Here is a 141,269-nt window from a genome sequence, read left to right on the forward strand (position 1 = left end):
AATGGTGCCAGCAGCTAGACTAGAATATGGTTTGGGCTCCATGGCTGTCTGCCTCAATGTGGCTCGGTTGCCTTCATCTACTCAGCCAAGCACAGCGACAGTCATGCAACAGGGCCACAGTAAGTACTCGCTCCCACTAAAGATGAAGACAGCGCTTGCATTCGACAGCTAGTGATGTAAGAGTCATCTGCTTGAGAGCTGTAACTCAGTGGGTGACGTGCTTGCTCAGTGGGTAGCATGCTCAAAGCCTCAGGTTCAATCCCCAGCACCAAATAAATAGCACATTGGTGCATATCTGTAATCCCAGCACAGAGGAGCTGGAGGCAGGAGGATCAGAAATTCAAAATGCCACGCGCCCATTTAGCATTCGTGACACAAAGACCTTCATCTTTCCAAGATGGCCCCTGGGCTATCTCATTGGCATTGGCCACTTCCTATAAGGAGACACAGTCCCATCTAATCCCTCTGCTCTGATTGGTCAAGTCAGAGACACCCATCCGCAGGAACAGAGGATGCCTCACCATCATCTCAATGACATGGACCGTACCTGGGTGAGAAACAGGCCCTGTTCCCTGAGACAGGAGGAACTGATGCTAGCCAAGCAAAAACAGCCAGTAAACATAAAAGAGGCATGCTAGCTCCATGCTGGAGATTTAGAGCAGGCACTTGGCACACAAAGACCCAAGGTTCAGGTCCCAACACGGAAGCAAAACAAACATACCATTGTCTCAAGATGAGGTGGTAACAAATTGCAATTTGTGTTCATGTTGTGTTCGTGTGTTCACTGCTTATGTGGAAATACAAAGGCAGGCAGAAGGAAAACGGAGCTGAAGCAGAAGGAAGAAAAGGGGGGACTCGGTTCTACTGAGTGAGGGCAGTAGTCGGAATGGCCTTCCTAGAGAAGGTGGCTTGAATTAGACCTTGAACGGTAGATGGTTCAGACTGTGTCCATCAAAAGAGAGGGAAAGGGCCTGCCAGCGGAGGGGACTGCATAGACAGGGCTCTAATGTCCCGAGGAAGGTAGACCTGCGTGCGAATATACCACATGGTTCAGACAGCATGGGTGCTGGCGGACTTCAGGTTCTGAGGCCTCTTCGTATCATCTCAGTGCAGGTGAATGGGAGTGCTTCCTGGACTCGGGGAGGCTGGCTGGGTATGAGGTGGCAGCAGTGGCTTCAGCCTTATTCATTTTTTCCTTCTGGCAAGGAATTTCATCCAGCTTCAAGAAGATGCCCTTGAACTGGAATAGGCAGCTTCTTCCACCTCTGTCCCTCCCTTCCCTTGAAAGCAAGGTTTGCCCTAGATTGCCCTCCAGCTCTCCAGTCTTTATTCCAGGTCTAAATGGGGGAGTCTACTGGGAGCCCCGGGCCTTTGCCAAGTGCTCCATCTGTGTTAATCAATCCCTCTGAAACCCAATCCGGCGTACACTCCAGCCTCACAATAAACGTGCGGAGTGTAGGCGCCTGGCTTTTATGGTGAATGAGAAAATGGATTGAGAACAATGGGAGCTGCGCGGAGGGCGGCACAGAGGGGCAGATGCTGAGGGCTGAGTGGCCATGTCAGGGGCAGGTGAGCCTCACCACAAAGCCCCTGTAGGATCCTGTCAGCTTTCTGGCTTGTGTCTGCTCTGTGTGACGGAGGAGTCTTGGCAATTACCAGACCTGCCTAATGGCCTCTCAGCCCTCCCAGCCTTTGTCACCCATTTAGGTGGCTCTCTGGACAGAGTTTGCTTTCAGAAATTCCAGGCATGTGTGCTCAGTGCAGGGCCTCCTGGACTGTCAGGGCTTCACGTGAACAGGCTGGGGCTTTGGGACCTATTCTTTCTCTGACAGTGTGTCTGGCCCTCCTTCCGTTCTGAGCTGGAGCCCGATATAACCAGGAGGATGCTGCTGCATTGTCTTATGACCTGGATGTGTGACAGGCCACCCAAGCCTGGGAGACAGGAAGCTGGCCAGAGAGCTCACTAAAGCTTTTAATTAACTGGTACCTGTTCTCAGCTCCTAGGCAGGAGCAAGCCTCAGATTCCCCTGCATGGACTCAAGGGATTGTTTCCATCTGAGCAAAGGGATCAAAGCACGGGTTACTGCTAATCTGAAATGTCAAGATTCCTTTAAACCCCGATGGAGCCTGGCATGCTGGGGCACACCTATAATCCCGGCTCCGTGGGAGGCTAAGGCATTAGGGGTACAAGTGTGAGCAGGCTCAGGCAACACAGAGTCCTAGCCAGTCTGAACAACTTTGGGAGACCCTGTCTCAGAAGTAAAGAAAGGGATGAGGTAGAGCTCAGTGGGAGAGCCATTATTTAGCCCGCGCATGGTCCTGGGTTGGATGGCAGGACTGAGAAACAGACAGAAATCTGGCCAAAGCCCTGGCTCCTTAGGAAAACACATGTAAATACATATACAAATAGTCTTATAGAAATAACCACATATATATGCAAGCACATGCATGAATATATGTGTAACACAAACCCTCATGTGTTCCTTTATACATACACATGCGTGGATGGATATATGACCTTGCACGTACATATACATGTAAACATAGATTTCCTGTCAAGATTAGGTCCAGGCAGGCGGTGCCTCAGGTGGTAATGATTCCAAGTCCTGGCCCCACCTCTTCAACACGTGGAAATTATTTATGCATGTCCTCTGCACCAAGCATTTTTCAGTATCCTACTTTCTTGTCTGCAGATGAAAGCCCAGAGTGGGGCGGGAATCCCAGGAAATCACAGAAAGCAGTGTGTGTGTGTGTGTGTGTGTGTGTGTGTGAGAGAGAGAGAGAGAGAGAGAGAGAGAGCACTCCAGCCTTCTTCCCAGCTTGTGGTTGGTTCCGCCTCACCAGCGTTTCCTCTGACTGGTTAGCTATTGCTTATTTTCCATGCTGCACAAAACAAAAACCGCTTCTTACCCCCACCCCAGGAATGTATAATGCTTTCACTGACGGGAGTGGGGTGGGTGGGAGGGAGGAACGAGAAATCTATTTCCTAGTTGAGGTCCACAGGATCTTGGCCTAATGCTTATGATTAAACTCTACTTCAGACAGCTTGACTCTGAAAATCCTAGGTGTTCTTATTTCCCAAAGAGGAACTATTTCAATGTCCTGATATTGAAAACTTCACAGCTTGTAGTAACACCCACAACCCTTTTACTGGCCTGCCTAGGGTGACAGGTGCTGGATGTTTGGAGGCCTGGACCCCTTAGCTGCAGTTTCCTGTGGAGGTACAGTAGACCCCTTCCTGCAGGGGGCGCTGCTGAGTAGCCACTGCAGGTTCAGAGTAACTGGCTCAACTCACAGCCCCCCCCCCCCCCCCACAAGGTAACCTTTAACCTTGGCAGGGCTTTAGGGGGTTGTTGGGCCTCCTTGATGACCCTGCCCCCAGCGTCTTTGTTTGGAATTCATGGTGCTCCTTCCCATCGCACTTTTATCGGCAATGGCTGCACCACTCCTTCCATATTACAGCTCTTGGGGTTCCAGGTCCCCAGCCTGGGTTGTACTCATCCAGTCTAGCGTTGGCCACACAGGCCTGGCCGGAATGAGCAATGCACAAGTGATGTTCCTTTCTGAGCCACTGACTTTCAGATCATTTCAGGTCTGGCCAAGATCTTTGTTCAAAGAAAAGATGGCTGCTACGCTTGTAACTCGCAGCCCTCTCAAGCTGCCTGAGTTCCTGTCTACTTTCTAAGCCATTCCTTGGGGATTCCCGGCAGACCACTTACCGGAAGACCCTTTGGACTCCTGCGGGCCTTGAGTCTATTCCTTACAATGGGGGCAAACACTTGTCATCTGGATCTCCTAGGGCTGCTGCAAGCCATGCAGCCTGAACAGTCCCATGAGGGATCCTGGCAGCAGGATCTAGAAAATAAACTTTCTTTTGGGCATAGAGAAGGAAGAAAGGAAGGAGGGAGAGGAACAGATAGACAATTGCTCCTCCTCCACTGTGTGTGTGTGTGTTGTCTGCACATATGTGGGCGCACACATGTGGGGTTCAGGTACTTGTGCATGTAAAGGACTAAGGCTAACTTTTGGTATCTTCCTCAACACTCTCTACCTTATATATCAAGGCAAAGTCTCTTAATTGAACATAGAGCTCTCTGATTCAGCTAGGCTAGTTGGCCAGCTTGCTCAGGAGATCCCCTGTTCCTGCTTCTTGAATGCTGAGGCTACAGGCAGCCCAACACACCCAACGTGAGCGCTGGGAATCAGGTCCAGTCCTCTTGTTTTCATGGCAAATGCTTTTCCTACTGAGCCATCTCCCCAGCACTACCTTACCGTGTGAGTCCTGTCTTTCACTGAACCTGGACTCACGAACTAGGCTATTCTAGTTGGCAGCCCCAGCGAACCTCCCGTCTCTGCCTGCCTAGTGCTTCTGCGCCCTAGAGGATGCTGAGGCTTGGAACTCAGGTCCCCATGCTCACACAACAAGCCCTTTACTGGCAGAGCTGTCTCCCAGTACCAGGTTTGTTTTTGTCTAGTTTTACCTTATTACCTGGATCCCAGCTTGTCAACTGTACAGCGCAGTGCTGGGCACGCTGGGCTGGTGTGGAATGCAGTGGGCAGCGTCAGGTTGTCCTTCCAACTAGTCAGCTCCCTTACTATTGTAGAGGATGCCTCCCCTAAATGGAATTCCCCCACTGGGTGCTCTCAGCCTGTCCATCAACACACATGGCCCCTCCCCTTTGTGTCCCTTGTAAATTCTGACTGAAATTGGAAGTGCCAGGCGAACACTTTCCTTTTAGCCTTTGCTTCCCACCCTCAGAAACAGATTTATATAAAATAACCAGGAGGGATTTCGAGAACCACATTTTTATTCCCCAGCAGCCTTTCTGTGCCAAGATATTTCCTTGATGGACTGTGATCCTTTAGCCTGCAATTTAATTGGCACCTGCTTGGTGAAATGTCTCCCACCTAGGCTTGCGGAGCAGCAGGGAAAGGGCTGTTTCCATCTCCGCGATACCAGGAGTCCCTGGGGTGTCCTTTGCCTCGGCATGTAATCTAGTATATCTTTAATAAGTGGAGTCAATTCACTTTCAAAACCCTTGTAAAAATTCAGCCTTTTAGTCATTCTGACCAGAAGCATTCAAATTGCAATATGAATAGATAGCCCTGCAGCCCAGGAGATCAGCCTGGGAGACCAGCTTGGCAGCTTGATAGCCCTGGGAGGCCTCTGCCCAGACAAAGGCAGTCACGTCTGTGCGCCAGAGAATCCTGCAGACTCAGCGCCTCTACCTGTCAGAGCGCTTCCCTGGGGGATTCAGAAAAACCACAGGGATCGTATCCCAGCAGCCAAAGCTCTGAGAACCCCGTGGGACCAGTGGGCTTACAGCAAGCACAGACAAGGAAACATGCAGATACAGTGGGCTACAGAACAGCTGAGGCTGCAGAGGAGTTGGTGGCAAAACCCCAGTGTCTTGGTTTCCTGTAGGATGTGTGTGTGTGTATGTGTGTGTGTGTGTGTATGCACGCGTGCGTCCATGTGTGTGTTTGTCTGTCTGTGTCTGTGCGTGGCAAAGGTGTGGAGATCAGAGGGCAACTTTCCACTTCAGATTCTGAGGCTTGAACTCAGGCTTGAGTAATTGGGCTGCAAGCGTGTTTATTCGCTGAGCCTGTCTCACTGCCCCCCCCCCCCCCCCCCGTCTCTGTCCCTTCTGTGGTTAAATAAAAAAAAAAGAGTGTGTGCATTGGAAACTTTAAGTTTGCTTTCTTGTTTTGTCGCTTATCACAGACTGTGGGGCCTCAAGAAGGATGCAGCACCCCTCTGGGCCTCGATTATCTTATCTCTAAAATGAGCGTGGTCAGAATGCCTGTCTCATTCTTTTGATATAAAAATTTAACCAGGTAACAGAACACTCCTAAACATGATCTCCTCACCCACAGACACCTGGGACTCATACTGTTTTTATTACATAAAAATGTGTTGTTACAGTGGAGATTGTGGAGCAAACACAGCCTGAGCTTCCCAGCTGGCAGTGTTAGGGAGCCAGGAGTCTCCCTATAGGTGAAGGGATTTTTTTCCCTAACATGCTTTAAGACACTCTCTCTCTTCTCTGTCTTCTGCACACTAGGCCAGGACTCTGCCACACACACCCACACCCCGCCCTAAGATTCATGTTTGGTTTTTGCTGTTTTTTTTTTTTTTTTTGAGTCAGGGTCTCCCATCTCAGGTTGACCTTGAATTTAACCTGTAGTGGAGGGATGACCTTGAACTTCTGATCCTCCTGCCTGTACCTCTGGATTACACCCTGGGCTCTCACACCTGCTAGGTCAGCTGTACCCATTGAGGAAGATATCAGTTGGGTTATGACTCCTGTCCAGACCTTCCATGGTTCTCTCTCTTCCTGGAAAGGTTTTTAGTGGGAACTATGTATCCAACATAGAGAACAAAGTTTTTTCTATCCCGGGGCTCAATGAGGCTGCAGCCAGAGCTAGCTCTACAGGAAACTCGGATTCGAGGGAAGGGTGGTGGGGTCCTGGGCTACATGTCAAAACACCTGGGCTCTGGGTCTTATCATCTTACAACCAAATGCAGACATTGGTAGAATGCCCCTGTTGCTTGTGAAAATAAACCGTGCCTGTCTGAGTTCTTTCCCGTGGGAACACCCCAAGGACAGAAGGCATTTAACGCAGTATCCCGTATGAGATTGAGGTGATCCCTGATCTTCCTGTGCCTCAGTCTCCTCGCCCATCACCGTGCCCATCATCCAGTGTGAATGGTCATTAGATGACTGTCCTTACTATGCTACTGTGTAGAATCCCCAGAGGTTATTTGGAGCAAATTAAAGAAATAAAATGAAGTCCATTATGTAGCAAAATACCATGCAGCCGACAAAAGGAATAAGGCAAACCACATGTCCCTGTGGCTGGCATTTTACGTCACAGCACGGGGACTGTGAGTGGTGTTGGCATCCTTCAAGTTATCTACAAGGGAAGATGTTGAAGATTCTCGCTACAAAGAAGTGCCACGTGTTTAAGGTGACGGATATGTGATTATCCTGATTTAATCGCTGAACAATGTACGCATGTCTCAAAACATTATATAAATGTCAAAATAGACAACCTTAAAAATCATATGAAAAAGAGGGCCGGTGAGATAGCTCAGGGAGTAAAGGGGTTTGCTGGCAAGCCTGTCGACTCACATGTGGAAGGAGGGAACCAACTCTGGGACCTCGTCTCCTGACTTCCACACTCTGGGTGTGGCATCCGAGCATGCACATGCTCACACACACTAAATAAAAACGTTCTAGTAACATTAAAAGGAAAAGGCAGACACTACCTGATATCGTATCTCTATGATTTTTTTTTTTTTGAGACAAGGTCTCATTGTATATCTCTGATTGGCCTGGAACTCATGGAGCGCTGCCTGCCTCTCTGACTCTTGCAGAGCTTTGATTAAAGGCATGTGCCACCATGCCCCACTGTCTATGTCTTAACACTTGATTGTATAGTGTCTGCATACATATATGTGGGGAAAGCTTTTGAAGTCAGACTAGAAAATAGGCACATTTCAGAGAGGCTCCACAGAAGGGAAGAGGGGATTTGGAGGTAAATGAGAGACTGCTGGGAGGTGCCAGGCTGCCAGAAAACACAAGAGACCCTGTTCTACTCAACTACACTTATCTTGGGTAGAAACAAAATGACTAACAGTTCTTTGGTCCTCCATGATCTCCTGGGCTCCTCCACCCTGTGTGCCCCGTCAACTAGAAACACTGAAGGATTCCAGAGCAGCAGAGCCAGAGAGCAAGCCTTATCTGAGGCAGGTGGAGAGGAGCCATAATATGTGTAGATGGCATAATACAAGCTGATAAAGCCCGTCTGTTACACAATCTATGTACATAATCGGATAGTGAATTCTGCCCTGGCCGATGGAGCTGTATTAGTAATCACTCCTCTCCTCCTCCACGTATGTATTGTTTCTTCAGTACCTTATCATCTACAACTGTATTTGAGTTTCTGCACTCTGGAATTCATAATAAATAAATGGTGGGGGGTGATGGCTGTGTGTGGAGGTGTGGTATGTGAGTGTGGTATGTGACGGGGCAGGAGTGGGAGAATTGTGATGTCAGAGCACCTGGAAGTGCTGGTTCCGGCACTCCATGCTGCCAGGCACCTCCCAGGAATGCAGAGTCAAAAGCCAAAAGTCAAAAAGATTTTTACCCAATACCAGGTATGATTTGAAAATAACCGGACTTGCCTGGGGCCAATTCTAACTGTCTGGACCTTAAACAAATGCAAAACACAGGCCCACAAGCAGAAGAACCCAAGATAGTAAAACTGTAGGTGTCCTTTCCATGGGCAGGGAAAGGGGTCCTGGCCGAGCCGCTGGACTAGCTGAAGTAAGCTGTCTTTTTTCCGTCCTTCAGCTTAGAACTGCTGTGTTTCCTGACTCCCCCCACCGACACCCTCTTTTCTTGAAAAACCTACTCATCACCTCTTGACACCTGCTGTCCAAAATCTTATCTGCTGGCACCACCCACCCTGTAAGATGGTGGTCCACAAGAGGTGGAACAAATCGCAGTTTCTGAAAAAGCGGCAGGTGAAGATGGTTCACCAGTACTAGATGCTGGCTGTGTAAGCCAGATGACCTGAGTTTGGTCCTCGGACCCCACATGAAGGCAGAAGGAGAGAATGGCTCACCGTGGTGTGTGTGGCATATGCCACAATAATAATAAAATATTTGAAGTGTTTTACATTTGTTTATTTTATGTCACGTGTCTAAGGTGTTTTTGTCTACAGGTATGTATGTGCACCATGGGTGTGCTGCTCAGAAGAGGAAGTCAGGTTCCCTGGAACTGGAATTGTAGTTTGTGAGCCACTGGACGGGTGCTGCGCTGGAAGAGTAGCGGGTGCTTCTAACTGTTGAAGCATCTCTCCAGCCCACTGATGTCGTTCAGCGCAATGGGGTCTTCCCTTCCTCCTTTCCTCCCTTCCTCCTTTCTTGTTTTCTTCTTTCTTTCCTCCTTCCTTCCAGCTATCCTTAAACTCTCAGGCTGATACCCAATTTGGCCAGTTCCACAGACTCAGCAGGTTGTTGTCACCATCTTTTGAACACACCGAGGAACAACATGCACATGTAGCTTCTAGTGTCTACAGCTCACTCTAGTATGAACAACATGAAGAGACCCACTGTTGAGAAAGTGCTTTTGGCCTTGTCTGTGTGGTAGGGACCCATCTTCTCTTTGATCCTCACACCCTGGGATCTTGGGGTTGACATTAAGGAAATCTTCTTGCTTCTTCAAGAGCCCCTGGGTGTTACAGGCCTTCCTTTTAGCATGTGCCCTGAGGGTAAGGCCATGGATGCCCACATAACTAGAGAGATGGCCCCCACCATGGAAATCAGGACAGGCGTGGTTCTACCCTTCCTGGGATGAAGGCGGACACACACAGCAAATAGTCCTAGCTGCCAGGAGGGAGGAGAAAAGGCTCAAGGATGAGACGTACTACACTTGTCCTGAGCTCTAGGCAGAACTAGGACAGCTTGGAGTGAGAATGTGAGTAGGAGAGCAGGTAGCTACTCTCAGAGCTATTCTAGGAGTCTCAAGGAGCAACTCAGTCTGGAGCTGTTCTGTGATTGGAGGTGGTCCCCACAGGCATGGGTGGCAACTGAGGGACTTGGAAAGAACTAGGAAGAAGGGGCTGACAAGGACTAAAAGCCAGCCCGAAGACCCCTCTGGAAGGAAAGGAGCTGCCAGTGGTCCAAGGATAATGATGTTCTAAGGACAAGGTCGCAGAGGGAGACGAGAAGTGAGTGGGGCTGTGCAAGCCTGGAAGTGGGAACACAAGGCGGGAGCTTGGGAAATACTTGGAGAAAGGATACCAGGCCTAGATATGCTTGTTTGTTCTTGTTTAGCTCATCCTCTTAACTGCGGCTCAGAGCCCCAGCTGTGAAGACCACTGTGCGTCGCTGTGCACCTGCCAGATGGCTCTCTGCCTCTCGGTTGAGTACACTTCTGCTAACTGGCATGACGGGCTCCAAGGCCACCCTCCACTGGAGCCCATCCCAGAGTGACAGAAGCATGTTATGTGATCAGGTCATCATCTTGCCGTGGCTCACTGTGTTGTTCATGGAGTTGCCAGCGGAGAGTTGAGCAGAGCTGCGTCCTAGGCCAGATGGCGTGCTAATGCCCAACTCTACCAGCCTTTACAGCCAAGTCCAGAAAGAGAATGAGCTGGACCCAGCTTGGCTTTCCTTGTAGTCACATTGGCTCCTTGTTCTTGCCTATAATTCCAAAAGCCTGAATACCATTTCTCCAGGACTGATATTCAGGCCTGGGGTCTGACTTGATGGGGAATCATCTTGCCACCAGACTCCCCCTGCCCATTTGCCTGGAACTCTGCCATTGGACCACATCTGGTGGGCCGTTTCCTTTCTCCACTTCTCCACATTTTAATATTTTCCTGGACCGGAGAGTGACTGGCCACCATGATGGCAAAAGCACTGTGACCTCAGAGAAGGAAGCCCAGACACAGTCACTCTCCCACTAGGAGCTGGAGGCCTATGAGACACCGCTGGCTCAGGCTCCTCCCTCCGCCAGGCAGGGAGGTCAGCTGCTGCAAATTGCTAGTTATTCCTTTCTTCAATTAAGAACAATTCTTCTGATGCAGGAAGTTGACTCCCACCAGTTAATCTAATGGCCTTGAGATCCGATGTGTTTGCTCTGTCTGAAGGCAGGGCTGAGAAACTGCCTTGGCAGTCACTCCAGGTCTACGCATAGAAGCTGCCTGAGAGGCCTGGCTGTGCAAGCCTTTGCTGGGCTCCACACCCACCCCTCAGGAAGCTTCTTGCTGGCTGGGGTTGCAGAGAAGGGAGTCAGGAAGTCTGCTTTCTCACCTGGCCAATCTGGTCCATTGTCATTCCATATGAGGAATGGAATGGGGAGCTGTAGACTTGTGAGGTGACTTTGCAAGTACCCGTCTGCTTGGCACCTCAGCTGTGTGATCTACCCCTGCCCAAGGTCAGTAGTCTAGAGCTTGGGATGGCCAGACTCCCAGAGAAGAGGGTCTTGGGGGCTCCTGTGTTTTTCTGGGTCTCTGTGTATATGAATGTGCACATGGGGATCCATCCATATCCATGTATACTCATGTATATGTGTGTGCACAAACGTGTGTGTATGGATACACACACACACCCAGCTGGGCCAGGAAACAGGGCTGCTGTCAATTCGTGGTTCCTGTCCCTGGTGTGAGCCAAGACCTGGGCTTGGGCTTAAGCCCAGCTGTGCCCCTTCTGTGACTGGTTGATTATGCCTTCTGTAATCAGTGGTGTCCACTGTCACCACTCATGTGCCCACAGACCAGGTGGCCAAATTGAGACATTGTACAAGCTTCTAGGCCTCTGAAACTCCCACAGTTGAAGGGGAGTCTGAGGACAAGGAGACCCAGAGGGATAGATAACAGGCCTGAAATGGAATTCTGTAAGACCACGAGTCATGGAGCCCTGAAGTTTCTTAGCCTGTTTCCTCAGTGTAAACTGGGGATAACACAATACCCTTCAGAGGGTACATTGGGACTTAACAAAAGTCCATACAGAAAGCCACACACAGACTGCTCGTTCAGTAACATCCACTGCAGTTCCAGTATGGGGGAGCAGTCCAGGGTTAGGGATGGGTTGGAAGTATCCACACCCTCTCTCTGGTAGCCAATAGCATGAGCTGGTGAGCAGCTCTGAATTTATGACTTTAGGGCTTCTGAACTTCTATGTCGACAGGAGTCTGTGTTGTCTGAGTCTGGAGTCCTTGGGACTAAAGGGTTTCTTGAGAGGTGAGACTTTCATAGCTAAATCTAGAACAGTCCTTGTCAAAGCATAGTGGCAGAGAGGATCCTAGGAAGCCCTGGTTTGGTAGATGAGGCATCAGAAGGCAGAGAGACCATGGGTAGGTGGTGCAGGATTCAGACTTCTACTCAGGTGAAGAACACTTTACTGCTAGATCCGTGTAAAAGTTTTGGAAAGGCTCTCGCCTGAGGTGCTGAGTTCACTGCCTTTGTTTAGAATCAAGAGGGAACTGAAAGAGCACTCCTGATTAACAGCGGCGGTGTGTATGATGGGCTAAAGGTCCATGGAGGACCCTTGTGTGCTCTGTTTCCACGGGACATTGGATACGACACTAAAGTCCTGGCTGGCTCACAGGTGGAACTATCTGGTGCACAGGGTGGGTGCTTGACTGCAGACTGTGGGAGAAATGTAGAGTTCAGGAGAGACCCAGCGGGCTTCTGAAGAACCTATCCCTCGCCCTATCCAACAGCAGGGAGCTAGGCAGAAGGCTGGCTAGGCATTAGGCTCACAGAGGTGGCCTAGAACTGAGCTAGGGAGAGGACTATTCTCTCTTGGACACTATCTTCTAGACTCCATCTAAAATGTCTGGCCATCTCCTGTGGGCCCTCTAACTGCATTGGGCAGAAACCACTATTTAAATGTTTCAGGAGACCTGTTAACTAGAATGCCTGCAATTCCATGAGAAAAGTGTTAAGGAATACTGCTTCCTACCAGTCCCTCTCCCCCCCCCCCCCCACTTGCTTAGCCTGGATGGCAGGTGGGATTTGCAAGTTTAACGGGTCCTTTAGTCTAAAAGGACAAAAACCCTTTCTTCTGCGCTAAAGAAGATCCTAGCACCGTGAATTCTTGGACCCAGGAACTGATGAAGAAGTCCCCACTGCCTCTCATCTGTGTAAGACTTCGTTCATTCTAGGTTTTTCCGGCTCTTGAGTCTTGGTTTCTCTTGCTCTTGCCCTGTCCTTCTCACTGGCCCTAGCCAGCTCCGATTTCCTTGAATTTCTCTTTCCCAAGGGTGTTTTTGCCGTAGGAGTGTCTCTTTCTGGCTCAGTGTCTCAGGGTCACTGCGCCCCAGGCTTGCAGACCTTGTCTCCATCCCTGTCCAGCTTTCAGCGTCTCTGAGCTGTGAACCCTATTCTGTCTACGTCGGCGGCTCGCCTCGGGGTCTCGGTGGCCCCGGCCCGTGGGCTGCGCCTCCCCGCTGCGGTGGCCGCGCGGCTTGGGCGGGAGTGCGGGCCCGCGGGGGCGGTGTCGGGCGCCTTCCGTCGTCAGTCCCTCCCAGGCGGCGCGGAGGGGGGGGCGGCGCGGCCGCCGCTCGGCGCCTTTAAGGGAGCGGGAGGGAGCGGAGAGGCGGCGGCTGCGGTGGCGGCGGCCGAGCAAGCGGGGCGGGGGCGCGGGGCGCGGCGCGCGCGGAGAGTCCGCTCCGGCCGGAGGTGCCGGGGCCCGGCCGGGAGCGAGCAGCGCCGGCAGCTCAGCGGAGCCCGCCGCCTGGGACATGGCCAAGGCGGGCGGCGCAGGTGAGCGCGGCGCGGGGCGCTCGGCGGGTGGCGGGAGGGATCCCGGCCCAGGTGAGCCCCTCGCCAGGTGGGCGGAGGCACAGAGACCGTGGCGACCTGGCCGGACCCCCGGGCTTTCATAAGGGGCTCCGCGCTCCCCGCGTCCTTCCCGCGCCCCGGGTCACCTCGCGGGACACGGCATCATGCTCTCCCTGCAGCAGAGGGTCAGGTCTGCGCCTCCCCTGTCCAGTCCGGCAGTTGGGAGCTGTCGCTGCCCTCCGAGAGGCCCGGGAGTAGACCCCTGCACCGGGACCCAAAGGGGATGTCCCGTGGCCGCCTATCCAACCCACGCCCAGCTACGCAAACCAGGACGCGCCCCCTTGTCCTGTCACTGTGTAACCTGAATGCGACAATCCCCCACCCCCCGCTGACAGCTGGGTCAGGAGACCCGGATTCCTGGTCGGACCGCAGGAGGAGTACTCCACAGCTGGGGAGCCGCCCCGCCCCCCACCCGACCTGGAGGTAGAGCCTAGCCCTAGGTGCCAGGTTAAGCAGGCGGGGCATCTGCTGGGGTCCCATGGGCTCTGCTTTCTCACAAGCTCTGTGCTATAGCCCGAGGATCTCAAGGAGTGGGTGTTATTCATTCCTTCATTCATCCAGCCAGGGGTTCATTCACCAGCATCTGCTCTGGTGCCAGGCCCTGAGTTGGCTGGGACCTGGACAGGATCAGATTCAGTCCCCTATTTCTCAATCTGCACCCTGGACTCCCATCGTACCCTGGGAGGCCAAGTTGAAGAAAGCCTGTGTTCATAGGGCTTGTCACACGCAGGCAAGGCTGGTCTCAGCAGTCCTGAGCTTGGGAGCTGGCGTGTGAGAATCTACCGTGAACTCACACCCAGCCTGTGACGTTGGCAGGTGCCATGCCATCCCCGTGGGGCCTGGTGTGAACGCCACTTCTCCACCCATAAGGCATGGTAAGGATGGAATGAACATGGCCATCTGTCCACACTCTGGACGTGAGTGCCACTGAGCAGCCTGTGACCCAGGGACAGGTCCCAGTTCTTGGACTTGCCCTGGCCTTGTGACTCAGGTGCCTGAGACTATACTCCCTGCTATTACAGTGAAATCTTGTCAGGGAGAAGCTGGTTGTGTGAGGCAGCAAGAACCAAATGCATCTAAACACCCCTTTTCCCACTTCCCTCCCCTGCCCTCCTGAGAGAGGCACAGTGAGATGACACCAGGAGGCTGGAAAAGGCTCTGCTCCCTTCTTTCTCCTGCCTTGGTCCCTCCCTATCCCCGCTTTTCACAAAGGGAGGGCTCATGTTTCTGTCTCTTGCCCACTTTGCATGTGCTCATGTGTGTGCAGAGGTCTGGACGCCAGGATCCAGGTCTCTTGCCAGGGCGCCACAGTAGCAAGAGCAGTTAAAGCAATCCCTTCTTGTACTGTGCACCAAGTAATGTGCTAAAGCCCTTTACTGCCCTGTGATCCTGAGAGGTAGGGTGGCACTCCCCTTTTTAAATCCTTCAGAAGCAAATAGCTCCCTCCAGATGGCTGGGGGCTGAGGGGTCTGGGCAGAGCCTGGATGTCAGACCAAGTTATTTGGATGCTAACGAATCTTTCCACTCCCCTTCCCATTCTGGGAGAGGGCCGGCCCCAGGTCCTCTGCAGTGGCTTGTGGGTCCTTTGGTCCCTGGCTGAGGTCCATGGGGATGAGTCCCTGGTGAAAGGTGAAGAAATTGCCAGGCCTCCCAGCACGGCTGCCTGGAGCTGCTTTACAACTTTGTGATTTCACACTCAGTCCTTTCCCTTAGGGCAAATCAGACTTCCCTCCTCTGTGACCCTGCTGCTTGGTGCCTCTATCCCTTACTCAGCTGCCACCCCAAGGAGCTCTGCAGATGACCTCTGGCAAGATCTGACTACTCGGCCCTTCACAGCTCTTTAAGGCAACTCTGGCAGCTTGCTAACATCTCTTCTCTTCTTTAGCTGCCTAAACTCTGTGACTTAAAAATACACAGTAGAGAGGGAACCAACCCCATTTATGTTGAACGATATAGGCAGACTTTAGAGCCAAGTCCTTCTGTTCATAGCTAAGGAAACGGAGGACCAAGGAAGAGATACGCAGACCAAAAGGCAGAAGGATCAGGCCTTGGCTTTGAGAGGTGAGGCTAGAATAAAGAGAGGTTGTAGGTCTTGTGTAGAGGTTGTAGGACATCTTGCCCATGTGAGAAGGGTCTGCTTCCCAATTTGTGTGGGGTTTCCTCTGAAAACTGGCCAATAGCCCAGCCACCGAGGGAAGAGATGGGATTTGGGTCCTGAAGCTGTTGTGGTACCTGATTCCAGGTCATCACCTCGTGGTAAACGGCAGTGCTTGAGTTGTACAGTGTATAGCCTGAGCTGAGCAGCCAGCCATGGCTGTGCCGGCTGTGCCAGGAGTGGAAGGAAAACACTTCAAGGACTTTCGTGTAGCTAGGAGAATTCAGGTACAAGAGAAAATGTAAGCAGATCCCAGAAAGGATGAGATTAACTTGCAGAGAGTGGATCCAACTTGATTATTACCAGTTTTCAACCTCCAGGCAACCTCAGCCACGTAGGAATCATTTTAGTTGGCCAGCCCCAATACTTGGAAAGGAAGAACACTCCTTGGTCTTGCTCCATGGACAAAAGAAAGACAGGATGAAAACCAGTGGTAGGGTGGGGAGAAGGAGAGGACTGGAAGGCTATAAAGGAAATGACGGTTCTCTGTACAGAGCCACCGGTGGGCCAGAAGAGGCTGCAGGTTGGAGCAGTGAAGACTGGACTCTCTAGTTGGCTCTTCGAGGCTAGCAGAGTTTGAGCAGGATGATAGTAAGGGCCAGGCTTCTTGGTTCTGCAGAAGTTTCAGCAAAGGCTGGGAGGCTGGATAAAGGGGGAAAGAGCAAGTGTACAGGGGCTGCCACAGAGAAACCCAGCTGATTGGGGTGCTGGGTTCCTAAAGCCTTGGTGCAGAGGTTGGCAGGAACTCCAGAGAGCATGGGGACCAGCAGCGAGATGCTGAGCCTCGTGTGTTTGGACAAATCCCTCTGGCTCACTGTGAGGGTTCTGGAGGCTGGAGAGCTGCCAGCATGGGAGCTGCCTCTGTTGGGAAGGGCTTGCTCTGCCTTCTGCCAGCAGTCCTGCCCCTCCCTTCCTGTGAACCTTGCTACCCCCCCCCCCCCCCTTATCCCAGTGCACCAACAGGCTTGGTCTGTCCCCAGGCTAGTGCAAATTGGAGACATGGGTCCTTAGGCAGACTGAGCACATCAGGTAGCCAATAGAGTTTGTGAAGCTCTAGGAGAAGGACAGGAATGTTTGAGGAGCCCAGAGCCCATGCCACAGGGCTGGGCAGGCATTCCAGGCTGGACGAACCAGTTTGTGCCATTTCCAGGTGTTGGCTGAGGGAGGACAGCAAGACTAGTCATCAACGGCACTAAAATACCAATCGGATACTTGGAGGCTTGGGGGGAGGTGCTTGCAGATACTCAGGTTGAGAAGGGGATGTGGAGGCTTAGGTGTGTGCTCAAGGTCACAGGAAAAGGTAACAACAACAGACCGGAGTGCTCTAGGAGGTGGGTGTGTGTTCTCACACCTCTGAAAGGGACCAGGGAAGCAGACCAGGAGAGAAAACAACCCAAAGTTTGGGGAAGGGACAAAGGCTGGTCTTGCACTTTGGGAAGAGGGCAGAAGAACTGAGCCACATCTGAGAAACTCGCAGACCTAGGGCACCAGGACAATATCCCTATGTATCTTGGGAAAGTTACCACTCTGCAAAGGGCCTGCCGTCAGACTCCAGGACTTCCTCAGACGCTGCCTCCAGGAAGCCTTCCTGGGCTTGCTGCAGTCCCGCAGTGCTTAGGTTCTTGTGTGAAAACGTAGTCTCTGTGAAATCTCTTGTCACAGCGGCTGACACATAGGCTGTAGTCTGAGACCCTTCACAACCTCTTAATCCTGGTGTGGTTTATTATATGAGCAAAGATGGTACAGCCCAAACAGAAACTATTAGCATGGGACTTTTACTCCTTACTCCCATTAGAGGTCCCTGTTCCTGGGTCTGTTTGGGGGTATTACTTTGGGAGACATACTAAAGGTGGTTACCTGTGCTCACTACTGCTCTCTGGAGCCCTGTCTGCAGCTGGCAAAGTGTGATAGTTCCCAGTCAGAAGTCTGGAGACTTCTAGTTCACTTGTTAAAAATTCACGAGGGGAGTGGGGTGTAAAAGAGATGGCTCGGTGGCTAAGAGCACTTGTTGCTCTTGAAATGGGCCCAAGTTCAATTCCCAGAACCCACGTAGGGAATAACCACTATCTATAACTCCAGTTCCAGAGGATCTGATGCCCTCTTCTAACCGCTGTGGGCACCAAGCACACACATGGTATACACACACACACACACACACACACACACACACACACACACACACCAAACACTCATGCATAAAATAAGATAAACTAATCTAACATAAAAAATTATGATGGGAGGCAGAGTCCAGAGAGGCAAAGGGTCCCTCCCTGAATCAAGGGCAGGAATGTGAACTCGAGAGGTTTCTGAGAAAGAACCAGCCACTTCCCAGGGGTGCTCTGAGATGCCAGGTTTGCAGAAAGGAAGACAGACCAGGGGTTTGCATCTGGCCCTTTTTTATGGAAGCCCTTAGCATTATTTTCTGTCTGATGGCCAGACAGCACCTCAAGGTGAGGTCGGGGGCTAGGAAGTGTACGAATGGGTGATTGGGTACACATACAATCACAATGTTGTTCCTATCTTGTAGATGGGGAAACTGAACCTCAGAGAGGTTGAGTAACTGGTTCTAGACTCACCCGCAGACTTGGAGGCAGGCTGAAACCAGCAAGTAGAGTTCTTTCATTCTTGCCTCCAACATTATATTGTCTAATCTGGCACGGGGCTGACCTTGAACAGCTTCCTCTGAGCCTCAGCTTTTGCATCTGTAAAAAGGAATGAGGAAGAAGAGTGTGGGTTCAGGAGGGGCTGGAAGTTCTACTTAACTCTCGCTGTGCTCTTTCTTTTCTATTCACCCTCGTCCTGGGGTCTATCTGTCTTCACTGCTCCAGGAAAGGGCCTCACCTCATGTAGATGGGACTTGGGGGAGCTGAGGGTTGAGAATCCCTGGAGAGTCAAGGGTATTCACAGCCTAAGCCTTCTAGGGGTCTCTGACTCTAGCTTGTCACCAAGCCTCACTGAAGAGGGTGGCCAGAACTCCCCTGGGGAGAGGTTTGGAGGTGGGAGGGGTAGGAGAGAATGCATAGCAAATAAGTTTGGAAATCAAATGAGATCTGAGCTCCCCACCCACTCCCTCAAATCTCTCTACTCGCTCTCTTTTAAAATTCTTGTTTTCTAAAGAGAAAGAAAATGCTAAATTGCACCCCCTTTCTCAAGGAATGGGAGCCTTAGTGAGTCACTCCGGAGGTAAATGCCACCTCCAAGGTCCCACGTGTGCCTGCGGAGGCCTGTACAGCTGTGTGGCCACAGCCCCCAACTGGGGTATGCATGTGGGTAGGGTGACAGGGTTCTCCTGCTTGTTTCTGCTCTGGGTAAGAGCTGGGTCCCTGCAGGAGGACCTAGTCAGCTGACCTGCTTCCTCGGGCATACCCCAGATGGGGCCAGGCTTTGAGCCAGTGTAACAATCGGCTTTCATTTTGGGGCTGAGGAGCTGTGTTTGGTGGCATGGTGGGGCCGTCTAAGGCTGGAGTGGGTCACAGTATGAGTGCTCTTGAGGAACTGGGGGTGAGCGGTTGGCCCATGCAACTAGGTGTGCCAGGCTGATGGGGGTCTCCTGGCGTCGAGCTGTGGTTAGGTGTGTCAGGGCAGGCAAGGTCAGTGAGGAGGTGTGCCACCTCCCCGTGACCCATTATTCTGGAGGAAGGAGAAGTAGCCTGTCTGTTGGCTGGGGATGCCAAACAAGGGTTGAAGGCAGAAATAGAAACGCACTGGGCTCCGTCTGGGAGGGGCGCTGAGGCGCTGAGTTCTGGTGGCTGGAGAGGCCTCTTCTGAGCCGGCTGTTGCTGACGCTGTGTTTGTTCGGCTCTGGGTATTTGCAGACTACGTCATTGCCCTCCTGCCCTCCTTAGGGACAGACTTAGGTCTACAGACTTTGTGACCATGAGCTCAAGGTGGGCTGGCAGCTGGAAGGCTCTGAGCATGCTCCAGGAGCCTGTCTTCACGCATACGTTGGTCGCACGTTTGACCTTTTCTGGATTGTTCCAGATTGGTCCCAAGTGCCATCCTCCTGGATCAGAACTCCCTTCTGCTCTACTGAGGCTTCCCTATATGAGCCTGGTCTGAGCCGAGTGCTTCTGGAGTCGCCCCTGGCAGCATAGCTATTTTGAGCCTCCTATTAGGGCCTGGTATGGGGAATGTGTTTATCCTTTGCTGTGTTTTGTTTCCTTCTTGTGTAGTATAATTTGGGGCAGTGAAAGACAGAATTATCCGGCCCTCCTCTGGGGCTCCGCTGGTTCACTGGTAATTGCTGGCGCTGTGATTTGGCACCAAATGGAGGGGCCTGAGGGCAGAGATCACCTCGAAGCCCATCCTTACAGCCTGGGAGTTGCAGGTGGAATGGGGTGTCCATATGGGGTCACACTGGCCATTGCTGGGGTGTGGCAGGGTCCTGCTGATGGCAGCCTTTGATGCCCTTACCAAAAGCCAGCTACCTCCTGCGAAAATGTGCAGCATCCTCCGAGGAGTCTCCGGCCATGCTCTGGCTTCCTAATCCACTGGCTTGATGCATAGATGTCAAGTCCATATTCTCTGGTCCCTACGAAAGGGTCCTGGGATGATTAGGGAGAATGTCATCCTCTCAACACCCCAAGCGGCCCCATTGTCCTCTCACAAGTGGCACAGTGGTAGGTGCTATGGAGAGATTCCTATGGGGTAGAGGTGACTGCTTCTGCCTTATATAGCAAGAGTCTGGTAGGACATAGGGGGGACAGCTGGGCCTTGGGGAAATTGTTCCAAAGAATTCAGAACTGTTGGGAGCCTAATTGGCAGAGCAAATGGAAGTACAATAGATAGCCAAAGCTATTAATCACTCATTATCTCCTAAATAAGGTAATTAAGGGGTATTTAAATGGCATATTTATAAGATACCAGCAGGTCTTCAAAAGCACATCTTTCCCAAAGCAACTGGTTTGGCCAACTGGGCCAGGCACAGAGACTGGGGTTCTAGTTCCTGCCTTGTACCCACCCTCCCCTTCCCCCTAAACTCCTCTCTGCAGGGACATCCCTGCACTTGGGAAGGCAACAGGTCACAGAAACCCCTGCAGTGTATAAAATGCATTGCAGTATCTAGAGTGTGCTGCAAAAAGGGTTTTCTTTTTCCTTCCTTCCTTCCTTCCTTCCTTCCTTCCTTCCTTTCTTTCTTTTTCAAGATAAGATTTCTCTGTATATCCTGGAACTTGCTTTGTAGATCAGGCTGGCCTCATAGAGATCCACCTGCCTCTGCCTCCTAAGTGCAAGGATTAAAGGTGTGTGCCACCACACCCGGTCTACGAAAACATTCTTTAGATACAAACAGCCTTATGACATTGTGGCTCGGTGTTGTCACCTACAAAGTTAATGCTTGAGATCTGTGCAATGGAATTTATAAAAGTATCTTAATAAGTTAAATAAATTTACAGTTTTGTGTTAGACCCTAATCATATTGCCCCCTAGTCACATGTGGGCTGTAGACCATAGGTTAGCTATGCCTGAAAATTATTTGATGTGGGCTTGGGTCCAGACTGTGTGCCATGACTGGATTCCTCCTGTGCCTATACTTGCCACTTGTCATGTGACTGGATTAAGGGTAGGCTTGCGGTCAGACTCAGGGTTGAGTTTGAGGCTGGTCTGTGCTATCGGCTGAACCTAAGGTTTAGGAGATGGTTGAGGTCAAGGTTTAGGCCATGGTTGGGTTAAGGAATCCAGTTTTTGTTGTGATGATTCTGCATTGTGAAGTCTCAGTGCCAGTCCTTGGGTGTGCTCCCCATGGACTGGATCTCTCCTTCAGGGTCCTTTAGGATGCTGGCTCCTGAAGCTGGGGTACCATAACAGAGAGCCCCTTTGGTGTTCCTGACAGTCCCCTGAAAGAGATCAGCACACAGCTCATCGGTGGCACATCTAGCATTTTAGGAGATAGTTAGGACTGTTTCTATAGCAACCAACCCCCGACCAGCACTGGTTTCCTTCAATAATGCCTTTTTCTGGAAGCAGCTTCTCCTGGCCTCTCATCCCTCCCAGGGTGTCTGCACAGCCCCTTGAAGGCCAAGCATGAGATCGTTGGTCCTGGATTGTCTGGTCCCCATTTTACCCTGACCTACAAAGGGGGCCTGAGGACACACCTTAGGGTATACTCCCCTGAGAGCAACCTTCTGAGGTCCTTCCTGTGCTGTTGCATGCTGAGCCCCAAGAGAACTTTACCACATAGTTCCGTGCAGGGAGAGGCTATGGGCCTGGGAGGGGCCCCTGCCAGGCATCTCCTCCGGGGAAGCCCATGATCCAGAGGGGTAGGATGGCAGGGATGCCGACATTGACTCCGGTGGGACACTGGTGAGTAATTTGGCACCAGTCTGGCCTGGGAGCAGGGAAGTGCCTCCCCTTCCTCTAGTAGGGATGGGGTGGAGAATGGAGGCCCCACTGAAGGCCTGGAGGAAGAGGGGGAAGCGTGGAAAGTTCTCAGTGGCTAGTATGGCTAGGGCCAGATGGTGGGAGGATAGGCTGAGAGAAAGTGGAATGAGGGGAGGAGAGGAGAGGAGCAGCTCCCATTCCAGGGGCCCCAGGAGAGTGGCCTGCTCTTAGAAATTTCCGCTTAAGAAATAAGCAAAGAATAGCCCTTGGATAGTCACGGCTTCTTATTCCATTTAACACGTTCCTTTACTTATTTTCTTCTACTTTATTTATTGCGTGTATGTGAGTGTGTGTGTGTGTGTGTGTGTGTGTGTGTGTGTGCGTGCGTATGACAGACATGTTTGGAGATTGGAGGTCGACTTGCAGGAGCTGGTTCTCTCATTCTGCTATGTAGGTTCTGGGGATCAAACAAGGGTCATCGGGCTTGCACAGTAAGGGCCTTTCCCCACTGAGTCATCTTGGCAGCCCCTTAACAAGCCCTGCAATGGCGGCAGTGGAGGCTGAGTCCTATGCTGAACCTTTCTCAAAGACTCATTCATTTACCCTCTTCATTACTTGTGATGTAAGTGTGACCGTTATCCCTGTTTTACAGAGGAGAAACTGAGGCACAACGTCATCGGTAAATATCTAAGCTGGAAATGAGGCCAGTGGGAGTGGGTAGGTTCCCTGGAGGGAGGAGGAAGGTATAGGAGAAAGGAAAGAAGTAGGGGAGGAGGAGGAGATGACAGCAGAGGCAACGGTAAGAAGGCAGCTTCCTTGGGATCATTCACCTGTCTCTCTGTAGAGCCTCGCTCAGGCACTGTAAAATGCCAGTCTCCACATGCTGCCTCCTGACCCTGATGCCTCCTGACCCTGAGACCCCAGCGCTATCTTGAGGATCAGGGATGTGTTTCTAAGTGTGTGTGTGCTCCCAGACCTGATCATTTCAGTCACACTCATGGCCAGGACTAAGACCACAGCGCTGGCTTGTAGAGCCCACTTGTCTGTGTGTGCATGGTAGTAGGTAGGGGTGGGTGTCTAAGGACTGTAATCTAACCTCCTTGTCACCGTCTCTGCTAACACACCAGGGTTCCTGTGTATCAGTGCCACCAGGACAGTTTCAAATGCAGTGGGGCAACAGTCACTGCCAGGCAGGCAAGCGTGGCTATAGACAAGCCCAGTGCTGTGCAACCCAGGTCATGCTCAGAGGTGCTTGCTTCATCCTGGGATCTATTTGGATACCCCAGAGTCATGGCTCCCAGCAAATGTCCATGATCTTTCCCTTACTCTGACATACTGAGTTGCCAACTGCGGGGTGGGGTTGGTGGGAAGTTCTATATTCTCTTTGCCTGGAAATGGCTGCCACTGTGGCCTTACTTTTCCCTGGCCCTGTTCTGCCTCTGTCTCATCAGCCCTGCTTGCTTCTTCCTTTGAGGCTCAGCTTGGATCTCCTCCCCAAGAAAGATCACTAGGTCTCTTCTTGGGGTGTGGTCACCCCTGTGTGACCCTGCCTGGACAGAGACCTTTTTATATGGAATCTGGCCTACGGACCAAGCTCCTTGCCCTCTGCAAGACAGAGCAGGCCTGTGCCTTGAGCCAGCACTCCAAAGAGCCAGGATGGTTCCAGTTCCTCTCTGTGCTCACCCTCCCCCCCATCCAGGCACCATCTGGTCTAAGGTTTGGCCCAGGAAGCATTGGCTTATATACTTCTGCCTCCTTCCTGTGGCGTGGCTTCCCTTCTAGCCAGAGCTCCTAAGTACAGGACAGTGTCTCCTTAAAGAGGGCACTCTGCCTTCAGGCAGGGCTGACCTGAAGTCCTCAGGACAGAGCAGAAGGCTCCTGTCTGGTTGTGTCTGCCTTTTGGTCTATTATAGACATGGGACCTGAGATGGGACCAGTGATCTGAGCTGGTGTCTGGCCTTACTCGTGTAGGAGAAACCCAGGCCTGTCACTAGTTCTTCGAAACCACACTGGGCCTGAGGTAGGGGGTTGATGGGTCTGGAGGCAGCTTGGGACTGCGGAGCAGCAGGAGGACTTAGGTAGCCTTTTCTTGATGCTGGTTTTAGGTAATTGTGGTCCTCAGACAGATACAAACTGAGTCTTGAAAGACATAAGCCTGAAGGAGCCCCCTGGCAGCAGCTCAGAGTTTCTTGGGTATTCTTTCCCTGCCTTGAGCCTTGGTTCTATGGCTAACAAAGGCTCCCTCCAGGCAGTGGACTGCAAACTCTGGTGGCTGATCTTAAACTGAAATCTTCTAACAATGAAGTAAGACTCGTGACACCCATTGTAGAGCTGAGAAAAACTGAGGCTCCGAGAGGTTAATTTTCTTTGAATCATAGAGAAGTGAGTGAATGCAAAATCGTGTCACTCAAAAGCCCACACTCCAAGTTTTGTGCAGAACTTTTACCCGTGCCTGGCAACTGATTGCCTGCAACACAGGAACAATCCTAGGAAGGCAGAGCGGAGGATTGGGAGCTCACACCCCTCAAGGCGCACACACACACACACACACACACACACACACACACACACACGTTCACTTTGTGAAACTGGTCTTTTTCATCATTCAGTTTCCAGCTTGCCTGATTTCTTTTCCAAACAGCTTTCCCCTCAGCAGCCTCCTGCGCTCTTTTCTTTCTTTGAAATATGATCTTTGCCATTGCTAAAATCAGCATAAGAAGGGTCTGCCAACCTATAGGAGAGTCTGCCCACAGACTGTCCTCTCCCATCTGGGAGTCAGCTGCTTCTTTTTTATCTATCTATCTATCTATCTATCTATCTATCTATCTATGTGTGTATACATGCATGGACATGTATGTATATAGGCATGCATTTGCTACAACTTTCAGGGAGTTGATTCTATTGGACTGTGTGGGACCCAGCATCAAATGCAGGTCTTCAGGTTTGATGGCAATCACTCTTACCTGCTGAACCATCTTGCTGGTTTTGGTTTTGACAGCTTCTTCTTCTTCTTCTTCTTCTTCTTTTGGTTTTTGTTTTTTGAGACAGGACTTCTCTATAGCTTTGGAGTCTCTCCTGGAACTAGCTCTTGTAGACCAGGCTGGCCGCAAACTCACAGAGATCCGCCTGCCTCTGCCTCCCGAGTGCTGGGATTAAAGGCATGTGCCACCACTGCTCAGTGACAGCGACTTCTTAACATGACCATTCTAATACTATTATTATTATTATTATTTTAGAGATAAGATCTCACTATGTAACTCTGGCTGGTCTGGAACTCACTATGTATACCCAGCTGGCCCAGAACTGACAGAGATCTGTCTGCCTCTGCTTACTGAGTACTGGGATTAAAGGTTTGCAATTACATTTGGCTACAAGTTCTTTTTTATATTAGGTATTTATCTTCTTTAAGATTTCTATTGCTGTGATGAAATAACATGAACAAAAAGCAAGTTGTGGAAGAAAGTGTTATTTCATCTTACACTTCCATATAGCTGTTTATCTCCAAAGGAAGTCAGGATAGGAACAGGGGAGGGGCTTGGAAACAGGAGGTGATGCAGAGGTCTTAGAAGGTTGCTGCTTACTGGCTTGTTTCCCCTGGCTTTCTCAGCCTGTATTGAACCCAAGACCGCCAGCCAAGGAGTGGCACCACCCACCATGGGCTAGACCTTCCCCCACTGATCACTAACTGAGAAAATGCCTTAGAGCTGGATCTCATGGGGGCATTTCCTCAGCTGAGGCTCCTTCCTCTCTGATGACTCTAGCTTGTGTCAAATTGACACACAAAACCACCCAGTACAGTATATAGGTGGGATCCCTGTTAGTTTTACAGAGGTTGTTTTTGGTAGACTCTGACCAGTGAGAGAGAAGGCCTAGTGTCTTCTTTAAACAAACTTACAGTGCACATTGAAAAGAATGCGGGCATGTAGTTTGAAATCAAGGAGGGTATCAGGCAGTGGTGGTGCACACCTTGAATACCAGCACTTGGGAGGCAGAAGCAAGCAGATCTCTGTGAGTTCAGGGCCAGCCTGATCTACAGAGCTAGTTCCAGGACAGCCAAGGCTATACAAAGGAACCCTGTCTCAAAAAATCAAACCAAACAAACAATAAACAAAAGAGAAAGCAAAAATGAACAAGTCAGAATGCTTAATTGAAAATAAACTCAAAGACAGGATTTGAACACGGAGGGAGGTAAAGGCATCACCAGAGAGAAGAGTTGCTGTGAGCTGCAGACGAAGGGAGCTGCCAGGTTGGCTCACACATAGAACTAGCATGTGCCATCAAGTGCTTCTCATGAGCAAGGCCGGGTTACAGACCCATGCATGCACCTGTCTTTATCAGGCCGTGATAACACTGTTAGAAACACTTGTGGTTGCAAGGGACCAGTACACATTGGTAGTACCTCTTCCCACTGGGGTGGTTTTTATTCTTTAGGTGATCCGGGTGGCCTTCGTCAGCCTCTTAGAATGTGAGCGTGGCAGCAGCCCCACCCTGTCCCTTTTATTTACCACAGTGTCTCTAGCCTTCCTTGCGGTGCCTGTGGGATAGGATCTCCCTTTGAGGCCCACCCGCCTCTTTATTGATGTTTTAGCTGGGAGAACTTGCCCCCCCCGGCAGAGCCTCTCTGCTTCTGCCCCAGTGCTCTCTGGGGACCCTCAGAATGTTGTAGTGACCTCAGATGATATGGCTGGTCCCGGGGGCCACGGGAAGGATGATGAACCCTCTTCTGTTTTTCTTAGGCTGTGGCACTCACTGGAAGCAGGCGGTTGGTAGGAATGCCCATGACTTTGCGCTCGTGTATATGGCCTGTGTATGAGCATCTCCATGTGCAGACGCCTATCACTCATCTCTGGCTATTCACACTCAGGAACTGCAGAGACTCTAGCAACTCTCCAGATGGGTCCATCACTTCATAAGCGCCCACTGTTCACTGTCCCAAGTGCAGCAGTTGAATAGACAAGGATGACAACACTTTTCTTTCAAGACAGGGTTTCTCTGTGTAACAGCCCTGGGTGTCCTGGAACTCGCTCTGTAGACCAGGCTGTTCTCACAGAGCTCCACCTGCCTCTGCCTCCCGAGTGCTGGGATTAAAGGTGTGTATTACCATTGCCCAGGGACAATGCTTTCCTTACCAACCAGGAAAGCTTTTACTTCTTTGGAGTGAAATAGACTTGATTCGTAAGGGTTGTTTGTATATCAATAAATAATATGTATTCATATAGGCTATATGATAATTTTAATAACTAACATCTGTTTCTTGAGAAAACTATTAATTAAGTTAATGTAAGTTTAGGGAAAATTTTAAATGATTTTTGTCTTGTCTTGTTTTATTTTTTTGTTCTCTGTGTAGCCTTGGCTGTCCTGGAACTCACTCTGTAGACCAGGCTGGCCTCGAACTCAGGGATCCATCTATTTCTGCCTCCAGAGTGGTGGGACTAAAGACATGTACCACCATTGTCTGGCCACTGTTTTTACATTCTTAATTTTTTTCAGGTTTATTTTTATTTGTGTGTATGTGTGTGTTGGGGTGTGAGTCAGTGCCCATGTGTGTAGGAGCTCTGAGGAAGTAAAAAGACTCAGCTTCCTCCTGAGCTGGAGTCCAGGCAGCTGAGAGCCTCCTGATGTGGGAATGGAAGTTGAGCCCTTTGCAAGAGCAGTGTGTGTTTTTAACTTCCGATGCATCTGTCTAGCCCCATTGGTTGTGTTTTGGAGTCACAAAAATCTCTACATATATTTGAGAACAAAAAGACAATACCATATCACAAAAACTATTGAGGCATAAATCAAATTCCAGCTGTTTGTTACTGGTGTGCAGGAATGCAGTGAATTCTTGCATATTCATCTCGGTTCCTGCCAGTCATACTATGCTCAAGCATTAGTTCCAGTGGGTTCTCTCTGTTAGAGTTTTGGCCTTTTTGTGTAGATGATCATGTGATCTCAGAATAAACACAAGTTTGTTTCTGGTTTCTCAATTTATATTTTCCATTTTTTTCTTGTCTTATTGCACTAGCCCAAAACTTCCACATCTATTTAGAAAATAGTCTCATATTCATGGTAGAAAGTCACATCTACGTTCAGACCTCCTTACAGCAAAGCCAGGCCTAAGGGTGGGAAACTGAGTGCCCCTGTCCTTCTGAAGTTTCAAGGGGCTCCATAGAAACTGTGGGGCCAGAAATGACTTCGCATCTAGAGGGGAATTCCACATTGGTGCTTCCTGTGACCTCTGCCCTTTTGTGTTTCAGAATGTTCTCTCTCTTGGCTGCAAACCATAGAACATAACCTGGGTATGTGTCTGGGAGTTTGTTCTGGGCAGGGCATGAGGGTTGGCCTCTCCAGAAACTGTTCATGCTCAGGGTGGGGAGTAGTGCCAGCATCCTGCAGGCTGGTCGGGTGGGGTGAGCTGGGATGTAGTGGGTTCTCCACAGACTGCGTTCCCCGCCTAAGGTGGGGCAATAGCCCACCTCTCACGGTTCTCGGTACCAACTACGTGCCGGATGGACTCTCTAGATTTAGAATCACATTTTATCCCCCCATAGGGGGGCCGCAATCATGTTTCTCATCATATAGATGGGGAAGCTGAGGCAGAAGCATTGTTGGTATTACTGGCCCCCCAGTCTTTATGGGGACAGGAAGTGACAGTCTGATGGCCAAAGCCTCTGGCGCAGGGAAGACGTACCCTATATGCATGGTGATTTAATGTTTTTATTGAACGTGCCCAGACTGCAGGATACAGCCTTTTTCTACATATCAGTGAGGAGAAGGAATGAATGATGCTACTTGGCTCATGATATACCCTCACCTAAGTCATCACGCAGTTCCAAAGATGCTTGTGTGGGGAAGGTGCCTCTTAGAACTGGCAAAAGGAGACCAAAATCTTGGTAATCATATGAGATTACGCACACAGTGTGAAAGCTGAGTTTCCTCTGCCTTCTCTTATCAAATACCACTCCATAGAGATAAATGTTTATAAATGGCATCTTGGCATGTGTCCTCCCAAACATTTTAACACCTCTGGAAGCATATTTATGTAATAATTACTGTTCCAAACACTTGATCTTTGCAAGACATGATGCTAAGCTTTTCATGCATTTTGTTTAATCTTTGCAATTCGCTCCTAAGGCTGGCATGGACGAGCCCCACAGTATAGATGAGGAAACCAGTGCACAGAGAGGAGAGGCAACTCACTTGACATCACACAGCTTCTAAGAGGCAAGACCTGAGCTTGAACCCAGGCCTGACCCCTTAGCCCACATGCCACACGTATCTCTCAGCATGCAGGTGTATGTCATTTTAAAAAAGGAGGTCAAAAGAATATTCTGGAACTCTCTTGTGTATTTCTCCCAACCATACACCATGGGCATCTTCCCATGTCAGCGCCTAATGCGCTACTTCATTCTTTCAACAGTTGCTGGGCATCTCATATGGCTGTATATGGATGTGTGTAGCTCATCTCCTGCAGATGAACGCCGGGGTTTCTCTTGCAGTATAGGTATCATCGAAATACTATGAGCCGTTTATACCTCTGTCTTTGGGAACGTCCCTAGGACATACCAGGTTGATTTTCTTCTACCACTTCCATGGTTTTCATTCTAAAAACCAGATTGCAATCTACCTGCAATCTCTTGCATCTTGCACACTTCAGAGTGTGTATGCAGAGGGCTTCTGTGCATGCTGGTCCCATGTGAACCCCAGAGTGCTGAATAGGAAGGATTAGAGAGTGGGGGTAGGTGCCTGTTGTGTTCTTGCCCTACCTCCCTTTGGCCCGAGGGCAGGAACTAAGATGGGACAGAGTTTGGTGCAAGGGACCACTCTCAGTGTCCATGTTTGTCCTTGCTCCGGAGGGCCCTTAGCCCTGCATGCTGCCTTTGGGGGAGACTAATAGTGGCTGCTGCCAATTTTGAACCCTCCTGAAACTCAGGCACGGAATACATAATTTCTTATCCATTCAGCTGGAGATTGATTGTCTGCAGGGGGAGGGGGGAAACTGAGGCTGGGATGGAAAGGAAATGGCTTTTCAGATTGCTAATGGCAGAGACAGGACACATCCTCAATCATGTCCCTCTTCACTTGGATGTGTGGTGCTGAGCCCTGTCCTGTCCTGCATGTACTGTGTGTGGCTGATGTCTTTGGTGGTCAACAGGATGCCTGGTCTTCCCATGGGGCTTTGATCAAGGAAATGGGAACAGAGCATGCCACTCCTGGGCAGAAGCGTTTAAATCTGGGCATGATTTCCTGCGTTTCCTTGCTTCACTGGACCTTGACATCTCATTTTGAGATGGTGACATCATAATGTGGTGGCTCCTTGGAGCGAGCATGATGAAAAGGGCCCTATCTGACCCTTGTAAGTGGAAGTGAATCACCGTTGCTATAAACAGCTGAGATATTTTATTACCAAAGCTCAACTAATGCTGACCAATACACTCTCTTTGGTTAAGTCTCTGGGCCACTCCCAATCGTTCCCTGTGGAGCTTCCTCAGAGAGAATTTTTGGACTTAAATGAAAACACCGTGGTGAGAAGGATTAGTGTGGTCTGAGGCTACAGAAGAGGAGAACCCAGACATGGAGGATAAGGTTGATTTTTGTCTGGAAGAACCCAGACATGGAGGATGAGGTTGATTTTTGTCTGAGGGGTCTCGAACTGGCCCCACTGTATTGGGGCACTCTATTAGTCTTGACTAACATATATGTTCTCTTTGGTAGGTGGCCCTTCCCCGGGTGGCGGTGCCCCCTGGCACCTTCGGAATGTCCTCAGTGATTCGGTGGAGAGTTCAGATGATGAATTCTTTGATGCTAGAGGTAAGTTCCATCTCCATACCACCAGTTGGGCGACCTTTTGAGATGTCCTAAAAGGTGGATCCCTGCTGAGGCCAAGAGCCTTCTCCACCCTTCTTGCAGCCTTCTTGCAGTTTTGCACTCCATGCTTAGATAATTGGTGGGATTAGAAATGTTTTTAAATCTCCTAATATGTGCGAGGTGATTGGGACACCATGGGATATGGTGGTTTTGCTTGCCATCCTCATAACTGTATGAGCTAGCTCGAGAGGCAAACATCACAAGATGATACAAAGGGCCTTGGTGGGAGTGAGGCCATCAAGTAAAAGTTACCAGCTGACACGAGGGAGAATTCAGCCAGGGCACTGGCTTTGATGTGGGCGAGATATCCTTTCTGCAGAGTCAGGAAGTAGGAGCTTGTCAGGTGAGGAGACGAAAGAGGCTTCCAGACAGATGTGAGAGCAGGTGTGGTGTCTCTAAATTAGGAACGACTGAAGAATATTTGGGCCCCTGAACGGAGGTGGTTGGAGGTGGTTAGAGGTGGTATGCCAGGGGAAAAGGAGTGAGCGATGAGACTGGTCTGGGATGCCTACAATAATCCATGTCGCTTCCAAGACAGGCTTCACAGATATGAAGAGAGCCACCAGTGATGCTCAGGGGAGCTGTGACAGATAGTGGGCACCCAAATGGCACCCAGAGGGACCCCAAGAGTGGCATTTCAGGTAGAGAGAACACAGGCACCAAGGTGTGATTGTATCAGGCAGATGCCGGGGTGGGAGATGTGTCAATCTGGAATTAGGAGAGAAGAGAAGGTAGCCACACTGAGCCAGCCTGGGTATGAGTGGTGAAAAACCCTGCGAGTCTGATCCCAGTTGGAGGGTCCGGGTGCCTTCTAGCTTTGTTGGTCCTACCCTGGGTGTTAACTTATTTGGAATGGGACTAGTTTGAAATACCTGGTAAACATAATCTTGAAGACAGACAGACCTTAGGCATCATCTAGACCTAGAACAGGACAGCGGGGACTGGTCTGAACATGACCCTAACTGTGGCTTCAGTTAAGTCTTTCCCTTCTTGGGGTCTCAGTTTTCCTCTCAGCTCTGTATACCCCCAATTCGAGAACGTTTCCCAAATATTAGGGTTCAGAAGATTTCCCGGGAAGCCTGGCTGGATGCGGGGGCTGTCCTCACTCAAGGCTTCCCCATCCCTGGCTCTGGGCAGAGAAACCTCTCCCCAGTGCTGTCCCTAAAACAGCCCGTTGGGGGCTCATTTCCCATCTTCCCTTGGTGTCTGATTGGAGTGGCTGCCAGGGCTGTGTTTCTCCATAGCAACTAGCCCACAGTATGACAACACAGCTTCAATATTTTGATACGCAGAAGAGTTTCATTTCAATATTTCTGCAGTTCATCAGCGCTGTGTGTCCCTAGCTGCTATGATGGCATGCTGCAGGAGGCAAGCATCTGTGGGGGCACCAGGTCATATCTGTCTTGGGGCTGCTGACCCATCTTCCCTGTGAACAGCTGGAGGTCCTGCCTGCCCCTATCCCTGGGACTACTGTCTCTCTCAGCTGCCCTCAGCTGTGTCTGTTTTCCTCTCCTCAGTCTCAGAGAACCTGGCCTTCCCATGTGCTCGCCTGCGGCCACAGCACACCTCTGTTCTTCCCTCCCTCTGTCTTGTCATCTCCTTCTTTCTGATCTCCCAGGATTCCAGGCTCTCCCTCAGGGGGTGGCCTCAGACCCAGATCATATAAGACCTGGGATGCCCCTCTAGGTCTTTTATGTGCATATTTGTATACAATGTGTTTGTGTGTGTGATTTGTTTATGTGTGTATGTGTTTGTGTGTAGATAATAGAAGTCAACCTTGAGTGTCGTTCTTCAGATGCCATCCACCTTAATTTTGGGACAGGGTCTTTCAATGGCCCAAGGAACATCAATCAGACTAGTCAGGCTAGTCAAAGAGTTCCAGGGACCCACTTGTCTCCATCTCCCCAGCTCTGAGATTGTAAATTACCCAGCCTTTTACATGAGTGTTGGGGATCAAACCAAGTCACTCACACAGCAAGCATTTTACTGCTTAGCCTTCTTCGCAGTCCCATCCCATTTTACAAGGTGAGAAACGGAGGCAGGGGATTTATTTAGGGCTACAGATTGTAACAGACCAGAGGGTAGAATTCTACCTCATTTACTCCCTTCTTTCACGGGTATTTATTGAGTATATGCTCAATCAGCGTTAGGCCCCACCCTCAGTGTAGAGAAGACAGACCCCATTCCAGTCCTCATGGAGCTACCGCTTAGATAACAGGTGGAAAGGGAGAAGACAGTGCTTAGGCAAATAAAATACACTGAGAATTGCTCTAAGAAGAACACAAAGCAATAGGCACTTCACTGCAGAGAGTGTTTGAATGGCAAACAAACACATGAACAGTTGCTCAACACCATCAATCCTCAAGGAAAGGCAAATCAAAACGGCAGAGAGGACTGGAAGGGTGGCTCAGCTGGTAAAGTGTTTGCCTTGCTAGCACAGGTACCCGAGTTCAATCCCCAGCAATCCACTTACATGAAGACACCAGGCATTGATGTAATCCCAGAACTGCGGAGGCCAACAGAATACCAGTGAGTCTGGTCTAACTGATGAGTTCCAGTGAGAGACTCTCTCAAGGAAATGGATTGTGTTCCTGAAAATGATACTGAGTTTGTCTCCTGGTGTCCACATGCATGTGTACATACATGTATGTGTACACTCACACATTTAAAACAAAACAAAACAAAACAAAGCAACCTGTAAAGATGGGCTGGTGAAATGACTCAGTAGGTAAAGGTGCTTGTTGCCAAGCTTCATGATCTGAGTTCGATCCCGGGAACTAAGGTAGTGGAAGCAGAGAATCATCTCCTGAGAGTTGCCCTCTGACCTCCACATGTGTTCTGTAGTACAAGAGTACCTCTCAATATGCACTTAAAATAAACAAATATAATGAATTGTTTAGATTGTAATGATACCACTATGTACCTGTTAGAATGTTCTATCAGAATAACTGGCTGAGGTGAGGCGATGGTGGCACATGCCTTTAATCCCAGCACTTGGGAGGCTGAGGCAGGTGGATCTCTGTGAGTTCCAGAGCAGCTAGGACACAGAGAAACCCTGTCTTGAAAAAGAAACAAACAAGCAAACAGAAACCCAAAACAACAACAACAACAAAAGCTCAACAAAATGTGAAATAACCAGTCCTTTCAAACTATTCTCAGGGGAAATGGAAAAAAATTGATGGCAGCTATTAAAGAGGGGTGTGGGGTGTAGATCAGTGTGGAATTTCCCAGCATGCACAAGGGCCTGGGCTTCATCCTGTCCTGTTGCTTCTAAGTGTTTACTCAAATTAAGGGAAATGTTATGCCAGCCTGATTTATTCTAATCCCAATCTGAAAATGTCCCAAATGAAAACCAGTGAGCGAATGGCGAAACAGAGTCTGGTCTAGATGGAAGGAACGAACTGAGGCAGGCGGCAGTGGGGACGACATCGGAATAACAAGTCCGGCTGCAGAAGAGCACGGTGTGACTGCCCTGACAGCAAAACTCGAAAATGCCACTCCGCCTGCAGGGACAGGAGCAGATCAATGGCTTCTCAGGGTGGGAAGGAGGGTGAAACAGAGATCACAATTACTGCCTTGCAGTACCTACAGTGTTCAAAACATCACATTAGCTGTTTCATTTCATTCATTTCTCCCAATTTTTTATTAGAAGATTTAAATTTACACAATAAAAACTAATGAAAGTTGAAAGGCATCAAGATAAAAATAAAAACTGTTAGGGATTGCTATTCTCGTGGCCCACGATGTCTAGGCACATTCCCTCATTGAGTTGAGAAGTACCTGTTCCTTTCGGGTCTCCTCTCTGGCGTCTAAGTATCCACCCCTCCTTCGATGAATATGCATGAACAGACTGGACTTGGCCTTTGCAGGGCCAGTGGCTGGGGAACTGAGGGATCTGGAGCCTGATTATATTTAGGTACACTGGCGCTGGAAAGTCTAACCAAGAACAAAGCAGAGACACCTCCCCCTCTCAGGGCGCCAGCCTCCTGTCCTTTATCCATCTCCATTCTCTTTTTCTTGGTTCTCAGGATTAGGCTAGTCCCCTGTCTCTGCTTCATTTAAGGCTGGAGTGTGTAGTCCTGTATGCTGGACAGCATAGACCATTCATGGTTGTAGTCCTCTGCCTTCCATAGCACCTAGGAGAAGATGGTGCTGAGATTAATAGCCCCATTTTACAGAAGACTCTAAGGCAAGGGCAGGTCTCATAGCTGATGGGGAACTTGGGCTAGGTCTTCCCTCCTTAGTTGGGTTTCTGCTGTGAGATCGTGGACTGGCAGAGACTCCAAGCTGGGAAAAGACGGAGAAGGAAACCTGGGATCTGAGGTCCACTGACTGGCAGCTCTCTGAGCTCAGGCATGTCTCAACCCCCCTTTTTCCTCTAGAAGACAATAGGAATGTAGCCGTTTAGTCCATGGATGAAGAGGAAAGAGGCCATGGGGAGTAGAGTGGTGGTTGCTAGACAGAGGAACTCTTGTAGATGCAAACCACAGGGGTCTCTAAGGCCCTTCTCTCATCCCTTGTTAGGGGAGGGGATGGAGAGAGCGTCATGATGCTGCCCTAAAATTTCTGGAGGTGAGGTAAGGTAGGGACCATTATCAAGGTGAGGGAGAATGAGTAGAGTGTAGAGGCATCCAGGATGAGGTCTGTGTTAGGGCAGGGTGAAGGTGAGGACCAAGCAACAAGCACTAATGTCCTTAGAAAGACTGTTTTTATGGTCCTGATATGAATGCTATTGGACAACCAACTAGAGACGGTGACAAGTCCTCTGCTCCATGAGCTGGAGACCCTGGACAGTGCCTGGGCCCTGGGAAGGAAGAAAGTCTTCCTGCTAGCTTGCTCTGGAGGCTGGGCTTATAGGATGCTCCCAGGCTTTGTCAGGGGCATAGCCAGGGGCAGAGTCGTGCTGGGGTTAAGGTCAGAGTTGTACTCCAAGTGAGTGAGGCTCAACATGGAGCTTAGCGTGGGGAGGGACTGGAGATGCTGCCACAGTGTCTGCACCAGGGGCTATGTGGGTATGGGAACTAGCATGCAAAGGAACATATACTCAGTTCCCAGGGCAGTCATTCAGATGTTTTCTCTGGGGTCCTGTGGGTACTATGGGGAGGCTACTCTACCAGGAGAGAAAGTGGAGGGAGGCTAGGGTTGGGCCTTTCTGATAGGAAACACTCTGAAAGGAGCCATTTTACATGCTGGGCATTCTCTCACCCCTCTGCCCCTCTCCGAGTGTGTGTGTGTGTGTGTGTGTGTGTGTGTGAGTGAGGAGAGAGAGAGAGAGAGAGAGAGAGAGAGAGAGAGAGAGTTCTGGGCCTTGTAGGGGGCAAAGCCCATTGCTTCCAGAGTGAAGATCTGAAGGCTGAATGTGGAGAGTGGGGGGGGGGGAGATGACGACAGGCAAGAATTCCAGGGGGAAGGAGAGGCAAGAGACAAAGCATTTGGAAGGGTGGGCAAGTGGAGAGGGAGAACCGGAGAATAGGGCAGAGAGACAGGGAGAGGGAGCAACCCAGGGGAGATTCGAGAAAGGATGCAGGAGGGAGAGAGGGAGAGAGGACACACACGGACGGGGACACACACACACACACACACACACATGAGAGAGAGGAGAGAGAGAGAGAGAGAGAGAGAGAGAGAGAGAGAGAGCGCTCAGGAGTGCAGAACTGAGGGGGGTGGGGAATGTGGGGATGCATAAGACTGCTAGTGATCAGAAAGAGGAGGGGCAAAGGGCAGGAAAGCCTCCCAAATGGAGTGAGGACCCTATGCAGGAGACAAGATCCTGCAGAAGAAAAGGAACTCCAAAGACATAAGAGAGATTAAGGAGGCTCTTCCACTCAGAGAAAAGGAGAGACCCAGAGGGAGGGGAGGAGGGCAGATACTGGGGTGTGGTAGGACAAGGGAGAGACAGTGAGGACATCCTGAGAGAACCCAGGGAGTCTGAGAGACACAGAGGCAAGTTCAAGGACCCTAAGAGGTATAGGCTCATGGGAAGAAAACCCTTGAGAACCCATCTTTGTTGGGCGGGGGGACACGACGACAGGGACTGGAACCAGGCAGGAGGGATCATGCTGAGTTTGTGAGAGAAAGAAATGTTTGATGGAAAACCAGACAAGAGACCAAAGGCAAAGGGAGTTGAGCCACACAGGGAGAGAGAGACAGAGAGAGCCCTGATGCACAGAAGTCTGCATGCTCAGAGCTATGGAGCCCTGGCAGACCCCAGGGGCTCTGGCAGCCTCACACACACCTCTGGGATAGAATCTCCGGCATTGTAGGAAGCCCTCACCAGTACGTACTGAGCACCTACCTGGCACCCCTCTCTCTGGTCTTCCCAGAGTTCTTTATGGTGGTGTCCTTCACATCACTGACTTCCTGTGGGACAGAGGTCACACAGTATGTGCTTAGGAGTCTTTTTGCTGTAGGATAGTTGTTGGAATGGGCAAAGAAATACCCACTTGCTTGGGTAATCAACAGAGCCAAGAGACAGAATTAAGGCGTGTGCCACTATGCCTGGCTTTAACCTTATTGCGGTTCTGCTTCTTCAAGGATGATGGTACCTTGTATTTTTGCACAGTGTTTTAGCTTGTGTAGTTCTTTCAAGTTTATTATATCATTTGTTCCTGTGGCAGCTTGCTAGAAGAGTAGGAGAGCTATAGGTTTTATTGCTGTTTGAGGGACAAGAAAACAGACCAAAGTGTGTGTGTGTGTGTGTGTGTGCAAAAGGAAAGTTCACCGCTTGTACAATGGGCACCAGAAGTTGGTTCAGAGACTTGCCAAGTATTTGATGCCACTTACAGGTGTGAACTTGTCCCCAGAAGGAGCACACCTGATTGAGGAAGCTGTCCAGGTATGTGGGGCCAACCAATACAGGATGTCCAGGACAGGATATCGGGAGGATAAAATGTTAGGGCATGGCATTCTTTATACTTTTTTGTGAGTTAGGTTCTCGCTATGTAGCCTAAGTTGGCCCCAAACCTAATGGTCCTCCTACCACAGCTTCCCAAGTGCTGGGATTACAGTTTTATGCCACAGTGGCAGGCTGAGGGACATCATAGTTTACTCAAGTGCTCTGTGTATCTGGTTTTGAATCCAGGTGCTAGGCAGAACCTTTGAGCAGGGATCATTCAACTTCTGTTTGCTTCAGTTTCCTGGTTTACAAAATAAAGATAGTAATTATTGTTCCTTGTTGTTGTGTGAGAGAGATTCTGTTTGCATACGCTTGTTGCTGTGGGGTTTTCATGTGTATGTGTATGTGGAGAGAGAGGCTGGGTGTCTGTTTTGATGACTTTCCACTATACCTGAAATTTGATTTGGTAAGACTGTCTGATTAATCAGCTTCAGGACCCACCTGTCTTTGTCTCACAACTTCTAGCACTGGGGTTGATTACAGGCATGTGAAGTCTTTTTTTTTTTTTTTTTTTTTGTAGTTGGTTCTGGTAATCTGAACTTGTCTTCATGCTTAGATAGCAAGACTTTATTGACAGAGCCATTCCTAGCCCCACTATTACTCCCATTTGTACAAGAATTGAATTAGTTTCTTTTTGGTTTTGCTTTATGTGGTTTGAGAGAGGGTCTTATGTAGTCCTGGTTCGTCTTGAATCCACGATATAATCAAAGCTATCTTGAACATCTGATCTCCTGCCTTCACCTCCTGAATGATAGAATTGCAGGCATGCACCACCATGTCTACCTTATGAATTAATATTTGTAAATATGTATACCAGTATCACTAGTAAAAGTTTAATAATGACTGTTAAATCAATCAAATAAATAACACAATAAGGCAGGAGGCATTTTCAGATATGAGATCTGGATTACTGAGCGCTAGTGTGAGTCGGAATGCTGGACAGCTCCCAAAACTTTTTGTCCGCCATATTGGTTGCTGGAGAAACGCTCTGCCTGAAAGGCAGCTATCAGCTTTTATTCTTTATGACCCGGAATTGGGGGTTCTCCTCAACACCCTTGCTTTCTGTGGTGTGAAGAAATCCACAAAGCTCTTCACCATGACGGCTCAGCTTGGGTAGGCGGTGACAGTGAGAAGTGTGTCTGTTCCCACTGGTGTGCTCTTATAGAAACATTCCTTCTCAGGAGCAGGGATTGTGTCACAGGTGTGGTGGGGGACCCAGAGGCTTGTGTATGGTGTGGATGGGGGATAGGAGCCCCACTGCTTCTTCCCAGAGTAATCATTACGGACAGAGACAGGGCTAGGGGAAATGGAGCACGAGTGGAGACATTAGAAGGTTCCTGCAGTTGAGATGGAAGCTAAGGTCTCCATGTAGCTCATACACCTTAGAACCAGAAGGCTTTCCCTCCCCTTACCTCAGAGTTACTCCAGCACCACTCCAGATCCAACCAGCCCAAACCTTGCTGGTGAGCGACTTGTCAGGAGGAGACGGGAACACAATGGCTCTTATCTCTGGGCCCCCTCTGTGCACCGAGACTCTGAAACCCTTCACCTCAGCTGATCCTCCCCAGAACCCTGTGAGGTGGACATTGCCTGTTTATTTTACTGTTGGGAAAACGGAGGTTCATATAAGTCCAGTCACATTTCTGGAGGAAAACCATGGGCAAATCATGAGTTTTTGGTCTTTTCTTTCCAAGAAATGCTATTCTCAGTACTAGGAGTGGATAACTGTCTCATTGCCACTTTCTTTTGCTATAGATGGGCCCTGCTGAGTCACAGTGTCATGGTTGCAGTGACAAATTCCTCAATAGTTAGTCCTGTGAGTGAAGATACTTTCAGTAGTTGAAGTCTTGGGTGGACGGCGAAGCTCAGTGGTAGAGCTCTTGTCTGCCATGTGCAAGGTCCCGGGTCCCATCTCTAGCACTGAAGAAAAGAAGCCAAAAGCTTTTAAAATCTTTTTCAACTGTGGGTGAAATGAGTACCCCCTTAGACACCAGCTCCGTTAGAGCCACCCATACCTGGCCCCATTTGCTAACATCCATCTCTCCCCTTCCCTCAGAGGAAGTGGCTGAAGGTAAGAGCGCCATCCTTATTGGCATGAGCCAGTGGAGCTCCAATGACCTGGTGGAGCAGATTGAGACCATGGGGAAGCTGGAAGAGCATCAAGGTGAGCCTCTGTCTCTCCCAAGACTGGCTGTGCATGTGTGTGTTACAGGGTGGGGGTGGAGGCTGCCCCTTGTGCCTGGGACATATAAGACTCTTTGAGGGACCGTATGTGGGGGCTGACTGGGGCAAAACAACCTCAGGGCACTTCAATAGGACACCTCTTCTGTCCTCAGAGTAGCACTCAGGAGCCATGGGTAATCAAGGGTTATCTAGGTCAAACTGTTAGAATTCTAGGTCTATGGGATTGAAATCATTTAGATAGATAGACTTCCAGGAACTAACCTGCTCACAAGACCTGCATGAGTCCCTTCCCAAGGGAGTAGTCACAGCCCAATCACTACCTAGCAGGCTCCATCTTTAAGATACTCCATAGTCTCCATGCTATTACACCGGGAACTAAGCTCCCAGCATATGAACCTTAGGGAACAGACACATCCATTCCCTAACATCCATTTCATTTTTCCAATCCTTTCTCGGCCAGAGCAAAACACTCGATGGTTTTAGTCTGGGCAAGCCAGAGTTGCTAAGTAGCCACAGCCAACCTAATCAGGAGTTGTCCGGAGAAGGTGGTGTTAGCCCAGCCCAAGAAAATGGCCATCATGCCCCAGGATTTGCTCCTTTTCTTATCCCAAATCCCTTCTATTTTGGATCAGAACTTGTTCCATGCAGAAGTACCTACCCTGAGAGACAGGCAGGCTCAAGTTATTGTTTTCATTTTAAGAATGAAGAAGCTACGAGAAGCTGGGTCCGGGTCTTATTTAAGGTCCTTCTAGGCTGCGACACTGTCTCTAAATTGGCCTTAGGGGCCAGATGAAGACTGGAGCCTTCTTTGAATGTAACAGTAATCTAGGGGCCATTTAAAGAGTTCCATATTCTGGATCCCACTCTCCAGCCAGGCTTAGTAGCCACAAAAAGACAAACCCAGGTCTGTAGTCACTGCTCAGTTGGCTTTTCCTCCTCGCTTCCACCCCCACCTGTCTGCTAAGTCTCATGTGACTCAGACCCAGTGTGAGCTCAGCAGGGGTGAGGGAGAGGCAGTGCAAACGGTGAGGGTGGTGTGGTGGTGGGTGGGAGGAGTGGAAGGGAAAGAAAGCAGAAGGAAGGTTCATGGGTCAGGCAGAGCCTCTGAAGTAAAAGGTCTGTACAGGAGCCTCCGTCCTGCCACATCTCAGGAGCTCTCCAAGTCTTGTTTTCTTCAGCTGCAGTGTGGGGGTACAAGTAACACGGGTGTGTGAATTATGAGATCATGCTTTCAGTAATGCAATCAGGTCATTATGATGATGAGTGAACCATCTTGCACTTCATCAATATGCGCCTGCCGGCTTCAAGCTTTCTGCTCTTCCATTCACATCTCATCCGGGGGACCCCTTCATGGCAGTGCCTGGCTGATTGCCTTACCTCCAAACAGGAGCTCTTAGGGGCTCCAGACTCCTGTTTACTGGCAACCCCCTGTCTGCATGACTAAAAGACCTCTCGTCTCCACAACTTCTCAATGCTGCTGACCTTCCACTGCCCCTTGAATTATCTTTTGCTTTCCATCTTTTATGTCCACCATCATTTCTATCACACCACACAGACACTTCTTAGCCATCCTAACGTCCAGACTTTGAGGATGCTGGCTCTGGGGAGTATGTACCTGTGTGCACGTGCTCCTGGGTTATGCTTCTTTTCTTTTTAAACTGTGATCACATCTTGTTCTCTTGGTCACCCAGTTGTCTGTTCTGTGCATTTCTTCATGTCTTAGACCACGCACATGTCCCCAGAGAGACTGGTCTCTCTCTCTCTCTCTCTCTCTCTCTCTCTCTCTCTCTCTCTCCCTCCCTCTCATTTTTTTAGACAGGGTCTCTCTATGTGTTCCTTGCTTTCCTGGCCTCACTCTGTAGACCAGGCTGTCTCAAACTCACAAAGATCCTTCTGCCTCTGCCTTCCAAGTCTAGTTGCTCTTGTTTTTCTTTCTCTGAACTGGGGGATTTCACTCACCTTGAATATTTTTATGCTAAACCTACAGTTCATGGTTTCTATTCCCCATGGGTGGTATAAATTTAGACCCCACACTCATAAGTGGCACAGACTTAGGGTGTTAATTACTCATGTGTGACTTTTTCTTTCTCACTGTCTGTGAATGTTTTTTTGGTTGCTGTCCCAAAGGAATGGTGTCTGACTCTCTCTGTGTGTATGTGAATTTTTGTGTATATATGTATGTATATATGCATTTATATATACATATATGTGTTTATGTGTATGTTTATGTTGTGTGCATTTGTATATATGTATGTGTGTTGAAGTGTTTGTGTGTATGTTGCATATATATGTGTGTATGTTTAAGTATTATGTGTATATGTGTATTTGTGTGTCTATGTGTTTGTATGTATGTGTATATTGGGGTGTGTGTGCATATGTGTAAGTATTCTTTTATGGATATCACATTCCTTCAAGGATCCACTTTAGCTCCTCACCATCCACAGACTGGGATCAAATCTCGAGTTGGCAGCTTGTACTCAGCCCTTAGCCTGGGAGCCTCCATCCGTGGGATTCCAGGATCCCGGGTCCCGGGTCTGCTCTGTGCAGATGTTATCTTCCTCTTCAGGGCTCTTCTGGCTTTGTTTCTGTCCTTTGCCTGTCATTGCTCTTTGTTGTAGGCCAGGCTACAGATTCACATTTGAGGTGATGTATATTTCACTAAAAGGAGATCTTAGGTGTGAGCCCTGTGCATTTTAGTTATTAGTTGATCATTACTTGTTCTATTTTAATTAGCATTTTTTATTGTTGTAAAATCTACATAGCATATTTTTAAAAATATGTTCAGTGTCTGGTTCAGCAGCATGACGTCACATTGCTGTCTGGCTGTCCTCATGCAGCATTAGAACTTTGTTACCATTCCAGACTGACATGCTGTATTGAGCACCAATCCTCACCCCTCAGCCCCTGACAGATAGCAGGCTGCTTCCCGTCTCTTCTCCAGGCCCCTCAGAAGTAAGATCATATGGTGTTTGTCCTTTTGTGGCTGGCTTTTTTATTAGCATAATACTTTTGAGATTCATCCATGTTGCAGTATGAATCGGGACTTTATTTCGTTTTGTGACTGAATAATTTTCCATTGTATATACCCATTGTGTTAATCCATTCATCTATTGATGGACATTAAGGTTTCTACCTATTGTGATTAATGCAGCTGTGAGCATTAGCGTACAAATACCCACCTTTCTTGACTACGTTCTTGTTGGACGAAAATCAAACAATAAAAACAAAGCCAAAATCTTCCTTCCTGGTCCCTTTCACCTTAGACCTCCTTGTACAGCTCTCCAACTGGCATAGTTCAGTGGCTCAAATTAGACATTAGTGTTGCAAATCACCTGTTTTTTTTTCAACTTAGCAGTAGCCTTGAAGAGCTTTTTCTATGGCAAACAGATTCATCCCATTCTTTTTGCCTGCAGTATTGTACAATAGATGCACCATCATTTACATAGACATTCTGTAGTGACAGATATTTTTCATTATGAGAAGAATGCTTAAAGGTTTATTTCATTTTTTAAAGTTATATATACCTGTGTATGCTGTGTGTGGTTAGACGCACATGAATGCAGGTGCCCACAGCAACCAGACAAGGGCATCAGGACTCCTGGAGCTGGAGCTATAGGTGGTTGTGAGCTTCCTGACATGGATGCTGGGAACCAAACTCAGGTTCTCTGCAAGAGCAATGTGCGTTCTCAGCTACTGAACTCTCTCTCTCTATCTAGCCCCTCTTCTTAATTTATTATTGTTATTGTTATTATGAGTGTGTATGTTGAAACAGCATCTGACTGTCCCAGAACTCACTATATAGACCAGGTTGACCTTGAACTCACAGAGATCTGCCTACCTCTGCCTCCACAGTAACTACTTTCTTAAACACATTTTTTTACCCATCTTCTATTGGAATATTTATCTTTTGCTTATATGTCCTTACATGTTCTAGATGTATCTTATTTTCTGTTATTGAGTGAGTTACTTTTCTCAAGACCAAGACCCAAAGCCTGACAGGAACCACCTTAAAGGAGAGAAGGTTATTTTGTCTCCCGATACAATCTATCCGGTCTGAGCAGGGACCACACCTTCCTGGGTCAAGAAACAGAGACAGGAACATGCCTGGACTCAGCTGGCTTTTTCCTTTTTTTTTTCTTAACAGGTGTCTATGTGTGGTATGTGTGTCTGCATGTTTATACATGTGCATGCCACACGTGTATGAGATCAGAGTTTGGCATTAGGTGCCTTTCTCAGTCATTTTCTACCTAGTGTATTGAGGCAGGGTTTCTTGGAGTTTACTCATCTGGTTTGTCTGACTAACTAGCTTGCTAGAGGCCGATAGCACAGGCAGACTGCCACACCTACCCACATTTGTGTGACTGCTGAGAGTCTGAACTCGTAGTATGATAAAAGTGACAATCAAAATGAACCATCACAGCTGCATATTTGAAATTTTGCTTCTTCAAAATCTTGTACCAGCATGAACAGTTTGTCAGCTGAGTCTTTTGGGTTTTTCAATGTGCCATATCATCTAAAAATCTTAGCAGTTATATTCTTGCCAATATTTACACTACTTATTTTTCTTTGTAAATTGCATCATATAGCTATCTTAGAAGTTTGCCTCCATATTTACTCCAATCTCTGTAACAGGGCAACCCACTTAAGGGAGCAATTTATTTACTTTTATTTATGTGTTTATGTGTCTATATACATGAATTTATCTGCACCACATGCATGCAAGTGCCTATGGAGGCCAGCAGAGGACATTTGATTACTCAGAACTGGAGTTCCAGGTGGCTGTAAACTGCCATGTGGGTGCTGGGAACCGAACTCGGTTCCCCTGGAAGAGAGCAAGTGCTCTCAATCACTGAGCCATCTCTCCAGCCCCAGTGATCCACTTTTAGTGCCAAAATCACAGTTCACAATAAAAATATCACAAATTTGTACAAGAGATACCTGAGGTGTTTGTATCCCTAGGCCAGTACCTAGCAGGTAAAATCATGGCAGACTTTTGTTTGATTCTGATTGTGGTGATGTCACCCACTTTACAAGAAAGGACAGTTCTTACCTTATGGTTTCAGAAATGCCCACCATCAGGTTGAAAAAAAGAAAACTTTCTAAAAAATTATCTTTTCTAGTTTCTCAACTGTTAGTATTCATTCTTCTCCATCATTCTCAATTCTTTTTGTCAAAGATTTACCAATTTTGAAAAAAAAGTATGGTTCTTAGTTTTATTTTTAATCAGCTCTACTGCCAACTCTGTTTTTTTTCTATTTAATTTATATAAATTGATATTGCTTTTATTTTATGACTTCCCCTCCTACTCTCCATGTGATCCAGTTTAGAGAGAATAGAAGACACTCACCAGTCTTTTCTGAGGCGTTGGGGTGGGGGTTACATTTTCAGTGGGAGATTAATTTTGCAAGTATCTTTTGATGATTTTTTTTTTCCTTAAAGGAGACTCCTCCATTGTACAAGTTTTGGTCACCACAAAACATACATCCTGCCCACTGGTCCATCTCACAGGTCTGAATAAGGAATCTTCTCACTCAGTCATGCCCAAGGAGTTTAAAACCTCTGTTTTCTTCTTGATCAAATGAATACTCAGAACCATTTATAAAAATCTTGGTGAATGGATTATTTTTTTATTGTCAATTTGAAATTTTCAGTACCTTGTTGCTAAAATGTTTGATTTTTAAGTATTATTTCTTCAAGGCCCTTTCTTGTTTATTGTATGTTTTCCCCTCTCTGAACATTCCTTACAGTTTTTGTGTTGTTTTTGTTTTTTGAGACAGGGTCTCTCTCTGTAGCTCAGGCTTCCTGGAACTTTGCTCTGTAGACCAGGCTGATCTCACAGAGACCCGTCTACTTCTGCTTCCCTAGTACTGGATTAAAAATGTGTTCACTACAGAAGGCTTCCATGATGTTTTTAAAAATAAATTTCCTCTGCTTGTAGGTTCTATTTTCTTTATCTTTTAGGTCAAATATATCAACCTTTCTCCTTTCAGTTTTTTAATGCCTTTGATTGGCATAACCAATTTTTTTTTTACACATCCTTTTCCTGTATTTCTAAAAACTTGCATTTTTAAACATTTATTTGCATGTGTGCATGTGTGTCGAGCAGGAGACAGTTTCTGAAAGTCTGGTCTTTTCTTCTACCATATGGGTTCTGGGGCTCAAACACAGGTCAGGCTTGGTGACAAGGGGCTATACCCCCTGAACCATCTGGCCTGTTCAACAAGTCCAGGTGTTTTAAAGCATGCCTTTGTTTTGCCTTTGAATGCTATGTCAGTTCCATCCAGATCTTTGTCAGTAGCTTTCTTGCATGCTGTGTCTCTGGGGAGCAGTCAGAGGTAAATGTAATCCTCATTCCTGGGTGGAGAGCCTGGGGTTTCTGTCCCTGAAGCTGTCAATGCTCCAGTGTTCTCCTCTTTGCATTCTGCTCACACTTTCTGAGTGGAATTCACTGGCATTGTTTGTGCGCTGGCACCTGGATGTTCTCATCATGGCTGGGAAGTTTCCTTTTCATTGTTCCTTCAATTCAAATACATTTTTCCTGTTGGCCCTTCCAGTGCTTATGCTGGACTGATGCAAGAATTTTTGCAGTGGCATTTCAATTTCTAACTTGTCCTTATCTCTCACACCCCACCTTTTTTAAATTTATTTTTATTTATTTTAAGAGAGGGTCTCACTATGTAGCTCTGGTTGCCCTGGAACTCCTTATATAAAACAGGCTAACCTTGAACTCACATGCATGCCTCGCCTTCCCAAGTGCTGGGATTAAAGGGGTATGCCATTAATATCTGACTAACTTGTTTGTATTATTTCTTGGTCCTGTTTGGGTTCTGGGTGGTTTTCCTTAGCTCTAATCAGCAGCTAGTCCATTTTCTCTTCCTCAGTGCTTTCTGTCGGCATCTGTGGAGCTGGTTTCATTTCAGCAATCATCTTCCCACTTTCTTATGCTCCCATCCGGTTTTGGTTTTCACCTAACCCGGCATTGCGTCATTGAGACCACAGGTTCATTCTATGTTTTCTGAAGTTCCCTTTTGCTCTACTAAATCTCCGAGTTTCCTGTTGATTGGAGATGGGCGAGAACAGACCACACACTTGAGGTGTGATCAATTAGCCACGGCTTGAAAGCGAGATCACTGCACAGGGCAGTGGCTTTCTGATTCCATTAGCTCAGGAACGTGCAGCCCCTGTGAACGCTGTCCAAGTGAAATACCTCTTGCCAAATTCTATTTTTAAGCTGAGGTATAATTCACGTGCCATAGAATTCACTCCTTCAAAGTGTTCATCCCGTGGTTTTTGTATGTTTGCGCATAGCCATTCACTGTTACCTACTTCCAGAACATTCTTTGTCCCCCCAAAAGAAGCCCCTTTCTGCTCGAGGATCACTGCGACCCTTGTCGATGGACTCCAGCAGACGTGGCCCTTTGTGTCTGACTTCTCTCCTCTGTTATCGCTTTCTGAGCCTCTCCTCTATTGGAGCACATATCAGTGCTCCATCTTATCTTATGTTCCGTGTTACTCCATGGTGCAGACACACCACACGCTTCCACTTTTTGGCTATTGTGAATAACTGATGTGTCTCTGTGTGCATGTGTGTGTGTGTTAATGTGTGTATACATGCAATCAACCCTCTTGATACATACCTCAGAGTTAGAATTTTTGTACAATATGGGAATTTTGTTTAACTTTTTGAAGAACTGGCAGCATCTTCCAAAGCAGGCGTCCCTTTCACATTCCCTCTGGCGACATGAAAGGGGCCTGGGTTTCCAGATCCTCCCTGATGCTCGGTGCTCATATCCGCTGCCTTTTAGGTTATTGCCTCCTAGTGAGTGCTTTGGATTTTCATTTCCCTAATGGCTAGTTATGTTAGCATCTTTCATGCGATTATTGGCTGTTTGCTTTCCTTTTGGAGAACTTTCCACTCCAATCCTTTGCCCGCTGGTTGTCTTTATTCTGTTGAGCCGTGAGGGCTCCAGATGCACCCAACACTGGCATCCAACCAGATGTGTGACTTACAAATGTTCTCTCCATCTTGTTGGTGGTCGTTTCATTTCCTTAACAGTACCTTTTGAGGCCTAAAGATTTAAAATTTTCTTGAAGTTTGAATAATCCATTTTCATTGTCTGTGCTTTTGGTCCCATAGCCAAGAAACTATTACCTAACCCAAGAGCCTGACGATTTATATGCTTTTAGAATTTTATAGTTCCAGCTCTTATATTTAGGGTTTTAAAAAATTAATGCTCTCTGAGTTTGTTTTGTGCATGATATGAGATAGGGATTCAGCTTTATTCTTAACTGCTTTTCATTTTTAAAGTCTTATGTGTATCTGTGCACATCTCTGTGTGAAGGAGGCTAGAGGCATCATATCCCCGGAGGTGAAATTGCATGTGGTCATGAGCAGGTCCTCTGCAAGAGCAGCAAGCTCTCTTGACCCCTGAGCCATCTCTCCAGCCCCTCAGCTATACTCTATTTTTTATTTATTAAAGATTTCTGCCTCTTCCCCACCACGGCCTTCCATTTCCCTCCCCCCCTACAATCAACTCCCCCTCCTTCATCAGCCCGAAGAGCAGTCAGGGTTCCCTGCCCTGTGGGAAGTCCAAGGACCTCCCACCTCCTTCCAGGTCTAGTAAGGTGAGCATCCAAACTGCCTAGGCTCCTACAAAGCCAGTACGTGCAGTAGGATCAAAACCCAGTGTCATTGATCTTGACTTCTCAGCAGTCCTCATTGTCCGCTATGTTCAGCGAGTCCGGTTTTATCCCAGGCTTTTTCAGACCCAGGCCAGCTGGCCTTGGTGAGTTCCCGATAGAACATCCCCAATGTCTCAGTGTGTGGGTGCACCCCTCGCGGTCCTGAGTTCCTTGCTCATGCTCCCTCTCCTTCTGCTGCTGATTTGGACCTTGGGATTTCAGTCTGGTGTTCCAATTTGGGTCTCTGTCTCTGTCTGCTTTCATCGCCCGATGAAAGTTAATCTCCAGGAGGATGACTATATGTCTTTCTTTGGGTTCACCATCTTATTTAGCTTCTCTAGGATCACGAATTATAGGCTCAATGTCCTTTATTTATGGCTAGAAACCAAATATGAGTGAGTACATCCCATGTTCCTCTTTTTGTGTCTGGCTTACCTCACTCAGGATAGTGTTTTCTATTTCTGTCCATTTACATGCAAAAGTCAAGAAGTCATTGTTTTTTACTGCTGAGTAGTACTCTAATATGTATATATTCCATACTTTCTTCATCCATTCTTCCATTGAAGGGCATCTAGGTTGTTTCCAGGTTCTGGCTATTACAAACAATTCTGCTATGAACATAGTTGTGCATATACTTTTGTTGTATGATAGGGCATCTCTTGGGTATATTCCCAAGAGTGGTATTGCTGGGTCCAGGGGTAGGTTGATCCCAAATTTCCTGAGAAACAGCCACACTGCTTTCCAATCAGCTATAATCTTTTGCATATAGGTAATCAGTTGTCCCAGAACCATTTGTTGAAAAAATTTTCGTCCTTATTGTCTTGCTTGGGTATCTTTGTCAAAGTCAGCTGGTCATAGGCATATGGATTTATTTCTAGATGTTCCATCTTACTGAGCTTATGTGCCAGGGAGTTCTGTGTATTTACAATAAAACCAGAGGTAGGACAGCAAAAAAAAATGTTTTTCTTTTGCAAGATTTCTCTGACTGTTCTGGATTTTTATAGGATTTTAGGGTCAGATTGCTCATTTCTGCAAAGGGACCAGCTGGGACTGGCTGACTCTGGAGATCAGCCTGGAGCCTTACTTTCATGGCATTATCAGTCCTAACACATCAATATGGAATGCCTTTACATTTACCTAGGTCTTCTTTGTTTATCTCTTTAAAACTAATGTGTCTGTGCATGTGCGTATATGTATGTGAGAGTGTGGTATGTGCCCATGTGTGTGCACAGAGGCTGGTAGCGGATGTCCGGGGTCCTGCTCTATTATTCTCTTCTATTCTCTTGAGTCAGGGTCTTTACTGAACCCCGAGCTAGGCTGGTTGCTAGCAAACACAGCATCATCCTGTCTCTGCCTCCTGCAGCACATGCGGCCACCTTCTACCTTCTACATGTGTGCTAGGATTTGAAATCTGGTCCTTGTGCTTGCACAGTCAAGTGCTCTTTCCTCCTGAGCCATCTCTCCAGCTCCTCTTCTCTAATTTCTTTCAACGATGTTTTATAGTTTTCATTGAACAAGTCTGAGCACTTGTTTCATTAAATTCACTCCCCAATATTTTCTTTTATTATAACTGGAATTGTTCCTTAATTCCATTTTGACACTGTTTATTGCAAATCTGTGGCAATGCAACTGACCCTCTTTGTTGATCATGCATCCTGAAACCCTGATAGATTTACGTGGTGTGTGTGTGTGTGTGTGTGTGTGTGTGTGTGTGGTGTGAAGAGTAAAGGGATTTTTTAGGATTTCCTATATATAAGATCATGTCACCTCCAAATAGAGATAGTTTTGCTTCTTTCTTTCAAGTCTGGTTACATTTTATTTCTCCTAGTCTAATTTCCCTGATCATGCCCTCGAGAGCAATGTTGTACAGAAGTGGAAAGAGCAGAATCTTGTCTCATTCCTGATTGCTTGGGGATGTTTTCAGTCTCTTACCATTACACATATTCATTGCAGTGATGTATTTATTTATTTATGTGTAAATAGGTGTTTTGCAGCATGTATGTCTTTGTGCCACCTTCATGCCTGGTGCTAGCAGAGGTCAGAAGAAGGGGCTGGATCACCTGGAACTGGAGTTAGAATTGGTTTTGAGCCTCTTCATGGATGTTGAGAATGAACACAGGTCATCTGCAAAAGCAGCAACTGCTCTTAACTGCCAAGCCATCTCTTTGGGGACTTTTGAATGTATCCCTCATCTGTTCCCTCATATTTCTATTCTTTTTTAAAAAAATATTTATTTATTTATTGTGTATACAATATTATGTCTGTGTGTATGTCTGCAGGTCAGAAGAGGGCACCAGACCCCATTACAGATGGTTGTGAGCCACCATGTGGTTGCTGGGAATTGAACTCAGGACCTTTGGAAGAACAGGCAATGTTCTTAACCTCTGAGCCATCTCTCCAACCCCCTCATATTTCTAACTTGTTGGGGATTATTATTTAGTTGAAGGTGTTGGGTCTTGCCAAATGCCTGTTTATTCTCATCTATTGATATCCTTGTGTGTTTTTCCTCCTTTGTTCTGTCTCTTTGGTATAGTTGACTTTTATACATTGACTAACTTTTTGAGGTGCTTGACAGGTTCTTCCATGTTGTTAACCTCTTATAGTCAGGGTTCATATCTTCCAGAATCATATATTCTAATAGTCTATGAGCTATCCCTTAGGAGCCATCTATGGTCAGGGCTCTTTTCATTCCTAAATGATCGCCTCATCACTGATGGCAAAGAAGCAGTCAATGTTACATATCCCTGATAAATTTCTCTTTCCCCATCTCTGCACTCTTTAGCTCTGCTCCCAGCTGTTCACCGCAACTTTAGATTCCATCCCTGCATCTAGACACATGGTTCCCAAAGAGTTGGGCCAATAGCATCAGCATCACTCGGGGACTTGTCAGAAATGCGAGGGCGGGATTCCCACCCGATCATACAGAGCAGCCCAATTCTAGAGGCGCTTAGGAGCCATTTAGCTAGCCCTCTAAGGGACTCTGTTGCGTGTTAACTTAAAGAGTGATTAAGGATTATGATCCCGGACTGGTTCTGGGGATACACAGCCCCATTTCCCTCCACTCCCCTTGCTGCAGCTGTTGAGTTTGGTAACTTTCTTGCACAGCCTTGGCTTTCCTTTCATGGTTAGCAACATTTGGCATTGTGTTCCACTTGTTTGTAGCTGCCGGTTAGTGGAGCTCTGAGTGATGGGAAATGTTTATTTAGCACAACCTGCCACCATGTGATCACTAGAAAGGGCTAGGAGACACCACAGGATGAGTAAACAGCTCCTGATTTATTCTTTTTGCATATTTTCATCTTCTAAAGGTGTCCTCTTCCTCAGATGTCCACCTTTTCTCACACACAGGGACAGGTGTCTTTGCCTGGCACACACAGGGGTCGGGGAAGGCTCATTTCACTGCCTCATTTATTGTGGATGGATGCCCAACTTCTTGCAGAATTCGGGGCCTCTGGTGTTTCCTCCTGAGCCTGCTGTGTTCTCTGAGCTTCCTCCACATGCCTCAGACCTCACCCTGCAGAGCTGAGTTTAGGCTCTCCTCTGGACTGAGCTGGCTTTCTTGGTACTCGACCTTTGTAGTCACACACCCGAGAGGGGTCCATAGTCTATGTCTTGCTCCACTGTCGCCATCTTGAAATCCTTAACGGTTTTTGGATAAGGTGATTTAATCTTCCATTTTGCCCTGGCTCCTGCCAACTCTGTAGCCATCCCCAGCTCTGTCCTTCAGTACTCTCTGCCTTCTATCTTTTTTTGGGAGGGGGAGGGGGCGTGCTTATGCACAGTTTTGTTTTTCAGAAGGCATTTCTTCTTATTTTCCTTGGCTGCTGGAGATTCAGATGGAAGTAATTTATGTTCTTTGTAGAGATTCGGGGCAGAGGAAAAAGTCTGGGCCATGCAATCAATTTACTGTCTTCCTTCTCCACTTCTGTGATGTTCCTAAAGTAGAAGAGCAGTAACATTGGCTGCTGTGGTAGTGGGAACTGAGTCATTGCTACCTGCAGGATGGAGCATAAAACTCCCATCCTGGCAGGCACGGCCATCCTTGTTCCCCACAGTCGTCATTTCCCAGGGCTAGTGAGTTCTCTATTACTACAAGGAATTTAGCATCCTTGAGCAGCTACCATGAAGGACATTAAAAAAGGTGGCATCAAACTATTGCTAAGGCCTCAGATACCAACATCATCTCTGATGGTCTCGGCATTCCTCAGCTCCCCCTCCTATCACTCTGTGTTTCTAGTTCACTAGAGAGGATCAGGTGTAAGCTTGTCGATGATCGCTCAGATCCACCCGGAGTAGCCCCACCTTCATCCTTCCCTGCTCCATCTCTAGTTCTTACTATTCTGGGCTCCAGGAAGCTCCCCTGAGGTCCCATCCTCGTCCTGTCTGTCCTGCCCAGCACAGCTCATCTGCCCCTCACTTGCCTATCTGAGCACAATTGTGTCTTTCTAGGTTTGCACTTTCCTTCCACAGCCTGGCATTTAAGTCCATCTTGACCCCAAAGCAGCCAGTCAGGTGTCCTCGTGCATCCACACATCCCATCCCTCACTCACACGTTACTTTGTGTCACAACCAGTGTAGGTAATTTGGGAAGGGCCTCAGGTTTGATTGATTGCCCATCCTCTAGCCCACTTGAGCTTTTACGGTTCACTTAATCAGTTGCTCTAACAAGATGGGGGAGAAATAAAGGGAGAGCTAGGAGAATGCAGAGCCTGAGCTGAGAGGCTCCAGGTACTAAGGAAGCTTGCTGGGGCCATGATAGACCAAGAAGGACACAACAGACATAGGGAGCAAGTGTAAAAGTGAGGAGGAAGGTCTGAGAGACAGGGAGGTTTGGGAAGTGGGAGAAGCTCATCTTTTTTCCTTTCCTTTTTTGTCGGGGGAGGTTAGTATCTCACTAAGTAGTTCAGTCTATCTGTGAGCTGGAGACCCTCCATCCTGGGTTTCTTGAGTGCCTAGGTTCAGGTGTGTGCCACCATGCCTGGTCTACAAAGTTCATTCTCAGTGAAGTTGGGGTATTAGGCATTAGATGAGGAATAGAAAGAGGTGGGGGAGTCTTGTGGAGGGCGCAGGGGAAAGAAAACTGAAGCTGAAGGTCCCGCATGGAGGCTGAGGAATAGGGGCTTCCTTGGGAATGGCCCTGGGTCTGTGAAATGGATTGAGAAGGGTAGCATTGAGCTAATTTCGGCAGAGCTCATTCTGAAGAGCAACGTGGAGGACTAAAGGAGCATTGCCAGGACGTAGTCACCGACGGTTGGGGATTGGAGGTAATGAACTACTACCTGCAGTGAGCATTTGGGGAGTGGCCTGTATAGGAGGGGCAGGTAGGTCTTTACTGGCCAGCCTCATTCTTGAACTGACCTAACAGCTGGGCTGAACCTGTTAAGGCTTTCCAAGGCCCAGGAACAGGAGCATATCAGGCACATAGGGGCTTTAGCATTTCGTGTCCTGGAAGAACAGATCAAGAATTCCCAGACCTTTCTCCAGGGTCTGAAACTCTCCCAAGGAGACACACAACCTCCCTTTGAATGCAGAGAATGGTTTCTCTTGTTCTGCATGTTTGTTGAAAGAGATTGGTTCGTGGTTATGCATTTTGCACATTTTGTGTCTCTGGGAGGGAGCTGGTGGTTTTCTGGAAGATGGGTGGGAAGAGGAAAGAGATCACTTGGTAATTAGCTAAGAGTCATTAGCACGGTAGGAAGTGTCTTCTCTGGGGAGATGCTGTGGCCAAATCCCCCAGACTGTATGAATTTGAGAAAGGCAAGATTTATGGAACTACAGCCTGAAGCAGCAGTGGCCCTAGCTCCCAGCCCAATCCTCAGCCTCCAACCCCAGCCCCCAGTCCCCAACCTCCAACCCCAGTCCCCAGTCCCCAACCTCCAAACCCCAGACCTGAGCCTCCAACCTCCATCCCAGCCCCCAGTCCCCAACCTCCAACCCCAGCCCACAATCCCCAGCCCTCTCGCCTAACTCTCTGGCTTATGAGTGCTTCTGGCAGCTTCTGTGATCAAAGCAAACTTAAGCAGAGACAAAGTGGTTGGGCCCAGGGGCCCTGGAAAGTTCCAGGCCAAGTGGGGTCTCATTTAGGTAACGCAGAGCCAGCTGCACATTTGGTTAATGGCCCACGTCCTGGGAGCCCGCTAATCAGGAAACCGGGTTTCACAGCTTATATAATTCCTCTGACGCTGGTGGTGGCTCTGAGGGGAGAGAAAGCTAGTCTAGGCTGAGCAGGCAAGGCCAGCCTGCTGCTGTTGCTGCCCCCCTCATCCCCACCCCATATACATCATTTATAGTGTGGATAGTAGCCCCACCATGGTAACAGTTCTGTAATCCTAGCATACTGGTGGTGTGGCTGAGACAGGAAGATTGGAATTCCAGGCCAGCCTGGGCAACATGAGACTCTCTCTGAAAAAAACAAGGTGTCGATAGGGGTTGGAGGCAGACCAGGTAGGCTAGGTGGCAGGAATAATGAAGGCATTGTACATATCTGTAATAAATCAAAGAACAAAGCTGATAGAGAGGAAACAAGATGGCAGCAGCCAAAAGCAGACTCATGACCTCAGTGTCCTCATCAGTCTCATGGGATACCTGGTTCCAGCATCACTGTAGACGAACGATGTCTGCAGGAAACACGGCCAGCCTCAACACCCCTTGCTAAGAGTCCCTTCTCTGCTCTCTTCCCAACCACCCTCAGCCTCTCTTCCCCAAAGACCCTCCCCTCACCACCTGAGCCCTCCCAAGAGGCCACAGCCTAGAGATTACAAGAGGCAGAGAGGCAGGGTAATGGGAAAGAGAAGTCCTCATCATGGCCAAGTGATGGAGCCCCCTTAGTCTCCACCTTCGTATCTGTGAAGGGGACCTGTTTTGCATAGGTGGAAGGCACAGCTGTTTCAGGTGTGGAAAGCATCTGCACTCCTAGGAATAGCCTGCTGCATGTACACAGCAGTAGCCATGCTCCTGGCTGGCCGTGAGATCTCTGGGCTTGTCTCTAATCTCCTTCCTAACCCTCCCTTCTCCAAATCTATTAGCATCCTATGTACCGTTATCTCAAATTCATGAGCCTCCTGGATTCCCCCACTTTCTACATCCCAGCTTCTCCAACAGACTTTCAGGCCCTTTGGCAACTTCTCCATCAGATAATCTTGCTTATGAAAATCCTGCCGCAGTTCAAAGCCGTTCTTGCTTTGTGGTCAGGAGAGCACCAAATGGGATGAGCAGCTCATAAAGGGTCTAGGTGTGGAACTTCTGTGGCCTGGGGTGAGGACCCAGAGATGGTGAACCAGAACGGTCTCCCTTTGCTGGTAGGTGCATAAGAAATGCCAGGGCATTGCTTATGATAGTCAGGGATGTGACCAGTGCTCCAAAGAGCCCTTGGTTTGGGCTTCACTGTTCCCAGTTTTGAATTATTTTATCTCCAATTTTGTGGTTTGTGAGTGAAGTCTGCGGGTCCTGCGCCCCAGGCTGAGGCATGGTTGCATGTGACCCTGTGCTGCAGCACCTCGAGACCTCCCGAGATGGGTGCTTGGCCTTCCTCAGTCCCATCTGGCTGTCTTGTCCCACCTTTCTCCTCCCTCCAACAGGAACCTGGGCTCAAACAGGGTAAGGGACAGGTGCTTCAATCTGCTATGTCTCCCTAGGCTGGCAGTGTCACAGTGTATTCTGAGTGTAACTCGGAGGGATCAAACTATTACCCATCCTATCCAGGAAGCAAGTGTTCCCTTCCTAGAGGGTGAGGAGAGCTCACCCTAGGTGGGGACAAGAGGTACGCGGGAGGCCAGGTGTATCACCCCACTTCCCAGCTGTCCATTATGCACCGTGGCTGGCAGAGGTTGACAGTGGAGGACTTGGGAGATGGTGGGCTCCCAGTGTGTGTATTCTATGTCAGGGAGTGGGGGTTCCAGGCCACTGAGAGTCACTGCCATTCTTACAAGGAACCCTGAGTACAAAGGAGCATATACTAGTATTCGGCAGACCCAGGTTGCGAGTCTTCAGAACAAAGTCGGCACCTTTGCTGCTCTTTTTGCTATCTTGGCAGAGACATTGCTGTTCTTTTGACTAGAACCCAGCTAATTATGTAGCTGTTTCTGGGTCCAGTCGAAGCGGCAAGAGCTTTGGGAGCCATTGTAAGTCATTGCTGCACCAGAGCTTGGCTTTCTTGCTTATTATATTCATGTAAATGGGCTTCCTGCCCAGGGTCACCCACCCCCGCATCCTGCCTCTCCTGGACTTGGCATGCCTTGAGCATGGTGTTTGCTGACCGTTTGTAACACCCTGCCTTTTTCTCGGAAGCTCAAATCATGGCTCTGCTGCAGGCTTCCCCGCTGCCCCCGTCCCCCATCCATCACGGCTGACTGCATTCTCAGCACCACGCTCCATGCAGAGGTCTTCTTGTCTTGTACGCACTTTGCTCTTTGTCTCAGTATTGCCCACAGCACTTGGCACCGTAAGTGGGAAACAGAGAATGTGTGACCTCATTTCTGTGTTAGGGAAAGTGACTTTGTCCAGATGCACATATGCTCTGTGGCTCAGATGATACCTAAGAGCGACACCTGTCATTGCTATCTGATGCTGGGTCTTCCATGGTGCCCGTCTGCATCCAGGTTATTCTCATCCCTGGAACACAGTTTGTGGCCACCCCATCATGCTGGGTGGGGGCCACTCCATGAAGGCCCCACCCTCTCTTTCCCAACTGGACTCTTTTTGGACACAGACTGTCCTGCTGCTGGGCCTGGGAAGTGCTCTGAGCCATGCACACATTAGCCGTTGGCTCTGTTCATCTGGCTCCACCTTGTGTTGTGATGAGGGCAAAAGATGACGTCTTGAGTCAGTTGTCACATGTAAATCAGTAAATATAACAATAAGGGCAAACTGGGCTTGGTGCTGTACACTTTTGATCTCATCATGAGGGAAGAGAGGGAGGATAAGAGTTGACAGATCTCTGAGTTTGAGGCCAACCTGGACCGCAGAGTTCCAGGCCAGATAGGACTGTCGATCTACAGTGAGACCCTGTCTCAGAAACAAACAAGAGCAACAAAAAGGCAGTCCTGGTGAAGGAAGCCTTAGCTTCCTGCTGTGTTCTAAGAGCTCTAATTACTCACTGCGCAAGGCCATTCTGAGCAAGGTACCAGCAGGACCTTCCATTGTAGAAAGGAGTCACAGTGGGCCCTGGAGAACTGGCTGGGAAGACAGGGATTTCCTGGATTACAGTGCCCTGGAGTCCTGAGGAAAGGGACAGGGCAGCCTCACATGGTCTAGGAGATCCTCGAGGTGATGTCCTGAAGTGCCCTGAGCTCTTCCGTAGAGAACCAGGGTTTTTTTTCAGACATTTTCCCCTCCCCCCAGCAACTCAGAGTTGTTTAGGAAGTCCTTAGCCATGGAGAATGTGAGGTGTCTGGGAAGTCTCCACAGAAGCCAGAGGCAGCAGGATGCACAAATCAAAAACAGGACAGAGGTCTGGGCTTGGGAGAGGTTTAACTACTGCTGCTTGAACACAGTACCCAGCTCAGACCCTCATAGGACAGGGTGATGGTGGGGAGGGGGGGAAGCATCTGTCAGCGACTGCTTCATAAAGTAGGGGAAGGGAGGAGCCAGCAAAGATAACCCTGGGAAGGCTAAGGTCAAGGGCATCACCAAGGAGCCAAACACACTCAACAAGATGTCTCGTGGGGGTTCAGTGCTGGGTCACACACAAAGGCCAAGGGCTGACTCTGATGTAGGTGGGGTACAGGGTGGGTGATGCCTCTGCCACCCCGGCTCTGGAGGGCAACCGTCAGCAGTTCCTCTGGGGAGTGCAGCATTGGTGTCTCATGTCCTTCTTGTTTCCACAGGAGAAGGAGCCACAGCGTGTACGTCCAGCATCTTGCAGGAGAAACAGCGTGAGTTATGCCTGGTCCCCCAGAGCCTTTCCTTCCATTAGAAAAGGGATGCCCCTGGGCCTGGTCCCCTCTCGGGCTGAAAGCTCCAAGGGTAGAAGGACCTCTCCCATTTGGCTCCTGGGCAAGAGTAGAGAGCCTAGAGCCACTTGGTCTGGGTTTAGGCAGCTCTTCTGAGACCCTGGGGTTTCTAAACCATTCATGCTGGGCAGTTCTTGTGTCAGAACTAGAGCTCGGACATGAGGCTGATGACCCTGATAGGGGATCACAGAAAGTTTGGTGGCTGTCCTATTCTTGGGGATGGAGAGCGGGAGGGACTGAGGAGGCAGCCTTCTTGAGCCTCGGTGGCATCAACATTGGATGCCAACTTCCAACAGCCGTGGTTGGTCCTGAGGTGAGCAAGGTCAGAGTGCATGAGGTTGTTCAAGGCTGGGCTCCAGAGGATGGTCCTTTCTAAACACATTCTGCTTTCTAGATACTGTCATTGTGTATGTGAGTGTGGGAACATGTGAGGTCAGAGGCCATCTTTCTGGACTTGGTTCTCTACTTCCGTCATGGGTTCTGGGGATCAAACTCAGGTTCAGGCTGCACAGCAAGTGCTTCTATCAGTGAGTTATCCCGCTGGCCCTGGACATGCTGCTCCTTCAAACCCCTCCATAGAATGGCAAACTCTTCAGTCAGGACGCCTGGGACTGAGTTCTGGGGTTTCCTGGCCGTGTGTGTGTGTGTGTGTGTGTGTGTGTGCGTGTGTGTGTGACAACAGCCTGTCTTGATTCTTGATTCTTTCTGCCTGTTTTCTTAGGAAGATGGCTATGGGATTGGGTGTGCTAAGGTCACACCAGCACACTGGTCACATGTCCCACTGACATACCAGGTGGCTTGGTAGGCAGCACCCGTGCCAGATCTTGTCTTCATTATAGGGCAATATTGACTTTCACATGAGGCTGGGTTTGGGGTGAGGGCTCAGAACTCCCCTCATTTTCCTGCCTGCTGTTCTGCTTGCGGCTATAGCTTTAGGGAGGTTCAATCCATATTGCTTCCTAACTTTCCAGGCCCCAGCTTGAGGCCTTCCTTTAAGCCCTCCCCTCCTCAGCTGATCTTCTGTGGAGAGTGTGTCAATATCAGCATCCATAATTCACGGTCCAGCCCAAACGGCTACACTGGCCTCCAGCACAGCTTCCCTGGTCCCTGGTGTCGCAGTGCACAAAGATAAGGACAGAGGGCTGGTGGTCATGCGCCTCTGTCAGGAGCGGCGGCCCGCAGGCTCCAACCTCCAGCATAAGGGCAAAGAGAAAGGACAGGGTGCCAGGAAAGGGGGCAGTTAAAATTTTGCCTTATTTCATAGAGGTGACAATGGTGACACAGAGTCTAAAGCCACCAATGGAAAGAAATGATTACAGAATTTGCAAGAGCTGAGCCACTACAATAGGAGAGAGGGAAGCCCTGACCCTGGCTGTCGCTTGTGTGCATGTGTTGGGTGGGCACTGGCTCTGGCCCTGGCCCTGGCAGCAGTTTGTATGTTGGGCAGGTGGGTGAATGTTCTTTGGAGGAGAAGGGCAGGGGAACAGCTTGGGACTCCTGGTTTGAATAATGACTGGGGATTTTAACTAGGCTGGTCTCTAGTTACCTGGCACCTGGCCCTGATTGCCTCAGGGCAGAGGAAGAAGACAGGAGTGGTGGGTGAGTGTTAGCTACAATAGGCTGGGTGTGGATTGGGGTGTGGTTGGCTGGTTTTGAAAGGCTGTATTCATGGGCAAGTTTGTTTCTGTCAGAATTAGCCCATGTAGGATTACCGGTGTCTCATTTGACCAGGAAGTCCCCAACATGTTGAACCATCAAGAAGTAAAAAAAAAAAAAAAAAACCCAATATAAATACGCGAGGAAGGAAAAGCCCAGATTATCTATGCCGGGCTTCCTTCTTGTTCATTTCATATTTATTTTGGAGACAGAGTCTCACTATATAGCCCAAGCTGGCCTCAGACTTTTGGCAGTCTTCCTGCCTCAGCCTCTCAAGTGCGGGGAGTTCAGTCCTGAACCATCGTGACTTGCTGCCGCTGTCCCTGTAGTAGTGACTCGGAGGTGAAAGCGAGCCACCTACAACAGGCTTTGTCACCAGGAGGCCAGTCACAGCTCCCTTCCACATGTTCCCGCATACACAATTGAATTGACAGGATGCCTCCATCTCCTGTGACTCCCTGGGGAAAAAAATTGCATTTCGGTAGTAGCAAAGTCCCTTTTATTTCATGATTATAGATTTTGGTCAAAATTATATTGCTGAGAGCTGTCATTGTCTCCTGCTCCTTGAGGATATTTTTATGAGGGAAAGAATAGCAGCTGATGTGCAAAAGAATTTTAGAGCCGTCACATCTTTGTCTTGAAGGCTTCCCTGGCTGGCACTACCCAAATCTAAGCCCAGTGTGCTCGGCTGGGAGGAAGCTTACACTATAACGGGCTTTCCTGCGAAGGCGAAAGTCTTTAGCTGAGACCAGCGTTTTCCACATAACTCTACAGTTATGTCCTGCCTACAATTTCAGGCATTAAAATCATTTTTTCTTTTATGAAGTGATGGTGGTAATTGATGGTGATGTGTTTGTTTAGTTCAAATCTGAAATAGGCAAAATAAAAGTTTGTGACCTGCATTTGGAAAGGTTGTATCAGGGTTTATGTTGGGAATGTGCTTTTCCCCTGGCAGTGCACATCTGTACATTTTACCTCAAGTGACTTTTCCCACTGCATATTTGAACACTCTGAAAATAAGATAGCCCTCGGGGCGAGGAGTCAGATTCCCTGCCACCTGGGACATCACGCTGTGATGGCTGGTGTTTAAAGCTCTATCCAGTTACTGTAACTCTTTGGGAAAGTGACTTAGCATCTCTGAGCCTCATTATATGTGGGAAGATGGCTGAACTCTTTGCTTTCCAGGTCAGCCGAGGGTATCAGGGGCTGTGGAGCAGATGCACAGGAAGGGTCTTTACCATCCTCAATTATACCTTGGATTTCCATAAGCCCTCACAGCTGGAACTCCTGGGCCGTATGTGAAGGTGTATCTTGTGGAGCTCATCCTATGGCTACCTGGCTTTTCCGTGATGTAAATAGCGTTTCTCCTTTATTACGGTTCAGATATGAATTACCACCCCCCTGAACGTTGGTATTCGGCTGGAGGGTCCAGTCACTGAGAAGTGATGGGTTTATAATTTGATGTTGTTACTGGGAGATGAAAGAAATTACTGGAGTCATAGTCTTGGAGGTTATATCTTGTCCCTAGCTCCTTACCCTGCCCCTCCCTCTGTTTCCTGGCCACCTTGAGGTGAACAGTTTTGCATCTTCATGTCTTTCTGCCCTGATGGTCTGCCTCAGTACATCACAGACATACCTGAGTCTCAGTAAACCTTGGAGCCTTTCCAGTGTTTCTCTGTGACATTTGATCAATACTGATAAAAAGCTAAGTAACTGGTGGGAGGTTGCCAGGACCTCTGGTTCGCAGCTCTGGGACTTGTGTGCTCCTTGGACTCCCTGCTCCTTGGTAGCTTTCTCACAGTCCTGTGTTCATTTGCATTTGGACAGACGGCCTGGAAGTCCATGACCACTTGTGTTATTTAGATCCAGGTGGGGTGGGACGAAACGGGGGAGCGCTTGGGTGTGGGGACGGTGTCGGGGCTTGGCCTGGGGAGCAGGGGGCCTGGGCCATTCCTCCCAGCTTGCCTTGTAGTCATGGCCCGGACTGGGGCCCAGTCCTCTGTTCTGTTGGTTGATGGATGGAGTCCCTCTGGGTCTGTTATTCTAGGTGTCTCTGCTGCTGCCTCTTTGTCTCCTGGTTTCCTTTGTCCATGTCTCTTTGCATTTCTGCCTGTCACTGCTCACTGATCACAGGGACATTTTCAGATGCTTCCCTTGTGCCTGAGTGAGCCCTCCTGTGGATGTGGGTCCCGAGAGACTGAAGCTCACTGCTCTGTTCTTCCCTTCAGAGAGAAAAGCCTCATTCTCCACAAATCTGAATTTCAAACCTGGGCTCTTTCTAGACAGCGCGCCCCCACCATCTTCACCACCACCTTGACAAATGAGCCCCCAGGACAGCACAATGCCTCCAGCAGAAAGAATTCAGGCTCACCTCCCTTTCTTGACCACCATCCCTAATTTATAGGAATCCCAAGCTTCTCTTGCTAACCTGCCCTGGCTTCCTACATTGACCTCCATGCCTCCAATGTCCGCCATTCTTGTCCTTACGAGTGGCAGGGAGGTCTTTGCAGGAAATCTGGACTTTCTAGGCCTGCTTGCCTCACTCACTCACTGCCCAGCGCTCCATCAGTGTCTCCACCCACCTTCCCCTTCCATCAGTGTTTCCTTGTCGTTTGGATGTCAATTGTCTGTGTCCTTTCTAGAAACCATCTGTGCACACACTTCTTGTAGGATAGTGGGGAGGTCTGAGATCCCGCTCACCCCAGCATCCTAGTGGAGGGACAGCAGATGGCAGGAAAGACATGGGTCCCAGGGGACTCCCTCATTTCCCGCTTCAGGACTGCAGACACTGGATGGCATGCTCTATGGAGGGAGCTGTTCTGCCCTTGTGAGCTTCCTGCATTGTCTACGGGATGGAAGTCTGCTGCCTCTCCTCACAGGGGACATGAGACCTATTCCCCACAGGCCTCCCCTGTCACTCTGGCTCAGCAGGTGCTAGGTGTGTTGGGAATGGCTCAGGATTTCCCCTCTGATACCCATTAGACCTGGAGCTTGGGAGGACTGAAACCATGATTTCGGGATCACAATGTGAAGACAAAGATGGCCAGGAGCAGATGGCTCCTAAGCAAGGCAGTCATTTTGCTCTCTCACCAACCGCAGAACTTGACCATGCCTGACCAATGTGGATCTCCTGTCCTGAAGTGGTTTTCTTCCCAGTTGCCCCAGGAACCTGGGGACGTGCTCTGTCCATTCTGTCACATAGGTGCTTTCTGAAGGACCAACTTCATTACCACTCGTCATCAGATTGTGCATAGGTCAGGGACATGGAAGGACGCTTGAAGCTCCCTCTTCATGGAAAAGGTTTACTTCCTGTGGCCCTCAGGGTTAGGCCTGGCCCACATGGCATACAACGTGAACTTGAGACATGCTGGCTATCAACTAGCTTTCCCAAGGGCCAGTGCCGGCATCAGCTACATCTGTGCCACGTGTGGGGCAGCTAACCACAGTCATGTTTGTAGATCAGAGCAGGGGTGCTCAGTGGGAATCTAACTCCCTCTGGTTCCCAGACCAGAACCTGGCAGTGGCCAATACTAGGCTCCAGTTTTCTGGTCCCAGACTGACTCTGCATCTTCATCCTTACCTCAGCTTCTCTGTTAGAGCCAGATGTATCTAGGGGCCGAGTCCAATTTCCAGCCCCTGGCTCTAGTCTGAGAGTCGATCCTCAACTCAGATGGAGGTGATGAGGGCATCACGGCATCACCCTCCCCACTGGACAAGGCTGATGTCGTACCCCATTGCCTAGGCTCAAAAACTAGAGGACAGTTTCCTTCCCTGAAAACCCTCAGATCATAGTCCACCTGGGATGACCCCCAGGCACAGTGTACAAAGCCCCTTGCCCACAGCTGGCCTCCCCTCCTCCGCCTGGTAACTGGTATCTTTTCCTGGCCTGTGTGGGCAGCTTGCTGAGCACAGCTGCAGACAGGCTATATTTAGCCAGCTTTAATGAGCTCAGGGTGGCAGACGTCCGCCTTGGGAGCACTTTTTCTTGCATGTGTGCGTATGTTTGGGCCTGGCACGCTTCCTTCCTTTGTGCGCGTGCACGAATGGAGTGTCCCCTCACCTGTGGTTGTGCACTAATATGTGGCAGTGCACTGGTGTGCTCATTTACCTGGGGCTTGTGTGTGCGGTGTGCACAGATGTAAGTCTCTCTGCACAGAATCTCTTGTGTTGCGGTTGTGTACAGTTCTGATGCTTGTGGTGCAGAATGGGAACAAATCATTAGTCCATTCGCTTGTTTGTTGAAAAAAATATTTAATGAACACCTTTATTAGCCAGGGCCGTGATAGTCTCTGGGGATAAAACAGAGCACAGCCAAATGAACACAGTCTATCTTTTAAAGGTTTTATAGCCAGGGAGCTGGAGGAAGAGTCCTCAAATAACTATAAAACTATAATTGTGGGCTGAAGAGATAGACGGCTCAGCAGATAATGGTGCTTGCTGCCAAGGCTGACAACCTAAGTTTTTCCCTGGAACCAGCATGGTACAGAGAATCAGTTCCCACAAGTTGTCTTCTGTTCTCCACATGCGTGCCGTGGCACATGAGTACTGGTGTTTGCCTGCTTGTGCATGCTCATGCAATGCACGCGCGCGCACACACACACACACACACACGCTCATGCACACACACACAGTGGTAAGGATTTCTGGGCTAGATAGTTGACTTAGCAGTTAAGAGGACTGGCTATTCTTCCAGAGGACCCAGGTTCAATTCCCAGCACCCACATAGAAGCTTAACAACCATCTTTAACTTCAGTTCCAGGGAATCCAACATCCTCTTCTGGCCTCCATGGGTACCAGGTGTGCATGCAGTGGTACATAGACACATGCAGGCAGAATACCTACACTCATAAAATACAAAAGTTAAAGACAATTGTAAATACTTGTCCCAGGAAAGAGATCTATGTTGCTTTGTGGGGGGAAAGGTAGACCCCCTCTCTAGGAGGAAGGAACATGGATGCTTCTGTAAGAAATGGGAACACATGAACAGTATTCAAAAGTCCAGACATAAGAAGTAGAGGTTCGAGCAAGGTTCAGGTGTGGTGAGAGGGAAGTGGGGGTGTTTGCCAACTGTCTGAAAGGCAGAAGTGGCTGAGTTTGGAGGGAACGAGGGACCAGAGGTAGAGGTAGGCAGAGTGGTGGTGGGGTGTGTGTGCGCAGACTCTGGTTGACGAAGAAGTGTGGAGCAAGGGGAAAGGTGAAACTAGAGGGTATGGTGACTCACAGCTGTAGGCTGTACCCTGGGTCTCAGGCAGAGGTCCGGCAGAGGGAAGGCTCATAAACCACATGGCAGGAGGAGAGCCTTGCAGAGGGACGCAATTCACGGATGACTCAGTTGGCATCCATGGGGGCAGCTTCCTGGAGAGTGCCTGACAGAGGGAGCATGCCTCTTCTCAGTTCTCCTATAGGTCTCCCTATGGCTCAACCTTACCAGAAGCCATGGAGCCTCCTCTTTAGGGGCAGGGCTTAGGATGTGTGGCCGGTGGGGGTGGCTGTGGGCACGGGAGGCCACTCAGTGTAGACCAAGGACTTGATGTCAAGGAACTGCACTGTCCTCTGTTTCTCAGAAAGCCAGTGTGGCTTTGGCCTTGGGTCCCACCCGGGTAAGCAGATGAAGGATCCCTCTGGCAAGTGCACAGTCATCTCCTTCCCTAGTTTTTCTGAGTCTCTGCATCTTCCCTGACATTGGTTGGTATCTGCAGCCCTGTGCACACATGGGCAGAATCCCTGTGCCCACACTGGAGGGTACAGGGACTTTTAACCCAGTCCCTGGTCACCTATTTGTCTTCATCTGTAGCTTCTGGTGGATTCCTGGGTCTCTAGGTGGCCAGGCCTTTGAGTTCCTCTCCCTCATGGGACTGTGAAGGGCCCAGACCAGGTCTTCATCCACCCCTCAACTGGGATGGTGAAGCAGGAACCTTTTATTTTTAACTTGAAGGAATCTCTTGTGTCTTCAAATCCGCTTTTCCTGGTAACAAAGAGAAAACAAGAGCTGGGGAGCTTTGCCACAAACCTCGAGGCAAAGGAGTTGGAACAAGCAGAAAATATAAAGTCAAATCTCAGAAAGGGAAAAAGAAATCACCGTGTTACATGCACTTTGAAAATATTCTTAGTTTTGATCTGTTTTTTTGAGTAGGCCGTGCGTGAACAAGGTAAAAGCTCAAAAGGCATGAAGGATGACGCATGTACCTCCCTCTCTCCCTCTCTGCACCCAGCTCAGCTCACCCAGCCCTTCTTCCCAGAAGTGGAGAGGATGACAAGTATCTCATGTCCCACTCCAGACTCTGAAAACATGAACATATCCATAAATATTCACTTCCATATATATTTTTATATGTACCCCACACAGATGGGAGTGCGCTGTGTGCTCCGTTTCCCTCCTTGCCTTCTGTGGATAATATACCGCGATTCTCCTTCTCTCTCAGAACATCTACAGTGTTCAGGTTCATTGGTCTTGGCCTTGAGTGTGTGCTGCATCTCTGGGAAGCATTTTATTTAGCTTGTCCCCTATAGGTTGCCTCTCATCATTCAGTATTGTAAACAACATAGCAGTGGTTAATGGGAGTACATGTAACATGTTCATCACATGGATTTGGCATTGCTGGGTCATCGGGTGTTTTGTGTTTTGTATGGCATTGCCAGATGGCCCTCCAGAGACGTTGTATTGACTTTTATTCTCAAAAAACCTGTTTTCTCACAGGGTGTTGACAGTGGCTGATCTGCAAAACAAAGGCAAGGAATTGTGGGTTATTTCAGTAAACTTTAGGGTTCTCAGCACCTTTTTGTGTGTGAGAGTCATTTCCTGTCCCTTGGCTGGGAGCCACTGTGTTTTCAAGGGATGCTTAAGTGTGTGTGTGGGGGGGGGGGGTGGGGGGGGTCGCGCTGGATGAGGCTGCTGTGTTCCGTTGTGAGAGTGTGTACTTCCAGGCAGGCAAGCCTAGGCCTGATTAGACAGGAAATCCTAACAGAGTCAGGCCCCACTGTCCCAGCAAGCTCCTGTGCCCCATAATAAGGACTGCCTGCTTTCCCTCCTAGCCCTGGCTCTTGTGAGGGGTCAGAGCTGTGGTGCAGCAGGCAATTGGGGACTGAAGAGATCACCCCTTTCCTACCCAACTCCCTGACTGTAGGAAGTAAGAAGTGTGACCCGTGACCTGAGTTCTGTTCCTCTCAGGTGTTATCAGTTAGCTTTTCCCACACTGTGACAAAAATATCTGTTAGGAACTTAAAGGAGAAAAGGTTGGGGTTCTTTTGACTCAGAGCTTAAGCTCTTCATGTGGTGAAGACCTGTGCATGAAGCCTGTGGTGGAGTGGTTCATTTGTGCCTTGAAAGAACAGGAAACAGGGGTGGCTATAACCTCTAAGAGGCTTGCTCTTTAGAGCTCGGTGTCTGCCACCTAGATGCCATGCCCACAACCTCCCCAGAACAATACCAACAGCTTGGGATGGTTGTTCAGAAACTTAGGCCCACGAGGGGTGTTCTACACTGAGACCGTCCACTTCCATCCAGAGAAGAGTCTCTTAGTCCTTTCTTGGTTTTCTGTGTGAGATGTTTAGGCTATCCTGGCTTCTCAGAAGAGCGTGAAGACTGCCCGAGACATGGGGTGAGGACTGCGTACTGGAGACCCAGATGAAGGGACCTGTGTTCAGTACAGAGGGCTCAGTGGGGACACCAGGCTTGGGGATGTCACACCCTCCTGGCAAACTCACCTGGCCTGGTTCAAGATGGTGGCTTTCTAGCCCTGAAATGGGTTCCCTTAGCTGAGTTACTTCTCTAAGACATTCCCATGCTCATTTAGGGTGCCCGACAGTATGTTCTGAATAGGTAAGGTCTAAAGCCCAGACACTAGCAAGGGTCAAGTGTCAAGGGGCATGGGGCAAGCTTTTATCGGGCTAGTACCTCTTTAAAGACACTGATTTACTGCACACACCTCTGCCTGTTAGCTAGGCAAAGCCAGGCGGATATGATTGGATTTTGACCTTGAGAGGGTTAAGAAAGCACCTGAGGGAATCTCAGTTTCTAGATCCTACTAACCCTGGGTGGAAATTCCATCCCAGCATCCCTGCCAAGTGTATATTGCATAGCTTGCTTGTATAACATCAGTAAAAGAGAATTCCCTGCCTGCAGGCCAGAACAGGCCACTGTAGACAGCTGTAAATGCTTCCAAAGTATGTTCAACCATGACATGTTGTTGTCCTGCGCTCTACTTCCCAGGCTCAGCTTGCATCTCTAACTGGGTCTGCAGTGTAGATCTGTGGTGTGGGTCTTCACTGTGAATCTGTGGTGTGCAACCACAGTGTGTATCTACTAAGTGATCTGTAGTATGGATCTGTGGTGTGGATCTTCAGTGTGTATCCACAGAGTCAGTAGGTCTATGGTGGGGAATCCATGGCGTGGCTCTGAGGTGTGTATCTGCAGCATTAGTTAGTGTTGTGAATCTACTGTGGGAATCAGCTTGGATCTTCAGAGTGAATCTTCAGAGTGGATCTTTAGTGTGGATCTGCAGCCTGGACATGCAGTGAGGATCTGTGGCATAGACCTGTAGCCTGGCCATACAGCGTGGATTTGTAGCATGGATCTGCAACCTGGGCATGCAGGGTGGGTCTGCAGCCTGGGCATGCAGTGTGGATCTGCAGGTTCACTTGGTTGACTCTTCTCTAGGCTGGCCCTAAACTTTCTACAGTGTTCCTGCCAAATTATCAGGCTCCGGGTATGCCCTCAAAGTGGCCTGAAGTCCTCACTTTGAACTGTAATTCTGGTTTGGGCAATCTCATTTTGCAGCTCTGGATCATGTAAGTAGATTTGGTCATATGATCTAGATAAGTTTTAGGCATGTGACTCTGACTTGGTCATATGACTTGACTTTGTTCATGTGATCTTCCAAGCTTGAGATCCCTGTAGCCTGGTGCTGGATTTTCTGGGTGTTTTCAGCTCTGACCTGAGTTGGGTGATAGATAACCAAAAGAGCAGAAATCAGAAAGAAATACTGAGTTATGTGTTAAAGCCAAATACAAGATGTAAGTTTGTGACCAGCTTGTAATTGTTCTTAGTGTAAATATGACAACACATGCTTATAGTGTCCACTTAATGTACATCTTCATAAATACTTTGAGACTAAAATAAACATGAGCCAACTAAAGAAACAGTAGAACATAAGGAAAGGTGGAGAATAGGGGAAACCAACCTTGGTCCCAGTGGGACAAAAAATTACATTTCGATGATTTCCTTGGACTACAAGGCTCAAGAGCCCTGTCCCACCCCTTCCACCTGCCTAGAATGTTGTTTCCCAAGGCTGGATGCTGGGGCAACTTCAGGGGAGGGTGACCTGGTGTCTGATTGATAACTGAAGCCAGGGGCTTTCAAGTCTAGCCCTGAGGAGCCTTCCTGGACTGCCTAGCAGCAAGGCTGGGCTAGAGTCAGGAAGTAGGCCCAAGTTAGTCAACTTTCTGCTCCCCCACAACATTTGATACAATTAGCTTTAAAGAAAGATAGGCTGAACACTCAATGAAATTCAGTTGGCTCACTTTCATCTTTCAAGTAGCCCCCAGGGAAAGGTTCCTTGGATAGGAAATTTTTTGGTTTTATAAGAGCCCAGGAACTTTCTGGAAAAGGCGTTTTTTTTTTTTTGGGGTTTTTTTTTTTTTTTCCTGCTTCTTGCCATCCTGTCTGAATTCTGCTATTGAAGATCAATCCCTACCTATTATTTTGGCTCAGAGTTTCAGAGGTGTCAGTTGATGGTTGCTTGGAGTCTGGGTGGCACATTATACCTTGCTGAGAACATGTAGGGGAGGAAGTTGTTCACCTTCTGCTTGCCAGGAAGCAAAAGGAGAGACAGGAAGGGCCTGGTGGCCCTAGAGACACTTTAAGTCTACACCCCTTTCTCACACCAGCCCCCATTTTCCAATAGAACTGCAGCTTAGGCACCAAGCCTTTAGCACATGGGCACCAGTGGGACATTCAAGCTCTAGTATGGAGCAAGATGGCAAAGTCTCCAGGGGCTGCAAAGCGATGCTTCTGCCTATCTGTGTATTCGGTCTTGCAGACATTTAGGTCCCTTTCAGGACAGGCTACATGGTTCTGGGCTGGGCCAACTCCACTCAGTTTACTTCATGGGTCGCTGGTAGAGGTGACAGCCACTGCCAAGGGACTGGAGGCTGGGGAACAAAACCGAGTAGTGAGTATTTGCTCCCGTTAGGTCCTGGCAATGGGTGGCAAGTGACTGGGGACAGTTGGGCTCTTCTGCCAGGCTAGGGTGACGTTTTGCTTAGGGAACCAAGCACGTGGGTGCTGACCTTGGCTTTTGTCTCTGGAGCAGTATGGTGCATGGTAATTAGAAGGGATGATCAGGATTTGTGCTTTCCCAAGGCTGTGATTAAGCAAAAATAGCCTCTGTTCTTTAGCCGGCAGAAAGAAGCATGGTGAGCTGGGTGGGTCACCAGTCCCAGGGCTGGGGCTGGCAGGATGCTGGGAGCAGGCACTGTAGTAGCTGGCCTGCCTCAAAACCCATCATAAAATATTGTCACAAACCAGTTTACCTACCATAAGTGTGAGCCCAGCAGGGACCCAGCCTGAACAGGGTCATGCAAATAGAGATGAACAGGTGGTGGAGAGAAACAGGTGGCTTGATGACCAAGTCCTGGGGCCCCTTGCAGGTGGCTTTCCACCACCCAGAATCCTTTGCTGGCCTCTCAGCACTAGAAAACCTGGTGAATCCTCCAGGTATGGAATAACGGGCAGGTCAGGAGAAGCTAGCATTCCCAGAGCACCTTAGATCCCAGCTCCTCCCAGGACTCGCTCAGGGAATTCTGCCTCACAGAGAAAGAGGGATTGCTCCCTGAACCTGGAGTCTCTGGGGCCTGAGCAGCTTGGAGAGGCTGAGCATCTCGGATCATCACTTCTAAGCAGTTTTTATGAAAGGGCCAGACCCTGAAAGCTGATAACTTCTGCCTTTATGAGGCTCCTTGTTTGAAGGAAAATAGAGCAACCTTATAATAGCAGGTCACACCCCGTTCAGCACGCGAGGTAACATCCTGTTCTAGGTAGATCTGAGCAGACTTTCCAGAAGGAGTGGCTATTGAGTAGGGTCTTGTGGAACACAGATGTGTTTTTAGTTTGCAAAGGGAAGAAAGGCTCATAGGCACACAGCTTGGCATAAGCGAAGGTGGAGAGGAGCAGAAGAGTTCTGCCTTGTGGGAGAATCAAACCCAGTGATCTTGATTGTCATGCGAGGTTCTTAAAAGAACTACCCTTTGCTGAGTGTGGGGGTACCTGCCTATAATCTCAGTGTGCAGAAAGGCTGAGGCAGGAGGATTGCCAAGGACTGGAAGCCAGCCTGAGGTACACTGTAAGATCTAGTTTTGAAACAGCAGTGACAGCAGCAACAGTAACAATAGCAACATTGCAAAGCCTTATGGGAAGGGGACAGACAGACAGACAGAGCAGTCTTAAGGTTACTCTCCTGCTTGTTCACAGAGCCTCTGCCAGCCTGTGGATGACTCTGGTCCTGGCAGGAAGTGCTCAAGGGAGCAGTGTCTGCATTCACCAGGCAAGGTCTCCTGGCCTCTCTGACAAACAGCACAACATCTATACCTCTGTGAATCCAAGGAAGCAAGGTTCTGTTCCCAAAGTGCAGAAAGAATGAGATGCTTCCTTTCTGCTGGGGAGTGAGGCAGGGAGAAGTCATGCTGCAGATACCTCTATCCAGCCCTCAGCTCTCATCCCTACTGATTGGGGAACTGTTTCAGCATCATCTGTGGTCAAGATGCCTTGTGCATCCACCAATTCCATGAGTATTGTGTGGTCCCCAGGGAGCTGACACCAGGCAGATGGAGCCTGTTGGAGCTCCTAGGTCTGTGTCACCAGTGAAGATGCAGGATTCAGCCCCTACTTAACAGAGGGCATGGTGCCCGGAAGACAGCAGGACCCTCATGTCTTTCCTGCAAGTTATTTATAGCCTCGCAATGGTAATTTGTAGCAATCACAGCATTTAATCCTGTAATCACACTGCAAGCAGGCACCCAGCCCAGTGAGGTCGGTGAGCCTGCCAGGGCTCAGGGAGGGACTTGGCGGCAGGACAGGGAGTGTGGAGGCGGTAATGTCCTTATCAGCCTCTACCTCATCTTGTCAGCCATGCCCCGCCCCCTGCACCCTGGATAATACGAGTAACAATAGCAGCTAACACATTTCACAGGTGTCATAGTCTATGCCTTGTTCAAAAGCCGTCACCCATAGGAGTTCACTCATTTTCACTATCACTCCATAAGGGAGTTACAGTATCACTGTGGCATTCCTGCACTCCAGGTGAGGGAACAGGCTCAGGTCACACAGCTGCTAAGAGTCATGTCTTGAACTTAGGCCTTTTGGTTTCAAAGCCTAGGGTTTTGGAGACCATGGTCTCAGAGGTAGAGCTGTCCCATCTACCTCTGTCCCACCCCTACTATTAGCTTTGGCTCTGCAGACACACACTCTGGGCTCCTCTGCACACCTGCCCCAGAGGAGCATACGTGCTCAAGAGGCCACACGCACCACAAGACAACTTTTCACTTTGTGTTGGCGTTGGCTTCTTTCCCAGACACTCTTTCCCCGGTGACAAAGTTTAGAAAGAGGACTTGGGCAGCACACCCGGACTCTATTCATCAGATGTCCTCTGCTTTTTGCCTCTGCGGAGAGGGACAGCCTGCCGCTTGCCGCTTGGAAGGGCGGGGCACGTCTGGCTGACTGCCCTCTTCTATGGAGGTGGGGCCCTCTAGCGGGGAGTCCTTGGCCGTTTTTATTCTATGGCTGTCCCATAGGTGGGATGCATGTGAACTACACATTTTAAAATTTACTCATCTGTAAAATGGGGCTAAGAACAAGAGTTACTTAAACTGAGAAGGCAGATGGGGTGATGGGTGAGTTGACCCCTGTCAGCCCTTAATAAAGGCTCATTGAAGTGGGCTCATTTCTCTTATCTTTATGGCCATACTGACCTGAGTGCAGAATTTTGGCTTCTATTCAGACTCAGGGCCAGGTCTTTTATAGTTAGAAGAAGAACAGGGGACCCGGGGAAGGGCAGCACTGGCCTCCAATCTCAATACCCAGGAGACAGGGGAGAGGAGGATGGTGAGTTCCATGCCAGCCTAGGCTATTTAGGGAGACCTTGTCTCAATAAAAACACAAAACAAAAACAAGACGCAGGGGTGAGTAAGGCACGTGCCACACAAGTGTGAGTGCCCGAGTTGGAATCCCCAGAAGTCACTTAGAGCTGGGCACAGACCCTGCTTCTGTGATTCCAGTGTTCTTACTGCAAGATGGGAAATCAAGACAACAGAATTCTCAGAAGCTTGCATGTGACCATTTCTCAACAAGGTGAGAGATGAGGACCAGTGCCCGAGGCTGTCTTCTGACTTCCACATGCAGGCTATGGCACTTCTGCACACGCGCGCGCACGCATACACGCATGCACACACACACACACACATACACACACACACACACACACACAGAGAGAGAGAGAGAGAGAGAGAGAGAGAGAGAGAGAGAGAAAGTCACTTGCTCATGCTGTATAAACTGATGAAAACAGACAGGAGAATTTTTTTTTTTTGTTTTTGTTTTTGTTTTTCGAGACAGGGTTTCTCTGCGGCTTTGGAGCCTGTCCTGGAACTAGCTCTGTAGACCAGGCTGGTCTCGAACTCACCGAGATCCACCTGCCTCTGCCTCCCGAGTGCTGGGATTAAAGGCGTGCGCCACCAACGCCCGGCTTCAGACAGGAGAATTAGAAAAAGTAGCAGGCAGAGCCAGGCCTTAGGAACATTTGTGCTAGCCTCTTCCTCATAAGAGCCAACCTGTCCTATCACCGAGGAAACAATTTTAATCCCCACAGAAGTAGCTCAGAGCTCACAAAGCAGTTGCCTTTAGCCCAGGGTTGTGTCTTAGGGACCGGATAGTTCAGAACTGCTCTTCCCAGCTGAGAACAACTCCTTGTGTAGAATTCTTTGCAGATAGATCTCACTGGACCAGGCTAGGGAATGGGGAATGTCGTCAGTCCTAGGCTGACTACAGTCATGGGAAGGGCCTCCACTAACCCTGCAGGGGTGAGAAGGACCTTGGGGAGGATTATCATCATCTAGAATGGACTTCTGAGCAAGAAGGTGAGTTTCCCATCAACAGAGGCAAGCAAGTGCTTCAGAGTCCAGCTGTGGTTTTTTCCGAACACAGGCAATGGTATCCATTTCCTGGGGAATGAGAGAGGAGGCACGGTGGGCTGGGTGAAGTAAGGACTCTTGGGTGGCAGACATTGTTTATGTAAAGGGAGGCTGTGGGATATCTAAGATCTGTTTCCATATGAGAGTCTGGTTCAGTCTGAACTAATGCAGAGCACGGGGCTTAGATCAAGCATTGGCACATTATTCTGGAAAGATCCAGATAAATATCTTATGGTTTGAGGGCTGTGAGTTTGTTGTCACCGTTGAAGTCAGGCCTGTGGTGTGAAGGCAGCCATAGATGATACATAAATGGATGAACTGTCTGTGTGCCAAGAAGACTTTATTTACCCAAACAAGGGGCAGATTCTGTCCTTGGCTAGAGACCTCTGTATTTGAGCAGTGGGAGCCCAGGAGCCCGAGAAGGCCTTCCCGGGGAGGTGTTGGCTTAGGCAGCTAGCAGAAGTGAGGAAAGCCCTTCTGAGTGACTCCAAAGTGCCTGCTGGATGCCAAGTGTCATGCCAGACAGTGGCCTTCCCTTTCTGCGTGGTCACTTCCCTCTGGACCATAATCCTGTAGTTCAAAGCTTTGCTGTCTCACTAAGAACTTCAGCCAGGTTTGATTATTTTATTTATTTGTGGTGGAAATGGAAGCCAGGACCTTGTGCATGTTAGGCAAGTGTACTCTTACACTCCCAGGCCCAAGGAGATACTTTTAAAAAATATTTTTTTTAATTGGTCTGAGACTGGAGAGTTGACACAGCGGTTAAGAGCATTTGTTCTTGCAGACGATCTGGGTTCAATTACCAGCACCCACATGGTGGCTCATGACCCTTTGTAACTCTAGTCCCAGGGAATCTGATATTCTGTGATCTTCTCACCATGTGTTACACAGATATACATTAAGGCAAAATATTTATAGTCTTAAAAAAAAACCAACCAAACAACAGCAACAGAAACGGGCTGTTAAAATGGTTCGGCAGGTAAAGGAACTTACCACTAAACCTGATTGGTAGCCTGAGTTCAGTCCCTGGGACTCACGTGATCAAAGGAGAGAGCTGATTGCTGTGCGCTGTCCTCTGCATACTTACACAAACAAAATACATAAATAATGTAATAAAAGAAAAATCAGCAACAATTCCCCCAGAAGAAGAAAAACAAAAGTAAAAATGGAATTTGTCTAATGAGCGCTGTGCTTGTACAATAGTAAAAACTGAGAAGTCCTGTCTCTGCTCTCCATCCAAAGCCCGTGAAATATAGTGATATCATTGCTGTCCAAGCCCAATGGCCCGAGCTCCAGGGGAGCCAGGGATGTAAGTCCCCATCTCCAGCTAGAAGGTGGGGACCCAGAAACACCGTATCTCAAGGCTGACACTGTGCCCCTCCCAACCCTTTTGCTGTGTTCAGACCTCCACAAAAGGGATGGCACCTGCTTACCCCAAGGGCAGACTCTTCTCAACTCAGCTTCTGTGGTTAGAGCACCACCCTCCTGGAAGCCCCTCACAGGCACACTTGGGAGACACAGGGCATCTCTTAGCCTGGTCACATTTAGATGACCCGAGCACAGCTGCTCCCCAGCTATTCTCATGGGACATTTGCATCAAGTTCCTGGATGTCATAGCTCTAGCACAGCTGCCATTACTGGTGAAATAAGAAGGGCAGCTCTTTCTTAGGACTTCCTGTCTTATTTGTGATGGCTGACCTCAGCTGGCCTTCTTTTCCCTAGAAGGGCAAGGCCGTTTTGCATGTATATACTCTTGAAACAGGGTCTGGACTGGGTGACCCTCCCTAGCTGCTGACTCCAGCTTCCCAATAAATCAGGGCCTCTGCTACACCTATGGGGGGCCAGTGTGGTGGGCGCCTGCTGCATTCTTTCTGTCCTCTGCAGGAGAACTGTATCGGGTGTCCCTAAGAAGACAAAGGTTCCCAGCTCAAGGAAGCATTGAGATCCACGAAGATGGCGAGGTGTGCTGGATTTTGGAGGCATCCGGTCCATCTGTAGCCTGAATCTTAGGAAGAACCCTGGGAGGATAGACAGGCTGCCTAGCCTCCATCCAGTTCTTCTTTGCTGTATGACCCCTGGGTACCTCCCTGTTCTCCGGGCTTCAGGTTCTTATAGGCACAAGAAGAGTCACTGAAGACTCATCCTGTTGTGCTGTTCATTGAGGGTCTGGCCCTCCTGGTAGCCTTCTGGATGCTCCAGAGTCCCACAGGGGTTGTGGGGTGTCAGTCATAGTCCCTGTGTCTCTGTCCTTGTGCATCCTGGGATTCTGCTGCCTCCCTGTCTATATCCCTGTCATGTCCCTCTCAGGAAGGCTGCTCACAGCGTTCCTGCAAGACGCATGTCCTCCTGCTGGTGCTGCACGGGGGCAACGTCCTAGACACCGGTTCTGGTGACCCTTCCTGCAAGGTGGCCGACATTCACACCTTCAGTTCTGTGCTGGAGAAGGTCACACGTGCCCACTTCCCTGCTGCCCTGGGCCACATCCTCATCAAATTTGTCCCTTGTCCTGCCATCTGCTCGGAGGCTTTCTCGCTTGTCTCTAAGTGAGTCATTTCGGCTTGTTTGTACGGTCTGGGTTTGGTGTGGGAGGTGTAAATGGAGGGGATACCCCTGCCTTGGGAGGCCTGTCTGGTGTCAAATCACTAAGGATGCTGTGGAGAGCATCCTTAGTGGGATATGCTCATTAAGAGTCCTCTATCAGGACCTGGGAGTGCCAGCTTCCCCATGCTAGCCCATATTCACTTCCAGTGCCTCAGTTTGAATGAAAGAAGAAACAGGCCCCAAGAAGTTTATCCATTTCCCCCAGCTATCCAAGAATGAAGCCAGGAGTCACACCAAGGCAGCCTCCCTCCAGAGAACAGCCCTATAGGGATAGGTACTGTAATGGAGGTAGCCCGAGATAGAACTAATTCCCAGTCAGGGAAGACTTTCCAGAGGAGAGTTGATTTTAATGTCATAGCGTGGCTAAGTGTATGTCCTCTCTGGGGCCTGGACTTGAATCTTGGCTGTGTGACCTTGGGGAATTGTGCCACCTCTTCCTCCCTTAAGTCCCTCACCTGTAAGATGGAGGTGATGCTGATGCTGGTGTGTAGGTGTAGGGACACACGGCAAGTGTCCACATAGCACCGAGATGCCCCTGGCTGCCCCACTAGCATCCTCCTAGGGCCAGGGGCATGCTCAGCTTGTTTCCTGTTGGTGGAGAGTGAGATGATAGGGTCCTGTCCTAGCTCACAGCAGACACCAACTTGGACGTGCAGGGAGGGAAAGGACGGTATGTCAGAAGCACAGGCTAAACACTAGGCTACTTCTTACAAGTGCCGGTACGTCCCTCCCATTGTGGACCCAGGTACCAGTGAGGGGCAGACTCAGAGACCAGGGGCTTTATGGGAACTGGGTCCTATGGGGAAATTCCACCCACCATGCTAGAACTTGGGGGCCCCAGTGCTCTAGAGCCCTGCATGTCACTGTTGAAGTAGCTGAAGGTCGGTACCTGGAGCCGGTGGGACACCTGCTTTTTTTAGTCTTTGTGCACCTGTAGAGCCCCCATGGCCTAGACACTGAGCAAATTATTGAGACTGAAGCAAGGAGACCAGACTTTCCTGCAGGTGGGGTCAAAAGGGAGCTGTTGGCACCCCTGCCTCACCGCCCCTCACATGACCTTGGAAAGCCCCTCCTCAAGCCCCTCCTCCAGGCTTTCTTGTGTGGAACATACTCAGAGTCCCAAGAGAAGGGGAGCAATGTGCTTAGCTTCAGTCAGATGGGGCTCTGAGCCCAGGGGCTCCAGTGTGGGATGGGCCCAAGAGCCCCGTCTTTCACTTCTAGTAGCTCAGGATCTAGCAGGGGCTGGACCATTTTGCATCCTGCTCACTTCCTGACTGGTGCTCAGAGGCTGCAGGATGCCCTCGGGTGGATCTCCATTAGATACACAAGTCGGGAAGGTCTATTGCTTCTTAGCTTAGCCAATTGCCCCAGTATCTGGGGTGATCCATGCCAATTGCCCCCATATCTGATGTGATGCATGTCACACGTAAGATGTGCAGGCGCCCGTGGAGCAGCTGAGTGGGCGGAGCCTTGGAATCTGCTTCCTAGACAAGGGCTTGCTGCATCCTTCTGTTGTGGGATTTAGGAGCAGCTGAGTGGGTGGCCAGACTCTGGTCCCTCACACTCACAGAAGTCCCAGAGTTAATCTTGCTGGTCCACAATCCATCTCAAGACTCACCCCCAGGATGGCTGACCTCCTGAGCTGGGTCATCCTTATCTCCAGGAAGACGGATGTCCAGGCCATTTGAGGGGAGAGCAGGAGGGAGCTTACCTCTCCCCCAGGCAGCTCTTGCTAGGGCCATTAATCACCGGTAATCACTGCTGGGAGGGAGCTCCTTCTCGGCTAATTAAAATCTCTCCGGCTGCAATCGAGGCCTGTTTCCTCTAATTTGCGTTAGTTGGAGATGAGAAATGGTTGGTGGGGCCTGCCTTACACACTGCTAGGACCCTGCCACCTGCTGAGGGTGCCTAAGTCCTGTCCTCTTCCCTGGATTCTGCTGGTTCTTAGCCCCATCTGCCCTAGGCTTTGGGCACTCTGGAGCTAGGCACATGGGGGTAAGGACAGGCTATTGGCCCTGGGTAGGAAGTTCTCAGACTCCTTTTGTGTCTGTTCTAAAAAGCCAAGGCCAACAGATCATCAGGGTTGGGTCTGCTGGGAGACAGAGGCAATCCAGGTAGGGATGGGAAGACGGGTGGGTCTGAGCTGCCCAGAGAGGGAGGGACTTCCTAGTAGGGAGATGGAGGGGTGCAGTGGCCTCTGGGAGTGGAGTTCTGTAGGGCAGGCGCCCAACCCTCTCTGTGAAATTTGAAGCAGAAGTCTGTCCCTTGAATACAGAACATACTGTCATACAGGCAGCTAGGAGCCCCTTCACACTAGGGCCATTGTCTCAGTTCCTCACTGGTCCTCCTTAGGTTCCCCCAAAGCCTCTTTTTAGAGTTAATTCAGCCTCTTCCTCCTCCAGGAGGTCTACCATGATACCTCTTTCCCACGCTGTTCTGTGTTGGCTGATTCTCTAGGTTCTTTCAGAACTGGGGTGTTTTTAGGTTCTTGCCAAACAGCATGGCTATGCCACACAGCAAGACTGCCATGGGCTGGCATGTATGGAGTCAGCTCAGCCTTGAATCCTCATCCTTTTCCCTCCTGCGCCATCCTTGTGCTTTGCCTCATGGGACCTAGCCTCATAGGTCCTTAAAATTTCTCTGCAACTGGACCTAGTGCCCAGGCGGCGAGTATGTTCTTCCAAAGAGCCCACAGTCCCACGTCACCCACTTCTTGGTCCTAGCTAGGCTGACTTTGGGTCCCCGTGTCTGCAGCCTGAACCCCTATAGCCACGACGAGGGCTGCCTCAGCGCCAGCCAGGACCACGTTCCCCTGGCTGCCCTTCCCCTGCTGGCCATCTCCTCTCCACAGTACCAAAATGCTGTCGCCACTGTCATCGAGCGAGCCAACCACATCTATGGAGAGTTTCTCAAGTCCTCTGATGGGATTGGCTTCAGTGGGCAGGTAAGAACCTGCTTTCTCTCACTCTTAGTTAGCTGCTGCATAAAAGAGGGCCTGGGGTCTGCTGTGGGATCAAGGCAGGCTAGAACTGTAGCCTCTGAGTTTGGAGGAGCCTTTTGATGGGTTTGGTATTCTCCTTTTACAGACAGAAACACTGCCCTCATTTGGAGTCCATGATGACCCTTAGCTAGCCTGACTCCTAATTGTGGCCTGACCACTCACCTTGGGCTGACTCCAAAGGAAATCGGTTGTCAGGATGTGCCTACCCTCCATTTGGGCTCTAAGCAATTCCTTAGGACAAGTTCCTTATTCTCTCATGGGAACATACCCCTGTTCTGGCTGGATTCGGGGTGAGAGGGTTGTGGCAGGCAAGCCTGCAGCCCAACTGTGCCTCTGCAGGTGTGTCTCATCGGGGACTGTGTGGGCGGCCTCCTGGCTTTCGATGCCATCTGCTACAGTGCGGGGCCCTCAGGGGACAGTCCTGGCAGCAGCAGCCGGAAGGGAAGCATCAGCAGTACCCAGGTGTGGTCAGGCTGGGGGATGGGAGAGGGTGTGTCCCTGGGTGTCTCTCATAGGAACAGAGGAGCAGGTGGCTCCCCCAGGAAATGCAGTGCTGGGTTTTCCTGTTGAGATTGTGGTGTCTATAATACAAAGGGTTGTATGGAAATAGCAAGAACATGTTTAGCACAGACCAATAAAGAGGCCCAGAGGCGGTCTACTAGTATTTGTCTCTCTAGGTGGTCATAGGAGATGGTCTGTGCCTACACCCCCACCCCTCATCACCATGAGGTGTTTGAAAGCTTAGTTTCCACATGGGAAGATGGGGCTCATTTATGCCCAGGGGAGGAGGCAGGGCCCCAGGGCCCCTTTGATCGTTATGCTTTCTGCTCAAGGACACCCCTGTGGTGGAGGAGGACTGTGATCTGGCCAGCAGTAAGCGTCTCAGCAAGAGTAACATCGATGTATCCAGTGGAGTGGAGGATGAGGAGCCCAAAAGGCCATTGCCACGGAAACAGAGCGACTCCTCCACCTATGACTGTGAGGCCATCACCCAGCATCACGCTTTCCTTTCAAGGTAACCTTCCTGGGCCGCTGCCTTCACAGCTAACAGCATCCGTTAGTGTAAGGACCTTGGTCAGAGTCACCAAGGGGGTCTGTGACCAGGCAGTAATCCCAGACCCCCCCACAGGGGCCCATAGGTAGTGGGAATTTTGTCACCACTTGTCATTGGCTCAGCATCTACACCACAGATTTTCCTGTTTGTCTGTTCCTCTGTTCAAACCTGCAGATACTGGACATGATCTGTTCTACCTCTCTGGGCTTCCATTTCCTCTTCTGTGAAAGGATAGGATTGCCCAGTGGCCCCTTGGTATAGCTTAGAGAATCTAGAGAGGTCACAGATGGGGGTATACTTGGTGGGATACCCCAGGGGTTCATATTTGTTCTCCGAGGAGGGAGTGTCACTCCGCTAGGTCCCAAAGATCCGGGGCCAGCATTCTGCTCGTCCTTCCTCACATCCATGTCTTGGGCATGACAAACTTCATAAACTACCCTTTCACTTTCTAGAAGAAATGGTTGGTGAGCAGCTAAAGGAACCATCTGATCATTGATTCAGGTTGAGAGAACTGAGCATTGAACATGGACCAAATTGGCACAGGGTGGGGCACTTTTCCTCTCTGTTTCTCTCCAGTTCTCCCTTTTGCTCTCCTCTCCACCTTTTCTCATTGGCTCCCTAACTGATAAGTATCATGGATCATCAAAAGAGTGGTTATTTTTTACATAATTTATGTGTTGTTTTACTTAAAAACAAAGAATCCAGCCTTGTATACTGTGAACTTTCCCTCATATGATTAAAAATACTTGGTAAATATTCTTTCCTCTCCTCCCCTCTCCTCCCCTCCCCTCCCCTCCCCTCCCCTTCTTCTTCTTCTTCTTCTTCTTCTTCTTCTTCTTCTTCTTCTTCTTCTTCTTCTTCTTCCTCTCTCTCTCTCTCTCTCTCTCCCTCTCTCTCTCTCTCTCGACAGGCTTTCTCTGTGTAACTACTCTGGCTGTTGTAGAACTCATTTTGTAGACTAGGCTGGCCTCAAACTCACAGAGACCTGCCTGCCTCTGCCTCCCGACTGCTGGGATTAAAGGCGTGTGCCACCACAGCCCAGCTGGTAAAAATGCACTATAAATTTCAGTGAATAACTGCTTCCTCAATCCCACTAACTGAATATTTTGTGTTTTTCCAGTTCTTTGCACTTATAAAAAGCACTGGACTGGTCATATTTTAAGAAAGATTAGTTTGTCTTATGTATGTGTGCCTGCATATGTCTTTCCGAATACTTGAAGAGGCTGGAAGACAGCACTGGATCCCCTGGATCTGGAGTTACAGGAGGTTGTGAGCTACCTAATGGTGGCTGCTGGGATCCAGTTCTCTGCAAGAGCACAACGCTCTTGACCACTGAACCATCTCTCTAGCCCCTAGGCTGGAGATCTTTGTGCATAATCATTAATGTATGTGCTAGACTTACAGTAATGACCAACCATGGTTTGAAAATATGAACTAGAAAATTCCAGAAGTAAATCAGTTCTAAGTTGTAAGTTGTACACTCTACAGAGCAGCATGGTAAAGTCTCATGTTGTCCTACTTGGAGTCACTCCTTCGTCCTGCATATTCTGTCTCTCTGTGCTACTTACCTGTTGATCACTTGGGCCGTCTCAGGTGTTAGATCCACTGTCATGGTACCACAGTGCTTGTGGTCATATGTATGCCCTTGCTTTACTTTGTAATGTTTCCAAAGTGTAAGAGTAAACAATGATGCTGGTAATTCAGATATGACAAAGAGAAGCTGCTGGGTGTCTAAGAGGAAATGTGAAAGTACAGCATTTTGCAAGGGACACTTATATAACTTTTATTACGTGTATTGCTATAATTTTATATTTTATTATTAATTGTTCTCTTAATTGCCTATTGTGTAAATTAAACTTTATCCCAGGTGCTTTAAGTATAGGAAAAAGCACCACATGTAATGGGTTTGACACTTTGCCACTGAGGTCTTGGGATATGTTCCTGTGGATGAGTGGGAACTTTCTGTACTTCCTGCAGGGGGATCCCAGGAGGCGGAATAGGAGGCCGCAGGTTCTGTGGGGTTAAGTTTTGAATGTTAAGGCTCCTCTATCAGATCAGCTCTGGAACAGCGGCCATGTGCAAAGGAGGGTTGCAAAGTGAAAACCTCAACATTTCTGGTTCATCCTTGAAACAGCCTCCAGGAAAGCCCAAATCAGGAGAGTGCCAGACATTGGCCACTTTCAGTAGCGAGCCCAACACAGCCAGGTTGTTGGGTTCTGGTGCAGGAACAGATGGCTGTTTCTCTGGTAACTAAGTAGTTGGCACATGTTTAGGGACCAGGCTGTACATGAGATATACGTAGTTGAGCTTCATCATCATTGACAGGGAGAGCAGAAGGCAGAAGACTGGGTGCCCTGTTTGCCTTCTGGCTCGCTCCCGAGGGTGGACCTCTTGCCTGTAGCATTTTAACTGTTACTTTGAAAGGTTTTTCTCCAGCTTGAGTGTTTTAGATGGGTTGGCTTTCAGAAGTTGGCTGATACATCATGTCATTCCCCTGCTGTGGTCTAACCCCTGTACTGTCCCTGGTGCTTGTTGGAAAGCCAGAGAGGCAGCTTTGGCTTCTGTTTACGTTCAGCATCTGTGGCTAAACACAACCTAGACAGGCTCTTGGGATGAGAACGTGGGATCCTGCTCTTTGGCACCTGTCCAGGGGAGTGGGGAGGCCAGATTGTTTGCACCTGTGTCTGCCTGTGGCCTGGAACACGAGTTATGGTGGAAGCCTTGGTGTTGGCAGTGCCAGCAGCAACCAGGTCCCCGTGCTGGCCAGGATGGGCTCTCCTGTGGCAAGTGCAGGGGCTTTCAGGGTGGCTGTCAATAAACACCATGGGAGGTTCCGCCTGTCATTCAGGTGCTCAGCCAGCTTTCATAAGAAAAGTTGTGGCAGATCCCAGCTACACAGATTGCTTAAACATGGTTTGTGGCTGTCTGACATGGCAGAATAAATCCAGGCGGTAGAAGCAGGTGGCCCACAAAGTCTTTCAGACTCACCACCTGGCCCTGTGCAGAAAACGTTTGCTGAACTCGGCTCCAGCCAAATGTTGGCTAGGCCTGAGTGGCTAATGCTGAGGGTCTCCAGCCAACAGTGATCTCTGGTTCTGAGTCCCCTTCCAGTGATAGAGGGTTGGGCACTCTGCCCTCAGAATGCAACTGTGCTGCAGAGTGGACATGCCCATGGTCCTGGCCCTCCTCTGATCTGCCATTCCTCACTCCGGCAGCATCCACTCCAGTGTGCTGAAGGATGAGGCCGAGGTTCCTGCAGCTGGCACACCCCAGCTCGCTGAGGTCAGCCTGGGTCGCTTTGACTTTGACGTGTCTGACTTCTTCCTCTTTGGCTCACCCCTGGGCCTCGTCCTGGCCATGCGGAGGACAGTGCTGCCTGGGATAGATGGTGGGTATGGTTATTAGGCCAATGGCTCAGGGGATCAAACTGGTGGAGTGGGAGGGTGGACAGAGTGGTGGAGGCAGGGTAGATGGAGAGAAAGGATGGAAGCTGAGGGAGAGGCCAGGCGGCTTCTCCGGGTGGGTCAAAGGTGAGGCAGCTTGATGGACGTCACTGTCCCTTTCCTGTGTCCCTAGATTACTTGTCTCAGTCATGTCCCACGAGAACATGGGCCACAAGCATTCTCCTTATCACAGCAAATCCTCCCTCCCTCCCTGTCCCCAGCAAACTTCCTGCAGTCAGTTAGGTCTCAGAACCTTTCTACCCAAACTGGCACTGGTGCCTTTGCCTACAGAGCATCTGAAGCCTAAAGCTCTTGCCAGCTCATACAAGACAGACTTATGATGCCATTTGACCAGCCTGGGCCTTAGGAGAGTCTAAGGGCAGGAGTGCAGGCAGTTATTCATTGCTCTCTGCTGAGGCTCTGAAGTGAGGGGCTGAACTGAGGCGAGGCACTCAGTGTTGCAGAGGAGCCTTAGGACCCCTTAAATGCAGCCCACTCAAAAGCCCTTGACCCAGGACAGGTGGGAGGCAAGGACCTTTATGGCGACACCTGCTGGCCAGTGGCAGAAGTGCTTCACCTGCTCCGCCTGATGCTGAGAGCACCCGATCAAGGGCCTTGCATTGACTTAATATATCCGGTAGTGACTGAGTGGTGGCGAGAGGGTCTGCAAGAAGTGCTCCAGTGTGGATACAGTCAACACTAAAAGGAAATATTACAATAGTAAAATAAAGGCCTGGGATTCTGAAGAATCGACTGTTTGAGCACAGGGGAAGAAAAGCAGCAAGTTTACAGATGTTTACCAGGGCGGCAGTACTGGGTACCTACAATGGTGCCCTCAAGGGGAGCAGATTGACAAGGCCTTCAATGCCAAACTGGGCATTTTGTTTCTGAGTAGTGTGATGGCTAGTTTTCTGTGAAACTGACCTAGGCTAGATTCCTCTGAGAGGCAGGAACCGAGGGAACCACAATTGAGAGGGTGTCTCAAGAAGATTGGCCTGTAGGCAGGACTGTGGGGGTGTTTTTTTTATAACTGATGATTGATGTGGAAGGGCCCAGCTCACTGCAGGTGGTCCTGCCCCTGGGTGGGTGGTCCTGGGGTAGATATGAAAGCAAGCTGAGTAAGTCAGTAAGAACGCTCCTCCATGGCTTTTGCTTTAGTTCCTGCCTCCAGGTTCCTGCCTTGAGTTCCTGCCCTGACTTCCCCCAGTGATGGAGTGTGACCCGAGAGTTGTAAGATGAACTAAACCCTTTCCTCCCCGAGTTGATTTTAGTCACGGTGTTTGATCACAGCAATAGAAACCCCAACTAAGATTGGTAGCAAGGACCCAGGGGAGGTTCTTGAACAGGAGATAAGGCTGCTCAAGGCCGCACTCCAGGGAGCCCTTTAGAGCCTTTAGAAAGGGCTTCTGCATGTGTCTTCTCCCACTCACCCAGGTTTCCAGATGCGGCCTGCCTGTAGCCAGGTCTACAGCTTCTTCCACTGTGCAGATCCCTCTGCCTCGAGGCTTGAGCCACTGCTGGAGCCCAAGTTCCACCTGGTGCCTCCTGTCAGCGTGCCTCGCTACCAGAGGTTCCCCCTGGGCGATGGACAGTCTCTCCTGCTCGGTAGGTCCTGGGACTGCGACACCGTGCTGAGTTGGAGGCTGGTAGGTTCTGGAGATGTTCTTTCTGGTTCCGCCTCTCAAGTTGTCAGCTGTCGGGTGGCTCATGGGAGCAGGGCTGTACTGTTAGAGGAGTGGGCAGGAAGCCAGCTGGCTTCAATGCTTTAGAGTGGCTGCTTATGCCAAGGACCTGCTCTGTGCCAGGCATCGTGGTGCCAGGGCTCTGCTCACCCCACACCCTGCCAGGCTCCCATTTGAGCTTCAGTGGCTAAGGCTGGGATAATGGTGGGGTTGTTGACTCTGAAGGGCAAGTTAAAGGCACATTCCCAGTACTGTTTCCCAGTGCCCACCCTGTACCCTGCAAAGATATATCAGAAAGTGTGTCATCCTGGTAGGCTTCATGGAAGAGGTAGCCTTTGGCCAGGGCCTAGAGAAGGGGTGTGTTTGGATAGGTAGAGAGGCATTGGGGGGGCAATAAGAGCAGGGCAGGTGGGGTTAGAGAAGGACCAGTGGCTTCTAGGTTCAAAGGGGGTATGTGTGTGACTGAGGATGTGGCCAAAGGCAGACCTGGAATGGATAGTCAGGCACTTGCCAATCAGAGTCTTGGCTCCATAGCTCCCTATCGCCATTGAGGAACTCCAGCCTAATCCTTTTCCAAGGTTTGAGCCAGAGATGAGGGGATGCTATTCCTGGGACTCACTTCAGGGTTAAAACTTACCCTTCCTTGTTCTTCATCTCAAAGGGATATATTTGTCTAGCACTTCCATGACGAAGCAAGGCTCCAAAGTTCCCTTCTGCTACCTTAAATGTTCCCTCTGAAAAGGGGATCCTCCAACCTCAGATGTCTCTTCCCCCATGACTCCAGCTTGTAGGCTTGAGTCATTTTCATCTACTTTCACCTCAGCCATATGCCTCTGTGGGTCAGGAAGGAATTTGATGAGAGAGGACATTGATAGGCTTCACATCATGACCTCAGCTTGGCCTTAGGGCCCAGCTCCCAGGTTTCCCTGCAGCTTTGGGGAGATAGGGTGATGTTGCAATCCCCACTCATGTCTATATTACTCCCAGTTTAATAAAAGGTGAAACTGTTAATGTACTATGCTGGTGTAGGAGGGGAGGGGGTGCTGGTGGTCTGTTAGCTCTGGGCCAGCTGCTTTGTATTTTTAGTCTCTTGCCCAGCATAGGGCTGGCATTAAGTAAGCCACTCTGTTGGAGACTCGATGCTCACCCTGACCTTGCAATTCCCCCTCCAGCTGATGCCCTGCACACCCATAGTCCCCTATTCCTGGAGAGCAGCTCCCAGGGAAGCCCCCCGCTTCTGGATGCCTCTACCTCGCCCCCTCAGACCCCAAGATTCCAGAGGCCAGGACGGAGGCTAAGCGAAGGAAGCTCCCACAGCGACAGTTCAGAGTCCTCGGACAGCCTGGCACCTATGGGAGCCTCCCGCAGTGAGTGAGGTCCTTTTGGGGCCCAGCTTGCCTTTGAGGGCCCTGGGTGGTGGTGGGTCTGCAGCAGCGCTTCAGTGGATGGGATTTTGGGCTGGGAGGAGCTGTGGAAGAAGTCATGGGAACATTCCTGTCTTTGGGAAAAGGGTTGGAGATGGTGGCATGTGGGGGTGGTAGAGGGAGGACCCATTTGGTTTCCCACTGAGTCATCACTGCTTTCCTAGACTAAGCTCTGACCTAGGTTAGAGCCCCAGATGTACCAGCTAGGGTGATGCTTCCCTTCATCCCCACACTCAGCGCTGGGTGTTAAGCCCAAGCCACATGCTAGCCCAACACTAACAGCTAAGCCTCATTTCCAACCTTTGAGTCAGAGTTCTGATTTTGAATGGAGCTTTGACCTCTGACCAAGGCCCACTGAGTTTTTGATCTCAAACATAGCCTTGACCTTTGACCTTATTCATGCCTCTGATCTCTTGATCATGCATTGTGCCCTGACCTCTGCAGGCACAGACTGATTCCTCACCTTGGAGAGAGCCCTTGGGAACTTACTATGGAGCTGCACCAGGGGGTTCAACTATGGCCATCTCTGAGGGCCTGGTCCTCTTCCTTGTGACCAGCTGGGAGCCCATGTTTTAGTGGAGGGTGATTATAAGGGCTGGTGGAAGGGCAGGACTCCCCTCCCCAGCTCTTTCAGGGTAGGTGCTGTGGCCCCAAGCTTGTTGGCACATCTCCACTGAGCCTGTGCCTGCTGGCTTTTGGCCATTCTGTCCTTATCTCCTTCTTGGCCCCACAGTCACAGCCAAGTGGTGGGGAACCAAGAGGATTGACTATGCCCTGTACTGCCCCGATGTCCTCACCGCCTTCCCCACTGTGGCCCTACCCCACCTCTTCCATGCCAGCTACTGGGAGTCTACCGATGTGGTCGCCTTCATCTTAAGACAGGTACTGTGGCTCCCTTATTGGGCCCAGCCTGTTGGCCTATTTGGGGGGGAATCCCAGGGTCCCGGGGTCCCAGGGAGCAGTTGGCCTCTATCTGACAGTGTTGAGAAAGCACTGGAACACTGAAGCGAAAGTGACAGGTCAGAGAAGAACGCCAAATCTCTAGATTAAGTGAAACCTGCAGAGGAAGCCATGCTGATGTGTCAACATGGAGGCTGGAGAAATGCTTCAGTGGAGTGCTGGGAGAGGACAGAGGAGACGAGGTAGGCGAGGGAGTGCTGCAGTCTCATGGAGAACGTGGTGCTATGGACAAGGCATGAGGGTCTCCAATGAGAAGACATGCTCAGATGAGAGGAGCAGGGTAGGCATTTTGGGATGTTGAAGAGAATGGTCCAGCCAAAAAGATCTAGATCAGAGAAGGGAGCCCTGCTGAAGCAACGGCCTCGAGGAAGGAACAGGGCTGAGTCAGGGCTCCGGCTGGCGTTAGGCAAAGGTCACCCACAATAGAGGAGGAGAGGCAGAGAACAAATGAATGCTAGTTAGGAAGCTCCAAGAGTCAGGTATGAATGTCAGAGGCTGCCCCCAAAGCAGAGCTACCAAGGGGACAGTTCTCTGGTTCCAGCTGTCCAGACAGGTAGGACTGGAGACAACTCCCAGGGCCCCAGCACGGTCCAGGCGATGTCATAGGGAAGCCAGAAATAGGGCTTGACTGGCTACTGTCCGGGGAGGCAGAACGGTTGAGGACGAGGACGTGCTCCCAAGCCCCGCCTCCCTTTTGGCTAGGTGATGCGTTATGAGAACGCAAGCGTGAAGGAGAACACTGGCCTGGACCCCACGGCTCTAAGCCCCGCTAACCCCCGCGAGAAGTGGCTGCGCAAGCGGACCCAGGTCAAGTTGCGGGTAAGCGCTTGCTGCAGTCGTATTTGTTGGATAGGTGACCTTGAGAGTCTGGGCAACCATGTACCAGATAAGAACTCTAGTTTCCTGGCGGAGCTCTTCTCCTTTCCTGTTGGCCTGAGTGCTTGCATGAGGGAGCAGCTGTGAGTTCATCTCCCACGGTCGGGCTCCACCTGGAAGTCCAGGGCTCTGGGATGGTAAAAGCAGAGTGGTTGTGGAATGATTGCTCCATGCCAGGCTTCTGGAGACATGGATTTGACATAGATCATCTTGTCTCTCAGCCGTGGAGTAGGGATGGGGGCCATCCTTGCCGCAACAGGATGTACCTACACATCAGGATGAAGGTGGCTAGGATTGCCAGGGCAGACCACACTAGGCTTCTCTAAAGATGGGGCTCCTCTGTAGGGTACTGGGGGATAAAGAGGAGTTTGGGAGGCATTCATTCACGCATTCTCTCGGTCAACTGCCGTCACTGCCTACTCTGTCTCGGATGCTGCGCATCATCCCGGAGTATGCCAACACAGCGTTGCTCTGGTGAGCAGTTCCGCTCTAGTGAGAAAGAACATCAAGCGTGGATCCTAAAAACAGTCCTGGAAGGCAGAGTGACTAATGCTTCGTGAATCAATGTTTTTGTGCATGGACATACACAAAATTACACACCACATAGGTGATGTAATTCACCTGTCACACAATCCAGTGTCAAATAATATATTCACAGCTGCATGCCAACCCAACCACAGTCGGTTTTAGAACTTTTTTTGTCACCTCATAAAAGAAACCTCTTTCTCTGCAGCCCTTTCCCTCTCTGCTGCCCTGGGCTCCTCCCGGAGTAGCCAATCATTCATCTAGTGTTGGTCTCTGTAGTTTCACCTGTTCTCCACGTTTTGTGTATCTGAAGTCACATGTGTGTTTATCTCTTCCTTCTTTCACTTAGCATGTTTTCAGGGTTCACCCATGTTGGGTCATGCATAGCATCTCATCTCCTTTTCCTGACTGGATACTATTCTACTGTATCCGTGTATTCTGTCCATCCAGTTGTCAGTTGATAGGCATTTGGGTTGTTTCTACGTGTTGGCTATTTTGAATAGTACTGCTTTACATACTCATCTATGCAGTTTGTGGGCATATATATATATACATACATATATACATATACATATATACAGATATATATATACACACATAAATGCATATATGTATTTTTATGCAGTTTGTTGGCATATATATATGTGTATATATATATATATATGCAGTTTGTGGGCATATATTTTTATTATTTTGGGTATAGATGAGGAATGGTAATTCTACACTTAATCTCCCGAGGAACCACTGTGCTGCTTTCCATAGTGGCTACCCCATTGTAGACATGGTAGATGGTTCTTTATGCCAAGAAAGACCCAAAGGTGACTGGGTAGTTTCCAGCCCAGGTACCTAAAAATGAAACGCAGGTTGTAAAGGCCAGTTGTCACCTCAGGAGGTGTGCAGACTCAAGAGCATGGGGTCCGCCTTGGTGGGCAGCCTAAGAAGCAGTTTTGGTAGCTGAGTCTGCTTCTGGAATCCTAGTGCATGCAGCTCCTGGATGCCTGACTCAGCTGGGCCATAGCCTAGAAGTCATCCTTTCAAGGCTTTAATGATAAAGCAAGTGTGAGCTTTGTCTGCAAAGGCTGAGCCGGGTTGTTTCTTTCTGTCCTTGCAGAATGTCACTGCGAACCACCGTGCCAATGATGTAATTGCAGCTGAAGATGGCCCCCAGGTCCTGGTGGGGCGCTTCATGTATGGCCCTCTTGACATGGTGGCTCTGACTGGAGAGAAGGTACCAAGGGTTGAGCGTCTCCTTGGCTCACCTGTGTCACATGGCTCATAGTATCACAGACAGAAAGGGTGATAGAAGAATGGTGTTGGAACACAAAGCAGGGAGCCCTTTCCCAGCCCAGCATACCAGCAAACAATAAGGGGAACTTGGTATCTCCAAGGAGGTGGGGAAGCCAGTGTGGTCACCACATAGAGGGAGGGTTATAGGAAATTCTAGGATACAGCAGGCAGGAACCTGTACCTAGGAGTCCTTCAGCCTTTAGCAAGTCCCTCACTTCCTTCACTGACTGCAGGTGGACATCCTAGTGATGACAGAGCCATCGTCAGGCCGCTGGGTCCACCTGGACACAGAGATCACCAACAACAGTGGCAGGATCACGTACAACGTGCCGCGACCCCGGCGTCTGGGGGTTGGTGTCTACCCTGTAAAGATGGTGGTCAGGTAGGACCAGGGTGTGTGTGAGGATCTCATGATGGACTTTTGGGGTGGCTCCCCCATCCAAACTTGGCTGGAAGACAGAGTTTATTTCTGTTTACATGGAGACAGGAAAAGGAAAGAGGCTACCAGCCATGGTATCAGGAGGCACCACCAGGAACCTGGCCCCAGACTGACTGATTTCAGCTGTAGGCTGACGTCAGGCTGATACCTTTCAGGGGTGACCAGACCTGTGCGATGAGCTACCTCACAGTGCTGCCCCGAGGCATGGAGTGTGTTGTGTTCAGTATCGATGGATCCTTTGCGGCCAGCGTGTCTATCATGGGAAGCGACCCCAAGGTCCGGCCAGGTGCAGTGGATGTTGTTCGGTGAGTGTCACCTCCCCTAAGGAAGGTGTTTCCCCAGGGCAGGAACCAGAAGCTTTGGAGGAAGTGCTAATTAGTCATCCCTTGACCTCAAACCAGCTTTCTCTAGGACTTCTCTAGGTCTCTGGGCCTAGGCACTGCCAAGTTCTGGCTTTACCTCCTGTAGCCATTCACTGGGAGTCTCTGGGGAGATCAGTCCCTTTTGTAGACTTTAGCTCATTCATTTGTCCTTCCCCCCTCTTCTCTTCTCCTGGGCATCCTTTCATCTTTTCCCTGAGGTTAGCTCCAGACTCCAGGCTCTTGGGTTCTGCTGTAAAGATTGCTGCTGGTGGGAGAATCTGAGACCAGCGGAGGAGAATAAACCAGGGAGGAGAAATAGTCATTGGTGACAATAGAAGCTTAGATCCCAAGAATGGACAGGAATGGGGGACATCTGGAGTTTGGGGCAGCTGGGGTAGGGTTGCCCTGCCTTGCTCGGGAAGAGAAGCTGGGCTGACTTTGAGGCCTTGGAGAGACAGCTGTCTCCAGCTGCTTTCTGGCCCTGTTGGAGAAGTCCTGCATAGCCTGCTGAGAGGATTGGTTGGTTTATCCCATGGGGGGCTGTGCTCTCTCCCTCTGTGACTCTACCCTCCTTCACCACGGGGCTGCTACACCTTGCTGGCTGTCAGAAGCTGCTTTCTATGAGTCTGACACAGACCTTGCCTCTCTGGGGGTCGCTCTGGGAGCCCCCAGCATCCTTGTAACACCTACACTGCACGTTTTCACATCTTTCCAGATGGTCAGGCCACTCTCTGGATTTAGAAAGCCCAATCCATGGCAGCAGGCTGACGGCTAGTGTCATAATAAACCTACCCAGATCTGGGCTCATCTGTACCGTGGGCCGTCCATGGAAAACAGTAAAGAACTGATTCTACCCGGGAAGTGAGAATCTCCTGGAAGAGGGACCCTGAAGAATGAAAATGTAGATAGGCAGGGTGTCTAGGGGAGGGTCCTGAGCCAAGAGCACAGGGTTTGTACAGGTTTGCCTCGAGCAGCCCTGTGTGGATAGGGAGGTTCTACTCATCAGAGTGCAGTCCAAGAGTAGAGGGAAGTCTTTAAATATGGGATCCAGGCGTGGTTGCAGGAATAGGAGCAATGGCTTTGGGTTTGTGGTTTATAGAAATTGCCAGGAAACAGTCAAGGATGATAATGAAACCAACTTTACCAGGTAGACTAAGCCAGTTGGGTTTGAGATCAATGCCTTTATCCTTGGAATCATCCCATGGAATGTTTGGATGATTAACCCCATCTTACAGATGGGGAAACTAAACACACGCACGAGAGAGACTAGTTCCAAGTTACACAAGGTCAGATCCAAGTGGGAGAACAAGAGGGAAAGTGGTCACCAACGACTTTCGTTGTGGCCCATGGGAAAGATAGGGTGGAACTAAGGACCAGTCACTGAAGGTGGGCACAAAGCCTCTGGCCTGGGAGTATTGCAAGCTTTTTTTTGTTAGTGGAGAAGGCCAAAGCAGGAGAGGTAAAGGTGAGGAACCAGGTCGGGCCAGTTCTCATAGGCCATCTGGAGGAAGTGTACACTATTCACCCACCTGAAGCAGGAGCGAGGACTTGAGAGCCCTCTTACCACTGCCTATCGCTTCTCTAGAGGGCAGCAGCAGCCAGGACAGGTACTTGGGTAGCGGGCGGCCTGCAGGGGCCGAGCTGGACCCAGCAATGCCCATCTCACCAGGCACTGGCAGGACCTGGGCTACATGATCCTTTACATCACGGGGCGGCCGGACATGCAGAAGCAGCGGGTAGTGTCGTGGCTGTCCCAGCACAACTTCCCACAGGGCATGATCTTCTTCTCGGACGGACTGGTGCACGACCCGCTGAGGCAGAAGGCCATCTTCCTTCGCAACCTCATGCAGGAGGTGAGTGTGGAACCGGGGAAGGACTGAGGCCACACCCACGCGAGCGCCCCAAGGCAGCGGGCAGGCCTTTATTAGCCAGAGAGGAGTTAATTCTGGACCCTCTGCAAGCTCCTCCCCTTTTCAGGCCCAAGGGGTTGGGCATTGGGATCCTCTGCTGGTGAAGGGAAGGGAGGCACGTTTTTTTTGTTGGCAGAGCGCGTGCCTCTCACGGGACCATCTTAATAGAGCTAAGAGGCAGGTGTTATCTTCATCGACAGATATTCACGCTTTATCTTCTCCTGACTCTTGTCTCTACATCTGGTTATTCCTGCAGCCTATTGAGACATTTCAGGCTCTGTTGTGTTTCTAGTTGCCGGGTGCTGTTGTTTCTAGCCCCATTTCCTGAATCTGTCGCCCAGAGCTGTGATTTTCCAGCTGCACTTAGGAATCATTTTTAAAAAAGGCAAATTCTCAGGCTCAGAAACTCTGAGTTTCTGCTCAGGCAGCGGAAACTCTGGGAGGAGACTGGGACATCTTTGTGCAAAACCCTCAATGAAATCCTCACCCTGTGGGATTAGAAGTAGGGTGGTGGGGAGGGGGAGGGGGAGAGGAAAGAGAGAGAGAGAGAGAGAGAGAGAGAGAGAGGAGACTGACTTGCAGATGAAAAGCAGGAGTAGACAAATTAAAATTATACGAGTTCAAATTTCAGTGCCCATAAATAAAGTTTTATTGGCACAGGGCCAAGCTCATCTGTTTATGTATTGTCTGTGGCTGCCTTTACGATGCAGTGAAAGAGCCGCCCAGTCGAGTTGCTGTGGCAGAGCTCAAAACCTAAAATATTTACTGTTTGGCTTTTCAAAGAAAAAGTCTGACAATCACTGATTTAGAGAAAGAAAGGCATGCAAATTGACAATTAGTGGTGTGTGGCAGAAAAGGGGCAATATTGGCAAACAGAGGAGAAAGGACCTAGGTTTGCCCGGGAAAGCTGAGCGGCTTCTCATACATAATAACTTCTGGGCTTAGTCTTGACCTATGAGTATGAGTTGTCTGGTAGACGATGAAACGGCATTTGCTGGGCCTGGGGAAATACAAAGACAGACGTGAAATCAAGCTTTATTTGAGACTAGCTCTGTGGGAGGATGCATGTGCCACGCTGGTTTATGGAACTTCTCGAAGAGGGTGAGGCAAGGGGGATTTGAAAAGGTAACGATGGAGGGGGATGGCAAAATGTGTCCTAAGACAATAACTGTTCAGCTGTAACAAGTAGTAACAATGACGACCTCAGTCTGAGCATGCACGGACAGTTGCCGAGCGAATGTTCTTGGAGAAATCATGCTTGTGTGAGATTGCTGTGACCTCTTAAAACTTAATTATTATCTTTTAGATCAGTCTACCTCCCAGGTGCTGGGATTATGGGTGTGTGTCACCATATCTGGACATTGCGTTTTTGTGTAAGGTTGTGGTCCTGGTAGAGTGTGTGTGTGTGTGTGTGTGTGTGTGTGTGAGAGAGAGAGAGAGAGAGAGAGAGAGAGAGTTATTATGAGGCCATCACGAGTGTGAATACCTCCTTCATAAACTCTTGACTTGGTGTTTTTGATGGGGTTGACTCAAGTGATTCCATTATGATTTTGACAACTTTCACCAGATGCAAAGGTGCAGGGGTGAGAAATAGTCTGGGCTGTTCTCAGAACTGAAGCAATACAGGGTGGGGGTAATGCAGACAGGGTCATATCAAGAACAGGTGGGAACTGAGATCCTAGAGATCACTAGGGACCCAAACTTGCTAGGTTTAGAAACCCTGGAAACAAGATCAAGATCTTGGGCTCTCTGCTGAGGGCAGTGTGGAGCAATTGGGGAGTTTGGACTAGGGCTGTGACAGCATCTAGTTTGGGTTGTAGGAAGATCCCTCTGGGAACTCACCGGAAAACACAGTGGCAAAGTGAAGAAGGGAGGGTAGTTAGGAGGCTGTTACCCCAGCAAGAAGGCTAGAATCCAGACAGACAGTAGCTATGCTATGGAGAGAAAGGCATGAGCAGCCAGAAGACTGAGCAGTTGGCATTGCCAGGACTTGGGAATGGTTGATTCATGGGCAAGGCACTCTCAGTTGTCCTATTACATGACCAAGAGAGATCAAGGTGGCATTGGGCTTATTTGTGTTGTTCAAGATGTATCTCCAGGATCTGGGGTAGTGGTGGCACGCAGTAGGTGCTCAGTAAGTGCTAGTAGCATGAATACATACATGAATAAACAGATGAAATGGGAAGGGCTACAGGAGAAGGGTCAGGCAGGTAGAAGATGAGGTCAGATGTGTACACGAGGACACTGAAAGGGCCATGGATCATGAGCCATGCGGATCCCAGCACATAGATCAAGGCAGTAGCCTGGGCTGTAGGCAGAGACTGGAGCCCTGGATACAAGTCAGTGGAGCTGCGTGGGGGCAGGGCAGGCAGCACCCAGGGATGGATGGAGCTAGGTGAAGTTGTGCTGTGCTTCTGGGAGCAGGGTGAAAGCCAGCTGAGAACAGGGAGAACAGTTGGGGAGGAAGAGGCCAGGGCAGGAAGGGTTTCAAGCAACAGACCCTCTCTTGTGGAAGTGGGACAGTGACAGCTGTCTGCTAGCTGAAGCCTGACCAGTGGATGGCCTTGGTGAGAAAAGGACACCTCCAAAGGCCAAGGGGATAGAGAGGTGGGGTCCAGAGGAAGGCAGGTCTCAACCTGGAGCAGGTTACAAGAGTGGGCAGCAACAGGCTCTCCATTTGGACAGTGTGTTCTTGAGAAATTGACCCAAGGAAAGGGTTTTTTTTTTGGCTCATGGTTTCAGAGGTGTCTGTCTGTGGTCTGCTAGCTCCATTGCTGTAGGGCTGAGGTGGAAGTAAAATATACTGGTGGGAGCGGGCGGCAGAAGAAAGCTGCTTGCCTCATGGTGGCCAGGAAACAGAGCAAGCCAGCGGAAAGCTTCCTCTAACTTTATCTAAGTCCATTCAGCTGTGAACTCGTCAATGGCTCAACCCCATGGATGAAGTCAGTACACATTAACTCGCTACTTCTCAGTGGCATCACTAGCTGGAGACCAGGCTTCCTGCACACGTGCCTATAGGGCTCATTTCACATTTGAATCATAGTTGGCGGTGTCATCCTAGTGATGACAGTGCACTGAAAGGAGGGAAACTGTAGCTCAGACTTAAGTCCCCTGTTACTATTGCTGTGATGAAGCACCGTGACCCAAAGCAAGTTGAGGAGGAAAGGGTTTATCCTGCTTACACTTCCATATCGTAGTTCATCACTGAAGGAAGTCAGGATAGGAATTCAAGCAGGGGAGGGACCTGGAGGAAGAAATGGATGCAAAGGCCATAGAGGAGTGCTGCTTAATGGCTTGCCCAGCCTCTTCTCTTATAGAACCCACGACCACCAGCCTAGGGAGGCTGCTACTCATAATGGGCTGGCCCTCCCCCGTCAATCACTATTTTAAAATATGCCCCGCAGCCAGATCTTATGGAGGTATTTTCTCAACTGAGGTTCTTCTTTCCAGATAACTCTAGCTTGTGTGGAGTTGCTATAAAACTAGCTAGCACGTCCCCAGTGGACATGGTAGGACAGGGAACACACGGTGAGGGTGTAGTGTAGTGAGCATCACCAGCTGGGTAGGTGGGAGATCAAGGCAATTAACTGAAGGAAGCACCCCAGGACGAGGAGGGCAAATCTCTAAACTGGGTCTGGATATTTTGGGGAGCACAACAGACCAACTATCAGGAGGCAGGGGTCACATGGCTAGCCTAGAACTTGCCCCTAGTTTAGGGCCCATAATGCATAACTTGGTCCCACTGTGGGAGGTGTGTGGGGTGTGTGGGTAGGTGTGTGGGGGTGGGAGGGGGTTGAGACTGGGCAGTAGTGTCAGCAAGTAACGTATTTCCATTCCCTGATAGAGCCATAGTCCCCCACCTCAGATCTAGTGTGAAGAACTGGGGCAAGGAGGGGCAGTCATCTGGGGGTGGCTCCTAGCAAAGGTGGACTTGGTGTCTGAGTGCAGATGAAGGGCTCTCCAGCAGGATCTCCCTAGGTCTTCTTCCCTCTTCACCAGCTTGCTTTGTGTTTCAGTGCTTCATCAAAATCACTGCAGCCTACGGCTCCACGAAAGACATCTCGGTCTACAGTGTGCTGGGCCTCCCTGCATCCCAGATCTTCATCGTGGGCCGGCCCACCAAGAAGTACCAAACCCAGTGCCAGGTGTGTGGGAGCCAGGGAAGGGAATCGAGGGCGGCACCTAATCATTCAGTTACTTGCTCATCTCTTCATTTGCTCATTCATTTATCCCTACTGAGCAATGCCTTGGGCCAGGCCCCCTGCTGGACGCAGGGGAGAATCCAAGTGGAGACGGATGTAATGGCATCTAAGGAAAGGGGAAATGGCAACGACTGTTTATTACAAAAACAAGTGCCACTCTGAATGAATGAGTGATGAGGCCCTGGAGATGCGCTGCAAGCCTAGACTCCAGGGTAAAGCTGGCCTCCGGGAAAAGGTGGGGAGGACGACGGACAGCCAGAAAGAACCTGGGGTTGAGTCAGAGTGCAGGGGTGCAGACAGGGGTGCTCAGTGGCCTGCGGGAACCCTAGAACTGTAATGAGCTTCCCTGCTACTGCTTTTGGGGTCCTGGAGAAGCTGCAGACTCCCTTGGAGGATGCCCAAGGGAAGTAGCGATATTGGGGGACACGGTCAGATGCTAGCCTGATGCTTGTCCCCTCCACAGTTCCTGAGTGAAGGCTATGCCGCACACCTGGCGGCACTGGAGGCCAGCCACCGCTCGCGCCCCAAGAAGAACAACTCGCGGATGATCCTGCGCAAGGGCAGCTTCGGGTTGCATGCGCAGCCGGAGTTTCTGCGCAAGCGCAACCACCTGCGCAGGACCATGTCAGTGCAGCAGCCGGACCCACCCGCCCCTAACCCCAAACCCGAGCGGGCACAGAGCCAGCCCGAGTCCGACAAGGACCACGAGCGGCCGCTGCCTGCGCTCAGCTGGGCGCGTGGGCCCCCCAAGTTTGAGTCAGTGCCCTGAAGGGTGGGCGGTGCTCAGAACAGTGGGGGCAGTTAGGCGGCCTGCAGGGAAGGGAAGGGTTGCCTTCTCCCTGATAAAGGCGTTTTCCTGCTTTTTCCCTCCCGTGTCTGTCCAGCAGTGTATGACCAGAGCAGGGAGGGACCTTGCCCTGACACTGGGGAGCTTTCTGGGCTGCTATGGGGTGAAATCGGGGTGTCTCAGTGCAGCCACCGCCGCTTCCCCGTGCCTGTGCTCACAAGCCGGAGTCAGGGGTGATGTGTGAGTGTGACCTTTGGGCCAAGCCTGCCTGTGCCCAGTGTTTGGGTAAAGTTGACCATCTTTTCGAGTCCTGAGGTTTCTGTATCTGCGCTAGGCAGGCTCAAACTAGAGAAGCCCCCAGCGCTAGGTAGACTGCCAGACAGGTGTTTACCTCTGGCCGATTGCAGGTGCGACAACTTGACAGTATGTGGAAGAGTGACATTTGTGCCTGCCCTCCTTGTGACATCCGGGGCACCACTTTGGGGCTGGCTGTCTTATGACACAGTGAGATCACTTTATGGGAGAGGACATTCTCTGGGTCCAATCTGTGTATGTGGAGTCGATCCACAACCCCTGGGGACCGGGTCTGGTGCTGACTGTCTGTCTTGCAGCTGTCCTTTGCTCCCCTTCGTGTTCTCCTGTGGCCCTTGAAGACAGATGTTCCTCTTCCTTGAGTCTTGCCTTGTGCACTTCCCTGAGAGGCTGCGGCCATGGGCTCTGCCCGGAATTGGTCTGGCTACAGTCTGTAGCATATCCTCTTTGGGCCCTGCCTTTTTCTGTAACTAGAAGGGGCCTCTTGGCTGAGATGGGTCCTGGGTTTGATTCCGAGGCTGTCCAGCATTTGAGCTCTCTGGGGCTTCACAGAATGCCCAGTGCCCCCCCCCCCCCCCCCGCATTCCAGCCCTCCCTACCCTGGGATAGAGATTCTAGGTGGGACTGAAAGGGATCCTAGCACCTCAGAGGAAGGAAGCCACAACTTCGTGGAGAAATAAGCTTGTTTGTGTACACCGAGGGAAACAGAAAGTGCTTCCTTACGCCAATAAAGGGGACAACATGGTGGCCCCTTCCATAGCTCTGCTCGGACTGGCTTTTTCTCTTTAGGTTTTCTGGAATGCACAGAACTGAGATCGTGGGTTCTGCAGGTTCATGGACTATTGACTCAAGCTGTTGTATTCTCTTCCCCTCCCTGGCAACTCAGTTTAGTTTGAGCATAGAATCTCCTCTAGGGTAGTCAGACACCTTACGGTGGTGGTAGGGGGTGTTTCTTTGTTGCCAAGTCCCTGGCCTTGGCGAGTTTCCCCCTTGCTCCCTGGCCCAGGCTGACACCTGTTGTATGGCTGCCTGGATGTCTTAGAACCCCCGGATGCCACAGAGGCCAGAGCCAAATATCTGCGTACACAGCAGGCTCCTGTCAGCTCGGTGTCGCTTCTGTTCAATGTCTACCTCTTGCAGCTCCCATGCAGCCTGTGGTGGCTGCTGATGGGGTGACTGGCACTAGGTTGTGAGTTGCTCAGCAAACTGGGTGCCTCACTTGGGCTGGAGGGGGTGTGGGTTCCCAGTACCCACCTGGCTTTTCCCACTCAAATATCTTCTCCAGCCTGCCAGCCTGTTCCCTCTGCCCATCCCATCATATCTGACAGCTCTTTCAGTGGCATCAGCACTGCGCTTGGCAAACCATGCCCATCACTGCCAGGGGGCTGCAGAGAGGGCAAGGAGGTATGGAACCAGCTTCAGCTTCCTCTTTCTATCCTGCCTCTTAGAAGTTCATACCTGCCTCCCTCCATTTCTCTTAGAAGTTATACCTGCCCCCGCTGCCCCACACCACCTTCCTCCACCATTCTTGCCTGTCTTTTGGCACCAAATCATAGGGTATAACCACCTTAAGTACAGTCCTTTCCCCTAAATGCTGTGATTTGAGCTTGGATAGACCTGACTGATTCTCCTCCCAGCAGGAGCCACTGAGTCTAACTTTCAAATGATAAACACCTCTCCCTTTTCTGAGAACCCCAGGCTGAGTGTTTGTGTGAGTGGGGGACCCCCAGAGAGACTGGAGCCAGTGACCGCGCTCTGTGGGTCAGAGCTAGCCAGAGGCCCCACTCCTCTTTTGCTAGAGCCTCACATTGGGGCTAGGGTGATCCCTTTTGTGGGATGCCGCGGGTGTACAGGTGTTGTGAATACCACCCTAGGAGCCGTGGCGCCCGTGTGAAGTAAGCGTTCACTGCTCTGTTTAGAGAACAGCTCAGTCTTGGCTTCCTGGCAACTGTACTCTGTGTGTGCTTTCTGCTAGTGCTGTGTTCAGTTAGGTCAGAGATCAGAGGAACTGATACCTAGTGTTCTCCAGAGGAGAGTGCCGTTGCCTCCTCCAGTAGTTCTGTGACGCCCCATCCAGCTGTTTTCTAGAGACCTTTAGCTCCCGGTGTGCCTGCTCTCCAGCTGCTGAAACATGTTCCTGCTTGACCAAAGTTCCCGTATCTGAGTGGCATGTTTGTTTTTCCCATGTGATAGCTGTCCTGACCTGACTGAGGGATGCCTGACACCTTCCTTTATCCCTCGTCCTGTTGTGGGTTGCTGGAGTCTGCTCTTTCAGCCTCATGCCCCTCACCCCTAAAGACTGACCCCTCCCTGAAGCATCACAAGATATTTTTTTAAAGAAAATAAATTATTTTCATGCATTCAGACAAACAGCCTTCCCGCCTGGGTGCTGGGCTACATCAAATATATCTGAACCCCAGTATTCCTGAGATTGGGGTGGTTTTCTGAAGAAGGGAAAGCTGTATCTAATGGTTTTTAAACTGTACTTCGGGCACTCCGCAGCCCAGAGCTGTGCCCCGGAAGTATCCTGCAGACAAAACATGGCACCTGTCTTTAACTGGGGAATGGACCCTGCCAGACCAATGTGCCCAGGTCTGGAGGAGGTGCCACTTTTGCAGGCATACTCTCCACTCAGCTCAGGTGAAGCCCCGTCTGGGAGGGGCACCCTGACTGTCGGAGCCTTGCAGTTGACCCCGCCTTAAACAACCACTTTCCAGCGGAATCCCCGGGGTTCCATTCCAAGTGCTCTGAAAATTAAAAAAAAAAAATCCCTTTTCTTTCCCTTCTGGGCTAGGGAGGAATTTCTTATACACCCAAGTTAAACGTTTAGTCCAAGTGGCAAAGCCCTGATCTTGCTGGTAAACTAACAGGGAGGTTGGGGGGGGGATCAAAATTTGACTCCACCCTGTGGAGGTGCAGAAGAGGTAGGGGACACCAAGGAACGGTAGGCACAGAGGCAGCGTGGGACATGCCCCCTCAGACCCAGACCCACTGTCCTTTTCTTTGTTTACTCAGTGGTGGCAGCCCGTCTGACCTTGTCTGTGGTCTGCCTGTCCCTGTGTGTGTAACTTCCAGTACTCGCTGTGATGGCTGGTTCTGTGATAGAAAAGGCTTATTACAGTCCTCATGGCTGCCTTGTACAAAATCCGTTAGAAGAGAAAATGTAAAATATCCAATTTCTAACAAGACAAAAACAGCATTATGGAATTAAAAAGATTTTTACAATTGGTCTTGATTTTGATGTGAGCTGTTTTTAACTGAAATGTTGTCACTTAAATAAAAACCTTATTTGCCTTTAAGATGTGCGGTGATGAAAAAGCTTTTCTTTTATCTATTTTTATGTGCATGGTGTTTTGTCATGGGTATCGGGTGCCCTGGGACTGGAGTGACACACAGTTGTGCGCTGCCATGTTCTTGCTGGGAATTGAACCTGGGTCCTCTGGAAGAGCAGCCAGTGCTCTTAACCACTGAGCCATTTTTCCTGCACTCTGGTTCTCTAGGCGAGAAGAACAGGAGCAGAGGGGATGGGAGAGACGGAGCTGAGCTCCAGTCCGACGGCTGTGCACTCAGTGTGGTCAGAGCGTGCATGTAACAAAAATGCCAAGTGTCAAAGACATGTTTTTATTATGAAAAAGCAATGTGATCTGGGAAACGGACACACTGGTATCTTTCTATTAAAAAGACAGCAGATTTCTTAAGTAATTTACAAAGAGCAGAAACTGGTCTCGACCAGTGTTCCCCTCCCAGCACGCCCACAGTGCCCCACACTGAGCTGATAGGTAGGCCTCAAGAGCTCAGGCTTGCACAGTTTACCAATATCTCCTTTCTTCCCGTGGAGCCCTGTGGGAACGGGGATAAAAGTGGATCCCCAAGAATCTCTGCACTGGGAATAAAGGGGGTGCTTTCATGGGATGACTCCTGCAGGGTCTTGGTCCTAGTTACGAGGCTCAGAACCACCTAGCATCTTCAGGAACATTCCTAATATGGATGGGCCACTGTGAGGCTGGAGAGCAGGTTGCCTATGAGTCCCCAGGAGAGCATGGGCAGTTCTCACCACCTTTTCAAGGTCTTCCTGCATCACTCAGGCTGTGGCCAGTGGTTACCAACGGGCCCAGATATGGTTGAAATAGAAGGATTCTGGATCCCATGTTAGTCAAGTGCTTGTTAGCAGTGGTCTGGGGATGCTGATGAGCCCAACTGCACCTCCTCCTGGAAGTTCATGGGGTGGGTGGCACAGACATTCTGGTGGCTTGATGGCTGGACAGGGCCTGTTTCCTGTAAGACAGAGCTTCCATGTGCTTCTCCCTATCTCAAGGCAGGGGATGTAGGAAGCTATAGCCCTCCTCTCCAGATCCAAAAGGTTGGAAGACGGATTCCAGTCCTTTGAAATCACAGGGTTCTGATGTGATCAGGAAGGGGAGCAGCTTTGGCTGAGGGAAGAAGACCCAGATACTCCCTACTCTGCACTTTACCCACCCACCCTGCGGTTTTCTCGATCCATTCACTTTCTTAGCACTCCTGCAAGCACGCATGCACAATTACACATAGTGAAGGAGGAGGTGAGAGAGGAGGAGGAGACTGAGAAAGAGGGAGGGGATATTACCTGTAGGATGCTTGTTGTCCTCATTCACAGATAAGGGAGACAGTCATGTCACCACTAGGAACAGAAAAGGGGGTGGGACTGATGAACTGGATGCTTCGTGTTCCGAAGGCATCCCAGCCCAGACAAGACAAGACCAGAACCTAGAAATATGGTGGGAACATGGCCACAGGGGACATATGGCCTAAAAACCCTTTATACAAATTGGAGAACGGTTTCCAAGTTAGGGAAGATCCAGAACAAGGTAATGTCTTCATGGTTGTAATCCTGAGCAGATAGACCAGGGACTCCACAGCAACCATGTTGCTTTTGCCAAGTACATGGGTAGACAGGGTATAGAGGAGCCATAAAAGGTAGTGGAGGAAGGGAAAGCCTCTCAAGAAGCAGGTACCCAGCCACACATGAAATTCAAGGTGATGGGCAAAGGTGAGTTCAAGGCCTGAAGGGCTCATAGTGCATCCTTCACCATCATCCCAAGAGACTGGAACATAGAGGGACAGGGACTGGTCTTGACCATGTGGCAGACTGTTGTTGGAACAGCACTTCCTAGAAATACAGTATGGTTCAAGGGGCCCATGGCCATTTCGCCCTGACCCCAGGATGCAGCTCACCTCTCTTCAGCCTTGATGGCTTTGTCCAGCTTTTGGGACAGCTTCTGAAGATGCTGGATTCCAGCTCCCACAGGCTCTAGGTCACTGTCAGACTCACTGAACACAAGGAGATGCCACAGAAGGGGTTATCGAGAGCCCTGAGCAGGACCCAGACAACCCTGGCTGACTGGGAAAGCCCCACTAGAGCCTCGCTGTGGCGTGCGACATGCAAGCCTGTGAGACTGAGCCGTGGGGAATGATTTTGCAGTCAGATGAGGGCTGCTGTTGCCCTCAAACCTGTACCCCAGGCTTCTAGATGTCCCCCATCTAGAATGGAGTGCGACTTATCTCCTAATCCTTTTACAGGTAGGGAGAGAGGACTGGAGAGATTTTTCCCCCTTCAGGTCCTGACTAGCTCTGCGGCAGACCTGGGCCAGGAAAAGAATGTGACAGATCAGGGAGGGTGTCCTTGGCTCAGGTAGTACTGAGGAGACTTGTGGGACAGGAAGGGAAATCATGCTGGGCTCAGAGACTACTTGCCTGGGAGAGCAGAGAGGTTCTGTGGAGGAGCAGGGGCTCCGGAGGGCAGCCTCCCTCCTTAGCCGCTGGCGTCGATGGCCGTGTGAACCCATCTGGCCAGAGAGGCGAGGATTTCCCCCAACTCTGGCATCCCGGTTGGCCCTGCATAGCCGAGTGTTCTTCTGGTTCAGACTGGGTGGTGAGGACCCACGGTCCTTCTGGGCTTCTCGTTTTCTCCTCACTTTCACCTGTGTTCCCATCAGCCACTTGGTGCCGCTTTGGCACGACTCCTGGATTCTCTGTGATGGGTTCATGTGGGAAGGTGAGCACAGATAGGACCGAGGTGGGCTGCCAGCCTTCGGCTAGCCCACAGACACAGTCTGCTGTTAGTCTTAAGAGTGATAGTATGGGGGCTGGAGAGATGGCTCAGCGGTTAAGAGCATTGCCTGCTCTTCCAAAGGTCCTGAGTTCAATTCCCAGCAACCACATGGTGGCTCACAACCATCTGTAATGGGGTCTGGTGCCCTGTTCTGGCCTGCAGGCATACACACAGACAGAACATTGTATACATAATAAATAAATAAATATTTTTTTTTAAAAAAAAGAGTGACAGTCTGATTCCCGGTGAGATGGTACTCTCTGCAAGATCTTCCCAGAGACCCAGCTCAGGGACATGGCAGGTAGCAGCAAGATCACATCACAACTAAGCCCTCTAGACAGAGACCAACCTAGAAAGTGAGGGAGGTTCAGTTTCCTGAATACTGGCTCACTTGCCATCCACTCTGGTCTTATTCCTTCTCCTCCCTTCTCCATCTTAGTCCACACAGACCCTTCAATGATATATCAGATAGCTGTGATCACAACACTTAAATGCTCTAACCCCTTCTATGGCCCTCTGACACTCTATAGCACGAAGTCCCAGCCCTTGGGTCTTTTACACGTGGCTGGATCAAACGGTTCTGCTTAGATTGCCTTTGTCTTGGCAAACCAGAGCCCAGAAGTTGGAGCAAGGCCCGAGGTAAGTTTGATGAGTTGGGTGACCTTAGACAAGATGTCACATTTCATCGTTCTGAGTTATAGCTGTTGAAAGCAATCTTAGGGCTCTTCCAAGTCAGAGCTAGACTTTGGCCAGGAGGCCTCTCTGGAGAGTTGCCAGGAGCCTCTGTTCTCTCCCCATGCCATCAAAATGCCCAGAAAGATGCCTACCCCTTCTCTCCCTGGAGGTCTGTTCATTTTTACAGCTTCCGTTCTTTCCAGGGGCCACCTGCCCACATCTCCAGCTCTAGGTTTAGAGACCTGGGGTCAATGAGGTAGCTCAGCAGGTCGAGGTTCTTGCCATCATTTGATCTCCAGAATCCACATGGTGGAAGGGAGAGAGCCCACTCCTGCACATTGTTCTCTGACCTCCAGATGAATACCACCACGTGGATGCTCCTCCCATAAATAAATATAAACCTTTAAATAAATACTTTAAGAAGACACCTGCCTGGAAGGCTCCTGGGCACACTGCACCCGAACACCATCCCTCAAACCTGCCTTCTGAACCGCTCGAGAAGTTGCATCCTTCTGCAAGCCCAGCTCCTCTGCCTTTTCCTACCAAGTAGCTGATAGCCAAGGCATAATAAGTAGTATGACTGGGAGATTTAGACGGGGGGGTCAGCACATAGCAACTCCCCCTTCACTGTGACTTAGTCCTCCAGCCTCCAGGCTGGACTCACACCATCCTGCTGGTCCTGTGCCTCCACATACCTCCCCTTTCCTGTGTTATCTTGGAAGGGTGATCTATTCTAGGGAGGCTTTATCCACAAACCTTGAGATTGATATCTCTTTATAGTTAGCCATTTCTTGCAATTTCCTATCATAGGGCACAGCAGGTTACCTTACATGGAGAGCATCAATTTCTTCCATGACGTTTCTCATCCACTGATTTGTTGAGAAACTTATGTGCCAGGATGGGGGGGGGGGGGCGGCGGCTGAGGGGGAAACTGCCAAGGACCTAATCAAACTCCAACACCCCACCGACTCTATTCTTGGAGCCTCCCCGAGGATAGGAATTTTTAATACCCAGGACACTTCTGTCATTGTTACCTGGGACATAGCACCCAAGGCGCATTTGGCTGAGCGAGCTGCACCCTGAAGACCCTGCTGCTCTGGTTCTGAGGTTTCCAGGCGTTTCCAGGAGGGGCCAGTCCCCAGGTTGAGGCTGACGGCTCTCAGTGGCAGCCTCCTTTGAAACTGTCTGCACAGGGAGCCCAGATGGCCCTCAGCAGACCGGGTCACCCCCTTCTCTAGATGTTCCTCCTTTAGGAGCGATCGTCTGCGCACCGAGGCCGTCATGCCCTGCCACTGAGACGCCATGTGCTTGGTCCAGTCTCCTCTGCCCGCTAGATCCTGGGGAGGTCAAAAGGTCATCAAAGTACTCTCTGGTCATATTGCCAGGCACCAGAGATCCTGGGAACTGGGAAAGAGATGAAATGGAACCTCTTGGGGTAAACTTCTTGCGCAATTTGTGGATGCCAGAAAGACGACCACGGCGTCACGGTCAGCAGCAGCCTCGACTGCAAGGGGGCAAATTGTCTTTCCATCCCAGCCTCCTTCACGGAGGCTCCGCGGAGAGCCACAGAGGTCACCGAGCCTCGGCGCTTAAGCAGGGCACCATCAGCAAGAGACTCTTTCATAAATTCGCGCTCCTCTGCTGAGCAGACCCTGGCCATCTTTCCAAGGCTTTAAATCTCCAGATACCTCCTTTGTGTTGCAGGTCCTATCCAAAGCCCCTGGCCCGCTCCCTTGTAGGAGCTGGCCATGAGAACCCCTCCCCAAGCCCTCGTGAGACCCCCTCCCCAAGCCCTCAATGTCCCCGCACTCACCTCCCTGCCTGATACCCGGGATCCGAAGACCAACACCCGCTCCTCGCCCACTGCACTCGATTTGAAACTCCGCGCGGCCCCACCCCGGCCGGGTACTCGCAGCTCATTGGCCCTATCAGCTTTCTGCCGCCCCGCCCCTGGATTCCGATTGGTCTGTTTCTCTCGCGACCATAAATCGTGCTTTGGGATTGGCCGGGTCACGCCCATACATCACTCGGGACCCCCCCCCCTGGGTCGCTGCAAAGGGTCCAGCAGGTCCGGCGGTATCGGTCTGACTTCTGTCACCTCCTGGTTGCAGGGTTTGGCGTGGCTACCCTCTTCCATGTCCATCGCACGCCCAGACCCTCCCCAGAGCCTGAGGTCAGGCTTCTCTGCGGGATGCTGCGGGGTCGCGGGACACGGTCACCCAGGGCACCCCTTCCAGCCCTTTACTTCACCTAACTTCTCTCTCGCATTCAAAAGTTTTGTCAGAGCGTTAGGCTGGACAGAACTGCTGAGCGCTGCGTTCCTTGGGAAGTTTTGTTTCAAATTCCCCGCCGGATCCTCTTCCTTCCTGAGAGACCGCCCTGCCCCTGTCAGTTCCTCAAACTCACCACCCGGCTGGCGCCCAAGAAAGCACATCTCGGAGAAGAGGACAGACTCTAGATCCCCCTCTCCATCCGTTAGGTCAGTTTCTCTGCCTGGTCTTGCCCCAGCCATCTATTCCTTAGTCTTCCAGGAAGCTAACCACCACCACCACCACCATCAAAACCAGCATGGTTTGCTTTCTCCTATGTACCTGCTTTATTTTTGCAGTCTTGACTTTTTTTTTTAATTTTTAAAGGTTTTATTTTTGTTTTTAATTATGCATCTCTGTGCGAATTTGTGTTTGTGAATGCTTGCAGGGTTGGGGTGGGGTGTAAGGCAGAAGAAGTCAGATCCTCTGGAGCTGGAGTTGGAGATGGTTGTGAGGCACCCCATGTAGGTGCTTACAACCAAACTCAGGTCTTTCTGCAAGAACAGTAGCGCTTTTAAGGACTGAGCCATTCCTCTTTCTTTCTTTCTTTCTTTCTTTCTTTCCTCCCTCCCTCCCTTCCTTCCTCCCTTCCTCCCATCCTCCTTTCCTTCTTTACTTCCTTCCTGGCTCAATCTCCCCAATATTGAAACCAAGGGTCCCGGGTGTGCCAGCACAATGGGGCCCACTTACCTTCTTCTCCAAGAAGCATTATCGCTCCTCTCTCTTCCTGTCCCTTGCCTAAGCCTGGGGTAGGACTCCTAGAGACTCTTCAGGCCTCTTCCTGGTGTCCGGATTGTCTGACCCTTTCCCTGAGAATCTGTGTTCACCTCCCAACCCTCCCTGTGACAATGATTGATTTTTATGCAGCACTTTCAAGAATGGCCCCTGTGTATTCACGAACCCATTTACTCCCAATGCCACACAACTCTATGATGTAGCCAAGGTGCAGAGTGTAGGCTGGCCACGTTTCACCCAGTGTGAATGTGTAGCACGGTGAAGGATCCAGACACTGTCTACGCAAGAGCAGAGTTTCTGTGGACCAGGGTTGACCACCTCACTGATGCTTCTCAGCCCTCACACCTCCTTCCCCAGCCTGGATCTCTCCCCTGACTCCTGAAGCCAGCAATCTCCTGGGTCCTATCACCTCCTGCTGGTTACTTAAAGGGAACAAACCCAAGTTGGAGCCACCCTGGTTTTCCCGATCTCTCCCCACCCCCGCCATGGTCTCCCTAATCTTACAGGTGGGAACTTGTGAGTTATTAAACTCTGTGCTAAAAGGAGCGTGAAAAATGTCCATTTCTTATTTTTTATTATTTATTTATTATGTATACAATATTCTTTCTATGTGAATGTCTGCAGGCCAGAAGAGGGCACCAGACCTCATTACAGATGGTTGTGAGCCACCATGTGGTTGCTGGGAATTGAACTCAGGACCTTTGGAAGAGCAGGCAATGCTCTTAACTGCTGGGCCATCTCTCCAGCCCCAAAATGTCCATTTCTTACTTCCACGGGACTCAAGGTTAGCGTGCCTGGAGAGATGAGCACCTCCAGATCAACTCCACCAATCAGGCAGAGAACCGCATGTTATCTAAACCTGAGACCCAGGGCATGAGCTGGCCACGCAGAGAGTATGCTTGCATCTGTCTGTAGACGTGTGTCTTTGCGAGTGTGTGTTTGTGGTGTGTGCACATGGCATATCATGTTCAAGGCCACTCTCTGTAAGAAACCTGACACACACACACAGGCAACCCCAAATAAAGTCTTCAGAGAATGGCTTGTGACTGCACAATGTGCTGAGAGGCTTTACTGCGGCCGGATGAGCCACGGGTGCAGGCTGTGGTTTGCAAGCTGCTGCCTTCAAGAGCCTGTTGTCTTTGTCCGCCAGCCTCTCCTCCTTGGGACTATTTACCAGGAATCTCAGACTGCTCGTGTCTCTTGCATTTGTGATCACAATCAAGAAATACACCCAGTGAATCAGACGGAGGGAAAGAGAGCGATTCCTGTGAAGACAGGGGTCAAAGCGAGGTGACGTCTCAATGAAGATGAAACACTGGGAACGGATCTCTCAAAGAAGTGTTTTGCCACATTCATCTCCTCAGCACCTGCCGCAGTGCCTGGCGTGTCAAGGCATTCATAATAGCTTATATTTTCTGAGCCCTTATCACGTGTCGGACACTCAGCCGAGTGCATCGACGTTCTTCCTTCTCCGTTCTCGCTGCAGCTCTGGGAAGTCGGCTCTATTTTTATTCCCATTACCGCTGATGAAACTGGAGATTCAGACAGGCGAGACCCTAGGTCTCGTGACTCTGGGCTCTGTGTTCCTCTCTTCGGGTCACACATCCTTGCTGAGCATCTGGAGTGTGTGCATGCGTGCATGTGTGTAGAGAGTATTCTCAATGCCTGCTGCTCTCTCGCCTTTCACCACTCGGAGACATAACTGGCAGATCAGGTTAATGAAGGGAAGTCTCCATGGCAACGCAAGAAGGCAGAAGAAGTATTTTCTTCTGAATGGGAAGCTGCTCCGTTCAGCCTTGCATGGGGAGTGGCTGGAGGGGGCTCCACACAGCCGTATCTCTTTGATGAGTGGTGGGTGCAGGGTCTCCTGCTCCACTGGAGGAGGACAATGCAGCGAGGAGCACAAGTGGGGCTTAGCCTCTGGAGGAGGGAGGTAGGGAAGGAGTGCTCCAGCAGCCCCCTCTCCCCCGGCTTTCAGTCACTATTCCCATCCCTGGAATGATCACATCTCATAGAAGAAAACTAACATCCAGCAGTTACGGGGCCATGGACTTGAAGAGTCAGGGGCCATGGGAAGAGAAAAGGACACAGGAAGGGTGGGTGGCTTTTCCAAATATGTGACATTCTAGCTGAGGCACTGGATGGAGGGGGATGCAAGAACCTTGCCACATTCCAGGACTGACTGTACTAAGGCTGAGAGAAGCAGAGGGCATGGCCAGGGTCGGGGGTCAGGAGCAGAGACCCAGGTTAGGGCAGGAGGTTAGAATAGATCCGGGGTGGGAAGTCAGCTGGCTTTGAAGAGAGGAGCAGGTGACCAGAACTGTGGTCCAATAAAGGCTTTGAAAAGATTGGAGTCTGTGGCCTGAACAGGCAATGGACGCTCCCTACCCAGCAGTGAAACCTGGTCCCTCAAATCCCTTTGCCCCTTCCCTTTGCTGTGGGTTTTTTGTCTCCCTGCAAAGCACCAAATGGAAACAGTAGCAAAGTGTCAAGCTTGGAAAGGAGGGCTGGGTCCTTCTTTCCCATTGTGCAACTGATCAGGAGGGAGAAATGCCCCAAAGAGAAACTGTGTTATGAAGAGAGTCATCATAAAGTAACTCACAAGGCTATCCTCCACGGCAGGGGAGAGCACTGCAGGGAGCTTAGGGTCAGTGCTGGGCCCTGGCCTAGGTTCTCCTCCCCCACCCCATGATCATGGCCTAGGTTCTCCTCCCCCACCCCATGGCCATGGCCTAGGTTCTCCTCCCCCACCCCATGGCCATGGCCTAGGTTCTCCTCCCCCACCCCATGGCCATGGCCTAGGTTCTCCTCCCCCACCCCATGGCCATGGCCTAGGTTCTCCTCCCCCACCCCATGATCACGGCCTAGGTTCTCCTCCCCCACACCATGGCCCTGGCCTAGGTTCTCCTCCCCTCACCCTATGATCATGACCTAGGTTCTCCCCTCACCCCATGGTCATGGCAGTGATGTCCCTGTCTGATCATTCTACCTCCTCAACACACATGCCCCTCTAGGCTGTCATATGGCTGGAGAAAGATGGTGGGGAAGAGGAAAAGGCCTCTGCGCCTTCCGTATTACTTGCTCCCCAAGACTGGGATGGAAACAAGTCCTGAGTTGGGGACCTGGCACTCAGGGAGGGCTTTCTAGAATTCTAGGCTTCATCCTCTGTGTCTGACCAGTTTGCCTAGATTTGTTCTTAAGGCAAGGACTCTTTATGGAAATCAAGACTTTTGAGGGTGCTGAAGATAGGGAACCCCAGGACCCAGGCCTTACTGGAGAAGGGAATTGAGGAATGGTGGATTGGAGAACATAAGGCCTTTCTCTGATGAAGGAATCCCTGGTTGGCTTTTATACAAGTTATAACGTCTCCCCTTTGCAAGGTCAGTGTTCTGCCTCTTGGTCACGAATCAATGTCCAGAAGAGACTGATTTTGGGGCGCTCGGAGTCCATTATTAGTCTCAAGATTTTGAGAGAACTATGAGAATTTGAGTTGGCCACAAGGTGGCGCCAAACACTAAGTCTTCACATTACATTTTTTTCTTCTCGTCTCCCAAGGGGGTCCCGGGGGCTCCTAAATGTCTCACACGACCCAGGACTGAGGCCTAGCCAGACCTTAGAGTGGAGGGAGAAGCTTAGTGCTAGGAGTGCCTCAATTTCTCTCAGAACTGTTTCAACCTCTCTTAGTTACCCCAAAGTCAGGACCCCGCTGCTGCCCTCTGGTCACTTTTCCCAGCTCCCAGGGAAGTGCTAAGAGACAGAGACTGGACAAGGTTGGCACTGCAGGTGCAGGAGGGACAGACAGTGGTGGCTTTGGGCCTCCACTCCTCTCCCCTTGGGTAGTCCCACGCCTCTCCTGCTGCCTTCCTTCTCCAATCCCTCCTCACGGAAACATCAGCTGACTTCTTTCGCTGAGATTGAAAGAAAGCAAAGCCTGTGGGTGTCAGACTCAATGGAGTCTGTAGTGGCCAGACGTCCTACCTTCCTCCTGTGTCCCTTCCCTGCCAGGAAATCCTCCAGGTGCCAACTGCTTAACCGTCCTTTCCTGTGGGGGATTATCTAGTCAGTCTATAACTGGGTGTCAGTAGGATTATCTAAGTCAGCACAAACCTCTCCCATCCCTGCAGCATGGACGTCTCTCTACTCCTCAATGTGGAGGGTGTTAAGAAGACCATTCTGCACGGGGGAATGGGAGAACTCCCTAACTTCATCTCGGGCTCCCGGGTGAGTAACCTTCCCCCAGCTAGAGCCCCCATGGTCCCTTTCTGAGTTCCAGCTGTGCCCAGGGCATTGCAAATAGCTTTTGGTTCAGCCCTAATCCAGCCAGGCAGGGCTTTTCTGAAATTGCCCACCCTATGCACCTAGGCTGCCCTGTTTTGGAGTTTATAAACAGGCTATTTTGGGGGGTAGTTTTTGGGGTAGCTTTAGTGCGGACTGAGGGGTTGGGGGTTAGGGATTTTTCCAGAGCTCCAAATGTCAAGTGAATAGGAAGGAATCTCGGGAGTTCTGGTGTTTGTCCCCTGTGTTTGATGGGTCTCCCAGGGTGGATGGACACATCCCTGGACATTTGAGCTTATTGGGGAAGGATTCTTGACTCTTGGTCGTGAGAGACGGGCATAGGCTATGCTGGAAAGGAATGGGTTCCTTGTGGGCACTTGCAGGGTGTGTCTGATGCACCTTAGCTTACCAGGCATAGATGAACTGATTCTGAGGATAGCCCTAGGAACCTGTGGTGGCTGGGTGGCTGCCGCTGGAATTCGGGAGGTATGTCTACATCAGACCCCTCTGTTCTGGGGACTAGGTGACGTTTCATTTCCGAACCATGAAGTGTGACGAGGAGCACACAGTGATAGATGACAGCAGGCAGGTGGGCCAGCCCATGAGCATCATCCTCGGCAACATGTTCAAGCTGGAGGTGTGGGAGACGCTGCTGACATCCATGCGGCTCGGGGAAGTGGCCGAGTTCTGGTGCGACACCATCGTAAGTAGGCCACATGGCTCTTTCCCCACTTGGTCCCCACACACTCTTCCTGGAACCATCAAGGTTCAGGAAGTTAAGGCTAAACAAGCCTCTCTATTCTAGCCTGAATTCCCATTGTCTGTCATTACAAACGTGGCGACCTTCAGGCAAAGCAGGCCTTAAAGAGACATAAAATGTATGGGTGGCTGGGGAGCTTTGGAGAGGACCTTGGAGTAGGAGAGGGTCATCCCTGCCCTTTTCTTTCTGCTCAGTGAAGCAAGTCCTGGAGTCTGTGGTCACTGGGCTTTTTTGCCCTCCCCCATTCTTTCCAGCTCTATGACTCAGTTCATGTTTACGTCACTCATAAGTCATCTTTACAACGTCTTGCTCTGTGATTTGGAGAGACAGGCGCTTCTTAGAGAAACTTGCAAACTTGCAAAAGTCAGGAGAAGCCTATCAAGAACCTGCCCCCTAGGCTGGCACAATCAGCCCACCACCCTGTCTCGAGTCCTCATACCTCCAGGGCACTTCCCTTCCTCATCCCACGCCGCGTGGGCAAATTCCAGGCATCGTGGCCATTCATTTGGGAACACTAGATTTGGTGACTCTGAAGCTACCGGACATTTGAAAAACACAGCCACAGCACCGTTGTTAAATCTCCAGAGAACCCAAACACCCCCTGCACACTCTCTAATTGCCTGACACAGGATTCTCTGACCATCTCACTTAGTCCCTTTACAAGATTTAATTTTTATTTTTAAGTGTGTCTATGCACGCGTGTATCTATGTGGATCCGTTCACATGAGTGCAGGTGTCCATGGGGTACAGAAGAGGGTGTTGGATCCTCTGGAGCTGGAGTTGTAGATGGTTGTGAGCTGCCTGGCATGCGTACTGGGAACTGCGCTCTATTCCTCTGAAAGAACAGCAAATGCTCTTACCTGTTGGGTCACCCCCCCCCATGTCGCTCATTTATTCTTTAGAAATGAGTGGCATTTGTGTGTGCAGGCAGGATCCAAACAAAACCAATGTGTCAGGCTTTACCTGTGTGGCTCTGTATCTGTCTCCCTGGGTTTCCTGGCCCTTTCAGGTCATGGAGTTAGTGGTCCTAGAGATATGTACATTTGGATTCTGAATGTAATTGTCTGATATATTCCTTTATTTCTTGTATTTCTGACAAATGAGCTTTTTGTCTAAAATCTTGAAAAGTCTTTCATTCTTTCTTCTCCTTTCCTTCTCACTGATTTGTTTTTGTCCAGGGTTTCATGTAGCCCAGGCTGGCTTCAAAATCCCTGTGTAGCTGAGGATGACCTTGAACTTCTGATCCTCCTGCCTCTACCACCCAGGTGTGAGGATTACAGGTGTGTGCCACCACATCTGGTTTATGTAGTACTAGGGACTGGGAATTTGGGTTTGGCAGGCAAGTCCTCCCCACCCCCAGTCTTTGTTTTAAAGTCACGGAGAGCTCTGTGAACGTCTCACTGAGGACCGCACGGTACCTGCCTATCACATGCAAGATTGAGATTGATGGGTGAGTTCAGGTGTTGACAAGCTGAGCTGTCTATCACAAGGCTCCCCCTGGATCTTCACAGTGGATGGTGGTTAGATACTCTTTATTTCGTGGGGAGCTAATGACCCTTTTGAAAGAGCAGTTTGGTAGAGAGAGATTGCATTTGAGACGTATTTTATTAGTGTGGAGTGACCTGGGGAGATTCTTTCTCCTCTTGCCACTCTGTCTCCTCATCTGTAAATGAACAAATGGCGTGTTTGGGGCTATTTTGGGAGTCACAGGATATGATATAAATGAGCGGAAGTCATGGTGCACATAAGGCGATTAAAAGGTAGAAGCTAATATTTTGAGCTAGAAGGATGTTGAAGATTAACTACTTTGTTTTACTGAGGAGCCTTACTCTGAATATGATTTTGAGAGGGGAAGTAATCTGCTCTGGTTCAAACAAGCTGAGGGGCAAAATCCAAGTGGGATCCTTAGCTTTCTTGTCCAGTACTTGCACCTTTTAACAGAGCCAGACTGCAGTACCACCGTCTACCACTAGGGGATGCCATACACTACATGACTCCCCTGTGTTCCTCAGCATACTAAAGCCCAGCATCTTTTCTTCGCAACACTCTTGTTGTTATTATTTTAATCTTAATTTCCTTTAACTTAAACAATGTCTTTCTATCAGTTCAGGCCTTCATTCAGTTGGTTTATTCTGTGGTGTGAATTTAGAACCACCCCTTCTGCCTTTGCTCTCAGTGAGGCATCCCCGAGCTTGGAAGACCCCTATGCATCTACTTTAGGCTTTATGTCTACAAGCCTTTGTCATCAGCAAGAGCCCCCTCACCTGCTCAGGGTGCATATTTGCTAACATGGTGGGCTTCATGCACAGAAGGCTGTCAATACAGTCTTGATTTGTTGATTGATTTGTTGTGCAAAGCCATAAGCTGCTGCTCACTCCAGGAGCAGTTCCTGGGGCCTTTGATGATGGATTGGGAGGTGGGCCTGTAAGCTGAAATAAATCCTGTCTGCCTTAGGTTGCTTTTGGTCATGGTGCTTTATCACAGTAATGGAAACCAAACTAAAATACCTGCCCTAGGAAGAGTATATGTAACTATGTTTAGTCAGCCCCTTCTCTGTGGGCAGCCTCTACTCAGGAACCAGAGTTCTACATAGATTCAGTCACCAGTAGGGCAGGCACAGGCCCAAGAAGACCTGACTAAGCAGTCATTGGGTGTCACTTACTGTCCTGCACTCTACCTGGACTGTCCTTGTTCAGTCAGCTTGGAGTTATATCTTTGCAGGAATGGGGGTTCCTCCCTCTCTCCCCCAGTACAGAGGGGCAGGATGAGTGAGAGTTCCTGGTCCCCTGTCTGCCTCCGAGGGTCTGTCTCCACCTAGAACCTGTTGCTGGTGCTCAGAGAAAAAAAAATCTGATTCCACAGGATCTGGGTCCCCAGTTGCCCAATGGGTAGGGGCAGCTGTTTTAAGTTCATGCAGGGAATGGGCTAGCAGACGTATCCGCAGCAGCCGCAGCAGGATACTTGGGTTCTGGATTCCATCACGGGTCTGCGATATTCTGTTAATACTTTGTGCTTAAACACCGGAAATAAATTTAAAAACCAGACCCTCCCCCTGCCCCAACCAAGCCCAACACATTGAGAGTCAGTGGATGTGGTCTGTAACACTGCAGGTGGCAGCCTCTGGTCCAGACAGGGCCTTGGCCTGAGCCAGGCACTGACCTCAGAGCAAAGAGGGAACCATGATGATGGGCTCCCTGATTGGTCGAGTCCTCAGATGTCTAGAGCCCATGGGTGGCAATGACTGCTCCTATAGCCTATAACCTGGTAGGAGGGCTCCAGGATCCCTCCCTTTCACAAAATTGGTGCTAGAAAAATGTCAAACTTGGTTCCTTCTTCTAGGTTCTATCTTGCTCCTGATGTCACTCCATAACCCTGGGCGTGGGCTGGGGCACCAGACCTGCCAGGTTGGCAGGTATCTAGTAGAATGCAGCCTTTGTCTGAGGTCCTGCTTAAATGGCTCCAGTGGACTCCTCCCCAAAGCAAGCTGGTGGGAGGAGGATGCTTCCTCCCTTATTCTAGCCTTAATCCTTCAGACAGCGGCCATCTGGCTGTGCCTCTCAGAAGTCAGCCCAGGGCATGTGGGCTAATCTGGGCCAGTGGGGGTGGGGAGAATGACCTTCAGCCTTCAGCATCTGTCCTTTCCACCAGCGGAGGGACAGGGGTGGCTTTGTAGCCATCTGAACTTGACCTCTGTGGCTCTGAGGCTCTACCAAAGAGTCGAGGCCTAGTATGGAGCAGGCCTTGATGAACCCCAAGGGCCAACTCTGGATGCAGCTGGATCAGACCAGACATACAGGTGCACTGGCACGTTCAATGGCTCTCTCAGGTTTAGGGCTCTGCTCCATTCACCGCTACGTCCTGGAAGCCCTGGGCTTGTGGGGCTCAAGGACTCCTTGGGGAAGAATGTATTATGCTGACCACAGGGCTATCAAGGGGCAACGTGTGGCTCAAAGCACAGCTTGGAGAGGCAGGTTCAAATCCTGTCTGTGTCATGCCTGACTGTGTAGCTTTGAGGTCTAACCCCTCTGGGCTTCTTTTCTTCAGCGGTAGCACCGGGATATTCACAGTGACTCTTTTGCTGGGTGGTCCTAAGGGTTAGAGGTGCCAACAGGTTTAGAGCGGTTGGGCACACTGTGAAATACAGTTGTTCTGGTAGGTGTCCTGGGATGGCAGTGCCCATGAGAAGGGCCCAGCCCAGGCTGGGTGTGGTCTGGCTTAGCTCTGAACAGACAGCTAAGACAATGCTCCTTCATCTCTCCCACAGCACACAGGAGTCTACCCTATGTTGTCTCGCAGTCTACGGCAGGTGGCTGAGGGCAAGGACCCCACTGGCTGGCATGCGCACACGTGCGGGTTGGCCAACATGTTCGCATACCATACTCTGGGCTACGAGGACCTGGATGAACTGCAGAAGGAGCCGCAGCCGCTCATCTTCCTGATTGAGCTGCTGCAGGTGGGAACCAGGTGTGGGAGGGGCTGGCCCCGGTCAGGAGGGATCCTGAGGACTCCTGACCCCATGCCCACTTCACTTGCTTCTCCAGTAAACGAGAGGCTGGTCAGGGACCCCAGCAGAACTGAAAGTTGCAAACCCCCTCCAAAGGAAAACACTCATTTGGAAACAACGTTTGAAAAATGGGATTTAATTTCATTTTTGAAGCATCTTTATTTAATTGGTCATCTGTCAGCTTCCATTTCTGCAAGATTGAGGGTTGCAGCCTCCTTCTTGGTTCCTGTAACTTGTGGGTTTGGACTTGGGTCTGGCACAGTAAGAGAGCCTGCATGGGGCTAGAAGCGCCAGGCTCAAGGTCGAGGCCAGGTCAGGACTCAGCTTATGACTAAGGGTAAGGAAAACTAAAAAAGAACAGTTGTGTGGTTTGTGCACTGTGCGGGAACATCTCTTCAAAAGCGCTCTTTGTAGACATTACACGTTTGTGTTATTATGATGACAAATTCTCTCCAGATGGCAATAAAAGTGTCTTGTTCTAACACAGCAAGCACTCATGACAATCTTCCAACTACTGGAAGTAAACTTTCCTTAAGAAAGGAGCCTTTTTGTAATTTCCCCAAAGGCACCGACTTGCTTAAGGCAGGGCTGGATCTCGTTGCTTCCTTGCTCTGTTCTCAATGTCTTGACCAGCATACCCGACACTTGGTGTGGTGCCTCACTGTGGGACATGGCAAACCACTTCAGAAGGAGGCTGGGGTCATCTCGCTGGTCCTTTCTTGGATAACGTGTAGCTCCTGGACTAGGTGGAGGCCCCGAGCGAGTACCAGAGGGAGACATGGAATCTGAACAATGAAGAGAGGATGCAAGCCGTGCCTCTCCTTCACGGGGAAGGCAATAGGCTTTACAAGCTGGGTCGCTACGATCAGGCTGCCACCAAGTACCAGGAGGCCATCGTGTGCCTGAGGAATCTTCAGACTAAGGTTGGGAGTGACCGCTGGCTGGGTGGGCTGGGATGAGCCTTACCCAGTCGGTGGCTGAGCTTCTGCCTTGCAGGAGAAGCCCTGGGAGGTGGAGTGGCTGAAGTTGGAGAAGATGATCAACACCTTGATCCTCAACTACTGCCAGTGTCTGCTGAAGAAGGAGGAATACTACGAGGTGTTGGAGCATACCAGCGACATCCTGCGCCATCACCCAGGTGCAACCCTGGCAGGGGTGAGGGGGTAGGGGTGAGGGAGCAGTGGGAGTGGGGGAGTAGGAGTGAGGGTGGAGAAGTGGGGGGGTGAGGGTAAAGGAGCAGGGGTGGTGGAGATGGAGATGGAGGTGGGGGTGGGGGAGATACAGACAGCCAGGTCACAGCCACTGGCACTGGCCTCATGTGGCCCTTTCTGTGGTGAGAGGCACAGAAGCTTGTTTTCAACCTGTTGACTTCCCCAAGCCTGCAACTGCATTGTCGGTGCTTCTAGGTGGGTGATATTTATTGTGGGAGCTGTTTGTTTCAGACTGAGGCTGGCCATGTAGCCCAGGCTCACTGGGAACTTGTGATCCTCCTACCTTAGCCTTTAGAGCTCTGGGTTTTACAGGTGTGCACAATCACTGGCTTTAGGGAGGTGGTTTTTAAAATCTTATTTATTTTTATGCTTTTCAAATGTGCATGTGGCTGTTATTCCATTAGTTTGGGAGTAGTAACCAGGCTTTGAAAGGAGGCCAGCAATCGAAAGAAAAATATGGAATCGACATTGAAAGAAAAATATGAAATTGACTTTGGTAGTATTTGAGAAGGAGTTTACAACTAACACTAAGCAGGATAGCACAACATTTGTTGCAGGCGCTAAGTACTCCACCCTTATTATTGCACTGAGTCTCACCATCACTCGGATTGGTCAGGCACAATAACAGGGTCCGATGGTGACAAAGCTCAGGTCCTCAGAGGTAACAATACAAGAATTCTGAAGGTGAAATTGGTTACAGCACTTGGAAGAAATCGAGGTCAGGAGGTCTGATGCCAGGGCTCCCTGGGGCTGGTCGGTTGGGTGCAGCTCGCTCCTCTCCGCAGGGATCGTGAAGGCCTATTATGTGCGCGCACGTGCTCACGCAGAGGTGTGGAACGCTGAGGAGGCCAAGGCGGACCTCGAGAAAGTACTGGAGCTGGAGCCTTCCATGCGCAAGGCGGTGCTCAGGGAACTGAGGCAGCTGGAGAATCGTCTGTTGGACAAGCAGGAGGAGGAGCGGCAGCGCTGCCGGAATATGCTGGGCTAGGCACGGGCTGGGCTGACTGGGCTGGCCAGGGTAGGAGCTGCTGTCTGAAACGCTGGACTGAGGACTGGGGCAGTGAGCACTGAGCTCACGCTGCCCCACTTGCTCTGCAGGGTGCCCCAGGGCGCGGTGGTGTCCTTGGTTGCCATGAGACTGCCAGTGACTCCTCTGTGGTTGGTCGCACAGCCTGTGGGCCACATTCAGCAAGTATAGCCCGAGCATCCCTGGTTCAATTAACAAGGACTTCGATGCTGCTTTTTAGCATATACTCATACTAAATTATATTATGATTAATTTCTGAGGGCTGTGGATATAGCACAGTGGTAGCGAGCTTGTTTAGCAATCCTGGAGCCCTGAGTTTGATCTCCAGTATAAATAGATACATATAAATACATGTATACTGTGGGATCAAAGTCATAGGTGCCCATGAAAATCAAAAGCACCCCCCCTCCAAATTAACAAATGGCACAGGCTAGCTCCCCTTCCGTAGCTCGGGTGCAGTAATCAACCTTACTTTAAATTAAAATATTTAAAAACGATTTATTAATTTTAATTTGTATGTATATATGTGTCTCTGTGTGTATATGCCACGTGCACATGGGTATCCAAGGAGGCCAGAAGAGGGCTTGCAATCCTATAAAGCTAGAGTTGCGGGTGGTTGTGAGCTGCCCTATCTGAGTGCTGGGAACCAAACTCAGGTCCCCTGGAAGAGCAGTGAGTGCTCTTGACTGCTGAGCCTTCTCTCCAGTCCCAAAAGGAAAAAAAAAAGTTTTTAATTAGCACTCACAATTGGTTTTCATTATAGTATTTTCAAGCAAAAGTAGTTTTTGTTGATTCTCCCATTGCTCTTCCTGTTATGTCCAGTTTTATTTTTCTAGTAGTTCCTCCCACTCTGTCCCCATGTTAGTGCCCGCTGCAGCCTCTTGCTGTATCCTCTATCAGTGCTGATTACAAAAAGGACTCCTGCCACCTTTTCCTGAGTTTGGGTAGCCATATTTTGGGCCTCTGGTTCTCTTGGTTCTTTTTTTTTTTTTTTTAAATTACTTTATAGTCACTAGACACAGAACCCCTCAGACTGCCACTGACCTTGGTGTCTCTGGGGACTCCTGGAAGACGGATAGTGCCAGCATCCACTGTGCTACTCTCTCCCGCAAGGGTGGGGTGACTTCCTTTTCCATCATGCCTGTAGTTAACATCCAGCCCGAGCTTAGCAAACAAATGAATCTGTACTCAGGTTGACTGGAAAATCTGAAAATCAATGAACAACTTTGACGTGATGGTGGCTGTGCTAGTGTATTCCCTGCTGGGCTGTCGCTGCAGCTCTCCTGATTCTTCAGTCCCCAGGTCACCAGAACAAGGACACCTCTGGCATCCAGGGGTTTCCATGTCAGCCCTCCTAGCCTAGGAGAAAAGGTGGCTCATTTTTAATTGACTCGTGTCTGAGTCTACTAGACCACCTGTGTCCGTGGTGAGGAGGGAGCGGGAGGCAGGAGAGGACAGAGGAAGGGACATCGTGACCTGCTGAGGCCACCAAGTCCTGAGCTGTGGAGCAGGGAGGGAGGGCATAAGGACCTTCACTGTCTCCTCCAGCAGTGCTGCCCAGGAGAGCCCTGGATGGTGCACACCGCCAAAGCACCTGTGTGGCTCTGAGCAGAGGAGGACCTTGGCAAGGGACCTTAATGAAGGGCCAGGAATGACGGCCCCAGACCGCCCCTTTCCTCCCTTCCCCTCCCCTCACATTACTCCCCCCCTTTCTTTTATTTTCCCTTTTTTTTTCTAGCCTTTCTTCGGGCTTCCCGGTGTTGTTTTTGAGACAGGGTCTCACTGTGCAGCTCAGGCTGGTCTGGAACTTTGCAATCCTCCTGCTTCCAAGTGCAGGGATTGCCGGGCATGCTCTCTCTTTCTGTGTGCAGTGTCCCCTCCATTGCCTTTTCTTCTGCAGTTAGAGAGGATCCCACCCTACTTGTCAGTCAGTATACAGCCCACAGCCTCCCCTACACAACTAACACGAGGCATCTACGGGCCCTGATTGGTCCTGTCTGACCCTTCTAGGTGGGGATCGTCCCTTTTGATGCCCTAGGAAATTTGCAAGCCCAAGAGCCAAGAAAGCTGTGGCTCAGGACTCCTGTGAACTATGGTGGGAGGCACACTAGAGAGAGAGTCCTAATGCTACTGGAACCCAAAGATAATGATGGGGCCATGAAAGTCCTGTTCAGAAGCCACTGTATCTTATACCTAGCTCACTCGTGAGGAGGGGGTGATGCGAAAGTGGCAGAGATGCCCCCAACTATCCATCCAGGGCTCTGGTGCATGCCTTGGTTTCCTTCTGTGCTCTGGAAGCAATCTCCTATGAGGTCCTGGCTGATCTCACAGGTAGCTTTCAGAAGACTACTGTCCCAGATTCTAGCCAGCAGGGGGCAGCAGACAACAAGCATCCTGAAGTCCCTGGTGGTCTGACGGCATGCTCCACCTCCCTTGACCACCCCTAATGCCTGCAGAGTGGTCACAGTCAAGGAGACACTTATAATGAGATCACTGGGAGACAAGGAATTCAGGGAACCTAGTTCCCACCAGCTTTGTACAGTCTGGGAACCCGAGGCTCAAACGGAAGGTAGATCCTAGATGAGCACTCAGGCTTCAGACTTCTGGCTGGGACTTGGTGGGCTACTCTGGGCAGCTCAGCAGCTGATCCATGCTGGGAATGATGCATGAAAAAGGAAAGGAGAAAAACGTAAAGCTCACGTAATGAAGTAAGCCGGCCTTGTAGTAGCCTCTGCATGGAAGCAGTTAGAGAGGCCGAGACAGGGCCTGTGTGGGTTCCTTAGCCACGCTCCCTCCCTCTTAGAGTCAGTACATGTTAGTTAAGGCGTTTGGGCCAGGTGTGAGCCGCTGTTTGAACTGTGTCCTAACTGAAGTAGACCTAGATCCAGATACCAGGGAGCCATGTGTGTTTCTCCCATCCTTTGCAGGTATGTTAGTCCTATAGCTCCTACAGCAGGGTACTATAAACGGTGGCTGAAATTGACATAGCACTCTTTCTGGATCTGAGGGTAGGTCTTCTAGAATGGGCCAGTCTGTGGTCCTCTCTCCAGACTCTCCTGGGAGAATCTGTCTTGCCTTTTCTAGCTTCTAAAGACTTCATGTTACTCAGCTCTTGGTCCCCTCCATCCTTCCAAGTCAGTAGGGGAGCATCTTCCTGTGTCTATGTCCCCCTGGTGTGTCACCATTTCTGTGCCTTTGACCTTCCTGTCTCCCTTTCATGGAACCCTTGGGATGATTCTGGGTCTACATGGATAGCTCAGAAGACTGTTTCCACCTTGGGACTCTTGCCTTGACCATATCTGCACAGTCTTTGTGGTACCATACAAGCCATAAGTGGGCTCTGGAGATGGGGTCATGGCCATCACTGGGGGACTTCCCTCATTTCACCAGTCAGCTAGTCCCCATTGTCACCATCTGCCATGCTGTGTCCTGTAGATGTATCCACCATGGCTCCTTCAACTTGTTCTACACCTGATTTGGCCAACAGGTGGTTCTAGGAACCTCAGGTGGAAGAGAGATTTTACAACTTGTTCCTCCAAGTTTCTCCTTGCTGGGCAGCTGTTGTGATATTTGACCTGCGCTCCCAAGGGCTGCCTGGCCTCAGCTCTTAATGTCCCTAGAGTGGAAGTAACATGCCCTGCAGGCTTTCATATGGTCGTGGATCCCTCTCTCCAGGCTCCTGGTGTTCACCATTCCGTGTTTCCTCCAACTTTTCTTCTTTCCTTCCATTGGGCACTCACATGTTCTTCAAATGGCACCTGTCTTCTGTCACGTGTCCCTTAGGCTAGAGGCAGTGGCAGGGCTGAGAATGATCCAGCAACATATTCAGGTGGTATAGTCAGGCAGGGCAGAGCCAGGATTGGAGTTCAGCCCCAGAAGTCACAAAGGGGATCAGAGGTGACATTTTCCTGTCTTATCCTATCCTCACTCTGTTGACTGAGGTTTCTGTTTCGCCTGGTCCCACAGCCGATCAGTCCCAAAGAAACACATAGAGGTCTATGTTAATCATAAACTGGTTGGCCTATAAGTTCAGGCTTCTTATTAACTCTTACAACTTACATTAGCCCATAATTCTTGTCTGTGTTAGTCACGTGGCTTGGTACCTTTTATCAGTGCGGCATTCTCATCTTGCTTCCTCTGCCTCTGAGCCTTTCCTCTTCCTAGAATTTTCCTCTTCTGGTCACCCCGCCTATACTTCCTGCCTGGCTACTGGCCAATAAGTATCTTATTAAACCAGTACAACGTACAAAACTTTACAGGGAATAAGACCATTGTCCCACATCAGCCCTCACAAGAACTTCGCTTAGTTGACATCATCTGATGGCTTCAAGTGAAGAACTGTTTGCCAGGAACACAGTCTCAGGGTCCATGTCATTGCAGGTGGGACTTGGCAACTGGACGTATTCATGCCTGGTGCTTGTTTGCAATTCCAGTCTTTTGAAGGTCCCAATTCTGATTCAAGATGGCATTGGTCCCATCCAACCTGGGAAGCCATCACGCGCGCGCGCACACACACACACACACACACACACACACACACACACGCACACATGTGCACGCACACACAACGCACACATGTGCATGCATACACACGCACACATGTGCATGCACACACACTCACACGCACACATGTGCACACACACACACACACACAGAACACACGTGGCATGCTTGGACTTTTCCTCTGAGCACTAGATCCTTCCAGTGCCAAGTCAGGAAATCCTGGCATCACCCAGCTCATAACAGTCTTCAGTAGGCTGGTGTCCAGCATTGCTTTCTCTGACAGCCAGCATCTGGACTCTCCCTCCCTGGACTTGCCAGGTTTTATAGCTGGAGGTGCCATGTTGAACTTCACCTTGATCCACTGGTCTGAGTGGTGGCATCATTCTACTTGGCGGAGGGGGCATTTGGAGTTCTGCTTTCCCCCTTCTACCTCATCCTTGAAGGCAAGTCCCCACACTTGCTTCCATGCCCTGAGTCTGCGCAGCTCCTGGCCTAATTTTGTCTGTTCCATTCCTTCTTCTGTTTTCATAAGTGAGAGACTATGATGAACAAGGGATCTCACCTTCCCTCTCACCACCAATAAAAATATCATCTGAGGATGAGCCTCAGGGGTTGAGTTTCCTCGCAGTATCAGAGCTGGTGACCCCTCTGTCAGTGCTTCTTCAGGACAGAGGTCACTGAAATATCTCCTCCTGGGGAGAGCCATGGGCACCCTTGAAAGACTCATGTCCATGCTGCTGCCTGCTCCAAAGACTCTTAGAAAGTTACTAGTGTGACACCATGCTGTGCAGAGAGGAATATGGAAGCCCAGCAACAGGGGTCAAGGTTAAGGTGGCAGCAGGAAGTCCAGCAGGACAGCCTGGGGCATTTACTGGCTTCTGGTCTGTCATTGTCACTTCTGTCAACTCTCCTGCGAGCTAGTTTGTTTCTCTCTGTCCCCCTCCCTTCCTCCCTCCCTCCTCCTTCCCCTTTCTCTTTCTTTTAAACCTCTCTCTTTTAAACATTTTATTTAGGCTGTGAATGTTGTCCTTGTTTTGTTCTTGCAGTATTGGGGATGAAATCCAGGCCCTTGTGCACACTAGGTGACCGTTCCACTGTTGGTAGCAATAGCCTTGCCATCTTCTCTCTCTAGCAGCCCTTGCCCCACCCCTGCCATGGTCTCATTAGAGAACTTTCTCCTATTGTTATTGTTGTTGTTGTTATTTGTGTATGCCTGTGATACTATGTGTGGAGGTCAGAGGACAACTCGTGGGAGTTAGTTCTCTCCTTCTACCATGTGGGGCCTGGGGAATTGAACTCAGGTTGTCAGGCTTGGTGTCAGGGGCCTTTTCATACTGAGCCATCTCGCTGGCCTGAACTTTCTCTTTCTTTTTAAAAATTATTTGCTTATAATTATGTGTCGTCTATGTGGGGGTATGTGCACATGAGTGCAGGTACCCTTGAAAGTCAGAGGCATCAGATCTCCTGGAGTTGGAGTTACAGGCAATTGTGAGCTTCTTGACATGGGTTCTGGGGACCAAACTTGGGTCCTCAGGAAGAGCAGTATATGATCCTGACTGCTGAGCCATCTCTCAAGCTCCCCTTTTAAACTTTATTCTGCCTTAATTTCTTCTTCTCTTAAAACCATTGCCCCTATTCTCCCCTTTCCTTTCATTTATTTTTCTTTTTTAAAATTATTTTTATTTTATGTGTATAGATGGTGTGGGAGATCCTTTTGTCTATGTGTTGCTTTTGTTGGTTAATGAATAAAGAAACTGGCTTGGCTTGTGATAGGGCAGAGTAGAGCTAGGCAGGGAAAACTAAACTGAATGCTGGGAGAAAGAAGGCAGAATCAGTGAGAAGCTATGTAGCTCCGCCGGAGACAGATGCTGGAACTTTACCTGGTATGCCACAGCCTCATAGCGATACATAGATTAATGGATATGGGTTAATTTAAGTTATGAGTTAGCCAGAAATAGGCTTAAGTTATTGGCCAAACAGTATTGCATATATTACGGTTTCTGTGTGATTATTTCAGGGCTGAGCAGCCAGGACTCTTACAACATATAGATGCTTGCCTATGTATATGTCTATGTACCATATCTGTGCATTTATGCCTGTGTATAAGTCTGTGTGCCATATTTGTGCCTGGTACTCAGAGAGGCCGGAAGAAGGCATTGGGTCACCTGGAACTGGAGTTACAGATGGTTGTCAGTTGCCTCATGGGTGCTGGGAACTGAACTCATATCCTCTATAAGAGAAATGCCAAACCGTCTCTCCAGACCCTTCCTCTCATTTCTTACGAGCCTCTGGGTTGTAACCTCCCAGGACAGGTTGCTTGGCAGTCAGCTCCCCAGTTACTAGCCTCCCTTGGGAAGGGAAGGGAGACACAGCTTCTACCTTGCTGGAGTTACGACCCCAGACCTGTCAGCTCTTTCTGGTGTAACTGAAGAAACGTGCAGACTCTGTCCAGTCTCAAGGGAGGGAAGGCAGAGGTTTGGGTAATTGAGATACACAACCCTTGGTGGTGGAAAGAGCCTGCTAGCACCCTCTTGCGGCAGATGTCTGTAAACATATTTTCTGCATCTGCTCAGCCAGTTTGTGAGCTGTTTCTCTTCACAGATGTGTTCATGTTCGTTAGGGAGAAAAATGGTGTGGACTTAAATGTCTCACCATCCTCAGGAGGATGCAGGTACCAGGATCAGACAGCCAGGAGCTTTGCTTACTGTGCCTTGATCTGTGTTAAGCTGGGTGCTGAGCTGTAGGGTTGGAGGTGTCCTTCACCATGGGTCATCATAGGCCAGCTTGCAGACAGCCTGAGGCGGAGGTTGAGACGTGGCCATGCCTCTTTTCTGACCGTCTATGTTGAGTGTATCCTCTCCCCATTTTTTTCTGTCACCAAAGAAGAAAGAGTTGTCTTGGTGATGTTGCAGGGCCCTCTTCATGATGAAGTGGGCAAACTTGGGGCTCAGGAGAGCCAGGTGTCTAGGTCTGTTCCAAGTTTACATTTCTGGTAGCCAGTATGGCTGATATGTAAGTTCTATGCTCTACACCCGAGGCAGCCATGCAGGAGGACCTTCTGCAAGGGGGAAAGTGAGCTTTCTTGGTCTAGGCAGACCTTCGGCTAATTGCCTGTGACCCTCCCACAGGAGGAAGACAATCTGCTGCACTCAGTTGGCTGATTCAAACTCCAAACCATCCCACATGCCCTCACATGCATGCCAGGGATAATGGCCACCAAACTCCTGGGCGCCTGAAGGCTCACTTAACTTGATAAAAGAATGTCACCTGTCAGTTCTGGAGAGCAGATGCTACATATCAAGGTGTCAGTGGGTGGTTCCTTCTGAGGCTTGTCTGTCCCGGGCCTGACTCCAGACAGCCATTGTTTGCTTCCTCTCCCCAGTTGCCTTGGGTTGTAGAGCTATCTCTGTTCTCCACATTTCCCTTTTATGGCATTCTCCGGCCCTCACTCGGGAGGGCATTATTGTCACCAGACAAGGCATTGCTTTTTATTCTGCCTGGTACAGGATGGGAGAGGTAAGATTGGACATGGGGACAGTCTATGGGCTGTTTGGTGAGGATTGGGGGAACCTATATAGATCAGGATATCTTAGGAAAAAAGCCAAGGGAAGGAGGGGGGATCAGGCATATCCAAGAATCTTGAAAGCTAGTGAGGCATCTCTAAGGAGCACCCACAGGAAGGGGGCAGGATCAAATTTCTAGAAAGATCTTCCTGTGGCAAGTTGGAGGTTGTATTGAAACGGAGGCCAGCTTGGAAAGTCCTGCAGTAGTTTAGGCAAGAAACAGAGTTGGGGGAGAGGAGGGGCCTTGTGAAAGAGACCGGTGCCGTGGGTGCAGCTAAGACGGTAGAGAGGCTAGGAAAGAGCTATTGTGGTTGTGGATACCGTACCCTGAAGAATTCCAGCCTCTCTACCCTTAACCTCTTTGCATCAACCTTAGTTATGTGCAGTGCTTGCCAGTTCCCAGTAGATGGCAGGAGAGAGATTGAAGAAGGCACCTTGGTCTAACTTGCACAGTTCCCATACTGGCTGGGTCAGAACCCGCTCAGTTGGCCCATGGATTTTAGTTTTGAAGGGCAGGGCTTGAAGACATCCAGCTTTGACTCTAGACAGCACCAAGGGGCTGATCCCAAACTGGTTGTGACAGCTAACTGATGCTGGGACCCTGTGCCTTTCTCTCCAGCCAGTCATCGTGGGACTGGGGTTAGGGGTTCCTGGCTAAGGTAGAACGAGGGCAGGGTCCTCTGGGCTGGTCACTCTAACTATTTGGAGGGATTTTAGTTCTTGGTGTTTTAGACAGACACATGCTGTCAAGGCTTCCTGGGGTTCTGTCTTGAAGACGAAGCTGAGTCTAACCTCTCAACAGGAGCACAGGCTTCCTGCTTCTCTGTCATGTGTCTCTCTGAGTCAACCTCATATCCCATTACGTAGCAGAGGCTGGCTTTGAACTCCTGAGCCTCCAGGTGTCCATCACAGCTCCTAGTCCTGTACTCTAATGGAATGCCTGAGCCTGAAGAGTCTGGCCCAGTAACCCACGTGCTGACTGCCCCTGCCTGCCTCTTAATCAACCCTCTGCTCTTTCCGAAGTGGCTCAGCCATGCGCACATTTTGTGCCTCTCCCTGGCTTCCAGTTCATTTCTTCAACCTGTGCCCTAGTGGAGAAGCCAAGATCAGCTTGCTTTCCAGGCAGGGGAGGGCAGTCCCTTGCGTGCACCTGCAAGGTCCTATGCGTGCAGCTAGAGCTGGGGTGGGGTTTCACCGCTGCCGTAACAGGGCACCAACACTCTCTTGGTTTTACTAATGAGCTGTCTTGAGTTCAGAAGTCTGCAAGGGGTTTTGTGGGCAGCTGCCGAAGGCTGGGCAGCACCTCGTTCCCTCGGAGGCTCATAGGGAAACTTCCTGACTTCTATAGGTCACCCAAATCCCTTGGCTCAAGGTCACCTCCAACCTTGGTTTTTGTTATCACCCATCTTTCTCTTCTCTCCGTGTCCCTCTCTTGGAGGGACACTTAGCACAACTCTGGTCTATCTGGAAAATAGAGGGACAAATCCTCCATCTTAAGATTCCTGACTTCGTGGCAACAGCAAGTCTCTTTGCCTCAAGCTGCGGTGCACACATGTAGTCTGGGAAACATCTCTCCCCTCCTTCCTGGGGTGTCAACGGCCCCGGCTGTTGTTAGTCTCAGGGTGCTCATCTGTTTCCTGTGACCTCTTGCATCCCGCCCTCACCACTCTAGCATATCTTCTTTCTGATTTTTAGTTTTTAATTTTTTGAGTTAGCATGGGTTTCCTTATGCCACATTCACACATGTGTCCCACGCCCCCCATTCTCTTCCTTCCTCTAGACAGTGCCCTGTTCTTTCACGCCCCATGTGTTCTAGTTCCTTTTCTTACGATCTCTTTCTTCCCTCTCATGGCTCCCTTTCTACTTTCATGTCAATCGTAAATATGCACATTTAAATTCAAGTTCTGCGTGTGAGGGAGAGTGTGTGCTGTTCTGTCTTTCTAAGTCAGTCTTATTTTGCTTAATATAACAATTTATGGATTCATCTACTTTCCTGAAAATGTCATGATTTAATAAGATCTATCTATCTATCTATCTATCTATCTATCTATCTATCTATCTAATCTGTCTATCATCTATCGATCATCATCTGTGTGTCTATCTATCTTATGCACTGTCTTTATTCATATCTTGATGAACGTATAGGCTGGCTCTGTTTTCTAGTTATTATGAACAGTGCAGCAATAACTATGGATAGGCAAGCATCTCTGTAATGTGTTGACTTAGAGTCCTTTGGAATATGGCCAGGAGTGGCATAGCTGAGTCTTACGAAAGTTCTCTTTCTAGATTGTTTTTATGGACTTTGATGCTGATTTCTGTAGTGTGGGCACAGGCTTAAACTCCCGCCAACAGTGAGTAAGGGCTCCCCTTTCTCCATATCTTTTCTTGCTTTGGTTGTCATTGTTTTCTTGTTGACAGTCATCCATCCTGTCTGGGGCAAGGAGGATTCTCAAGGCAATTTTAGTTATTATTTTCCTAACGGCCGAGGACGCGAAACACATTTTCAGTAGTTATGGGTCTCTCAGTTCTCCTTTTTGGGGAAGATGTATCCTTTTCGTCAGCTTGTTTGCTAATGGGATGATCCTGAGATTAACTTTTTGCTGAGCCCTGTCCCCGACATTCCTCAAATTGCCCGCAGAGGGCACTGTTGCTTGTTGGAGTTTTGGACCTCCAAGAAGCCTGGATTATCACTGCTCAGTTGATTTAATCTTTTAAGCATTTATTATTTTTTTTACAATGTATCTCCCACTTTATGGTTAGAGAATTTGAGGGTAACATGTCCAGAGCTAGGTTTTACAGCAGATGGGTTCTCTGGCTCCAGACCTGGCTGCCATTACTGGTGTTCCCGTCTCTCACAGCTAGACCTGTGGGATTTCCCCTCCCAAACATTTCCCCTCTGTGTGGTGACCTAAAAAACAAACAAAACAAAACAAAACAAACAAACAAAACGACAAAGCTCTAAGTAACAGTTCCTCTTTTGTTTCCCTGGCTGTCCCTTTCCTCTGACACAGGGTCACTGTTGCCAGTCTGTGTTATATTGGCTGGTGAGAATGACAGGCAGAGGTCCCCTCAGAGACCCTCTCAGAGATTTGTGTCCTGTCTCCACATCTGGGGCCAGGATAGGATGGAGGCTAAGACCAAGGGACAGTCAAACAAAGCGGGGTTCCTAACCAGGTCTGAACATTTCCTAGCTGCATGGCTGTTCACATACACAACCACACACACATACACAACCACACACACACACACACACACACACACACACACACACACAGTTTTAAGTCTAGATTTTGCAGATGAAAGGACATGACAGGTGATGTTTGTCTGACTTCTTTTGCTTAAATAATGACCTCTAGTTCCATCCATTTTCTTGAAAATGTCATGATTTCATTTTTCTTAGAGGCTGAATAAAATCCCACCGTGCACACAGGCCACCTTATCTCTACCCAGTCATCTGCCGGGGCACATCTGTGTGGGTTCCATGTTTTGAATGAGCAGCACTGAACACGAATGGTGTGCTGTGTCGTATGTGTTTACCCAGTGGCATAGCTGGGCCATACCGTAGTTCTATTTTTTTCCTTTTTAAAAACATGTATTTATTTAAGGTGGGAGAGGGGATTTGCCACAGCACATGGGGAGGTCAGGACAACTTGCAGGAGTTGCTTCCCGCCTTCCAAAAGACAATGGTTACCTGCTGCAGAGCAGTTGGCAATGCCTTAACCATATGCATATTACTAGGCCAAGGGCGTCTTCCATCCTTGTCAAGGGGCGTGCTGATCTTCTCTCCTTTCAAACAACACACATTTTTAGTCCCCCTGAAACTTCCATATTGACTTCCATAATGGTTACACAAATTTACATTACAATCAGCTGTGTGATTTTACATAATTTGTTTAGCGTCTCTGAGCTTCTGTTTCTTCATCTGTACATTGGGGTCCATAATCTTTGAGATCTCACTGAGGTACCTTGATAGACCAACCATTGTGGTACACAGCATCTGCTTCTGTTAAAGTGACTTTTATGCACAATACCTGGGCTCACCTGTGAGCTCACCCCGCCACCCCTAGCATCGCTAGTCTTCTGTCTTCTCAGGTTCTCTAGACTCAGGTGAGAGTAAATATTGCAGCTTCCCTGCTCTGCCAGCTCCAGAGAGAGGGGTATCTGGCATCATGGCCTCGGACGCTGCTGCCGACTGTCACATGGTGGCCTCGGAAGCCGCTGCCGCCTCCTCTGTCAGTGTGCAGCTTTTCATTATTGTCCCTTTTCTGGGATGAATATTCCCAGGGGCCGCCTCTGAGTCTTCAGCTCTTGCGCAGCTTCTTTTAAGGATTTGCTTTGGGGAATTTAAAGCGTGCCAAGCGACATGGACTCCTAGCTTGGTTTTCATCCCGTTAGTAACTTCACATCTGTCTCCGAGGAAAGCCACTGTTTCGGGAGAGCTTCTGGGAAGTCCTAGCTCTGGCTGACCCTTCCTGACTTCACACGAGCTCCCTGGCTGCTGGCCTGGGATGTGCAAATGGCCCAAGTTCAGAGGGAAGATCATGAAAGACATCTTTTTGCCCTGCAGCAGTAGGAGGCTGGGTGGAGGAGGGTGGTGGCAGCTGCGGGGGCTTTCCCTTATATCCATTGAAGCTGCAGCGGTCCCTACAGTTGCTTCTTCCATCCCACCCAGCCTTGCCCTCAGTGGGAAACTGAGCCTGACTATGGGGTAGATGGTACAGAAAGGTAGGGAATCCTTAGTCTATGTTACAAAGACGTTTTCTTCCCTTGGTGAGAGCCCCCATTATCAAGGTCGAGTAAATGAACTTGGTTATTCTGGGAGAGTTAAAAGCAAATTGAGAACCTAGAACTCTGAAGGGGAGAAACCCACGGCAAGCCGAGTAGATGGCTATTCACAAGGCTGTTCCCCTGACCTCTGGCATCTGCCCTATGCTTCCACCCTCATGGCCTTCATCCCAGCTGATGGAACAGGGTGGAGGCTTCCAGACTACTTCCAGCCTTGGCCCAGAGAACCCTTGTGCTTCTCGAGACTTCCTCTCTGCTCACAGAAGAGGAGCCAGTGGCTGAGAGGCTCCTGTGGAGATGGGGTTCCTGGTGCACAGGGAACCAGGACTGAAAGGTGATTCATGCAGTCACATGATTAGGTGTAAGCCAGTGATGCCTTTGTCCCAGCAATTCCAGATCTCCTTCAAGTCTTTTATTTGAGGACATCCTGGTGTTTTCGGCCTGTTTTCTTAGTTAGAATTTTTATTGCTGTGATGAAACACCATGAACAAAGCAATGTAGGAGGAGAGGGTTTATTTCACTCACAGTTCCGTATAACAGTTCTTTCTCTCAAGCAACAAGGGCAAGAACTCACACAGAGCAGGAACCTGGAGGCAGGAGCTGATGCAGAGGTCATGGAGGGGTGCTGCTTACTGGCTTGCTCTTCATGGCATGCTCAACCTTCTTTCTTACAGCACCCAGGACCACCAGCCCAGGAATGGCACCATCCACAATGGACTGGACCTTCTTCATCAATCACTAATTAAGAAAATACCCTCCAGGCTTGCCTACAGCTGGATCTTATGGAAGCATTTTCTCAATTGAGGTTCCCCCCCTTAGATGACTCTAGCCTGTGTCAAGTTGACACGAAACTAGCCAGCACATCTGTGTTTGCTGCTATAATAAATACCACAGACTGGGTGACTTATGAAGCGGTAGAAATTTTTCTTTCTCCATTCTGGAGGCTGGAAGGTCTAAAGTCAGGGCGTTGACTGTCTGTGAAGATCCTGTCTCCTTTTTGAAAATGGTGGCTTGAGCGTTGTGTCCTCCAGAAGGAACACTGTCCTCATACGGGGACAAAAGGGATGATTCCCTGTCAAGCTCTTCTATAGGGACATCTGATTCCAGCCTGGAGAGTCCCACTGTCAGGATCGTCTTACCTGTGGGGGGTCCCGCCTCTGAGGGCTATCATATTGCTATTCAGTGTCATTGCCTGGATCCTGAGGGGATGCGTCCAACCACTTCAGGCGCAGTGAGTTTGCACAGATGCAAGGGGGCCCCTCAGAGTCAGACGAACACCTCACAACACCGTGCAGTTGGAATCAGAGTCCTGCAGACTCCACACCCGTCACCACATCAACTACGCTTCCTCATGTGAATTCACACCAAAATAACTGGGGGCTGAGGGGAAGCGGAAGTCCCCATCATGGAAGGATGTGATAATCTTAAGTGACTTGGGTTAAAATTAGATGCAAATTTAACTGGTGGAGGGACTGAGTCAGAGGCTGGAATGCCACCATCTCAACACAGTTTATAACATCCAAATTCACTCGTTGGAATCCAGGGCTGGGAGGCCTTCTCTTTGTTAGCCCTCAGAAGGGAGCACGACGGATGAAGTTGGAAACCAGGTACTCCTCCAGTGTGAGGACTCAGGACACTCTCCTGGATCCTCCATCAGGGCATCAGGGTCTGTGATGAGATGAGGTTTCTTATGACAAACTCACACCCACTCTGTTAGGAAAACCACAGAGTCAAATGGGCTGGAGAGTGAGGCCCTGTGGGGAGGGGCCTTTTCCAGGTCCGTGTGACACCTCTTTGGGGGCCAAAAGGGTGCCCTAATGTTTTAACCTCCCTTTCCACAGTGACCTCTGACTGAATAAAAGATATAAAAAGGGAAGGACATGACTGCTCCTAGGCATAATGGAAGAGAAAGTTTATTGCAGATAAAAGGGAGAACATAGGCAGAGACAGGGACATCTGGGAGAGCCCAGAGTGGCCATGACCTTGACTGAGCTGGGCTGTGTGGGGAGAAGGGGAGGGGAAGGGAGATGGAAGAGAGGGTAACCAGGTGCAGCAGCCAAGAGGGCTGGTAACCAAAATGTCTGGATTAGTAGGGAAGAGCCTCTGGGAGAAGGGCTGGAGAGGTAGGGAGTAGAGGGCGGGTATGGCAGCCCTCCTGTGACAGGTGGGAACTGAGGGATGCTGGGAGAACCTGGCTGCCAGGTCCGCTTTGATATGTTAAATAGGCTCCTCGGCTATTTGTCCCAGAGTTTGAGACTTTTCAACCTCCTCCCTCATTGTGAGGCTTTCAGAAGAAAAGCTTGGGCCTAGAGGACTTGATGGACCGGTCCTCCTCCCCAGGGTGTAGTGATTTCTCACTAGCAGCCTACTCTCCCAAAGGGATCTCAGCGGGGCTCCAGAGACAAGCCGCCATGGGGAGGGCTGAGTTTATGAAAGGATGCCTTGTTAGGTCTTTATTTATTTTTAAAGCACCTGGTCAATATAGCTCACACTGGCCTCAAATGTGCTATGTAGTCAAATGCAGTGCAGGATTGAGCCCAGGGCTTTTTGCATGTTTGGTAAGCTCTGTATCCCCTGAATTATGTATGCAGCCCCTATTTAATGTAATATTTAGAGCCTGCTATGGTCTAGGTGCTGAGGCCTTCGGTGTATCAGGTGAGAAGGAGTGGGACTGTCTCTTGGCCCCAGGGGGGAACTGGTCGGGTGAACAGCCCATCAGGTTCTCACTTGGAGGGGAAGGTGGCTCTATATGAAGCCAAACACATGGAAAAATTAGTGAGACAGTGAAGGCGTAAGTCACAAACAATGCCACACCAATTCGGGGTTATGATTATTAGGGTGGTATTTATTTAAAGGGGAAAAAACTTACAGATCACTGTCCCAGGCAACAGCCCTCTACGCAACCAGGAAAGGAGTCTAGTCGCAGGCGGAGCAGGAAGTGAAGAGAGAGAGAAGAGGGAAGTGGCCGCTTTTTTAAAGGGAGAGAAACCACGCCCCAGTGGGCTGGTACCTCAGCGGTGATAGGCTGGAGGAGTGGGAGGACCTCCCGCAACAAGACAGCCAGGTACCTCAGCCATCAAAGGACAAGGCTAAGGCGACTGGAAGCTTGAAGTCAGCCTGGGAGACATGGCAAAACCAAAATCAGAACTCATACAAGAAGCCAGGGAGTGTAAGGGCCATCCGGGTCCTCTGGACAGGGTGTGCGAGTGATCTGTATCAATGTCAGAGTGGTAGATCATTTAGGAGACAAATGCTGATAAGGGGAAGTGGAGGCCGTGGGTTTGTGTATACCTGTCCACAGGGAAGGGTAGCTCTTAGGGAAGCCAGATACTTTGAGGGGTAAATTTGCTTGCTGGGGAGGAAAGGGAGGCAGGGGAATGGGGGAAGGACTAAAGGGTGGGGAAGAGCACACCCAAGTGATCTGATCACTAGTCATTGATGAAAGGGACCTACTGACAGCGAAACAGTTGCTCACCCGTGAGCTTCTGGGTGATTCTCTTATTCCGACCTCCCATCGTACCATGTGAGCAGGGAGGTTACAGTGTGTGCTTCCATGCTCACTTTTTCTGTGGGTTCGGAGTTGTCAGGCAGGGGTGGCCAGTGCTTTAACCCACTGAGCTGCCTGGCCTGCCCTAGGCTGACTTTCTGAGATGCTCCTCTCCTCGTGCAGTGGTTAGTCCCTTCGTCGTCATGCCCTCCGTACTGGAAGTGCCTCTAGTATCTGCTGCTGGAAACCCTCTCCTCTCTTAGTATCTGGCTTGATCACTTCTTGGGGGTTCAGACCCCATAATTCAGGAATAGTGAAACTATGGTGGTTTGGATGAAAATGGCCCCCTTAGGCTCACAGGGAGGGACACTATTAGGAGGTGTGGCCTTGTTAGAGAGCTGTGGTTTTGTTGGAGGAAGTGTGTCACTGGGGGTAGGGTTTGAGGTTTCAAATGTTTGAGCCAGGCCAGTGTCACTCTCTCTTCCTGCCCTTGCCGATCCACATATAGCATATTTTGGCTCCTTCTCTAGCACCAAGTCTGTCTGTGAGCTACCACACTTCCCACCATCATGACAATGGACTAAAACCTCTGAACTGTAAGCCAGCCCCAATTAAATGTTTTCCTTTATAAGAGTAGCCGAGGTCATGGCATCTCTTTGCAGAAATAGAAACCCTAACTAAGACACTCTCTAAGGTGAGCACAAATAAGACCCTGCCATTGTTCACATCCTAATACCTGTGAAATGAATACTTGTAAGAAAAAGGGTATTGGGTTGCTAATGAGCTGATTTAAAAATAGGAATATTACCCTGAGTCTTCTGTCTGCACCCTATATGCATGGAGAGTCTTTAAAATGGAAGAGGGAAGGGAGAGATAGTCACAGGGTGGCATGGAAGGACTTGGCTTTGAAGAAGAAGGGGTGTAGCCAGGCTCCAGATGCTACTCAACCAAGGGTAGAATGCATTCACTCTGGCACACCCGGCTACCAGCAGGAACCCCGATCTGCCAGTCCAGCCCAGTGGGTCCCATCTTGGACTTCTGATCCCTAGAACTGTAAGATTATAAATATGTTTTGTTTTAAGCCACTGGTTATGGAGAATTGTTACACGAGCCACAGGAGACCAGCTGCTGTGGTACTGCCTGCCCTCCACGTTCTTTCAGGGAACCTCGATAGTGTAAAACCTTAATTTCCATTTGTCTTTGGAGCACTCAGGACATTTGAAATAAAGAAACAGAAGAACAGCCACTGTGTTTCTCGGGGATTTCTGCTGTGTTGGGTCAGCAGTTCTGCTTAGTAGCAAGAGCCAGCGACCCTGTCTTGGCCCCTCTGAGTTCGTGCTCTCCAGGGGCCTTGCAGTCCACCCCAAGGTGAGCAAAATTCCACAGCAGCAATCACAGTCCCCTGTTTAAGTGAAGGTCAGAGCCACAACAGCTTTTTCGCCTTGGGTAGTTTTAGAGTTTGTTTATTAAAACTGTTGGTAGCTTTGGGGGCTGGAGGGATGGCTCAGCAGGAAGAGAATCTAGAGAAGAAGCAAGGGCATCTTCCCATTAAAACCAGGATTGTTCTGTAAGTAAATCCGAATAGAGGGGGAGGAAGCATCTCATTAGAATTATAATGGCGCCCCAGCCTGTTCCCCCTTTGCACTGTGTTGTTCAAACTGATTTTTTCATGCTGCCAACTTCAAAACACATCCATCTGAAAGGTACACAAAGATCAGTCCTTGAGTTTCAGTTTTGGCTTCAGTTTCACTGTAAGGGAGCATCCGCTAACGGTGTTTTTTTCTTCCCCCCTCTCAGTTTGCTGCAGCTCTGTTGAAAATTCACTCGGGAAGGAATGTAGATTTGTGTTTTGTGTGAAGAAAAACTAAAATGACTAAGTGTAGCACAAACCATTTAGAGAGGTGTGAGGCTGGGAACAGAGGAAAGGAATCTGGTTACCTGATAATCATTGCAGCTCGGCAGATCACAGGTCTGTGTCTCCTGCAATGCACACTTTAGGATGGTTGAACCTGAAGCTACACAGGGCCCCTTGTCTGAATGAGGATCTGAGTCATAACACTATTTTTGTATGAGGTAGTTATAACGTTTGTTTATTAAAACTGTTTATAGATTTAGGGGCTGGAGGGATGGCCCAGCAGGTAAAGTACTCGCTGTGTAAGTGTGAGGACCTAAGTTCCAGCCTTGGAAGCCACTTGCCAGCCATGAGTGGCAGCATGTGTCTGTAACCCCAGTGTCGGGCAGGTGGAGACAGGAGGATTGCTGAGGGTTTTTGACCAGCCAGTCCAACTGGATTGTTAAGTTCCAGGTTCAGTGAGAGACCCTTCTTCAAAAAATAAGATGGGAACCAACAGAGGGAAACACCCATAGTTGACGGCAAATTCGTGTGCACAAATGCGCGCGCGCACACACACACACACACATACACACACACACATACATACACACACACACACACATACATACACACACACACACACACACAGAGAGAGAGAGAGAGAGAGAGAGTCAGAGAGTCAAAAGAAGCGTTTGTTCTTGAAAATGTGCAGAACCGCAGAAAAAAAAGCCTGTATTTCTTTTTAAAGTATCCTACCTGGCAATTAGCCTGTAATAAAAGAAAAGGTGTGTTTAAACCCGAAGCAGCTCTATAAACAGATACTCAAACATTAATTCCAATTTAATTGCTTCACTGTGGGCATAGTGGAGATTTCAGGCCATGGAAGAAGCATCATCTCTGTGTGCATTTAGCTGAACAGCATGCCAAGCGTTGCTGTGGCTGCGTGATTGACACACACACCGTCCTATCTCCAATAATGTCCTCACCTTCTCCCAGGGTTCCAGCCAACTAACCATGCCTGTGAGCTGGGATGCGTAGGCCATGTAGCCCACAGGGGTAAGGAATCAGAGCTTTCTTACAGGGCAGCATTTTAGTCTACTTCAACTGGTTGACTTGCCTGGCTTGGGTCATTTGTTTTCAAGGGAGACTCCCTCAGCCTCAGTAACTCTCTCTCCTAACTCCTTCCTCCCATCTCAACCCAGGCATTATTCCCAAGATCAGTTTCTGTGCTTTTTTCCCCTTCCTCTTGCCCCATCAGGGAATCCGGGGGTGGCATGAGGTGTGTTTCATCTTCCTCTGTTTTCTCCAGGCTGTAGGAATCATCCGGCACTCACAGCGACTGTGGGCACTGAGTTGCGGCTCTGAGTGGGTGATAGAAAGGCTCCTTTCCTGCGCATCCCAGGATTTCGTCTCAGCACCAGTGGTCTTGCATCATGTGCTACTCTGTATCTTGCTCTGTGGTTGCTGGCAGCAGCACCTGGCTGCCTGCCCCTGCACTGAATGATGTAGCAGTTTTCTTTTGAGTACAGTAGGTGCCCAGTAAGAAATTGTGGGGCCACTAATGTCTGGCTGTGTGGGTTAGTGATAGAGTTTGTTTTTCTGGGGCTGGAGACCAGATGCCCCGCGTGGCTTGTTCAATCATCATTTCCCAGTGAATTCTTTGTTATTTTATCTCAGTGCTGTTTTTCTGAAGGGCTGCTCCTTCCTAAGCTTATGCAGGTGGCTTTGAACCAGGCTGATCAAACTCGGAGCAGCTGTGTGAGGCAGAAGCTCACCACTCAGGGGAGGAAGAAGCTCCAAGCTGGGGAAAGCAGGTTCCCCTGGAATGAAGAAAACCCATGAATATTACAGCAGCAACGCCACCCCTGCTGTGTGGCACTGAGGTAGAGCTGAGCCCTCACTCAGAACTGCAGCTTCTCTGGGGAGGGACGGGGCTAGCAGAGCACATTTTGGTCAGGACCAGGTGTCCACTGTCTAGGGGTCCCCAGCCCGCCTATTCTTGTGCCACTCCTGCAAGCCAACCATCTCCACGCTTTTCCATCCTTCCCTCCAGGGGCAGAGGGCTGGCAAAGTACCTGGGATATGGGAATGGAAGGGACGGTACTGAGTGTCATATTTGGTTCTGCGCCTTCTAGCACATGACTTTAACCCTAATCTCTCCAAGTTGCAGCCCTGCAAAGCAGGAAGCACAGATTTGTGCTTGGTGATGGTGTCTGTGAGAGCGGGAGTTCCTGAATGGAGACTAGCAATGGATGCAGCATGGGGTAATCTCTGCTGCAGGCAATGAATGCTCCAGAGATGGAGAGCTGTAAGGTTTGACTTTTTGTGATGCTTCAGGTCCTGAATGGGGAGAGTGAGGACGAGGCTGGTCAGCCTGAATTAGTCCCGTCAGTAGCAAAGGGGAGGTTTTGATTTTGT

General features: G+C 49.8%; 3 protein-coding genes and 1 non-coding gene across 4 annotated transcripts; 2 read left to right on the forward strand and 2 right to left on the reverse strand.

Annotated features, from left to right (window-relative positions):
* Positions 1-13,116: 13,116 nt before the first annotated feature.
* On the forward strand, positions 13,117-102,394 carry Pitpnm3 (PITPNM family member 3). The gene is made up of 20 exons (XM_041664750.1): positions 13,117-13,284; positions 30,533-30,628; positions 39,637-39,744; positions 58,271-58,318; positions 76,115-76,191; positions 76,538-76,773; positions 79,586-79,775; positions 80,172-80,294; positions 80,666-80,847; positions 84,102-84,274; positions 85,764-85,934; positions 87,184-87,378; positions 88,169-88,317; positions 89,098-89,214; positions 90,908-91,024; positions 91,317-91,465; positions 91,678-91,827; positions 93,554-93,737; positions 97,811-97,939; positions 98,460-102,394. Exons 1-20 carry the CDS (start codon positions 13,263-13,265, stop codon positions 98,763-98,765), a joined length of 2,922 nt encoding a protein of 973 aa, XP_041520684.1. The 5' UTR covers positions 13,117-13,262; the 3' UTR covers positions 98,766-102,394.
* Positions 102,395-102,792: 398 nt separating this feature from the next.
* Pimreg (PICALM interacting mitotic regulator) lies at positions 102,793-107,691 on the reverse strand. Its single transcript, XM_041665770.1, has 6 exons — positions 107,672-107,691; positions 106,893-107,195; positions 104,826-105,103; positions 104,307-104,402; positions 103,699-103,752; positions 102,793-103,370 (listed from the first exon to the last, which is right to left on the reverse strand). The coding sequence occupies exons 2-5, from the start codon at positions 107,160-107,162 to the stop codon at positions 103,719-103,721; spliced, it is 678 nt and encodes a 225-aa protein (XP_041521704.1). The 5' UTR covers positions 107,163-107,195; positions 107,672-107,691; the 3' UTR covers positions 102,793-103,370; positions 103,699-103,718.
* Positions 107,692-113,027: 5,336 nt separating this feature from the next.
* On the forward strand, positions 113,028-120,640 carry Aipl1 (aryl hydrocarbon receptor interacting protein like 1). Its single transcript, XM_041665690.1, has 6 exons — positions 113,028-113,123; positions 113,701-113,880; positions 118,202-118,390; positions 119,188-119,364; positions 119,438-119,579; positions 120,438-120,640. Exons 1-6 carry the CDS (start codon positions 113,028-113,030, stop codon positions 120,638-120,640), a joined length of 987 nt encoding a protein of 328 aa, XP_041521624.1.
* Positions 120,641-132,420: 11,780 nt separating this feature from the next.
* On the reverse strand, positions 132,421-132,545 carry LOC121457215. The gene has a single exon (XR_005975713.1). It is a non-coding gene; the product is annotated as a U6atac minor spliceosomal RNA (small nuclear RNA).
* Between the last annotated feature and the right edge of the window lie 8,724 nt (positions 132,546-141,269).

The sequence above is a fragment of the Microtus oregoni genome, unplaced genomic scaffold (genome assembly GCF_018167655.1).
Source record: "Microtus oregoni isolate MIOR12 unplaced genomic scaffold, Mior012 000015F_ref0000493, whole genome shotgun sequence".
In the NCBI taxonomy this organism is placed as follows: Eukaryota; Metazoa; Chordata; class Mammalia; order Rodentia; family Cricetidae; genus Microtus; species Microtus oregoni.

Excerpts from the sequence above, each read along its gene's own strand:
- Pitpnm3 (XM_041664750.1), top strand. The coding sequence starts at position 13,263 with ATGGCCAAGGCGGGCGGCGCAG. Across the intron at positions 85,935-87,183 it reads TGGACAGTCTCTCCTGCTCG|CTGATGCCCTGCACACCCAT; the intron begins GTAGGTCCTGGG and ends TTCCCCCTCCAG. Across the intron at positions 89,215-90,907 it reads GGACCCAGGTCAAGTTGCGG|AATGTCACTGCGAACCACCG; the intron begins GTAAGCGCTTGC and ends CTGTCCTTGCAG.
- Pimreg (XM_041665770.1), bottom strand. The coding sequence starts at position 107,162 with ATGGCGTCTCAGTGGCAGGGCATGACGGCCTCGGTGCGCAGACGATCG. Across the intron at positions 105,104-106,892 it reads CCTTGGGTGCTATGTCCCAG|AGAATCCAGGAGTCGTGCCA; the intron begins GTAACAATGACA and ends AACCCATCACAG. Across the intron at positions 104,403-104,825 it reads GAACCTCTCTGCTCTCCCAG|TGAGTCTGACAGTGACCTAG; the intron begins GCAAGTAGTCTC and ends CCTTGTGTTCAG.
- Aipl1 (XM_041665690.1), top strand. The coding sequence starts at position 113,028 with ATGGACGTCTCTCTACTCCTCAATGTGGAGGGTGTTAAGAAGACCATT. Across the intron at positions 113,124-113,700 it reads ACTTCATCTCGGGCTCCCGG|GTGACGTTTCATTTCCGAAC; the intron begins GTGAGTAACCTT and ends TCTGGGGACTAG. Across the intron at positions 119,580-120,437 it reads CATCCTGCGCCATCACCCAG|GGATCGTGAAGGCCTATTAT; the intron begins GTGCAACCCTGG and ends TCCTCTCCGCAG.